The sequence below is a fragment of the Lagenorhynchus albirostris genome, chromosome 7 (genome assembly GCF_949774975.1).
Source record: "Lagenorhynchus albirostris chromosome 7, mLagAlb1.1, whole genome shotgun sequence".
Classification (NCBI taxonomy): Eukaryota; Metazoa; Chordata; class Mammalia; order Artiodactyla; family Delphinidae; genus Lagenorhynchus; species Lagenorhynchus albirostris.
In genome coordinates, this window is record NC_083101.1 from 19,155,684 (window position 1) to 19,299,862 (window position 144,179).

The 144,179-nt window shown below is 45.1% G+C and overlaps 1 protein-coding gene across 6 annotated transcripts; it reads left to right on the top strand.

Annotated features, from left to right (window-relative positions):
* Positions 1-12,762: 12,762 nt before the first annotated feature.
* On the top strand, positions 12,763-106,736 carry TNC (tenascin C). Of its 6 annotated transcripts, XM_060154523.1 has the most exons (28): positions 12,763-12,928; positions 39,487-40,080; positions 42,884-44,293; positions 45,614-45,877; positions 46,971-47,086; positions 47,833-47,989; positions 52,103-52,372; positions 53,126-53,311; positions 53,555-53,644; positions 55,083-55,346; positions 63,005-63,277; positions 64,316-64,588; positions 65,196-65,468; positions 68,204-68,476; positions 70,774-71,046; positions 79,547-79,819; positions 81,373-81,645; positions 87,285-87,407; positions 88,561-88,704; positions 90,534-90,653; positions 92,464-92,607; positions 93,372-93,502; positions 96,747-96,879; positions 98,449-98,600; positions 99,370-99,466; positions 100,339-100,500; positions 103,295-103,458; positions 106,016-106,736. In XM_060154523.1, exons 2-28 carry the CDS (start codon positions 39,624-39,626, stop codon positions 106,124-106,126), a joined length of 6,606 nt encoding a protein of 2,201 aa, XP_060010506.1. In that variant the 5' UTR covers positions 12,763-12,928; positions 39,487-39,623; the 3' UTR covers positions 106,127-106,736. The 6 variants fall into 6 exon arrangements, with proteins under 6 accessions (XP_060010506.1, XP_060010500.1, XP_060010501.1 ...); XM_060154517.1 differs by lacking the exon at positions 79,547-79,819; XM_060154518.1 differs by lacking the exons at positions 65,196-65,468; positions 79,547-79,819.
* The last annotated feature ends 37,443 nt before the right edge of the window (positions 106,737-144,179 follow it).

Genomic DNA, 144,179 nt, shown 5'->3' on the forward strand with positions numbered 1-144,179 from the left:
ATATCGATAATTACCTTAAATGTAAATGGACTAAATGCTCCCACCAAAAGACATAGATTGGCTGAATAGATACAAAAACAAGACCCATATATATGCTGTCTACAAGAGACCCACTTCAGACCTAGAGACACATACAGACTGAAAGTAAGGGGATGGAAAAAGATATTTCATGCAAATGGAAACCAAAAGAAAGCTGGAGTAGCAATTCTCATACCAGACAAAGTAGACTTTAAAATAAAGACTATTAGAAGAGACAGAGAAGGACACTACATAATGATCCAGGGATCGATCCAAGAAAAAGATATAACAATTGTAAATATTTATGCACCCAACATAGGAGCACCTCAATACATAAGGCAAATACTAACAGCCATAAAAGGGGAAATCGACAGTAACACATTCATACTAGGGGACTTTAACACCCCACTTTCACCAATGGACAGAACATCCAAAATGAAAATAAGTAAGGAAACACAAGCTTTAAATGATACATTAAACAAGATGGACTCAATTGATATTTATAGGACATTCCATCCAAAAACAACAGAATACACATTTTTCTCAAGTGCTCATGGAACATTCTCCAGGATAAATCATATTTTGGGTCACAAATCAAGCCTTGGTAAATTTAAGAAAATTGAAATTGTATCAAGTATCTTTTCCGACCACAACGCTATGAGACTAGATAGCAATTACAGGAAAAGATCTGTAAAAAATATAAACACATGGAGGCTAAACAATACACTACTTAATACGAAGTGATCACTGAAGAAATCAAAGAGGAAATAAAAAAATACCTAGAAACAAATGACAATGGAGACACGACAACCCAAAACCTATGGGATACAGCAAAAGCAGTTCTAAGAGGGAAGTTTATAGCAATACAGTCCTACCTTAAGAAACAGGAAACATCTTGAATAAACAATCTAACCTTGCACCTAAAGCAATTAGAGAAAGAAGAACAAAATAACCCCAAAGTTAGCAGAAGGAAAGAAATCATAAAAATAAGATCAGAAATAAATGAAAAAGAAATGAAGGAAACGATAGCAAAGATCAATAAAACTAAAAGCTGGTTCTTTGAGAAGATAAACAAAATTGATAAACCATTAGCCAGACTCATCTCAAATCAACAGAATTAGAAATGAAAACGGAGAAGTAACAACTGACACTGCAGAAATACAAAAGATCATGAGAGATTACTACAAGCGACTCTATGCCAATAAAATGAACAACCTGGAAGAAATGGACAAATTCTTAGAAATGCACAACCTGCCAAGACTGAATCTGGAAGAAATAGAAAATATGAAAAGACCAATCACAAGCACTGAAATTGAAACTGTGATTAAAAATCTTCCAACAAACAGAAGCCCAGGACCAGATGGCTTCACAGGCGAATTCTATCAAACATTTAGAGAAGAGCTAACACCTATCCTTCTCAAACTCTTCCAAAATATAGCAGAGGGAGGAACACTCCCAAACTCATTCTACGAGGCCACCATCACCCTGATACCAAAACCAGACAAGGATGTCACAAAGAAAGAACACTACAGGCCAATATCACTGATGAACATAGATGCAAAAAGCCTCAACAATATACTAGCAAACAGAATCCAACAGCACATTAAACGGATCATACACCATGATCAAGTGGGGTTTATTCCAGGAATGCAAGGATTCTTTAATATACGCAAATCAATCAACATGATACACCATATTAACAAATTGAAGGAGAAAAACCATATGATCATCTCAATAGATGCAGAGAAAGCTTTCGACAAAATTCAACACCCATTTATGATAAAAACCATCCAGAAAGTAGGCATAGAGGGAACTTTCCTCAACATAATAAAGGCCATATATGACAAACCCACAGCCAACATCGTCCTCAATGGTGAACAACTGAAACCATTTCCACTAAGATCAGGAACAACACAAGGTTGCCCACTCTCACCACTCTTATTCAACATAGTTTTGGAAGTTTTAGCCACAGCAATCAGAGAAGAAAAGGAAATAAAAGGAATCCAAATCAGAAAAGAAGAAGTAAAGCTGTCACTGTTTGCAGATGACATGATACTATACATAGAGAATCCTAAAGATGCTACCAGAAAACTACTAGAGCTAATCAATGAATTTGGTAAAGTAGCAGGATACAAAATTAATGCACAGAAATCTCTGGCATTCCTATACACTAATGATGAAAAATCTGAAAGTGAAATCAAGAAAACACTCCCATTTACCATTGCAACAAAAAGAATAAAATATCTAGGAATAAATCTACCTAAGGAGACAAAAGACCTGTATGCATATAAGACACTGATGAAAGAAATTAAAGATGATACAAATAGAGGGAGTGATATACCATGTTATTGGATTGGAAGAATCAACATTGTGAAAATGACTGTACTACCCAAAGCAATCTACAGATTCAATGCAATCCCTATCAAAATACCACTGGCATTTTTCACAGAACTAGAACAAAAAATTTCACAATTTGTATGGAAACACTAAAGACCCCGAATAGCCAAAGCAATCTTGAGAACGAAAAACGGAGCTTGAGGAATCAGGCTCAAAGCTACAGTAATCAAGACAGTATGGTACTGGCACAAAAACAGAAAGATAGATCAATGGAACAGGATAGAAAGCCCAGAGATGAACCCACGCACATATGGTCACCTCATCTTTCATAAAGGAGGCAGGAATGTACAGTGGAGAAAGGACAGCCTCTTCAATAAGTGGTGCTGGGAAAACTGGACAGCTACATGTAAAAGTATGAGATTAGATCACTCCCTAACACCATACACAAAAATAAGCTCAAAATGGATTAAAGACCTAAAAGTAAGGCCAGACACTATAAAACTCTTAGAGGAAAACATAGGCAGAACACTCTATGACATAAATCACAGCAAGATCCTTTTTGACCCACCTCCTAGAGGAATGGAAATAAAAACAAAAATAAACAAATGGGACCTAATGAAACTTCAAAACTTTTGCACAGGAAAGGAAACCATAAACAAAACCAAAAGACAACCCTCAGAATGGGAGAAAATATTTGCAAATGAAGCAACTGACAAAGGATTGATCTCCAAAATTTACAAGCAGCTCATGCAGCTCAATAACTAAAAAACAAACAACCGAATCCAAAAATGGGCAGAAGACCTAAATAGACATTTCTCCAAAGAAGATATACAGACTGCCAACAAATACATGAAAGAATGCTCAACATCATTAATCATTAGAGAAATGCAAATCAAAACTACAATGAGATATCATCTCACACCAGTCAGAATGGCCATCATCAAAAAATCTAGAAACAAAAAATCCTGGAGAGGGTGTGGAGAAAAGGGAACCCTCTTGCACTGTTGGTGGGAATGTAAACTGATACAGCCACTGTGGAGAACAGTATGGAGGTTCCTTAAAAAACTACAAATAGAACTACCATATGACCCAGCAATCCCACTACTGGGCATATACCCTGAGAAAACCATAATTCAAAAAGAGTCATGTACCAAAATATTCATTGCAGCTCTATTTACAATAGACCGGAGATGGAAACAACCTAAGTGTCCATCATCGGATGAATGGATAAAGAAGATGTGGCACATATATAAAATGGAATATTACTCAGCCATAAAAAGAAACGAAATTGAGCTATTTGTAATGAGGTGGATAGACCTAGAGTCTGTCATACAGAGTGAAGTAAGTCAGAAAGAGAAAGACAAATACCGTATGCTAACACACATATATGGAATTTAAGGGAAAAAATGTCATGAAGAACCTAGGGGTAAGACAGGAATAAGGACACAGACCTACTAGAGAATGGACTTGAGGATATGGGGAGGGGGAAGGGTAAGCTTTGACAAAGCGAGAGAGAAGCATGGACATTTATACACTACCAAACGTAAGGTAGAAAGCTAGTGGGAAGCAGTCTCATAGCACAGGGAGATCAGCTTGGTGCTTTGTGACTGCCTGGAGGGCTGGGATAGGGAGGGTGGGAGGGAGGGAGACGCAAGAGGGAAGAGATATGGGAACATATGTATATGTATAACTGATTCACTTTGTTATAGAGCAGAAACTAACAAACCATTGTAAAACAATTATACTCCAATAAAGATGTAAGAAAAAAAAAAAGAAAAGAAATGATACAAAAATGAATTTACTTACAAAACAGAAACAGACTCACAGACTTAGAGCACAAACTTATGATTACGCGGGGTGGGGGGAAGGGTGGGAGGAAGGGATAGTTAGGGAGTTTGGGATTGACATGTACACACTGCTATATTTGTAATGGATAACCAACAAGGACCTACTGTATAGTACAGGGAACTCTGCTCAATATTATGTAACAACCTAAATGGGAAAAGAGTTTGAAAGAAATGTATATGTATGAAAGAATCACTTTGCTGTAGACCTGAAACTATCACAACATTGTTAATCAACTATATGCCAATATAAAAGAAAAATTAAATTAGAAAAAAAGAAAGTATTCTAAATCTAGTGAGATAGAGTTACCATTTTAAGCCCCTGTTATGCACAAGGCAGGCCCATTTAGCCCTTGTTATCAGTTTCCTACGGCTGCTTTAACAAATCACCACAAACTTAGTGGCTTAAAACAACAGAAGTTTTTTCTCTTACAGTTCTGGAGGGAAGAGTCTGAAATGAGTTTTACTCAGCTAAAATCAACTTGTCCACAGGGCTGGGTCCTTCTGGAGGCTCCAGGGAAGAATCTGTTCCTTGCCTCTTTTAAAGTCTGGTAATGGCCAGCATTCCTTGGCTTGTGGCCACATCACTTCAATTTCTGTTCCCTGGTCACATTGCCTTTTCCTCTCCTGTAAGCAAATCTCCCTCTGCCTACTCTTGTAAGGTCGCTTGTGATTGCATCCAGGATAATCTCCTTGTGTCATAATCCTTAAATTACATCTGAAAAGTCCCTTTTGCCGTATAAGGTAACATTCACTGGTTCTGGGAAATTAGGGTATGGCTATCTCGGGGGAGCCATTATTCAACCTACTACAGTCCTGTCAGCTCTATGAAGGGAGTACCCTCACTCTCATTTTACAGTCAAAGACACAGATGGGGCTCATGGGAGTGAAGGAATTTGAAACATTTCACACACTAGTAAATGGCAGAGCGGGAATTAAACCTAAGTCTGTCTATTTTCCAGTCACAGGCTTCTTATTTTATACCACTGTACCCAAAATACAGTCAGGGAGGAAGAATTTTTCTCTCCCCTTCCAGGTCCTTCTGGCTGCTCTAAGAATTAAATTGACATGAGGCAGATTAACAAGAGAAAATCAAACAAATTTTAATAACATGTATACGTGGCAGAGACCCAGAGAAACCGAGTAACTCTCCAAATGGCTGACACCCTCACCTTAAATACCATCTTCCTCTAAAGACACAAGAGCATGTTGGAGTAGCTGGGACTTGAAAGGGGAAAAAGGAAATTCATATGGAAATGGAAAAGCAAATGTTTGATAAACAAATGTTTGCTGGGCCTCAGCAGAGACAATGGGACAGAGAGTAGACTCTGATCTCTAGGCCCTGCTCAATTTCCTTCACCACCATGCCTAACCTGTATTCTTTGCAGATACCTCTCCTGATAGCTCTCTTCTAGGACAGGCCTTTTACCTAAATTCTTTAGGCAGCTAAGCCATAGGTAAAATGAAAGAATTCTTGAGTCTTTTGGGCCTCGATTGTTTTCAGCTCAAAATAATCTCTATGACAAAGTTTGGGGATGGCAAACTTTGCTCCCCTACAAGACTAATAACACAAGACTCTATAAATGGTTTCCGTGGTGGAAACCAAAGAGCCCAGTATTTTGCACATGGAGACTTCTGCCAAACCATGCATTGGCTCTGTGACTTTAAGCAAGTCCCTTGATCTCTTCTCACCTGTATATGGGGGAAGCTTAGGTATGAGAACTGAAATAATGGCACTGCTTGGTAACTGTTACTAGAAATATAAGTGAGTATATTTGCCATCAGTCCTGCCATTGGAAGGCTGTGGGGTAGGGAAGGAGTACAGGTGAGACTGCTCCATCAGTACCAAGACCAGCCCAGGGGAACTCCCCAGGGAGGGAAGTGATTCCCATACCTCTGTGATAGCTGTACATCAACCTCTAGGCCCTGCTGGGGGAGCTTCTAGCTCTGAGGCAAGCAATACCATCCCGCCGACTCTGACTAGGGGAGAATTTTCAAGCACCACCTGAAGACACAGAATGTGTAAAGACTTGGAAACGATGGGAGAACAGGACCCTTAAAGCCTGCTGTTGATTGCATGTGCACAGTAGGATGGAGGGGGATCTATGAAGGATGTTTAAGTAAACAGAGTAACCAGTACACTCAGTTTGGTCAACCTGGGAATCCCAAGGCCTGTAACAAAAGGTGCTATGTATTTTTTTACATGCTTACACATTTTTTTTTTTCCTTTAACCCTTTTTATTTTAGTGAGCTCATTTTTGGAACATAGCTTGAGGTTATCTTTTCCATCATTTAAAAATGAGAAAATAAAGGCCCAGAATAGAAAAGCGACTTACATAGAATAGCCAATAGGCATCATTTTGAGATTATTTTAGAGTGTAGCAAGCATAAACATTTGATTAAGTGTATTTCCTTTAATCCTGAGAATAACTCTAAGAAGTACCAGTTATTAATGTACCCATTTTACAAATGAGGCACTGATAACAAAGAAGTAAAATAATTTGTCCAAGGCCCCACTTCTTTTCCTAACTAGTTAGTGGTTGAATTAGGATGGGAACAAAGTCCACGCCAGTACTTTCACAGCTCCAGCATTAGCACTGACAGACATGGCCTTCTCATGGCCTCTTGCTGCCACACTACCCGAAGAAACACAAGCAAAGCCCCTCTTGCCTCATTAGACTGTTACGCACAAACTCCATAATCCCTCAGGGTGGTCCATCCGAGTCCAAGAATGTCATTTTTGCCTTTGGGTACCTGTTAAATTAAGTACATGAGGAAGCACCCCCAATCACAGGAGGTTGGGGATAGAGCCCACAGCCTGGGTTTGGATCTTCTTGCTGTCATTTATCACTCACGTGACTCGGACAATTTACTTAAGCTCTCTGTTCCTCACCACTCCCATCTGCAAAATGGGAATAATGATAGTATCAACCCGATGGGCTCACTGTACAGATGGCTGAACTTCATATATGCAAACTACTTAAAAAGTGCCTAACAGGAACACCTCAGTCAATGTGAGCCACTCTAATCCATCTTTGTCCACAAAAGAAATCTAAGAAAAACCGAGAAGAGAAACAAAGAAAAGGGACAAATTCAACATCCTCACAAGTATCTAACTCAGTTGTGACAAATCAGTCAAAAAAACTCAATCTGCCTTGGCTTCAAAGCTGTGTATTCCCTCCGCAACCTGCGTTAAGTCCTGAGATCCTTTGCCTACTCATATTCATCACAGCAGCCTGCGTGCACACCAGTAAACACGACCAAAAATATCCCCTCAGCTCTTCTACAACTCTAGACCTTCCAACTCGGCACTGGTCAATGCTCATCGTTTGAATCCTTCCCTCTTCCCCTTTGGCTCCAGCTAAGAGGTCATCCTTAGAAAGTATTAGCAAACAAGACAGCACCTGGCGGTTTCAACTCCCTTCTCTCCCCTGCTAACCCCTGCAGAGCCGAGAAATACTTTAGATGGAAGCTGGGATTCATGCACAACACAGCCGTGCCGAGTGTGAGCTTTCGACTGCAATTTGGGGTGGGTCATTCATCATCAAAAAAATCTGCATAAGGCATCACAGTTTACTGAGCACTTTCTCTTCCACTCTCCTACTTGGTCTTCACACCAACTCTGGGAGGGACTTGAGGTAGGGATTTCTTATCTGTCTCACTAATGAGGAATCTGAGTTTCAGAGAAGCGATATGATTTTCTCAAGATAATTCACCTTGTAAATGGTCAAGATGATTGGAACCCGAAACTGCTTGTGCCAGTCTTATGCCTTTTCCATCTTCCCCATCATTCGGCCAATCAGTCACTCATTTCATGGGAACGTTAATTGACTTCCCGGTGCTTTGAGAAGGAAGGCACAGTTCTTGGCCCCAGGGAACTCTTACAGTTCCTTTGGGGAATTGGGTGAGTAAATCAGTGATAACAATAAACACTCTAATCATCTAATAAATCATTTCAAGGAAATTTTATGGTTTACCTAAATTCTGCCACAGATCACATGCCATTCTAAAAACCACGATATGCAGGAACGATATTAAAAATAATTAACTAGTGGCATGGCATAGGCGCCAACAAGAAACGGACACTGGCTCTAAACAGATCTGTTAGTAAGCACTTGAAAAGTGCCAGTGCCTACCCTCAAAGCAGTCATGGCCTAATGAGCTAAAAAGGCAATTATACAGTATGCTAAAAATAAAAAAAGGAAGTCTGGATGAGGTGCCCTTCTCTCTGAATGTAAGGTTATGGAAACTGTCTTAGAAGTAAATCTTGAAAAATAATATAGGAACTTGCCATGAGGATAAAGTCCAGGGAGGGTTATTCTGGGGACTGGGAATGTACAAAGGCTTAGAGGCCTCTAAATTATCCTTTTGATTTTTTTACTTAGCATTTTTAAGTGGCTAAGATCCTTAGGAATCGCTCATTTTGTAACCAGTACACCAAGACCCAGAGAAGAGCAGAGATTTGCCCAAAGTCACACGATAAGTTATACATCCTCAGGACTCAAACCTACTGTAAACCAAAGTTCTTTCCACTTTTCCACATTGACCAGAGAGCCTCCTTATTGGTTGATTCACCCTATTCCAGCTGGCAGGGAAGCTCTCCTCTATCTTGCCACTCATTCAATGACCAATGATGTCTTTGAGCTTTTTTGTCCTTTGCTGTTTAAGGAGAAGTGAAAAGAGATGGAGAAGAAGAGTACTGAACAAAGCCTTGCAGACAGCAAGTCGGGGAAACTTGACCCTAAACAAATCCATCTAATTGAATGACTAGCCCACTGTGTTGGACCCGAGCTCCTTCATTGCTTTGGGAGAGATTTCTGGCAAATACAGAGTCACATGGGACTTTTGGATGGGAGTTAGCACACTAGATGAATCCCAAGAAGAGGAGGAAGAGGTTGGGAGCAGTGGGTGAGCAAGGGGGGTGGGGTGGAAATCAAGGGGTCCCGTGGGAAGTAAATGCTACACTTCTCAAAGACATGGGCGCTCAGCTTCCTCCGACAGTGCCAGTCCTGGCCGATATTCTACTCCCTGGCTGATCTATCTTGGGAAAGAAAAAAAAGTGTTGCATCTAACAGACCTTCAAGGTAATGAGAATGATCTCACCTGAGGTGAGCCTCCACACTCCCTCGGGCCTCCAAACCATGCCCTCCACTGGCAACCTGTAAATGAGGATAGCAAACGATACCATACTGAGCAGAGGGCCACCATAAGACACCTGATGCTTAGAGGGGCAGCCTCTGCCGGACAGGAGGATGAATGGGTATTGATTCCATAAGCGTCCTCCGCTGTAATGTCTAACGTGGTTTGGTTGCTCAGTTCTGACCTTGATGACCATCTCCATGGAAAGCAGCCGAGGTGGCCTTGGGTAAGCCGTTTCTCTTCCCTGGGCCCCCTCTCCTCACCTGTGAAATGGATGTGTTGGGGAATCTAGTTTCCCTCTTACGTTCTAAGGGTGAAAAAAGAAGAGCTTAATCATAAAGCACAGCATGTCAAACGTTCACTTGTTCCTTCATTACTTCTTTCATTCAATAAACATTTACTGAGCTCCTACAATACCCAAGGCTCTGTGCTAGGCAAGGAAAAGCAGGTGTGATCACTGCCCCCTGGAGGCCTAGCATGTAGGAAGAAAAACGAGACATACGTATAATTATACCATGTAGAGGCAATGAATGTCCTAACAGAGTTACAACTTGCATGGAAGCATTTCTTGCAGAAGACATCTAGGAAGCAACATGGTGAAGTTAGATCAGAACTGGATGCCAAGTGGCTGTGAGAAGGTGGAGGTGAGGATTCCAGGTAGAGTACGGCATTCGCAAAGGTTCAGGTATTGGAGAGCACAAGGTGTATGCAGACCCATTTGCCTGGAAGGGAGGCTGAAAAAAGTCCAGAGATAGATGAAAACAAGTGCCTTATCTGGGCCCCTCTTACTTAAAAGCCGAGGTATGGCTTAAGATGCCACATAGGTTTTGGAGAAAACTCCTTTTACAAGTAGCCTCTGCTAAAAATACACAAATAAAGCTAATCATCTCTGGAATATACTTTTTTTTTTTTTTAAAGAATGGTAACTTTTTAAAATTTATTTTTGTATTTATTTTTGGCTGTGTTGTGTCTTCGTTTCTGTGCGAGGGCTTTCTCTAGTTGTGGCGAGCGGGGGCCACTCTTCATCGCGGTGCGCGGGCCTCTCACTATCGCAGCCTCTTTTGTTGCGGAGCACAGGCTCCAGACGCGCAGGCTCAGTAGTTGTGGCTCACGGGCCCAGCTGCTCCGCAGCATGTGGGATCCTCCCGGACCGGGGTTCGAACCCGTGTCCCCTGCATTGGCAGGTGGATTCTCAACCACCACGCCACCGGGGAAGCCTGGAATATACTTCTATGATAGTTAACTTAATGCTTAATAATATTCTTGTTTGTTTGTTCCACTGGACTGTTTCCTGTCTTAAGGGCCAGCCTGGTCATATTTGGCTTTGTTTTCCCTGTGATTGGCTAAGCCACTTGTAGTAGGAATACTACAAGGATGGGGGGCTGGGTTTGGGAGGTTCCCAGAAGAAGCCGTATGTTATCACCCAGCTTTCTAGCACGGGCTCTTATTCCATTTAAATATACATACGACTGCAAATATGTATTGATTATGCATTATATGTAAATGAAGTCTATATGCCATATGACATGTATAATATACTATTCTAATATTTCTATTCCCTAACCCAGGAGATAAACTCAGTAGATTCTGAGAAGCCAAGAGACATGGAAGCACTCACTACTGGTAAAAAGACACGGCCTCATGCTACTACAATATGCTTTAGCTAAAACACAGAGTTAAAAACTTCCAAAACAACCAACATTTGAATCAGCCCAAATCGTTGAAAAGTTCAAATGAACTGTCTTATGACATGACTATCTATGGGCTTTCTTGTTGTCTGGGATGGTCACTTAAGCAGAGAATCCTAGGATACTGGGGCCAGAGAGACCATAGGGATGACCTAATCTTGTCCCCCTTTTTTCAGATTGGGGAACTGAGGCCCACAGCAATGATAATAAGTATGGGGGCGATATCATTCAGTACTGAAAAAAGGCAGATAATTGAAACCTCTGTTATTCATACCTGATTTTTTTAAAAATCAAGGATCTCTGAATTAGCTCTGTGGAACAAGGAAACATATCTTCCATATACAAATATGGCAGTGATTTTTATACAAGCAGTGTTACAATCTAACAGGGCATAAAACATTGTTTAAATATCGTCTTACAATGTTCCTGGGCAGTAATGTGTAATAGAAAGAACTGTGAAGCCCAGTGTTGTCATTTAAATGCTCCCCAGGTGTATTCCCTCAGTGAGGTTCCACTACTTCTCTGAATTTCAGTTTCTTCGTCTGTAAAAAGGGGACAGCACATGTGCCTATCACACTTTCTGGTTGTGAGGATGTAATGAAATAACGTCTATAAAGTACCTTGGGTGGCATCTAATACAGACTTAATAAAGGAGGGTCCAGAGGTAGGTACAGGTTACATGATGCCTCATTTCCCTCCAGGATCCCAAAAAGTACTAAGTGCTGTGACAAGCTCAAGCGTGGGTGCCCTGGCCTGGCCTCTTCCCCCGCTCCCTCCCATGCCTGTGTGTGCCCTGAGGATACCCAATGCATGCTAACCACCAAACTCACCGATGACTCAGAGCTTGGAAGGAAGCCACAGCAGGCTGGAGAGCAAAGGCACAGCTTATGTTTCAAAGATTAACTTGTTACTTTTTTTCTTATGGTGGGCACCTTTCAGCATTGAGAAGAAACCTTGGAGACCTTTCTTTAGGAGACGCAGCTTAGAAGACAGGACCAGGCACAGGGCATGTTCAGTGTCAAAAAGCTGCTCCCCTGTAGTGCACCGGGGCTGGGACAATACCGCCTCCAGGCAGCTGGACAGGACCGTGGCTGTCTCCCCAAAAGAGACTCCGGACTGATCTGTGTTCCCAGTGCTTTTCCCACCTGCTGAGAACTAACCCCTTATCTCTCTGCTGGCCCCGAGGAACCCCAAACACCCCAGGCTTCCGAAAGGCTTTATCTCCTCTTTCCAGGAATTCGGCTCAGCCCCTCTGCTCTCTCCGAGGTGCCACTGAGCAGCTGCTGCCCAGCGCCCAGGCAGGCTGGCCCCCGGTCTCGTTTCCATGTTTCCAGCCTGCCTGGTGAGAGAGCCAGAGCTGCTGATTCTTCTCCCTCTCGCTCCCTGGGCTTCTGTCTCACAATTAGAAAAACCAAACCGTTTGCGTTTGCGGAGCAAAGCAAAAATCCCACTTTACTAACAGCTGCTCCCAGCCAGGGGCAGGAGGCAAGGGGAGAGGGAATTCCTACTTTTGCAATAAATTGTATGCAAATAAGTTCTTTTCCTGGCAGAGAGCAGGGAGTGAGTGCGTCTTTCATGAGCTAACCCTGTTCCGCTGGGAGGGCTGTTCCTTTAATTCACCAACTGAAAAAGTGGGAAAGGATGTCTGGAGGCGAGGCGTCCCATTACAGAGGAAGGAGCTGGCTATATAAGCCAGCCAAAGCTGGCCGCACTGGCCACAGCCTGCCTACTGTCACAAGCTCTCCCGCGCGCGCAGACACACACCCCCGCCTGTCCACACAAAGACAGCAGGCTCGGGGTGACACTGGGGCAGCGCACCGGGAGCCCCGCTGCTCACATCCAGGTACTTATTCCATGGAGCTGGTTCACTCAAGGATCTAGGTCTTTTCTAACTCCAAAAAGGTAAGTCTGTTTCATCCCATTTCCAAAGATGTGAGACACTGTTTGCATTTCCGGGACCAAATAGGTTGTGGTGTCCTAATTCTGAAACTTTTGCTTTATCTTGGCTGCTGGCAAAATGGGGTATTTGCTGTGATCGGATGCACCTTGACTTGTTTTCTACTTGTCCCCTTCCAGTCTTGTAGATTTCTGTCTGCTTGTTTTAGTTCTATGAATAGTTCCACGTGCAAGGAACTTTTTAGGAAGTTTTTATCTCTGTCTTCTTCTGAGGGAAAGTAAGAATTTACTCTTAACTCCCTACCTGGCTGATTCACCTGTGAATATTTTTGTTCGAGGGTTAAGGAAGTAGAGTTTGAAAGTGGAGTTTGCTCATGGCCTTACTTTGGGGTGGGGTGGGGGAGATTGATAGACGATGGTAGAAGAACAATACAATTTTACCTCTCAACAGCCTTTACCTTACAGTTTACGAAGAGTTATGTATCCATCCTTGTGTTCCACACTAGCCACCTTCTAGTCAGACATGGAAAGGGATGAGGGCTGGGGGACAGAACAGAGAAGGTAACTCCTAGGGCCAGGTGGAAAAGTGCAGACGAGGAGACGGGAGTGGTGGACACTGGCTTCTGTTCTGAAGGGCCGGGGGACTCCCCAGGGATGCCTCCTGATTCATTGATCCCTGGGCTGGGTACCTGGGCATGTTTGGGGTGCTAGAGCCAGCAGTACCCCGTATTTTTCTAGAATCACCTCTCCTTCCTTATCTCTCATCGCAGAAAGCCCTGAGAAACAATTGCCTCTAGGGATGGGAAGCACACCTCCCCTGGCCGACGGTGGAAGGAACGCAGGGGTTTCTTGTTCCCAGCCGTGCTGTAAGGGGATTAGGAACTTGGGTTTTGAGGCCAGGGATCCTTTTAGTGTCCCCACCACCACCACACATATGACCCTGATGAAAATATGTGACCTCTTCGAGCCTCAGTTTTCACTTCTCTAAAATGGGGACAATAACTTCTGTTGTCATTATGAGAACACGAAATATAAAGAGATTGGAAGAGTGAGGGCTCAAGAACTGGAAGTCTGGGTAGTCGCTGTCATTGCCCCAAACTGCTACCACTTTGGAAGTTAAAAGAGGCACTTAGCCAATCTTGGATTGTTTCTTCTGTGTTCCTCACCCCCCCCATACCCCCGCTCCCTGTCTTTTTATCTCACCAGGTCTGAGGGCATCTCACTATCTGGCAGGTCAGATTCTTGGCTATATTTTACAAGCTGAAGGTTATGTCAGCACAGGTTGCGAGAAAAGAGAGAAGCCTGGGTTGGATGTAAATGTTTGAGTTTGGGCATTTGCAGATTCTGAAGCTGTCGGCTATAAAGTACCATGCTGCCGGGGGACTCTTTGGAAATGCGTTCCGTCCAGAGGGAGAGCTGGACAGGGAGCCCCATTTGAAGAATGAACGCCTCTTTTTCATGTTTTTGTGGACCTTTTCCCCCTTTTTTATGGAGTCCTCCCATATATGCTTTAGAAATAAAACCTGCTGCCCACCCCAGCCAGCTTCCTGCCTCGTCCTGCAGTGTGGCAAGGCCAACTCAGGAGTGGGGAGAGCTTTGTTCGGGGCTATTGAAAGCTGTGAAATGTTTGCTAGCCTTGTGTGCACCCAGCCCTTGGAAGGAGATGGAAGTGAGTGTGCTCTGAACCTGTGCATTGCAGGGAGGTGATGGCATTTGGGGAAAGAAAGTGAATATGAATATTCTCTGATTTGCTCAAACCATGTGAATTGGATAAGGATTGAGAGGGGGGTTGCCAAACTCTACAGTTGTTAAAGATTATTTTTTTCTATGCTTTGCAAAACCTAGCTTCCTTATCTCGTCTCCCAGTAACTGCCTCCCCCGCCCAAAGTGACCAACTTTCCTGCTGGCAGCTTTGTCACCCATATAAAGAGGATGACCATCTATAGCTCATAGGGTGCTTGTGACCCTCAAGTGAGATAATATGTATATCAAACTTCGCACAGAACCTGGCACGTAGTAGGAGCTCAATAAATGGAGATTTTCCTTGGTTTTCCTGCTTATCAATTTACTAGGACTTATCCAAGATTAATGTTCTAAGACAGTGGTTTTCAAAGTTACTTTTAGCAGTGGAAATATTCATTAAATGAAATGGAAATGAATTGGCAATACCCTAATATATGGCAGGTAAATGTGGGCCCGATTTGATTGAAGCAGGGGCTGGAGGGTTCTAAAACTCACCCCACAGCTCTCAGTCTCTGGGACATTTCCCCAGAATCCTGAACACACAAAACACAGTTAAAAATCATGAAGCCAGGTGGTGTGCGTTCAGGCTGCAATTCTGCACTTTGACAAGGATTTGTGCCCCCTCCATGTCCAGTGGAAGTCCGAGCAATTTCCCAAGTAGTACGGTAGACAGACATATACGTGGGGAGTTTAAAATGCTTAGCAAAGGATGATTCTTTTAATTAATTGTAATGATAGCAATAGACAAATCATACGGAGAACCCACGCTCTAAATCTCTGTATACCTCATCTTACTGAATAGCCACAGGTCTCTGAGAAAGGGACCGTACCTCTCTGACAAAGGCTGAAAAGCAGAGAGAATGAGTAACAGAACTCAGAGGGATGGAGCCAGTTTTCAGACCTAGGTCCCCGTGGCCCCCAAATCAGGGCCCATTCCGCCGCGCTCCTGAATGCTGCCGCTTCATGAACTGCCTTTAGAAGGAAGAAAACGTTCTTTCTCACTAAATCCGCCCCTCCAGCCAGACTGTGGCCACCCCTAAATGCAGCGGTAGCCTGATCATATAACCAGAATGGAATTTGGAAAGGGAATTCAAGCTGTCGGAATGAAAAACATATCCCCCTTAATCTTACCCTTTCTAATGCTCACAATGGTCTATGAACACCTATTCTCTCCTTCCCCCCGGATTTCTACAAATAGCCATGTTTTCTTATAGGAAAAAATATCCAGCTGGCTTAATACATAAGTCATGCTGTAGTCACGGCAGTTTGAAATGCAGGGAGTAGGGAACAAACATTTAGCTGATTCAATACACGACCCCTCTGTGATGATAATACACGCACACACACACACACACACACACACACACACTCAAAATAGTTAATGTGGAAGGTTAACTACATATCACATATGTGATAGGATGGTTTGCCTATGGTTTCTCATCAAATTCTCACTCTCACACTGCAAGTTATAAATTACTAGCCCCATTTTATGGCCAGAGAAATCAAGGCCCAAGGAGGTGAAATGATGCGTCTGAGGATTTCCATAAGAGGGAAGCAGAGTTGGCTTTGAACCAAAACTTGTGGACCAAAACCCTACTCTTCTTTCCCTTATGCTGCATCGTCTCCTGATGTCAAGCTGGGCGGACCTCTATGGGACCTTGAACGATGTCTTTCGGTGGCTGGGCGAGATGGCAGAGAAGCCCTCAGCTGGCATTGGTGTCTATTGATTTTGCAGAATAGCCCTGCGTATATCACTTTTCATGGTGCTCAGAAAAGGTCAGCTCATGGTGGCAAAATTCTCTGCCTGGAAACAGAAACGTTCAAATTTCAAGCCCCGAGAGAGAGAAGAATGACACTAGAGGCAGCAGTCAGGTCGTTACTGCTGAGTTTCATGCCACCCTTGGCCGAGCTTGACAGGTGGGAGCTCTGACTGGGAAAGCAGGGCTGTACCTGTGCCTGCACCCTCTCTGAGAGCCAGGTGAATGGAGCATCTGGTTTTAAAAGAGCTGATTGGGAGATAAATTGAAATCAGTGTGCCCAGCCTCGGGGCAGTGAATCCCAGGATGGCCAGGAAATGGTTGTAAGCTCTGAGCCACAAGTCCCCCTGGGCTATGGTTCAATCACTTCTCACTTTAACATCACAGGGAATCCCCTTGAATTTAATCCCAGGCTAGTACGAACACCTTCAACATGTGGGAAACATTAGATGAAGCCTCCTTTCCAAGAAGGAAACCCCTCCAAACTCCTGCAAACTATAGGCAATAATTCCATCCGAGACAAAGAGCGGTGGCCTTACCTACCATAAGGGGTTCTACACACCCTATGACCTTCTCAGTAGAGGAGAAAAGCCTATGCGCCTACCTGATTCTAACCCTGGTAACCAGACTATTTTTTTCAGTTATGCCCTGAAGCCTTGTTCTGTTTCCTCCTCTGTTGTCTCATTTTTCCCGCCTCTCCTTAACTTTAGCAACAACCTAAGTTCAATACTTCATCACTCCCTCTGACCCTCCATCACGGAAAAAAATTCAAATGCCCACATTGAAAGCAGATTGTGAATGGAAAATCCCTTCCATGTGTATTTTTAGTCTATTTGTGAGTGAAAATGAAAAAAATCATTTCATGCCAAGTTGTCTCAGATTTTTTTTTGAAATATCCTGAAATTCACAGGCCCTTAATTATGCAGCCATGGTAACTCAAATAGCTTTGGTTGGTCCTTGAACTTCCCCTATGTCAACAGCCAGAGATATTTCATAAACTCTGAAAGCAGACAGCTTGTTTCAGAATTAACCACTGACCAACTCTTACCCTGGAGGAGGTGAGTTGGCTGCTACTGAATTCTACATGAACGTGTCTAAAACGTTTTTCAGGGAGGGGCTGATGGCAATAACTAATATTTACTGAGTACTCTACAGGCATTATGCCATTTAATCAGCAACAATTGCTTCCAGCAAGTGTAACTGCCCCCCGAATTCAAACCTAGGGGACCTAGGGCTAGAAAAGTTTAAGTAGCTTCCCCAAGGCCGCTCAGAGGGTGATTGCCGGAGCCAGAACTCAAACCCACTTCCAAGTCCTGAGCAAGTGGTTATAACTGTCACACTCCACACTGAAATTCTGTTCATCTCTGACAACAGATGGGGCTGGACAGAGCAGAGCCCAGAAAGAGTCAGAGGCGTGTCTTTCAGACCCTAGTGTTATCTCCAGCAGGTGGCCACTGCAGCTCTCTCCAACTTGCTCCTTCAGGGCCCACTTCCTGCAGAAACTGTAATTAAACAAGTAGTGTATGATTTCAAGTGTACTATGTTTCCCCTACTGGGCTGGAAGCTGCAGGAGGGTGAAGCCCTCCTGCCAGCCTGAGACGTGAAGCATGGACGCACACATAAGCAAGTGCTTGCCCTGCAGACGGGCATACACACCCCTCTGACAGTTCCTGCAGAGGCTCTGTGCTTCCCCCCACTGACCTCGGCACATCATAACTGCGCCGACGATGTACTCCCCTGCCCCACCTGACTGTACGCCACTGAGGCCAAGACCATCAGTGAGGCAGGAACCCTGTGTGCTGGAGCTCATTCTCCCCAGAGGTTAGCTACCTGCTGGCAGGTATCAGGTCCTCAGAAAGGTATTGTTGAAGAAACTCTGCTGTCCTAATGGAAATGAACAATAGCGCAACACCGCTTGGCTTCTGAACTGTGTCCTATGGTGAATGAAGCATTTTCACGTGCCAGATTGTTTTTTTTTTTTTTTTTTGCGGTACGCGGGCCTCTCACTTGTGGCCTCTCCCGTTGCGGAGCACAGGCTCCGCACGCGCAGGCTCAGCGGCCACGGCTCACGGGCCCAGCCGCTCCGCGGCATGTGGGATCTTCCCAGACCGGGGCACGAACCCGTGTCCCCTGCATCGGCAGGCGGACTCTCAACCACTGCGCCACCAGGGAAGCCCCCCAGATAGTTTTAATAAAGCAAGATTCTAATGAATTTATAAATGTATAAAATAACTTTTCTGTGCATCACTCTCAGATTTTCCCAGCAACCAAATATTTCACAGTTAAGTAAACTGAGGCCACAAAAGGTTGTCAGTTGCACAAAGCAGAAAGTGGTGGCATTGGGTTTCCTCTCCAGGCACTCCCAAAACTGCCTAACTCCCAGAACTGTACTTCTTCCGCTGTGTCATTGGGTATTCAGGTATTATTCCCATTTTCCAGATGAGAAAAGAGGTTAGAGGTAGCAGGCTACTTGCTAGAGGAAGAGTCACATTTTTAAAGGGTGGTTCAGTAGAAAGGGTGATGCTTAATACAAATACGAGAATGGCCAGTGATAGACATTAGGCAAGGGGATACTTCGGAGAGCTTAAATTTAACCACCCAGGGATGTGTTCCGGGTAAAATATTTGGTAGTTAGAAAAAAAGATGGCAGACTGAATATTGAGTGCAAGTCAGTATATTTTGGTTGAAAGCTCTATGCCTACGGATGCCACCCAGGGAAAGCCTGGCTAATAGCAGTGCCCTGGGGAACTCTGATAGGCACTTCATGCAATATGCACACGCGTAACCTCACTGCAGGAGCGACACACCACAGCCAGCGCGACAGAACCCAGAGCAGCACGGAACTCCCTGCCAGCCGGAGACCCTCAGGAACACTGCACCCAGGGTAGGCACCCAGATACAAAACAACAACAACAACAACAACAACAACAATGATAAAGCCCATGAGCACAACCAGACGAGGAAGCCATGACTTTCCACCTAGGGAAGAGACAGTCCAGTAGAGGCAAATACCTAAGCAGCTCCCCCTGCTCGGGAGGTGGCTCATGGTGGGCAGAGACACCTTTAGTGCTGCCCCCAAGCAAGGGGCCTGCTCTCCGAGGCACTTATGCCCTGGGTCCTGGGATGGTCACACAGAGGTAGCTCTATGCGGAGATGTCACAGAAGAATGCTCCAATTTATAGGTAGGGTGTTTAAAAAAAATTCCCTTCGACCCATAGAATGTTGAAACTGAAAGGGCTCATTGGTAACCTCCAAGCCAGGGGCTTGGAGACTAGACTTAAAAGGCTCTTCCGAGATATTAGGGGGCTGCCGTGGAGAGATGGGGAGGCCAAGCACTCAACCTCATTTCAACTAAAGCCCCTCCTCTTTTATCTGTTTTATGCACTGAGCCTCCTCGTGAAATATCATATGATGAAAGAGTTCTGCGGCCAAAAAAAATAAAAAATAAAAAGTTTTGGAAACCGCTGGCCTAGTTTATCTTCCCTCATTTTAAAAATGGTGAAACGGAGACACAGAGAAGGGAAAAAAAAAGTCCTTCTAAGATCTCATGCCATTTGGCAACAGGGTTAGCACTGAGTCCTAGGTCTTCTCTTGTGCTCTTAGAAGATGGGGGCAGTGTAAAAAATATCAGAGTTAATACATTCTTTAGAAAGGAAAAATTAGCAGATTTTTATTCTCTGAACAGCTTTAGCACACATGAACTGAGCCAAGGAGTCCTCTGTATTAGTGATCTATCGTTGCACAACAAATTCCCACAAAACTTGGATCATTTAGAACAACACACATTAATTACCCTACAGTTTCTGTAGGTCAGGATTCCAAGCACAGCTTAGATGGATGTCCTGCTTCATGTTCTCTCATGAGGCTACAGTCACAGAGTTGGCCAGGATTGGGGTCTCATCTGAAGGCTCAACAGGGGAATGATTAGCTTCCAAGCTCACTTGTGTGGTTGTTGGCTGGATTCAATTCCTGGCTGGCTGTTGGCCTGAGGCCACCCTCAGTTTATTGTCACATGGGCCTCTCCAACATAGCCATTTGCTTCATCAAAACCAGAGAGAGAGAGAGAGAGAGAGAGAGCTTGCAAACAAGACAGATATCACAATCTTGAGTAGCCTGATGGTGGACGTGACATCCCATTACCTTAGCCGTATTCTATTGGGAAGAAGCAAGTCTCTGAGCCATCCCACACTCAAGGAGAAGGAATTACACAAAGATGTGACCATCAGGAAGTAGGATAGGTGGCGCCAGTCTTAAAATTTGCCTGCTATTGCCTCCAGCACTCCACTGTCACGGATTCTGACAACTTCTTATCAATCAGTTCATCCAACCCAACTGCACTCGTATTGATTAGCAGTTGGTACTTATGGCAACCACTAGGGTGGACTGTGTCTTATTTAAGCTTCCTATCCATTTATGAGGTGGAGCCGGGTATCTTGCATTAGATGTCATAGTTCACTGGGGAGCCATGATTCCTCTTGAATATAACCCCAGAGTAGGATCTTCCAAGGCAATGACTTCAAATGTATTTTATTCAAGGGCAAGACAATTCAAAGGGACCAAACCTGAAACTCACCCATTGTTCCCCCCTCCACAACCTATTCCTCTCTTAGCAGATATCATAATGAAGATGATGCTCTAGGATTAATTCCCTCTCCTTTTCCAACTTTTGGTTACTACCTCATCATACACCAAACCTGTGGACTCTACTGCCTTGACAAGTAAAACAGTTCACTGCCTCTCACCCTCCCTATCATCAGGCTAGTTCAGGCTGCGGCATCTCACAGATGGACCACTGCAACAGTTTCCCCACTACTCCCCATCCACCAGCCTTCCCTTCCAATCTGTCCCTCAATGTTGGGTTGTAGAAGTCAACATTCCTAGGCATAAAGTTTTCCAAATGGTTCTCTTTTGGCCATAGGAAGAATTCAGATCTCCAGCCTGGCACTCAGTTTTCTCCATGATCTGGCCCTGGTCTCCAAACAGACCTTGTAACTTCAGCTCTCACTCATGCTTTCCACACCAACCATTTCATGCTTTTTATGCCCTTCCAAATGCCATTCCTTTCTTCCTAGAATGTCTTTCCCTGTGGTTTCACCTACTCATATCCCTTTTCAGTTCAGGATCTACCTCCTGCAGCAGAGTAGATGGCCCTTCATGTCACCCCTTCCCACCCCGTGTGTCTCTCTCTCATCACTTCATCATTCTAGAATTGCCTGTCTGCTCACAGGTCAACTCCTCCTGCCAATAAAGATTTAAAAAGGAGAATTTGTATCTAGTTTACCTAAAATCAAGTACAACTGGAATCAAACCCATTGTCTTCAACCACGGGCAGGAGTCCTTGCTGTGTCCCAGATTTGGACTTACCCTTCCTCATCAGAGTTTGTTCAGAAAGCCCAGAACTTGACATTGTTTTCATGCTTAGCCCTCTAGGCTCTCAGCTGTGCAGAGTGCTGTCATAACGCGTGACGGGGAAAGGCAGCCCAGCCCTCAGACAGGAAACCATCTCAGGATGCAGACTTCAAGGAATGCCCTTACTTTCAGAGGTGGCCCCTAGGATCAAAGTTTGAACTGCCTGGAATTTTGAAAAACCAGTACCAAGGACAGAGGAGGCCCGTCTGGGGAATTTGAGGCTGAGTCACATGAGACAGCGGAAAATCTGGCAGTTATAACACAGATCTGTCTACAACTAGTGGGAGGAAGGAGAGGGTAAAGGAGGGATGAAGATAAGGGGTTCGCTACCTTAGGGCACGGAGAGATTCACGGCCCAGGAAAAGGATTGCGTAATGGCTAAGAGTGTGGCTCTGCCATCAGAAAGCTCTGGGCTTGAGAGCTTGCTGTTTGCTCCAAGCCTCATTTTCTTCATCTGTATTAAAGGCAAAATAGTAACACCTACTCCATAAGGCTGTCGGGATGATTAAATAACATAGTGCAAGTGCATTGCTTCGCACAGAAATGCACTCCATATCAGTGTTCTATTGTTATTGCTGCTGTTGTTATCTGTTGTTGAAGTAGTTCTTGGCAATAAGACTCCACTAGAGAAGCAGTTCCCAAAAGTGTGTCCTGTGGAACAGCCTTCCCATGAGATGCACCTAAAAAAGTGTTCGGTGGCTAAAAGAGTGGAGAACACTTGATACTGTCCTGTTCTTGGAGATTCATAGCTCATATGCTCACTCAATATGTAATTCTAAGGGCTAGAGATACAATGGAAAACAAGGCATGCAAGGGCCTTTTATTCATGGATCTTAACGGTGAAAGAGGTAGACAACAAAAAAGGAATCAAACTTAGAATACAATCTCCGGTAGATACTTGCTAAGAAGAAATCTAAAACGAGGTAAGGGATCGGTCAATGGCTGGTGGTGAGGGGGGTGCTCTTTTAATTAGGATGAGACATGGAGATGACCTTTGAGCAGAGATCTGAATGAAATGAGGAAATGAGCTCGGTAGGGAGCGGTGGGGAGTTAGGATTTTATTCGGAGTGTGATTAGAAGCCAATGGGAGATTTGACGTAGAAGAGTGCGTGATGTGAGAAATCCTACAGCAGTTAGTGTTCAGCTTTGTTTAATCCAGTAGCCTCAAACTTATTTGAACACATACACCCTTGTCCACAGAACATCTACCTAAGAACGTCTTGGAACATAGTCTGGTAAATTCTGCACTGGAGCACAAGGCTTCATAGATTTTAAAAGGACTGTAAATTTGCTCTCTAGATCTATGGTAAAAAGCCAGGCAAACCATTTGAGCTGAAACGGGCGTGCCCAGAGTGGGAAAACCTAGCTCCAGAGGTAGAGACAAGGAGAGCGTCACCCTAATTAGCAGCTCTTTTTGGCTAAGATGATCAGTGAGCACAGCCAGTCTTCAGCAGACTCTGGAACTCCATATTGGGCCAAATAAAACTTGCCAACATCTGCCTAGAATCTAATAAGCATTTGAAAACAATACACCTTGGCTAAAGCATGCTCCAAGGGGGGAGTGTATGAAACTTGAGGTCCAGCCAGAGGCTCTGGGAGAAAGACAGAGGTCAAATATTTCTGCACTTACACGTGGACAGCCACCATGTGTAAGTGCAGCTCTGGGAAATGGAAGCTGAAGGAGTCTGCTCTCTTTATCAAGAAGTGCTCGTTTTAGTTTTCACCTTATATGAACTGCGGGAAGTTGCTTGATGAGTCACCCCAGTGTAGTAGTTTAGAGCACACATTTTAGAGTCACAAATCAGGGTCCAAAAGCTGCCTTTCCCTCTTACGTCAGTCGCAGAACCTCCCTGAGTCTAGATTTAACTTCCAGATGGGCATAATGATACCTGTTGTCATGACAAATGACAAGATAAATGAAAACATGTATAAAAAAGCATCTGGCATAAGGCTTGGCACTAAATAGGTATGCAGTAGGCTTTCAACAAAATGTTACTTTCCTTCCTGTCCATTTCAATCTGTATTTGCTTTTATAATAAGGTCATCATTTATTAACTAACTGCTATATTCCAGCAAGTGTCAGCAAACCATGGGGTGGCAGCCTATTTTTGTAAATAAAGTTTTATTGGAACACATCCATGCTCATTCATTTATGTCATGTTTAGGGCTACTTTATCTACTATTGTAGAATTGAATGGTTGTGACAGACCATCTGGCTGCAAAGCCAAACGTATTTACTGTCTGGTCACTTAAGAAAAAGTTTACTGACTCCTACGAGTCAGTGTGTTAAATTTATGTATGTAATTTCCAATCATCACAACCTAGCAAGTTGTATATTATTATACTTATATGTATGAAGAGATTGAAGCAGAAATAAAGGTTCATCTAGTAAGTCTTCCTCCAAAAACATGAAGCCAAACTCTATACCTAAAAGAAGCTTAGAAAAATGATAGAAAAGTTACTCATTTGTATGATTCAGCCTCGATTTGCTCCTGACTACCTCTGACTTTTATCACTCTCAGGCTAAATTTCTTGACTTTCCTGTCATATGCTGAACTATATGATCCTGTCTAGAAGGGATTCCCTCCCCCACCCCTGCTTCCTTATTTATTTGTTTGTTTGCTCATGTAAGTCCATTCTTTCAAAAATGAAAGTTGTAATTTCTAGACCCTCTAAAATGCTCTCATGTCTTAACTAACTTCTTGGAAGCCATACATTTATATTTAGCATGAGGCCCAATTTTCCATAAAGGAGAGATTTTTAAGCTCCTCTGTCTGCTACTTCTCACTTTATCTCCCTCTCACTTACTCACTTTCTTTCTCTCCAGGCCAGACTCATGGAGAATAGGCTGTTTCCAGGGGCTTTATAGATTTGCCTGACACATAGATATTGTAGCACATGTGGCTCCGTGCCTTCCCTTCAAGTTCAAAACTGTACCTAAAACGGTTACGTGCACCCCAACGTCACCTTCCCAAGCGGTCCCATTTTAGGAATCTAATAACTCTCTTTATGTCAATGATGGTGGATGTCCTGCCGATGTTTATTGCATAAATATTAATTTTTTAAACTGAACAATGAATCTTGTTTCAAAAGATAACTTGGTATAGCAGGAAAAGCAAAGGGTTTGGAATTAGACTGGGTTCTTAATTCTGAGTCAAATGATCACTGACTAGGCAACTAATTTAACCGTCCCAAGCCTTCAGTTCTCTTAACAGTAAAATAAAAACAGTGCTTCCTAACTCATAAGGTTGGTGTCAGAGTTAAATGGCATCCCTAAAGTTCCAGGCACAGGATACATGTTCAACCATTTGCCTCACTCTTACTTTAAATTGCTAGAGAGGCTCCATCCTGAACTTCACCCTTATCACAGACCAGTCATAGCTGGGTATACCATTACTCTCATCTAACATATAAGGAAATGAAAGAGGAAAGGGTCTAGGATTTCTTCCAAATCTGTACTTTCCCCATTGTGCGCCATCAAACCTAATCCTATGACATACTTCAAACACAAGTAAGTTTGGGAAACACTATAAACTCTCCCTTTCTTGGAGATTTCGGATAAACACAAACATATTAAAGACCCTAGAAAATCCTGAAGTAATGAAAGCTGGGTAATTTGTTTGGTATAAATAACATCTGGTTCAAAATATCATTTTCCAAATATGTTGAATTAGTAATCTCTTCCCCTTGCATTAATACAACATGTTGTAACTTACACCCTAGGAAAGGCTGCTTAAAGTTACGCAGCTAGGGCTTCCCTGGTGGTGCAGTGGTTGAGAGACCGCCTGCCAATTCAGGGGACGCGGGTTCGTGCCCGGGTCCGGGAAGATCCCACATGCCGCAGAGCAGCTGGGCCCGTCAGCCATGGCCGCTGAGCCTGTGCGTCCGGAGCCTGTGCTCCGCAACGGGAGAGGCCACAACAGTGAGAGGCCCGTGTACCGCAAAAAAAAAAAAAAGTTACCCAGCTAAACTAAGCCCAAGGCAAGGGTTGAAAATAATCTCTAGTTTTCAGGCTCATGCGCAGCTTCTCCTGTTCTCTCTGTAAGTCATAAAGGTCTTTCATTGCCGATAGTCATTCCGGACCCTGATCACCGAGTCCTTCTGAAATTCGGCCTTTTAACTCAGTCATGCAAACGACTCCTTAACATCATTAAAGGATGGCAGCAAAGCCGATGGTTAGGCATGGGGCGTCCGATTCCTGAGTCAGTCCCCCCCGAATTAAATTCCTGCTCCTCCTTTTCAGCTCTGTGACCTTGAGCTGTGCGAGCCTCCGTTTTCTCATTTGTAAACGGAGGGGAAAAAGGTAGTTACCTCAGAGGTCTTGAAGAAGATTCAATAAGATAATCCACGTAAGATACGTAAAGCAGTTCCCGGCGCAGATGTGTTCAATCAATGTTAGCTATTATCGTAGCATTTAAATCGCCCCTTTTTGAGAAAGAAAAAGTAGACCTTGAAAGTATGTTTGCCTTGCCTGGGGTCACACACTTTAATTACTGGAGTAGTCTTAGCTTTCCCTGAGAGTCTAGTTTCCTGCTTCCAGTCTTAGAGGCGTATTTTCATTTCAGGAGTCAACTTTCATCAAAATGTGTCAAACTTTATTGAAGTTGATTCATACAGGCTTTTATAACCGTCAGTGCCTCCATCTGGCTCCCTCAGACCCAGGCATCAGTCAAGCCGCATTCCATCCATTTAAATATCAGCACATTGGGTTGGAAAAGATTGCCAAAGCTATCTAGTCTTGCTGTACCAAACATCTGGCACACATACCAACACTTCCGTACCCAGAGCAGACATTGCGAATCCATCACAACACCTTTTGCCTTGAGTCCAAACACGGCCACAGAATCTCTCAAAGCAGCTCCAGGGCTTCCCTGGTGGCGCAGAGGCTGAGAGTCCGCCTGCCGATGCAGGGAACGCGGGTTCGTGCCCCGGTCCGGGAGGATCCCACATGCCGCGGAGCGGCTGGGCCCGTGAGCCATGGCCGCTGAGTCTGCGCGTCCGGAGCCTGTGCTCCGCAACGGGAGAGGCCGCGACAGTGAGAGGCCCGCGTACCGCAAAAAAAAAAAAAAAAAGAAAAAAAGGCAGCTCCAGGCAGCCATTAGCAGGTAATTGAAGTTGACACATAAACTGAAACTTGTCATCCCAAACCAATCCAACCTCTTAACCAATACTTGAGTGACCTCTACAATATTATTGTCTATTTTTAAAAAATATGTTCAATGTTGTAGAGCTTCCTGATAGGGGAGAGGAGGAGAAGGAAAAGGAGAGAGGAGGAGAATATATACTAACATCTGGGTAGCACTTATTATTAATATGCCAGGCATTGATAACTCCTTATCACATTCACCATCTCCAACAAATCTGGAAGGATCTCTATTTTACAGTTTAAAGAAGCCATAGTTCAGAAAAGTTGCAAGACTTTGTCCAAGGCTCCCAGCAGGTAAACAGGATTTGATTTCAGGTCTTCCTGACTCTAAGGACTATTTCTTCCCTCTCCCATCACAGTGCCCCTTCTCTGGTTTTGGGTGGCTGATAACAGCTTCACAAAGGCCACCATGTCATACCGCCTTTTTCAGAAAATCTCTTTTTTTAGGGTTATGAGTCCATCTATAACCTGTCCTTCTTAGATAAATCTCTTTAATTTTTTAATATTGGTTCAAAAGTTCAAGAATCCATGTTCCAATACTTGTGAAAGAGTCAACTAGATTTCTTAAAATTCTGGATGAAGGCCGAAACAGAGGAGGTCATTGTTTCACTGGGAAATGAATTCAAATCTATTTGTGAAACAATTTTCCAGAATTTTACAGGAACCTATATTGTTGCCACTTGGTCAGGCCCACTTTTTTATTTTCTTTCCTGTCTAGGCAAAGAAATAGAAGAGAGAAAGCAAGTGCTCTGCAGAATTTTTATTTCAAAAATTGAAACCAGACCACACCAGGGCAGTTTGTGGTCTGAATGTATCAGTGGATCTAGTCATGTTTCATCTGAGCTTTTCTTAGGTATACCAAACCACAAATATGAACCTCATTATTGTGTCTGGGTGGAAATACTTTATGGATTAAGATTTGTGGGCTTAATTTGGTTGGTAATGAAACGTATGTTTGAGGGATGGGAGGGAGGAAACCATGAAGCACTACCGATGCTTACGCCAAACACCAAAGAAAGAAACACTCGGTACTGCGCGGGGAGCGGGGGTGTTCTTAACATCAGCCACATGACCTGGGTCTAAAATGAAATCCAAAATTAAGTTCAGCAGAAATAGTGCTGAATCAGCAATGGACCGCATGTCTCTAGAACGAAAGGGACTCTAGAATTGAAGCCATAAACAGCAGCTTATGTTACAGGAGAATCCGAGGCCCCAAGAGTGGATGTGACTTGCCACAGTGGTTGGCAGAACTGTGGCTCATGACTCATCTTATAGCTCTTCAATCTATGGCATGCTCTACTACATGGCCCCACGAGAGCCCCAAATCTCCAGGAGCTTAAAAATAAGAAATGAACATTCAGGATACAAAAGGAGAAAGAGAGTGACCTAAATTTAACAAACAAAAAACACTACAATGAAATTGGAAGGATTCCTGACTAACAACCCAGGATGCTTCCCTTGCACTGAAACCAGAGTTTTACACTGACTAACTCACAGGCCTGGTGAAGTCCACCTCCTGCCAAAGGTCCAGCTGAGTATACTTCAGTCAGACACAAAGCTTGTCTCAAAGCAGACAGTACTGGGCTCTCAAGAACTCTTGGGGTGTTGACTAGAATCTCTTAGGAAGGAGTAAGTTCTGTCTTGGCCATTTTTGTAACCCCTGTGCTTATGGCATCTGGGACATAGTACAAACTCACTGAAGAGTTGAATGAGCAAAAATGAACTCATTCCAGGAGTGCGGCAATGATGAATTCCTTCATACATCTTGCCTTAGAAGAGATCACAGGAGAGCTAATTACATTAAGGCCATCATGAAAATAAGAGTATTTGTTCATTCATTAATTCCATGAATAATGAGCACCAGCTATATGTAAATTCAAATCAAAAAATATATTTAGCTTTATTTTATTCAAATATAAATATATTGTGCACTTACTATGATCAGGTTAGAGTGCTTGGTGTTGGGTATTAAGAGATGAATGACTCAGATATGGTTCCTGCCCTCGTGGAGCTTACAGTCTACATACAGTCTAACTATGTGAAGATGAACTGCTTACAGTTTAACGTAAATACAAGATAGAATTTGCTTATTGCTCTAAAAGAGGAAAATATACATACAGGATAAAACCGCCCCAAATCATTTTTAGAATGACATGTGATGAAAATAATATTAGATCAATACTCAGAGAATTCAGAAGAGGGACAAAGTTACCTGAGAAAACTTCCAATATATTATTTTTTTTGAACTGTATGTTGAAGGACAGAGAGATTTGCCTGCTCAGATGGCAAAGGGGCTTTCTGAGGAGACTTCAAGGCATCTGGAACCCTTCCTCAATGATAACTGAGCTTTGACAGCTTCTCCAAGGTGTCTGTCAGCATGCTTCATCTCTAGAGCACTCACAGGATATCTGGCTTCTTAAGGTCCTAATTCCAGGGTACTGATAGTATTCCCTCTTGAGCCAAGTGTTTGGAAGTTATATAGACAGAGCTTGGGCCTGGTCCTGAATCATAACTCCTTTCCTTGGCCCTCCAGCACAAAAGGCTTTATAAGGTGGTGGCTCAGAACACTTACTTTGGACTCTGATAGACCTGCGTTCAAATCCTAACTCCACTACTTAATGGATATCTGAACTTGCACAAGCCACTTAATTATCCCATGCCTCGGTTTCCTCATCTTCAAAATAAGAATAAAGATACCATCTCATATCACTTTGTAAGAATTTAAAATTGAAGATTTAAAATGCTTAGCACAAGCTCTGACAATTAAGCACTGAATGAATGATAGGTAATGATGTCTTCATTACTTTTATTATCCTTGTTATTATTTCAATCTTTTCCTGATCTTCCAAGGCCTCTTCGATCAATATTTGGGGATCCTAAGCACTTCCTCCTCCAGGAAGCCCTCTGTGAACTTCCAAGCTCAGAGTGACACTTCTCTCAGTTCCTTCATTCAGACTAGCACTGCTACTGAACCTTGCTTGTGTATGTTCTAGTTTCTGAGATTTCTGGAAACAGAGAATAGGTCCTTACTCTGCCAAGTTTTCCCAACACGCAGTACATAGTAAGTAAACAGCAGGTAGCTCTTGAAAGAACCTTAACATTTGTATGCCTGCTGTTGGCTTACAGTGTGCAGGGACACTTAAGTATACCACAAATATTCAATCCACAATACATGGATTTAAAGTCAATTCTATTTTGTGACCTTTCCGGGGGAAACTGTAAGCTTTTTGATAATAGAGAACATGCTTATCCCCTTCATTTTTGTATCCCTTATGCTTAACTCAGGGTTTGGCATATGGTAGGTATTTAATAAATACGTACTGAAAAGATGCATAGTCGGATGATGGATGGATGGATGGTGGCAACTGAAGAAACCCTATAGCACAAAGAAATCTGGACATCTCTTAACACAGATGCTCTCCAAGATCCCATTGCTGATATTTCTTTCTAGGGACCAATACAATGACCACAGACTAGGAATTACTAGAAACCTTTCATATGCACTTATTGTTGAAGGCCTCGCAGTGGTTTCAGGGAAGAGATAAACCTTAATCAAATTCACTGACAAAAAAGGTAGGATATCTGGGTTTTAATATTTGCTTTACCACTAATTAGCCGGTGACCCTCTCTGGGTGTTTCAGTTCAGATATTCTCTTTCATGTCATGTACTACTTTTACTCCATTCAATGTGGCTGCCTGAAGCGATATATTCGTAATAACTCTCAGGTTGGGGGCATGGAAGCATGTGGGCATCAATTAGCAATGTCTGCCATGTACACTGGAAGGATGCGTGTGGGTGCCACAGGCTTGCCACCCCTGGACTCAATCTTCTACAGTTGATTCTAAGCCTGCTCAAGTCTGATGTTGATTCTATAATCCAATGTCTGTCTGTGTCTATCGAAAGTACTGAAAAACTGAGCCAAACATTTCCCGTCAGAAGCAATGTCTTGAAAAACTAAACCACAGGCAGCCTGTTCTGGAGAAAGACCTGGCTGAGCAGCATGGACAACCACCCAGTAGCAGCACTGCCTCTTAGCCAGGGGACTGACCTGCCAGAAAAGAGCTCCACCCTGGGCTCACAGGCTTGCTTTTCTTGCTACTGAATGAGAATATGTAGGCTAGGAGGAAAACCAGGACTATAGACACAGTCTCCTCTTCTCCTAAGGATTTCAGAGTGTCTCTGTCACTTGACAAACTGAAAACACTAAGAATTTTACACTTTTATGGAAAAAGCAACAGTGGGCAGAAGGAGGCTCCCCAAAATTCTCTTAGGAATCCCTCATCCTTCAGAGACTAGCCTTCCACGAACTGCCTTCTTCAAACAAAAGACACAAATCATCACACAAGAACAATAAACCGGTTACTAAGACCTCCCTCCTGTTAGGCACTGTCCTAAATATTTCCATGTGTTATCTCATTTGATCTCATTTTCTTCTCACTTGCAGTTGAAAGAACTTTATTGTGGGGTTTTTATGAGTGTTGCCACTTTACAGACAAGAAAGCTGAGGCTCAGAGAGGCAATGTTACACATCTAAGGTCAAAGCTTCTAAATGGAGCTCTATGAAGTTGCCCCTATCCAACCATATTTGACCTACGAAAATGGCAATTCCATAGGATTCAAACTGATAGCAAGTGGCAGGACCAGAATCCACAGTATTTGGCTGATTCTAGAGCAGATATTCACAAACACTGCACAGACCCTCCTTGGAGATTTGTCAGTTTTAGCATCTATCATTCTTCCCTATAAGTATTTGCTTACCTGTCTGTTTCCTTTACTGGACTATGAACTGATTGAGAACAGGAACTACCCATCATTGGTCTCTGAAACACCTCACTACCCCTTGATCTATCCCATAGCCTGGTCTTTTTTTATATATATATAAATTTATTTATTTTATTTGCTTTTGGCTGCGTTGGGTCTTCGTTGCTGTGCGCAGGCTTTCTCTAGTTGCGGCGAGCGGGGGCTACTCTTCGTTGCGGTGCACGGGCTTCTCATTGCGGTGGCTTCTCCTGTTGCAGAGCACGGGCTCTAGGTGTGCGGGCTTCAGTAGCTGCAGCACACGGCTCAGCAGTTGTGGCTCACGGGCTCTAGAGCACACGCTCAGTAGTTGTGGTGCACAGGCTTAGTCGCTCCGCGGCATGTGGGATCTTCCCGGCCCAGGGCTCGAACCCATGTCCCCTGCATTGGCAGGCGGATTCTCAACCACTGCACCACCAGGGAAGCCCCCATAGCCTGGTCTTAACACTCATTCAACTCATCTGTTGAATGCAAGAATGAATGATTTTAAAAATGACTTAATTCCCAGGACTCTGAAATGACTGCTGGCTCTACAAGCATCTGAACTGGGCGCCAGCTACGCCACCCTACTACCTAAATGGAAAAGTGCTTCTCAGTGCTGGAATTCCAACACCCAACACTCCAACACCCAGGGCTCGGAGGGGCTTTGCTTAGGCAGGCAGTGTTTGCTCAATTCTTTTAAGACACAGGTGGTGCTGGACTCAATCAAGTGTAAGGCTCAGATATCCTCGGAAAAAATCCACACTTCAGGCTGTTTCTTAGCTTCTCTCTCTTCCTGACACATTCCAACAAGGAATTTATGGATGTTGGGAAGGACAAGGGGTGAGGAATTCTACAACCTTTAAGAACGCCCATGCAAGTAACTCCATGCTTAACTGACTGTGCACAATAAAATTCTCTTGCCTGCAGGAAGAAAAATTTAATGTGATCTGTCTCAGGTGTTGCCAAAATGATGTGGAAAGAAATTCATCTGCATTTCTAAACAGTAGGAATCTTCTTGGCCCCCCAGCCAAGGCTGTTTGACGTAAATGCCTAAGTCAACAAGATAAATATATTCCCTGAGTTACTAAAAGTGAAGTCATAAGTATTCTGAAATATGATTCTAGCCAGTTGGAAATTTTATCTTAATCTAAAAATGAAACTTTATTCTCCAGCTGTGAACCGGGAAACATTCAAAGATTGTTGATTCCTTCATCTAAGCAACGGTCTTTGTCCTGTGGTGAAGTGCCTAAAAATAACCCTCAGTTTGTTTATTCCATGCTGCTTCCAAAAGGTTAGCCATCAAACAGCTCTGCTGGAAGAAAAAAAAAAAAAAAAAAAGGGAAGATCTGATAACAATCCAAGAGGCACCTCAGAGTATACAACTGTAAACCAAAAGGCTCTTGGGACACAGCTGCCATGACACTGACCTGACCGAGGTTTCCCCATTAAATATTAAATGAATGTTACTTCACAGTAATGTTCTGAATAAAAATCTATAATGCCCAAATCTGGAGATATCATCCTACACTGGCCACAGCTAATATCAAAGGAACTGAAACAAGAACTAATTTTTATCTTTCATCAGTGATGAAGGCTTAACATTTTTAAAATTTTTATTTCGTATTGGAGTATAGTTGATTAACAATGTTGTGTTCGTTTCAGGTGTACAGCAAAGTGAGTTAAACATATACATGTATCTATTCTTTTTCAAATTCTTTTCCTGTTTAGGTTGTCACATAATATTGAGCAGAGTTCCCTGTGCTGTACAGTAGGTCCTTGTTGGAAGTCCTAACATTTTAACACCTCCCTCCATCAAAAAAAAAAAAAGGCTTCAAGACCATTGTTTTATCTTTTCTTTTCTTCCTTTTTTTTATAAAGGGGAGGCAACATAAGTTTGCCAGGTATTTGCAGACCAAAGGACTAAATACAGAAGCCTATGTTTTCCCTAATCTTCTCCACAGATGACACTGAGCCATTAGGCACCTAGTCTTAGAAAGACACAGCAGTGCTTCCTGGGCTCAGGACCAGCCCTTCACATTGACCATTCATGCTCTCCTCACTGGCTGTACCAACTCCACGTGCTCTCTCCTTTCCACTCCCCTACACATCTTATACACCCCAGTAGAACCAGGACGTCAGTATTCCGTACGTGTTACCCCACTTTTGCCTACATCAGGCAGCTGCAGAGGGAAGCTGCTGTTATCACTGTCTCCTTCCTCATTCCCCTCCTCACCCATGCATTCCTTGCCTTTTCTCACGCTATTGCCTCTTTCTAGACGCCTAATCTAGAAGGGTAGGTGGGTAGGGTGCAAGTTCAATCCACCTACTCTGTTGTAACCAACCACTTTTTAGAATCCCACCCATCCTTCAGGCTCATCTCAGGTGCCACCTCTTTCGAGGTGTCTTTCTTCAGCCCCTCAAGAGAATGTAGCCACCCTCCACTTTGAACCTTAAAAGACCCAGGTTAGCCAATCTCTTTTGTTGCCTATTACATCATTGTCATAGCCATGACGTAATTCCCTAATTCTCCCATGCCTTCTGGATGCAAACTTTCCTTTCTAATCTACTCTCTATTTGACCAGTGTCGTTATTATTGTTTCTATTATCATTAGCTACCATGTTAAGTACCTACTATGTGCCAGGCACTGTGCTGGTAGCTTAAGATACATCTCATTTTATCCCATCTTCTCATAACTTTATAAAATAAGCATATATATATAGCCATGCAGGAGATGAAGCAAGTGATACTCAGAGGGGGAAGTGAATGGCCACAGGTAGCAGCTAGCAAGTGGAAGAGCTGGATTCTAACACAGGTCTATTTCTCTGCAAAGACCAGGCTCTTTCTCCCATACCTAGCCACTTCATCAGACTACTGAAGAAAATGGACTGAGTCCCCTCAAAAAGTCTGCAGCAAAGTAGTACAGAGTCAACAGAAGCAGGGGAGCCATGAGTTAATTTCGACAAACCCACCAGCTCCCAAGAGAAAGGTGAGGCAGGGCAGAACAAGATGTTAGGTGTAGCCAGAGTGGCTCCTGGGCAATCTATCTTCGGTTTTATTTGAGAAGAATCTCGTGGAAAACTTGGGGTTCTAAGGTATGCAGAGAGAAAAAGAAAAAAGATTTCATATCCCAAGAAAGGATGGGAAAGGATGATGACCTGGGGCAAGCTCCATGTCCCTTCATATCTGAGGAGGACAACAGCCATAAAGACCACTCCTCACTTGTACCTGGATATGTTTGAACATGTAAGGTATGGAAGTTACAGTGCACATAAATATTTGCTTATGTTAACTAAAAAGATGTCATCTTCTCTAGTCTCCTGGCATCTGCAGGTGAGGTACTCACCAATTTTAATTAGATAGGAGACTTAGCAATATCCTACCTTTCTTTTTTAGACTCCTTTTAACCTCTCAGAGCCTCAGTTTCCTCATTTGTACCATGGGCTTAACATAACCAAGCGGACTTCTAAACTTGCACTGCTAAACAGAATTTCCTGCAATGATGGAAATGTTATTTATCCACACTGTCTGAATTATAGCCACTAGCCACATTGCTATTAAGCGCTTGAAATGTGAACAGTACAATTGAGGATGGAATTTTTAATTGTATTTAATTTTAATAGCCACTTGTAGCTAGTGGCTACCGTATTGAATTTGAATAATGCAGCTCTGGACCAAAGAATTCAAAGTTTTCTTCCTCTTCTTAAACCCTCTCTCTCATGAAGAAATCTTTAAGGTAGTTTTTTTTTTCTCCTCCAGATTAATTATGCTTGAAAAGGTAACAGGAATGAAGGCACCTAAAGAGCCACGAACACAATCACAGAGTTAATTTGGCTCCAAAAGTTTCTTTTGATAAAAACAGAAAGTAGAGTCTGAGCCACACGTGTACTTTTCTGCACTTAGCATATATGCCGAGGCAGGTTACAGAGCAAGGCAACGTGCATGGCCTGGATATAGCCGCTTTGTCCTGGATGTGTGACCCCAACAATCTGTGTATTGAGCCAATACAAAGGCTGTGTCTCTTCCTGGTGCCCTCCTTTCACCTTTGCAAACATTGACAAACAGATCCTTTAATCTCTCCATAAAAGATAGAAGATAGATAACTAGGTAGATAGAGAGTAGACAGATAGATAGATAGATAGATACAGGTATAGACGTAGACAGGGATATGGACATAGGTATAGGTAGAGATGTAGATAAAGATAAAGATGTAGATACAGATGTAGATGTGGAGATAGGGAAAGAGATAAATATAGAGATATCTCCCAGGACATATTTGCCTGGGGGCTCTGAGACAGAGATTCCTTCACTTCACTGCAGAACTCACCCTTGCTTAGAAAAACAGAACTGCATATGCCAAGGTAGGAGTTTCAAGAGTTGGGGGGAAGAAAATCCTGGAAAAAATACTAATTGAAGTCCATATTTTTACAACAAAAGCTCCCCTTTATTGCGCTCTTGCTGCTGCCAAAGACTGTACCATTCCCACCACACACATTATCTCACGCACTTTCCGAAGTAGTCCTACGAGGACACTCGTAGCATGTTTTATTGATGAAATGACTCTGGCCTGTGGTATAGATAGTTTGCCCAAGGGAGAGGAAGTGGTCGAACAATGACTCAAGACAGTTTGTCCACAAACTTGTGCTCTTCAACACTCTTCTATTTACATTCCAGGGCCTTGGAGCTTGCCATATTCTCAAAGAAGCCCTTTCTATTGGATAATTCCAATTAGAAACATATTTCTTCTGTTGTGCTGAAATTTGCCTTCTTGTAGCCAACCCTCCTCTCCACCCCTAACATACACACATATTGGCACTTGTTTTGTCCTTTGAGGCCACAAGGGACAAGCCAGCTCCTGCTTCCCCAGGATTTATAGGAATCACAGGAATCCTGTTCCTCTCAATCTTGGCTTTCTCAGCTACAGAATAAACATGTACAGGTCCACACTCCTTCCCCCTACAAGATAGTTTCCAGACCTTCCATTAACTGGTCACTTCCTATAAAGATAAGAATCTGCTTGTGCTTTCTAAAGAATCTCTACAGAATAAGTTGCTCATTCTCCGATTTTAAAAGCCCTACTGTCCGAACATGATCCTTCATGTCTAACCTAGATATCACAAACTGTAATCTAAAGTAATTTTCCCTAGGTCTATCCTCAGAGGAGACATTAACCAGCCAGTTGTCTGCATAAGAATATTTTACATTCTTTTTTTTTTTAATTTTACATTCTTAAAGATTACTATTTGCTTTGTATGTTTGCTTCTCTGGTGTAAATATTTCCAGTTCTAGTAAATTTATCTTCACAAGGTTTACCCCCTCACCCATCAGTGATTCTACAGCTCCTCTTTGATCTAGATCCAAGTTGCTGTTGGGTTTAGTACTGGATTCAATGAAGAGGTCAAGCTTAAGCAAAAGGAGGCTATCGGCCTGGACTCATGCTAGGTTTTGTTCTTCAGGGCATAACGAAATAGCAGCTACTTTTTAATATGTGCCTGTTATGGGCTTGACACTATGCTGGGTGTTTTCTGTGCAGATCTTTAATTTATAATTCCCTCTGGAAGGATTTTGACCCCATTGTGAAAGTGAGATCATGGTTTAGAGAGGATAAATATCAATAGCTTGCCCAAGTCACAGAGTTAGTGAGTGGCATTTGTACTCAGGTGTGTCTAATTCCAAAGTCTAGACATTTTCCACCGCTCTGAAGGTATAATAGGTCCTTCCCAAAGTGAAAACACAGCCACCTGCCCTCAGACCACCATGAGCCATATGGAAAATCCACAACCCTCAAGAATCACATTTCTTTCCTCCAAACAACGCAGCGTTGGGCTGTGCCAATGCACATACAGAGTGAAAAATCCTCACTCAACCCATATACTCTGGTCATTATTTCCCTAGATTTGTTGCATTAAAGTCTCAACCAACAATTCTAACAGCCTTTTAGATGGAAATTTAAGTCATTTAACAACACACACAAAAGTGTTGGGTAAAAGTCCAAAAGCATTGCAAATTTGGCCCATGGCCCTTTCTCACAAAAAAAAAAAAAAAGAGCTAAGAATTGATGAGAAGAGGGTGAGAAAGAAGGACTTTGTGGAAGGCAAAGAGAGTTCAAACAACTGCAGTAGAATACGCAATCAATAAATATTTGTCCGGTAAACAACTAAGATAGGCTATGGCAGTTTGAAAGAAGAGAACTTGCCAAGTTCTCCTCTTCATAATAATTTTCATTCAGTGGGCTTGCCTACATCACAGATCCACAAACTCTTATTAGGAAACTAATTTGAATGATAAAGCATACAGATGGCCACCTTCTCACTGTGTCCTCATATGGCCTTTCTGCTGTGCACAAACAGACACAGAGTCAGAGAGAGATCTGAGGTCTCTTCCTCTTCTTTTAAGGACACCAATACTATCATCAGATTAGGGCCCCACCCTCATGACCTTCATTTAACCTTGATTACCTCCCTAAGAGTCCTATCTCCAAATATAGTCACACTGAGGGTTAGGACTTCAAGTATGAATTTGGGGGGGAGGGGAAGATATGATTCAGTGTACGACGCTCAGTAAGAATAGAATAAGTACTTGTTGGGACTTCCCTGGTGGCGCAGTGGTTAAGAATCCTCCCGCCAATGCAGGGGACACAGGTTCGAGCCCTGGTCCGGGAAAATCCCACATGCTGCAGAGCAACTAAGCCCGAGCGCCACAACTACTGAGCCTGCGCTCTAGAGCCCGCAAGCCACAACTACTGAGCCTGCGTGCCTAGAGCCCATGCTCTGCAACAGGCGAAGCCACTGCAGTGAGAAGCCCATGCACCACAAGGAAGAATAGCCCCTGCTCGCCACAACTAGAGAAAAGCCTGCACGCAGCAATGAAGACCCAACGCAGCCAAAAATAAGTAATTAATTTAAAAAAAAAAAGAATAAGTACTTGTTGATTGCAGAAGACATCGAGGGCTCATGGACATCTTTCTGAGTCATCTCTTGCCCTGGGTCATAGTTTGGATAACTGGTTCAGGAACATTCTGTCAGGTTCTTCTAAAAACTTGACCTTTTAAGGTTTTAGAAATAAATCGAAAAGAAGAGGAATTGAGGTTCAAAGAGGTAGAATACTATTCCAACAGCCACATAACTAGTTAGATGCTCAGTTACAGTAAAAACTCAGTTTGCTTTCTAAAGTCTTTCATTTTCACCTCTGCCTCTCACAGCAGAGGAAAACCAGCAGATGGAGTTAATCTTAGATTGGAGGGTCAATAATAAGAGGGAGGAGTTACTGGACATCTATGGGACTACGGCCTTCATATCACTCAGCGTGCTCATCCGGTAAATAGTGAAGGGCTTCATGACTATATGAATGATTTCTACTTATTGTTTTCACTTCCATCATTACTTTAACATTGACGTTATTATCTTCACTGTACAGAAGTGAAATAAGACAAATAAAAGTTATATAACTTGCCCAAAGGCCCAGAACTAGAGCTGAGATCCAAACCCGCATCTGATCTGTCTTGTCCTTTCTGCTGTCTCCCTATATTTCCAAATATTGAATAATGAGTGAAGTCATTCCTTCAAGATTGCAAAATTCTTTTAGAGACCATTTTATATCCACACCGCAGTGCACACTGAAGGAATAAAAGGAGACCTTCAAACACAGGAAATATAAATGCACTTGGAATTGCAGATATCCAATGACCAGTAGATACTAACAAGCTTATTGTTTTCCTTTGTTTACTTGTAGAAGAGAATTCCTTCAAGAAGATCAGGAACAACGGATTTGGATTCTACTCTCAGCTTCCAAATCCCCAATTCTGCCTAAGAGTGAGATACCCTAGGACCGTAGAACCTCGGGAACCTTCAGCCAAACCCACCTCCACCATGGGGGTCGTGACTCGGCTGTTGGCAGGCATCTTCCTAGCTCTGCTTGCCCTTCCTGCCGAAGGGGGAGTCCTCAAGAAAGTCATCCGGCACAAGCGACAGAGTGGGGTGAATGTCACCCTGCCAGAGGAGAACCAGCCGGTGGTGTTTAATCACGTCTACAACATCAAGCTGCCTGTGGGGTCCCAGTGCTCGGTGGATCTGGAATCAGCCAGTGGGGAGAAAGACTTGGTCCCACTGTCAGAGCCCAGGGAGAGCTTCCAGGAGCACACGGTAGATGGGGAAAACCAGATCGTCTTCACACACCGCATCAACATCCCCCGCCGGGCCTGTGGTTGTGCCGCTGCTCCTGACATCAAGGAGCTTCTGAGCAGACTGGAGGAGCTAGAGAACCTGGTGTCTTCCCTGCGGGAGCAGTGCACCTTGGGAGCAGGCTGCTGCTTCCAGCCTGCCGAAGGTAGGAGCTGGTGACCGGCCCAGCCCCTCACTGTACACGTGAGCAGGCCAGGACCCATCGGTTGTTTTCCAGAGTGGGCTCCCTGGGGAACTAGCCTCACAAGGTGTTCATTCAAAAGAGATTTTATGGACAAATGATTGTGCAGAACGTAATCATCTCCGTTCTGCTCTTGGAGAGTCTTGGTGACAAGTGTTTCTCAGAGGAATTTTCAGGCCTCTGAGAATTCCTGCTTTGAAAAACCCTATTTTAGTTTAAGTACGAGTTTCTAAAACTTACTTGACAATGAAATCTACTCATTCTCTACCCTTAAAACCTATGAATTTATTTTGAAATCCCTAACCCAAAGATCGTTCTCTGAAAAGTGGTGAGGTAGCCCCATCACTTCGTTGTACAAATAGGGAAACTAAGGCCTAGAAGGAAGTTGGGATTCCTCAAGGTCCTGCCGTAAGTGGCCAAGTTAGGACTTAAACTACAGTATTCCACACCCCAGTGTTCTTGCAAAGTTACAGTGCTGCCTACGGTGATGCAAAATCTGTGGGAAATAGAAAAAATGTTCCAGTTTAACGGCAGCAACGATGATGATCGCAATATGAATTGAGCCCCTTTATGTACCAGGAATTGTAATTCACCATCTCATTTAATCCTTCCAACAACCCTTTGAGATAAGGTTCAATACCCCCTCTCTACAGATCTAAGAAAGGAGACTCAAAACAGTTAAACAGCTGGTGCAAGATGACTCAAAGAGTGATAAGAGATAGGAGCTTTGAAGGTGCCTGTGTGTCTCCACAACTCACGCTATCCCAGTGATACCCTGTCTCCAGGTGCATCTTTTTTTAAGGAATTGTGTCGCTTTGGAAGTTTGTCTTCATCTTCATCCCCTGAAGTTGACAGAGCTACAGGGGCTTCAACAGCTTCAAATCAGAGATGAAAATCTCTATTTCTGCTGCTCATAAAAAATACTAGAAAGTATCTTGGCAGATTATTTCAAGAGTAGCCCTAATTGTTGTAAGTGGAGAGTACTATAGGACATCCTTTAGGTTTCCAAGGCAAAAGCAACAGCAACAAAAAAGTTTTCTTTATGCACAAATGACTTTATCTTCCACTTCTGTCAACTCCCTGGCAAAACGCAGGGGGCACTTACACAATAGGACTAATGCTAAAGAATGGGTTAAAAAAAAACATGGTTAATGCAGTGCTGTCCATTAGAACTGTAATCTGAGCCATGTATGTAATTAACTTTTCCAATAGTCACATTAATGAAAGAAAAAAGGAACAGGTAAAAATGATTTTAATCATCTATCCAATATAAGTAAATAATCTTTCAGCTTGGAATCAATACAAAAATTGTTAATGGACATTTTACATTCTTTTCTTTTATGCTAAGTCTTTGAAATCCAGTGTGTATGTAGTTCCCAGCTAGAGCACATCTCAATCCAGACTAGCCACAATTCAGTTGTTCAGAAGCCACGTGTGTCTGGTGGCTACCATACTAGACAACATAGGTTTAGATTCTCACTCTCCAAGCCAACTTTTTTCTTAAAATGGACTTCCCTCCTGCTGTCAGGAAGGAGATAAAGTGTATTAATTCAACTGTATTTACATGCAGAGAAAATGGAGTGAGTTTTGTTTGTTTCTTCTCCTCGGCTCCATGGAGACCACACCAGCCAGTGCTGCAAGTTAAGCCAAGACATTACAGAGACTTCAAACAGCCAGAGTCACAGCAGCCCTGGCCACGTATTCCTCGTATTCACCCACCACCGCAGCTTTCAGGATAGAGAGGAAAGGAGATGGAGGCACATGAGCTTTGTGAGCGCTGAGCCCAATGCAAAGCTGTCCTCACAGAATTAGAAAGCCACTCCTGGGCTTCCCTGGTGGCGCAGTGGTTGAGAGTCCGCCTGCCGATGCAGGGGACACGGGTTCGCACCCCGGTCCGGGAAGATCCCACATGCCGCAGAGCGGCTGGGTCCGTGAGCCATGGCTGTTGAGACTGCGCGTCCGGAGCCTGTGCTCCGCAGCGGGAGAGGACACAACAGTGAGAGGCCCGCGTACCGCAAAAAAAAAAAAAGCCACTCCTTAGCTGCCTCATTTCAGTTACAAAAAAGTTAGAAGGTTTTGGTCACATAAACACACATAACAACTTGAGTCGACCCAAAGCGCTCTGCAAAAGGAAACCACAGTAAGCACAACAGCGGGTCCTTAATGTCCTCGTTTAACCTGATTTACCCAGGGAAGTGGGCCATTGGTCCCACCTGACCGATGAAGAAACAGCTCCAGAGCGTCTAAAATTTTTTGCAAATGCAGCACAGCTATTGAGTCGAGGCATCAGAACTGAGTTCAGTTCAACAATTATTTCTTGGTGAAACACTTATTCTCCTGTATGTCTGACCTTGGCTAGGTACGGGAAAAGTAACAACACAGGCCAGCATAATGCATTGCACAGGCAGTGATTCGTAACCTTTGGGTCACGGGATTACTTGGAAATTTGATGAAAACTATGGGAGTTCTCCCCAGGGATGGAAATATACACACATACACACACACACACACACACACACACACACACACACAGAATCTGCATATGAACCTACAATTTCAGAGAGTACAGGTTAAGAATTCCCACCTAGTACCATTAGATGAGGCCCCAACTGATTTCACACAATAAGCAAGTGGTTTTCAAGCCAGATGGGGCCTGAGGGTGCAACCCTGCTCTGGCTGAATTTGAATTTGGGTTTTGTGGCTACAAACCAAGAAACTGGGCTGCTGGTGCTCAGTGGAGAGCCTCTGTTCTCTTCCCTCCCTGCAGGCCACCTGGACACCAAACCCTTCTGCAGCGGCCGGGGCAACTTCAGCACTGAAGGCTGTGGCTGTGTGTGTGAACCGGGCTGGAAAGGCCCCAACTGCTCTGAGCCTGAATGTCCAGGCAACTGTCACCTGCGAGGCCAGTGCCTGGACGGGCAGTGCGTGTGTGACAAGGGCTTCACGGGGGAGGACTGCGGCCAGCTGGCCTGTCCCAGCGACTGCAATGACCAGGGCAAGTGCATGAACGGGACCTGCGTCTGCTTCGAAGGCTATTCGGGGGTGGACTGCAGCCAGGAGCCCTGCCCAGTGCCCTGCAGCGAGGAGCACGGCCGCTGCGTGGACGGCCGCTGTGTGTGTCAGGACGGCTTCGCCGGCGAGGACTGCAACGAGCCCCTGTGTCTGCACAACTGCCGCGGCCGCGGGAGCTGCGTGGAGAACGAGTGCGTGTGCGATGAGGGCTTCACGGGCGAGGACTGCGGCGAGCTCGTCTGCCCCAACGACTGCTTCGACCGCGGCCGCTGCGTCAACGGCACCTGCTACTGCGACGAGGGCTTCGCGGGTGAGGACTGCGGCCAGCTCGCCTGCCCCCACGCCTGCCACGGCCGCGGCCGCTGCGACGAGGGCCAGTGCGTGTGCGACGAGGGCTTCGCGGGTGCGGACTGCAGCGAGAAGCGCTGTCCCTCTGACTGCCACGACCGCGGCCGCTGCCTGGACGGGCACTGCGAGTGCGACGACGGCTTCACGGGCGCGGACTGCGGTGAGCTCCGGTGTCCCCACGACTGCAGCGGCCATGGCCGCTGCGTCAACGGGCAGTGCGTGTGCAACGAGGGTCGCACTGGGGAGGACTGCGGGCAGCTGCGGTGCCCCAACGACTGTCACGGCCGCGGGCGCTGTGTGCAGGGGCGGTGCGAGTGCGAACTCGGCTTCCAGGGCTATGACTGTAGCGAGATGAGCTGCCCCCATGACTGTTACCAGCACGGCCGCTGCCTGAATGGCATGTGTGTCTGTGATGACGCCTACATGGGTGAGGACTGCCGGGAGCTGCGCTGCCCCCAGGACTGCAGCCAACGGGGCCGCTGCGTGGACGGGCGGTGTGTGTGCGAGGACGGCTTCGCCGGCCCTGACTGCGCAGACCTCTCCTGTCCCGGCGACTGCCACGGCCGGGGCCGCTGCGTGGACGGCCAGTGCGTGTGCCACGGGGGCTTCACGGGCAAGGACTGCGGGCAGCGCAGGTGTCCCGACGACTGTCACGGCCAGGGCCGCTGCGTGGACGGCCAGTGCGTGTGCCACGAGGGCTTCACTGGGTTGGACTGCGGGCAGCGCTCCTGCCCCAACGACTGCAGCAACTGGGGGCAGTGCATCTCCGGCCGCTGCATCTGCAATGAGGGCTACACCGGAGAAGACTGCTCCCAAGGTGAGTACCAGCGCTCCAGCGAACTAGCGTGAGGACAGCCATCATCGAGTTGGCGTGTGCTGGAGAACTCCATGTTATACCAAACACACACACACACACACACACACACACACACACACACACACACACACACACACACACCGACTCTTTGACTTACCTGTTACAGAGCTATCTATTTGAGGGCTCAGAGGCTCAGAGAGGTTATGGAATTGTCCCAAGGACACACAGCTTATACATCACAGAGCTGGTACCTGAATCTGGGTAACTCATCTACGCTGAGTTTAACACCCAGTGCCCACGAAGAGGGTAGATGAAATGCTCACCTCCCTTTTGCTAAACATCAACCTTCTTTCCTACTCTGTATTGACATGGAACCAATAATGAACTAAATCCCTCATTTGAATGGAAGTAAAAACTCAGCTAAATTGAACGGACAGTGAGATTACATAAAACAAACTGTTTTAAATGCACATTCAGCTAAAGATGAAGTGCTGATCACCTATGAAACAGGCCCGTCTCTTAATCACCTTTTTGTTGCTGTCTTTTATCCCAAGGACTGTGAGTGCCTTAAAGGAGCATTATCCCAGCAGTTAGCACAGGGCATGTATTCAGTAAGTAAACACTGGTTGAGTGAAAACACAGCAAAGACCGATAATGCTCATGTTTAACGAGGGTCTTCTTTGTACTTCCCTCATCCACCCTTATATACCTGTCGTAATGGAGACTTTCTGCCTTGATTAAAGCCATTGGCACATAAAAACAAACACACGGCTCTGTGTTTGACATGGCCAAGCCAGGAAAGCCTGGTTGGAAGGAAGACCAGGCTGGCCGGGAGGAGAGGTACCTTCCAAATTTGATGAGTAAGCAAAGTTGAGCAAGTCCCTCTGCCTCACTCACCTCTCAGAAAAGGAAAGAGTTGGACCAGATGAGCCTAAAATACCCTTCCAGTGCTAAGAATGTATGACGTGAAGTTCAGAGCAGAAAGCCAAGCCCAGGCTGCACTTTCCCATGCAGATGGCCTAAATGTGAACTAAGGTCCAGGGAGTGGAGAAGTCGGAGGGGCCAGTTCACAAAGAGCCCTGAAGGCCACGCTGCAGACCTGGAACTTTAGCCTGAAGGCAAGGGATGGCCACCAAAGGTTTTGAAGATGGGTCACAGCAGGAGGATCCTTGATGAGTCTGCATTTTAGAAAGTGGAAGCTGGATTTCAGGGCTCCGTGACTGGGGGAAGAGACAGGTCCAGGGAAACAAACCAAGAGGGAATTCATTGAGTGCGTTATGACACCATCTGACCCAAACTGTCCTTCCTTATTCTTGCCAGTGTCCCCTCCCAGAGACCTCATCGTGACAGAAGTGACAGAAGAGACCATAAACCTGGCCTGGGAAAATGAGATGCGGGTCACAGAGTACCTCATCGTGTACACGCCCACCCACGAAGACGGCCTAGAAATGCAGTTCCGCGTCCCTGGAAACCAGACGTCCACCACCATCCAGGAGTTGGAGCCTGGCGTGGAGTACCTTATCCGCGTGTTCGCTGTCCTGGAGAACAAGAAGAGCATTCCTGTCAGCGCCAGGGTGGCCACTTGTGAGTGAGCAGAACACCTCTCGGCAGCCTCCACTGCCCTCCTCCTGTCCAGTACACAGCCCCCCCATAAGTTACTGCCTCACCTTTGCCCCTGCAGCTCTATGGCTGTCTTTATGCAGTTACACTAGTTAAAACTCTGGAATCCAGTTAAGCCCAATGAATTTTTAAAAAATTTTATGGACATATAGTTGATTTATCATGTTGTGTTAATTTCTGCTGTACAGCAAAGTGATTCAGTTATACATATATATGTATTCTTTTTCCTATAACCCATTGATTATTTGTTAAAGAAAGTCCTCACATACTAACTCATTTAACTCACAATAACCCTACGAGACAGGAGCTACTGTTAACCCATTTTACAGATGAGGAAACTGAGACTCTGAATGGTTAAGCATCTCATCCCATATCACACAGTTAATAAGTGGTAGAGATAGGATTTGAACCCTGGCAGTCTGAAGTACTCTATTCTACTACTACCTTTCTATGGAGCTCACTGTCTATATATTTAAAAAATACAAAAGTGGAGACATCAAGGTTCACGTTATTCTTCCTTTAAGAGTTCAACATCAGAATAATTACCTCCACTCCTAAAAAGCAAGCTGTGGCTAGAAATTGGTTCTTTTTTGCTTAGTAATAGTAACATTGGTTGCTTTTATTAAACTTGTGCTTCAGGCCAGGGACCATGGCCAGCAGTCACTGTGGGACTCAGCAGTCTCAAAACATTCCCAAGGGGTAGGCATACTTAGCTCCTTCTCTTGGATGAAGAAACTGAGGTTCAGGGCATTTTGTTAACTCAACCAAGCACACAAAAGTCGTGATGATGGAGCTGAGATTCTAGCCCATCTGTCTGATTTCAAAGTCTATTGTCATATTAGGTTTAAGCATACGAAATTGCCAGTATTCAATCATATGGTTGGTCCTTATATTGATATTAATTTCCATGATGCCTCATAGTAGACGGCATCCCAGGAGAACCCTTAAATAGACTCCAGCTCTGACAGACAGCCCTGTGGGGTTTAGTGGAATCATGTCTGTCTGCTCCATCACACATATAGTCATCTCTACCTCCTCTCTGTGCTCTTCCTGACAGACCTGCCTACACCTGAAGGTCTAAAATTCAAGTCCATCAAGGAGACATCTGTGGAAGTGGAGTGGGATCCTGTGGACATCGCTTTTGAAACGTGGGAGGTCATCTTCCGGAATATGGTAAGGAGCACAGAGGAGTGGGCGCCTTCAACCACGAGAATCTGACAGATGCTCACAGGGCTCTGTAGACTTTTCTATCAACTCACTTCCTTGGCTTTTGGTGGGGACAAGGCTCTAAGTAGCCCCTGTGCATCTGCATCTATTTTTAAGTGACTTAAGAAGACAATAAGCACAACACTTAGGGCTGAGAGCCTAAGTAAGAGGATGGCAAGTCATCTCTATGTTCCGAGTACCCATGACAGTCTTACAAATCTCCACTCAGAGGCAAAGAAGACAAGAAATGGTCTCTGTCTCAGAATGCCTCCAGGCATATCTGAGATTGAGTATCCTTTCTCTCTGTGCCTAAAAGCACATGTGAGGCAGGAAAGTGGTCCCTGAGCTCAAAGCCAAGCTCTGCCTCTTACTAGCTATGTGGAAGATGGGGCAATGACCTGACTTCTGGGATGCTGGCTTCCTCGTCTATGAAAAGAAGGATTGATTTGGTGACTCCAGAGTTCCTTTGGTTCTCATGCCTGTCATTTGACTTGAGTGTCAAAGGGGTGAGTAGAGGGGTCTGTGGGAGGGAGAGACCAACTTGAGAGATGTATTCATGTCTCTATATCCTCAGCACCTGCCATGCTGATCAGATGCTTAGTCAGTGCCTAGTGATAGATGAAAGAGGAAGGCATGAATACAGAATGAAGGAATCACATAAATGAAGGAGCTGGTACCTCCTTAGGTCTTACAAAGGTGCCTCTATATTTCAGAATAAAGACGATGAGGAAGAGATCACCAAAAGCCTGCGGAGGCCGGAGACCACGTACCGGCAAACTGGCCTGGCTCCCGGGCAAGAGTATGAGATATCTCTGCACATCGTGAAAAACAATACCCGGGGCCCAAGCCTGAAGAGGGTGACAACGACCCGTGAGTATCACCTTTAATACCACTGACACAAGGATAAAGCTGACTGTACTGCAAAGCATCTCTAGTTGATAATGTGCCCTCTTACAGAGCATCTGTATCCATGAGCTTTTTTTTTTTACAAATTTATTTATTTTATTTATATTTATTTTTGGCCGCGTTGGGTCTTTGCTGCTACGTGCGGGCTTTCTGAAGTTGTGGCGAGCGGGGGCCACTCCTCGTTGTGGCACGGGGGCCCCTCATCGCGGTGGCCTCTCTTGTTGAGGAGCACGGGCTCTAGGCATGCAGGCTTCAGTAGTTGTGGCTCACAGGCTTGGTAGTTGTGGCTCACGGGCCCTAGAGCATAGGCTCAGTAGTTGAGGCGCACGGGCTTAGTTGCTCCGCGGCATGTGGGATCCTCCTGGACCAGGGCTCGAACTCGCGTCCCCTGCATTGACAGGCAGATTCCCAACCACTGTGCCACCAGGGAAGCCCTCAATTAGCTTTTGCTACATAAAAAACAAGCTCCAAACCTTGTGGCTTGAAATGATACTTTTGCACGTTGGTGGTTTGGGGATGGACAGTTCTTCTGTTCTTGACTGGACTCACTTATGCCTCTGTATGGGCTGGGGGCTGGTTGGCCCAGGACGGCCTCAGCCAGGACGGTGCCCTTCTGCCTCACATGGTCCCTCAGCCTCCGGTGGGCTAGCCTGGGCCTGATCTCACGGCGGCTGAGCAGGCTCACAGAAGACACTGGGTCACTTCCATCAAAGCAAATCTCAAGGCCAGTCCAGATTGAAGGGGTGGGGGAAAAGATCCATCTCTTTATGTGAGAAGCTTCAAAGTGACATTGCAAAGGGGCACCGATACAGGAAGACAAATAAGTGAGACTCTAGCAAATAATCTACCATACTATCTGATTCAATATTAGTACCCAGTCCTATGGAAAAGGTAGGGACAATATTAATGCTATTATTTTTCAAGAGTCAAAACTGAGGCTTAAAGAAGCTGAATCAGTTTAACTAACACCACGCGGTTAATACTATCAGGGCCAGAATTTTAAGCCTGGGTTTACTTTTATGACTTTAACCCCATTACCGGTAACATTGACTAGGCTCTGGGTTATGTAGAGTGTTGATTCCATGTCTTCAACAGGAACTTAGATAAAATGTGACTCAGTGCTAAAGAGATCAGAACTTCTTGGGTGTAGCGTAGGATTTGGCACTGCTAGATCATTTGGTGGGGGGAATAAAAATCCTGAATTTGGAGTTGTTCTATCAAGAAGCAAATTTTTATAAATAAATAAGCAAATAAAATTTGCACTGACATTTGGGAAAATCTCTTTATCTTCTTCAAGATAGTATACGTGCCAACTATCTAAGGTACTGACTCTTCTTGGCAGGGGGTGATTGGACAATTTAAATCTGTTTACTAATGACAAGAAAGAACATCTTGCATTTAAATATTTGCACATTTTGGTTAACTCAGATCCAATTCATAAGATTGTCTTTTTTATAAGCAAGTGTTTTCCATCATCCTGACAACATCGCACTGTGGTAGGTAGAAGGCGGGTACCAACAAGAAAGAAATCATTAGATCACCAGAAAGCCATAGAAAAGATTAAGCAAATGCTTATTTGCTATAGAGACGGCCCATTGAAAATACAAAAGACATTTCTTTCATCTGCCCTTTTCTTTTTAATCTAAATTTAGGGATTGGCTGCTTTATTTTCTTCTTCTTGAAGGACAAACATCCCAACATTTGAAGTTTCATAATCACATAAATAACAACACTGAGAGGCAGATACTTACCTGTTTATTTTGCGGATACCTGATCTTTTCCCAGATTTAAAGGATCTTAAAAATTTCATATTTAGCTCCTTCCCTCTCAGCTCTATACAGAGATTGTATGACAACCATTTCTGATATGTAAATATTTTTGAGAGCCATCATTTAAAGGAGAAAGAGCCTGGGCTTTGGATCCAAACAGTCCTGAGCTTGAATTTCAGCTTCACCAATAACCATCACCTTGGGTAGATCCACTTCTTTAAGCCTTAGACCCACCATCTGGAAACCGGGTTCATATATCTTCCTACGGCATAGTCACGAGAGTCAAGACTTAAACGACAAAGCACTGTGCTTGGCACACAGTGAGCACAAGACAACGTTAATCTCCTGTATTGAAGGGTTCTGAACCTAGGGCGAGATCGGTGTCCTTGACTGTATCTCAACTTCTTTAATGAAAGGGCTGTTAAGAAAGGTAGTAGGTATGTTTCAGGTGTTTCCTAGCACCTTGAAGATCATAGAACGGGAGGCTTCACTGCTGAATTGCAGTATTATTTTCATTGTGGATTTCACGGCTTCAACATCTGTGAGCTGAGACTAATAGAGTTCAAAAACTAGACTCTGCAGGTTTCTCACAATCAGCTATGAATTATTCCTCCTCCTCCTCATTCCCTTTATAAAACCAAGTTCCTTTCATTTGATATTGTTTCCTCAACCAGTGCTGAAATCACAAACTTAACTATTTAAAAAAATGAAGAAACATTGACTGAATGCTTTAATATCTTAATTTTCAGCCTGGTATGTTTTACTATATGATGTTTTAATGCATTAAAATTATCTAATTAGAAAAAAAAAGAGTAAAGATAAATGGCAAAGCCTGATGCGACACTCGGGATTCAAAAAGGTCAAAGACCGGGGCTTCCCTGGTGGCACAGTGGTTGAGAATCTGCCTGCAATGCAGGGGACATGGGTTCGAGCCCCGGTCTGGGAAGATCCCACATGCCGCGGAGCAACTAGGCCCGTGAGCCACAACTACTGAGCCTGCGCGACTGGAGCCTGTGCTCCGCAACAAGAGAGGCCACGACAGTGAGAGGCCCATGCACCACGATGAAGAGTGGCCCCTGCTCACCGCAACTAGAGAAAGCCCTCGCACAGAAACGAAGACCCAACACAGCCAAAAATAAATAAATAAATATTAAAGGCAAAGAAGAAAGGGGAAATTGTAGATAGAGTAAGGATCTAGTTTAAAAAAAAAAAAGGTCAAAGACCGACTCTCTGAATGACCCTATTTAGATTGTATAATACGGTTTGAATAAACTGTGAGAAATTTGTTACAGAATAGTGAGAAAAACACAATACTAGGAAGCTCTTATTTTTGATTGTGGTAAGAACACTTAACCGGAGATCTACCCTCTTAACACGTTTTTACGTGCACAATAGAGTACTGTCAACCAGAGGCATAATGCTGTACAGCAGACCTCTAGAACTTAATCGTCTTGCAAACTGAAACTTTATACCCCTAGGGGAAGGAGTATGTGTTTATCTGTTTGCAACAGGGTCAGACAATGGTTCTTGTTAGAAAGTGACATATGAGTGGGATTTTGAAGGATGAATAGGAGATTTTTAGAGGGAGAGGAGCAATCTCAGGAAGAAGAAACAGAGGAACAGCAAGTGTAGAGGCCGGGGGTGAGAAACAACACGGGGTGCTCTCGGAGGAGAAGTATGCTGTCAGAGCAGGAAGCCCAGAGTGGGTGGGGCAGGAGGTGCGCAGCAGGGCAGGAGGAAGGGCCAAGATGCGGCCTCAGAGACACGCAAGGCTTGAGATAGCCGTGACTTTCTTGCTTGAATTATTTTCATCAAAACTAACTTTCCATGCATTGTCAAGACAGTCATTGCCTCACTTTTCTGTTTCATTATTTGGATAGAGAAGTTACCAATTAGGCAGTTAGGAGTTCTGCCTAATTAAAAAACCATAGAGGCTGAGTCAATGTTTTTCAAGTGAAGTAGCCCGTAAGTGTGTTTCTTCAACTTATGATGATGATGATGATGATAATAATATAGTCACAACCATTTATCATATAACCACTACATTGCAGGCTATGTGCTAGATGCTCCACACGCATTATTTCCTCTAATGTTTGAAAAAACAGAAACCCTACAAGGTAATTGTCATCATCCCTACTTATAGCACAGCAAACAGGAAACTGAGGTTCCGAAAGACAAAATAAGGTCAGTTGGCCAGTACGCACCTGAACGTACGCTCACGCATCTGGAAGGCTACAAGCCCTCTTTCTGCTCAGCCCTTGGCACTGGCCCTGACCTCTGAAACCCCTCTGTCCTCTGCCCGTCACAGGCTTGGACGCCCCCAGCCAGATTGAAGTGAAAGACGTTACAGACACCACTGCTCTGATCACCTGGTCCAAGCCCCTGGCCGAGATCGACAGCATTGAGCTCACATACGGGATCAAAGATGTGCCAGGCGACCGAACCAGCATCGACCTCACACACGAGGAGAACCAGTACTCCATCGGGAACCTGAAGCCAGACACAGAGTACGAGGTTTCCCTCATCTCCCACAGGGCCGACATGTCTAGCAGCCCCGCCAGAGAGACCTTCACAACAGGTAACGGGCCTCCCCCTGCTAACAGCCCCAGGAGAGGAAAGATTGCCAGACTCCCATCCCCACTACATGTCGGGGTGTCTTCCAGGCTCCTTTTACAGTGGAAACAATGGAAAGGGGATTTTCATTCCTTTAAGTTTTATTTTAAAATACTATAGCAATTGATTGATTAATATTACCCCAAATAACCTTTTAAGGCAAAAGAAAATTTTTGCCTACATAGAAGATTCTGGTCTGAGATTCTCAGACATTTTGGTTAAAACAAAATTTAAATAAATATTTTAATAATAAAATGCAGTATATGGAAAACATAAATGACAAAGATGCCTTCTAACCTCTTAGCCTACAGCACTATCTTAAAAGTACCAAAGTGTCAATCATTCATTCACTAAATAGTTTTTCAGAGCTTGGTAAGCTCCGTATGAGTTATTAAAAATCCAGTGATGAACACAACAAACATGTTCTTACAGTCACAGAGCTTATTTGCAAGTTTCTGTACAGTTTTTATTAAGCACGAAATCGGTGGAAAACGTGAATGATTGAGGTAACATGTGCTTTAATAATGAGGAAAGTGTCAAGTATGTAGTATTTGTTTAGATGTGTGCATTAACTATTGAACCAGAGAAGTGTGTGGGCAATTCTGTCATTTCTCTCCAATGGCAGGCACCTTTCATGTCTCACCTTGAACTGTCAAGGACTCCCTCTCTCCTGGTGCCTGGTGTTCTCCATACCAATGCCGCTTCCTCTCCCAAACAGGCCTGGATGCGCCCAGAAATCTCCGCCGCATCTCCCAGACAGACAACAGCATCACCCTGGAGTGGAGGAACGTCAAGGCGGCCGCCGACAATTACAGAATTAAGTACGCACCCATCTCCGGAGGTGACCATGCCGAGGTAGAAGTCCCCAGGAGGCAACAAACCACAACCAAAACTACACTCACAGGTGAGGTCCGCATCCCTGACCCAAATGGCCCTGGGGGCATGTCCCCACGTTGCAACCCTCCAGAGAGTGAATAAAAACGGTTCCCAGCTACCCATCTCAGTTGGGCATCAGTGAGTCGGGCTGTGAAACAGTCCAGACATTGAGAAATCGTAGCCTTCAGGGACTAGTTCAGGGCCATTTTTATGGCCTTCTGAAAGTCTGTCCAGTTTGGGGCTGAATCTCAACCTGCATGTTCTCTCTTAGGTCTGAGGCCAGGAACCGAATATGGTATTGGAGTGTCTGCCGTGAAGGGGGACAAGGAGAGTGACCCAGCCACCATCAATGCGGCCACAGGTGAGGCCCGCCTGGATTCCCACCTCCACGGGACTACCATCAGCAGACACAACAGGGTCCAGGAGGCAGGAAACCTACTTAAAAAGAAACAGTAGATGCCCAGAGGGAGGTGGGGCTTCTAGGATCATCCAGCCCAGATGTCCACATTCCAAAGTAGCATAAGCACTCCCCACGTGAATGATCCTAACGCTACTCTCTACGCAGGAAGGGGGACGGGATGTTTTACAAAAAATTGGAACCAGACTTTATAAGAGATCTACAAACTTTTGAAAGTTGGCAACTGATTCAATTTTTTATAAACCACTGACTAATCAAAACACATCTGGGGGCTTTTCTCTTAGCAAACACTTAACTTATATTGCATACCCTCATCACATAAATTATAAGTGGCAGGAGCGTAGTTTAAGGCAATCTTTGCTCTTACGTATTGCATCCTGCAGCTCCAGCCTCTGAGGGAGGATGCTGAGGGGCTACATGATTTGAGGCCACTGATTCTTTCTGCAAGTTTGTTTGTTTTTTCTGGAAAATTTGTAAAGAAAGAAAACTCTTCCCTTTACCTCTCCACCAGCCTCCTGCTTATCTCCCCCCAGACTGTGATGATAAGGGTGGCTGGTGTGGGGAGATCATTATGTAGGATCCAATGCTGAGCACTTATACATATTCTTTTTTATCTTTCATTTGGAGGTAATTGTGGATTCACATGCAGTGTAAGAAAGAATACAGAGAGATCTGTACCCTTTGTCTAGTTCCCCCCATTGGTAAAATTTGTGTAACTGCAGAACCCTATCACAACCAGGAAACTGACATTGATACAGTCTATCAACTTTATTCAGATTTCACTCAGCTGTGTGTGTGTGTGTGTGTGTGTGTGTGTGTGTGTGTGTGTATTTCTATGTTATCACTTGTAGATTTTGGAATCTACCACTACAGTCAGACACCAAATAGTTCCAATCCCAAGGATCGCTCTTGCTACACTTTTCTATAGCCAAGGCAACTCCCACCCTCCCCTTCACCTTAATCCTTGGCAATCACTGATCTGCGCTTCATCCAATTTTGTTATTTCAAGAATGCTACATAAAAGGAATCATACAATATGCAACCTTTAGAGATTGGCTTTTTCGCTAAGAATAATTCTCTTGAGATCCATCCAAATTGTGTCTTGTATCAATAATCAGTTCCTTTTAAAGGCATTTGATTGAGCATCACTTCATGGTATGGATATATCACTATAGTATTTTTAATTTTTCAAAAACTCAGTGAGGTACCGTACAATAACAGCATCTCACAAAGGTGAAAACTGAGACTCAGACAGCTGAGTCACCTGTAGCCACACAGTGCTACGGCAGACCTAGGACTGTAGCCCACAACCAGCTTTCAGCCCCAGAAGCAGTCCTGCCCTGAAGCCTGAAGGGTGTTCAACTCTCTGTTTTCCTCCCAGATCTGGACGCGCCCAGGGACCTTCGGGTTTCTGAAACTACGGAGACCAGCTTGACCCTGCTGTGGCAGGCGCCACTGGCCAAGTGTGACCGTTACCGCCTAAACTACAGTCTTCCCTCGGGCCAGCCAGTGGAGGTGCAGCTCCCCAGAGGCACCACCTCCTACGTCCTGAAAGGCCTGGAACCTGGGCAGGAATACACCATCCTCCTCACAGCAGAGAAGGGCAGGCACAAGAGCAAGCCTGCACGGGTACAGGCATCCACAGGTGAGGTCAGCCTCTGAGCTCTCGCCTCACCCTCTTGATTCTGAGGTTGCAGACCCATCAGCCAGATTGTCTTCAAATGAGAAGACCAGATGGGAAGACGTGGGGATGTCTCTACTCATGACCGCTCTAAATCCCATTTGAAAGAGTTACTTACCTATCTTTTCCTCTTGTCAACTCATCAACAGCAAAGTTCCCTAGCTGGGCAAGCAAAGTGGTTTTTAAATATTTCCTCCTAGGAGAACTTAAAGCATCAAAGTTTGTGTTTGTCTTTGGTTCTTTTCTTTTTTTTAATTTTGTGCATTTCACAGAATCTTTTAAATTTTTCTCATTTTCCTCCCTCTTTAGCACAATTAATTCACTTTTCATTTTATTTCTTTTCAAAGATGACCAAGATGTTGGGAATAATTCCTTGTTTTTTTCCCATTAATTGTTTTTATTCCAGGTCTTTTGCTTTCCTCTCAGGTTTCCTGAAACATTGCACACGGTCCTTTGAGCCTTCCACGGTGGCCTTCTCATTTTCTCTTGGTCATTAAGAGGTGAACTTTGTTTTTCCACGACAGCTTAATCCTGACCTCCAGTATCCCTTCTAGCCCAAGTATCCCATTCTTTGTACCTGCTTCTATATTTTCTCAATGGCTAAATTGAGAAAAAAAATCAGTTCTTCCTATATGAAAATATACACATTTAACTTTGGCCCCCAAATAGTCAAGAGGTTCAGGGGAAAAATGTTACTTCTTCAGGGTCTGACAAGTAATAGTCTTTAGTTTCAATTCAATAAGTAAGTATGTATTGAGAACCCACTGAATATATTGTGGTATGCTGATACTGGAGGGGAAAAAAATGGGTTATGTACTTAGCACTGCTATTCTGACTCATGTGCACTTACTCACAGTCCCTGGGGGAAGACCAGATGGATGTCAGACAGCACTCAAGCAAGGAAAGGGAGTGACTGGGCAGCACTCAGCCGAGGAAAGGGAGTGAATGGGGGAGTCAGGAGCAGCCAGGGACGGTGTCTTGGCAGAGATGCTATTCCAGCTGAGTCTCCATAAGCAGAAAATGTGTTGCACTGACGGGCATATTTGGAAATGCCTTGAAGCGTCTTTGTCATTTATGGATACTTTCACATGCATGTAACAGAAATCTCAAATAACGGTCACTTAAGCAAGATACAAGTTGGTTTCCTCTCTCATAAAGTCAGTCTGCGGTTATAGGTGGCTCAGGGATGGCACAGCAGTTCCAAATGATCGGGGATCTGGGCTCCTTCTAGCTTTCTGTTTCACTAGTCTTAGTTCTTGGCTTCCATTCTCAAAGTCACCTCCATGTCACAATACGGCTACTTCAGTACAGCCTTCACATTTGTGTTCTAGGCAGCACGAAGAAGGAAGAGCCAAAACCAAAAAAAAAAAAAGTAACTTCTAGATGAGAGTCTTTCTGGAAACCTCACCAATGACTTCTACTTGCATTTCACTGGCCACTTCTAGCTATAAGTAAGTCTAGGAAAGGTAGTCTGCTGGCGGAGCATGTTGCTGCCCACATAAAATTGTGGTAGTTTGTAAGGAAGAGAGAGAGAAGGGGTATTTAGTAGACAAAGAGCAGCCTCTTCAGAAAGTCTAAAGTGAGCTCAGGTGCTCAGTTCTGTTGACTCTGTGCACGGACTGCTTCCCACGCAGCTATGAGATGATCGTCAAGGATGTGTGGCGGTGGGGGGTGGGTAGCTTGATCATAGATGAGGGGGGAGGGGAGAATAAATTGGGGAAGAAATAAATCTACGGTAGAGGTTTCAATGGTTCAGCTTTATAAACATAAGTTTGTTATAAGATGCGAAGGGACCACAAATGAATCAGAGAAACAAGAGAGGGAATTTCTTCTTCTCTTCCCTCCTCTTCTCCCTCCCTCCCTCTCTCTCTCTTTCCCTCTCTCTTCACTTTTCCCCGAGTTTTACAAATGCTAGATTAAAGAGAGTTTCCTATCTCCACTCAATCATCTTACCCTCTGGCTATAGCCACTTTATCTCCTATCTCCAGCAGGGAATCCCCAGGCTTTAGCCGCTCAGGGAGATGAAAGCTTTCAAGTGAATCACAGGCTGGAATTACTTTGTCTCTAACTAAGAGCCCAGTTTTGGCATCCCAAGGGCTCAGTGGTTTCTTTTCCCCAGCCGTGCCTCCTTAACACTGTTTCAAAGAAATCACGTTGCGTATTTAAAGACATTCTTCATTACAGGAAAAATGTGCAAAGTCCCTTTTATGGGCTCTTCCCCCATTGTCTCTAGAATATTTCTCTCTCTGGCTTTCTCCATAGAACAATTTTATTTTATTAAAAGTGAGGTGGACATTTCTCTGCATCTCCTGAAGTCTATCTTCCCAATAAGTATCTCCTACAATATCCTCCCAGTAAATATCTCCTTCATTTACTCAGTCAGGAATGCACTACAACCATGCTCCGTGCTAGGTCCCGGGGATACTACAGCCATGAAGACAAGTCTGGGCTTCCAAGGAGGTAACTGTCTAGTAAACAGACACCTTCACTTGCTGTAACTAGGCAAGCAGGACTATGCTGTGGAAGGCGTAACGAAGCAGAAGTCCAGGCACCCGGCCTTGGTAAACACATGGGGAGAAAAAAGAAACAGGAAAAGTGGGAGCGCTTAGAGGAAGGTACCATGTGGTTATGAGTCCTGAAATGTCACAGGGTTGTAGGTTCAAAGGTCAGAAGAAAGGGATTCCCAGCTCTGCATTACTCGACTCTGAATAGCAGAAGTCTGCAAAGTGTCGCTCGTTGTCTGTGGGTTTTACAGAGAAGATGTGAAATTGGCTGCCCCAAAGCGTTCTTCCCAGAGAATTCCAGGGCTCTAGTCGCGGCATTGAGCCAAAGCGCAAGCCTTTTCCTTGAGGCAGCACCAAGTTAAGTTAAAAGTATGCCTCACCTAGCTGCCCGTCACACCTGAAATACAATGCAAAGACCCTATCACAGGCTACACAGCCCTACGGAGTCTGGTCCTTCCCATCTCTCTGACCTCACTCCCACTACTTGTCCCCTTGCTCATTTCACTGTGGTCACCCTGGCCTTCTCGCTGTTCCTTAAGCATGCCAAGCCTGCTCCTACCTCAGGGCCTTTGCACATGCTACTCCTGCTGCCTAGATACCACTCTTCTCCTAGTTCTACACCTAGCACCTCCCTCATTTCATTCAGCTCAAGTCTCATCTCAACAGACCTCTCTGTCAACCAGTCTAAAACGGTGCCCTATCCTGATTTACCCCTTCATGCTGCTCCAGAGTCCCTCATGACACTTGCCTGACGTCACTCACTCGTTGGTTTACTCACCTATGGCCTGCCTCCTACTTCTAGCCAGAAAGGACTCTGTCTCCTTCATCCAGCGCTGCAGCCCCAGTGCCCTGAACACAGCCAAACACGGGGCATGTGCTTCACGAGCATCTGGGGACTCCAGCTCCTCCAGAGGCAGTATTTCCACTGAATCTTCTGGTCTTTTTCTTTCACCTCTGTATCAAAGGCCCAAATTCTCTCTCTTAAGGATTAAGGGAAGGGAAGTCGTTCTCCTGGAGTCTTTAATTAAGCTTACTCTGGATAAAAATGGAAGGAAAGAAAGAAGGAAGGATGGGGGGAAGGAGAAAGGGACGGAGGGGGGAAAAAGGAAGGAAAGAAAGAAAAAAGGTACTATCCCTGTTAGCATTGAACAAAATGAGTCTGTGCCAGGCATCTCCCCCTCTGGCCCCATATCTGTATTCTAATAAACTCAACAACACCCTGCTTGAAGTGGAGGCCATGATTTTCTTTGAGCAGTAAGGGCCATAAAGCAGGGAGGATATGCAGAAACCCAAGGCCAATAAAGCATCCTCCCACACCGCGTAAGACTTGACAGTGATACCCCAGTAATTCTCAAGGGTTTGGGAAGCAGAAAGGTGGAATTTTGTTTTTAGCCACAGCTGCAAGTAATAGAAAACATTCTGCTCTAATTTTCCATTTTGATTTTCTCATGGAGCAAACTGAAATTTAGTCAAATATCTATCCATGCAACAAGTATTTATTTCTTACCTGCCATGGGTCAGGCAGTGCTGGTATAGAGAACAGAAAGACACAACCCCTCCACTCAGGAAATGACACACATTGCAGTGAGAATGACAGAACCAAAACCAAAATTATAGGAACGTAACTAGTCTGCTTAGAGGAAAGTGTGGGAAGCTACAGGAGCACAGAGGCAGATACCCATCCCAGACCTAAGCAAAGTGAAGGCAGCGTATCAGAGAAGGCTTTTTGGAAGAGGTGATACTTGGCTGAATCCTAAAAAAGGAAAATGCGTTGGGCAAGTGGAGAAGGGAGTGACGACATTTCCAGCTGGAGGAACAGTATGTGAGAAGCTCAAAGGCATGAGAAACTTCATGTTAGTGAAACACCAGCCATACAGTCCCGCTGTATGATGGAGCTGGGGATAACAGGGTACAGGGTTACAGACATTATCAGTACCATCTACAAAGCGCAGTGAATATCATGCCGAGGGGCTTGGGTTTCATTCTTGACAGTGTGAAGAGTCACCAGAAAGTTTTAAGGCAAGGCTTTTAATTTCAATTAACTTTACAAGATGAGATCCAAGCAATTTAATCTACCCTTAGGGGTCCTGAGGCTTGAATTTGGCCATCCCGCTGCTGTTGGAGAATCACTCTCTCTCCCATCGGTGAGCACTAAAAGTGGATTCCTCATCAGTCAGCACTTGGTAATTACCATCTATAAGATGGTGGCAATCTAAAGATTTAAAGTTGGCACAGCCAGAAATTCCCCCAGGCCAGCTGGTCAACTCACCATGAGCACAGAAATGGGATTTTGAAATTCTGATTTCCCAGGCCCACTGACATTGTTCAGAGGGTAGATGCCAGTGCACAGCTGGAAGAAAAAGACAACAGCCTTTTCATAAAGAAAGGCCAAGAAATTCACTATGGAACTATACAACGGAAACACTGGGCTTCTGGGGCCGTAAGCCCACAAGTGTGTCATTTGCTGTTGAAATGCAGAGTCCGCACTGATGAGAAGCCTCTGGTCTCGATCTCGACTCTTGTCTGCTGTATTTTTATTCACGTTTTTCCCTCTCTTTTCATAATTCTTACCTGCCTCCCTTTAATTTATCTACTGATTTTATTCATTGAAGTTACACCTTTTACTTATCTGTCTAGCATTTGTTTAGTGAAGGGTTTTGGGTCGGGCACCAAATGCACCCACCCAGCAGTGGTCACGGTCACAGCACTAAATATAACTGATTGTTTTTTTCTTGATCTGCCTAACCCCCTCCCCCCCACACACACAAAAGTGGAAGAATAGCCAAAAATTTTGGTGGAAGTATCATCACCATGACTATTACCATTTACTGAGCAACATGACATTTTATGAAAATTACTCTATCCACTGTAAGAAGAGATGAAGCAGGATGTGAAGGACATTGTATAAAGTATCCGTGGCATATAAAAAAGCTGATTTAAAGAAAACAATGGTTCTCATGAGGAAGAGACATTTTCTAATGTGGATCTCCTCCTCTCTCCAACCATCTTTACTACAACTGCTTAACAGATGACCTGTAACCCCTCCATAACCCCTCCCTCCCCCAGTTAGGTAATTCTCCCCACATCTCTTGCAACCTGGTACCTGAAATCTCTTTCATGGAAAAAAATATGCTTTATGTCATAATTAGAGAAAGAACTTAAAAGGCAGTTACCTGAGAGGAAACACTGACTTAATTCACACAAGGGGGGGTCAACTATCAATGTCAGCTAGGTTCTTGACAAGAAGTTTTGACAGCAGCAGGAGAAAAAAAATAAGAAAGGGGGATAAAAAGGAGAGTTTATGGGCCACAGAGTTCATTTCCTTAACTTTACAGTTTGGCTTAGATTGGTTTTTGTCTGATGTCTCTTCATGCATGAGGGCTCTTGGAATATTTGGAAAGGACACACTCCTGAGTTTAGTTGTGCTGACATCCCAAGGTCAAGGAGATGACTGCTACAACTGGAGCACTGCTCCTGGCCTCACAAGGGCCACTGGGTTAAAAGATAGCTGAGCTTTTCCCCTTTATTTCCCCACAAGTAGATACATCACTTGGAGCTTGGGGGCCTCTTTTTCTCACCTAGACCATGTCTGTGTGGTTAAGAACTGCTATGGGGTCTTGGATAAGGGCTCCAGGACACAGATTTGGGTTGAATGAGGGATCTGTAGAATGAAGGTCAAGGTCAGGTATGGCAAACGTTCTCTGAAAGGGCCAGACAGTATTTTAGACTTTTCGGGCCATGTGGTCTCGGTCTCAGCCCCTCTACTGCGCCACTGCAGCACACAAGCGGCCGTCAGCAATGTGTAACTGTGCAGGCATGGCTGAGCGCCAACGAGATTTTACTTATGACATCAAAATTTGAATTTCATATACTTTCATCTGTCATGAAGTATTCTTCTTTGGATTTTTCCAACCATTTAAAAATTTAAAAACTGTTGTCAGCTCACTTATTACCAAGAGAGGCAGCAGGCTGGATTTGACCCTCAGGTCATAGTTGGCAGACCGTGGTTCTAGATCAAACAAGATTTGAAGGAGTGTCAGCTTTGCCAAAATGGAACAATTAGGAAGAACCTTCCCCAGAACGTAGAAAAGTCTGAATCAAACAGATTCTTGAAAAGAAACAGTTTCCCCTCTGAAAGGATATCTTCTATCCAACTGCAAGCTAAGGTTTTCAAGTGAGACGTCTGCTTTAATGGACAGATAGGACTGATTTGAAATGAGCAGCCAATGTGAGGCATATAGAGAGAAACAATTTGTTCACCTAAATGAGCTCAAGGCAGTTCTTACTCCGTTGTTTAGAGGATCTGTTTCCAGAGAAAATCCTTTCTTCCTAGGTGATGCAAAGTCCATTTAGGCTCTGCCCTGGGCAAATTATCACCTTGAAGGCATATGCATTCAGACAAGTGAACGTTCTGTGCTTTGCTCATTCTAGAGATGAATAAAGACGGCAAGTTTTAACTGAGCTTAATAAGCTATTTCTCCCAGGCCCTCAGTCTTTCTTTCTATCCAATGAGGGACAGCTTTGCAAAGACTCAGTGACTTCCTCTGGACAGTCTTACTTGTACTGTGTTAATTTATCTCTGATCTTTCTGAAGTGGTTTATGTAAACTGATTTGAGCCCCAGAAACTGACAAAAATCCCAACATAAAGAGACTAAAACATGCCTTCCAGGAGAGACTGAGGAAGCACGGAAAGGAAGAGAATCTAAGAGGAGGCAATTTCCTCAAAACACAGAAGGCTGGACGGCTCAGGCCAAGGATCCCGAGCGTAGCCGAAGGCTGTTCCTATGATCTCACCTTTAAGATGAGAGCCGCTTTCCAAAGTGGAAACTGCAGCCCAGAGCAGTACTAACACAGACGTGTAGCATTTTCCAAATCCACAGGACACTGCTCAGTAGAAAAACACCGTATTCAAAAGTCAAACACACAACAAGGCAAAATAAGTATTCTATTGATTTATCTGTTGGTGTTCTGATGGCGACAGCATGGCTCAGGGATGCAGGTGGCCCTTGGGGCCCCCGTGGTCTCGCAGCATTGGCAGCGGGTTTGCCATTTCTGAGCTCCCAGATGGAAAGCATTTCAGGAATGATTTAACTGACCCCGTCTCTGTCATTATTCAGACCACGCCCCTGAAATGGAAAACCTCACCGTGACCGAGGCTGGCTGGGACGGCCTCAAACTCAACTGGACCACAGCTGACCAGGCCTATGAGCATTTTGTCATTCAGGTGCAGGAGGCCAACAGGGTGGAGGCAGCTCAGAACCTCACGGTGCCCGGCAGCCTGCGGGCTGCGGACATCCAGGGCCTCAAGGCCGCCACCCCTTACAGAGTCACCATCTACGGGGTGATCCGGGGCCACAGAACACCAATGCTCTCTGCTGAGGCCTCCACAGGTACCTCTTACCTTTCTGTCTATAGCTTCTGTTTTTCCCAACAGGAACCCGCCCAAGGATAATCAGATGCAACTCGTTTTTGTTTTTGTTTTGTTTTGTACGCGGGCCTCTCTCACTGTTGTGGCCTCTCCCGTTGCGGAGCACAGGCTCCGGACGCGCAGGCTCAGCAGCCATGGCTCACGGGCCCAGCCGCTCCGCGGCACGTGGGATCTTCCCGGACCGGGGTACGAACCTGTGTCCCCTGCATCGGCAGGCGGACTCCCAACCACTTCCCACCTGGGAAGCCCCGCAACTCGTTTCTGAATAGATTTGAGTACCTTAAGTAATAGCACGATGGTGCCTAATGATGGGAAGATATCAAGCCGCACAACTCCTGGGGTAGCTTTCTCACTGCACCCCACGTGAACCACAGCCTCTGGGGCTGTGCATAGCCCAGCCTGGGGACTATACACACAGCCCCAATGGCAGGGACCTTTGGCTTCACAAACAGGCTCCCTCCTGGTGAGGGATGTTAAGGCATTATATTTAGAAGGAAAAAATAATAATAATCTCTTTGTCTGCCGGAGGCTAGGGCAATTCCTTAATGAAATAAGATCACAAATGTTCTCCTGCGCCTCACCCCCTTGGCTCTATTTCTCAAATTTAGGAAGCTGCATGGTTATCTAAAGAAAGTCACATTTAAAAAAAAAAAAAAAGTAATATAAAGCCTATTCTTTCCTTAAGGAGTCCCTGGATCTTGGTGTGTGATTTGATCGTTAAACTAGTTCTTTTTTTAAATATTTTATCTTTTTTATTTGCATTTGCTATCTCAACATTTGCCCATTCGTTTTTTTTTTTTTTACATCTTTATTGGAGTATAATTGCTTTACAATGGTGTGTTAGTTTCTGCTTTATAACAAAGTGAATCAGTTATACATATACATATGTTCCCATATCTCCTCCCTCTTGCATCTCCCTCCCTCCCACCCTCCCTATCCCACCCCTCCAGGTGGTCTCAAAGCACCGAGCTGATCTCCCTGGTTTTTTGTCCTTCTCCAGGAGAAGCTCCCCATTTGGGAGAGGTCACGGTGTCCGAGGTGGGCTGGGATGCCCTCAAACTCCACTGGACAGCTCCGGAAGGAGCCTACGAGCAGTTTCTCATTCAGGTGCAGGAAACTGACACAGAGGAGGCAGCCCAAAACCTCACTGTCCCGGGAGGACTGAGGTCCGTGGACCTGCCTGGGCTCAAGGCAGACACTCACTATAGCGTCACCATCCGCGGGGTGACTCGGGACTTCAGCACAACCCCTCTCTCTGTTGAAGTCTTGACAGGTATTCTAGGCTACTTCATTAATTTGTTTCCTCCCACTGTCTCTGCTCAGGAGGCATCAACGCTCTTCCCTCCTCTAAACTGGGTTCAGCCCCTACCCCAGTGGGAAATACCGGTGAATCATCCCTGCTTCCATACAAAGGTCCTGTCCCTTATTTGGCCGCGTCCTAGTCCTAGCGTGGCAGCCAATTCCATGGAAAGTTCCACCTACTCTTCTTTTATATAAATTGAGGTGACTTTTCTTTTAAAGCAAGTTTCAGTCGTAATAGCTAAGAAGTTGGAAAGCACGCTCTGCGAGTGGGGAAAAAATAAACGTTGATCTGAGCTCATTTTAAGAATGCATCAGAGGACTCCCCAAAGCACCATTTGTATGTCAAGAATGGAAGTTGTGAACAATTCTGAGAACTATCTTTCATTTCCAAAGGCTGACTAGAAAAGCCCTGGCTTTAGTGCCAACAGAGTGTCCTCAACACCGGCTGTAAATCACGCGTCTGTGATCAACACTCACCAAACAACTCACCCCAACCTCAGCCAAAATGCCATCTCGCCTGAATCCCAGCATGCAACTGCCTTTTTTAGTTAACTCAGCAACTCTGTCTTCTTACGCAGAGGAGGTTCCAGATCTGGGGAACCTCACCGTGACTGAGGTTAGCTGGGATGCCCTCAGACTGGACTGGACCAGCCCAGATGAGATCTATGAGCAGTTTGTCATTGAGATCCAGGAGGCTGACCAGACCCAAGAAGCTCACAGTCTCACGGTTCCTGGCAGCCTGTGCTCCGCGGAAATCCCAGGCCTCAGGGCTGGTACCCCTTATACAATTACCCTGCGCGGCGAGGTCAGGGGCCGCAGCACGCAGCCCCTTGCTGTGGAGGTCGTCACAGGTACATGACCCTCCTCCCAGACCAGGGGCCTGACTGTGTCAGCCAATTCATTGGAACAGAGAAAATTCCCCATGTATCAGGGCTCTCTCTCAAAGCTGTTGGCAGGCAGCGTGAACACAAGCTCTAACTCCGGAGGGTGTGGGTTGGAATTCCACCTTTCTGGCCGAATATTCTTGGGTATCTCATTGTACACCTCTGAGCCTTCATTTCTCACCTTCAAATCAGAGGTAATACTCCTACCTCAGAACACTGTCTTGAGCAGTGAATGAGATAATGAACAAAAGTACATAGCAAAGCACCCCTCCCGTAGTAAATTTTGAATGCCAAATAGCTAAATTTATCAGATAGCAACGTATCATAATATAAATAGCATAAACAGTAGGGCTGTGACACAAGAATAAGGTCAGAACTTTCTAGAGAAATCTTATCGCAAGTGGCCTCAGAGTCACTTACTGCCATCCATCTGGTAGTCAGACCTCCACAGAATAACCTTTGAAATGATCTACCATCTTCTGCTGAAGTTAGCCAAGTCTCTCTCTCCTTAACAGATCCTCAAGGCAGGGCTATTTCTAAGAAAGGACAGTCACGTTTGACCTCAAAGTTTTTGATTCAGTTTGGAGAGGAAAAACAATTCATCTCAGTTTGTCCCCTGAAGATGTGCAACTCCATCTGTTATAGAAAACTCTGTGCTGGTCATGCGGTTTCTAGAAACAACTTTAAAAAAAGTCATGGGAGAATGAGCCCGATTTGGGGGAACAGGGTTTTTATGCTGGGCCCTAAGCCCATGCCCTTCTCTACACATACTGTGTTTTGAAAAGGCCGCCCAAATAACCTAATCAAATGAATTGTTTTCCTTGCTCATACATACCAAATAAACCTGGCCCTTGCTAGAAACGACACACAATTCCCCAAATAAGAAAAGCAATGTTGCAATACACCTAAACTGGCCCGATTATCCACGGCCTGTGTTTCCCAGCAGATTGTCAAACCAGACAAGAGCAAAAGGGGTCTTTGAGACACCAGGGATCTGGGAGCAGGGTGCTAACGATCTGCATCTGTGGTTCGTAAACGTTTTGTAAAGGTTTTGTTTTTAGCAGCAAATTCCTTTTGCACGTGAAATCTTACAAGGAGCCCCACTATATAACAGATAAATGAAGAGCTATTCTTGGTGAGCTGGGAAGGAGGAGAGGGCTGCCCACACTCGCCTTGTGCACTGCATCCTGGAATATCTCATACTCTTTCTGGGGGAAATCTTGCAGATATTTTCTTTTCTGACTTCAAATCCATGGCCACTTCAGCCTTAAAAAGAGAGGCTGGGAGATTGCACTTAACCCTGAGCAGCATTCCACTAAGTAGTGAGTGTTTCCATATCCGGAACCCAAACTTTCTAAATCAGCAATGACTACATTAAATTTCCTTCCTACCTTGTAGAAAAATGAATAGTGGGCCCTGCTCTGCACCATTTGCTGAGCAAAACGTAATCACTTTTAAGGAAGAGTAGGCACAAACGGCCTTGTTTGTGATGCAGACATTCTTCAATCAGACACAAAGTGCTATCAGGAGAAGGGGGGAGGGAAAATGCAAAGCCAAGAATCCAGTACAGTACGGAAACTTTGATCTCTGAAGGATGAGAAAAGTCCAGAGATAAAACATCGGACTTGTCCAAACCTGATTCAGCACATGCTTTATACACCCCGTCAGACAGCCTGTGGCAAACAATGAGATGATCTCTCCAAAGTCCAGTACTGAGACAAAGCAGGTAATTCTCTCCCACGTGACCAAGAAGTTCCAAGGAGAAACATCGAAACAGTGATACACAGCTCTGCATTCTCAGAGCCAACGAACTGAGGATAGAAAATACTAGGGGAAAAAAATTCCAGGAAGCTCCGGAAGGCCAAACTGGAATTTTCCATGTGCTGGTAACTACACACATAGCATTTACATTGCATTAGGTATTATAAGTAATCTAGAGATGATTTTTTTAAAGTATACAGGAGGATGTGCATAGGTGATATGCAAATACTACACCATTCTATATGCATCCTCAGCTTGTTATCTATGGGGTCCTGGAACCCATCCCCCAAGGGTACCAAGGAACAGCTGTGTGTCTGTTAGGCTGCCACTTACCAGGTCCTCAGTATGTATCAGGTGTGACGTCAGGTATCTGTCAGGTATAAACTCAGAGGTTTATAAATATTATCATCCAATTATCACACATTCCAATGAAATGGTACTGTCAGCTCCAATTGAAGATGAGGGGCACAAGGCTCAGAGATGACCTGGGTGACATGCCCAAGATTACGCAGCTAGCAAACATTGGTGCTGGAGTTCTAACCAAGGCCCATCTGTCTCCAGAGCCTGTACTTTTAACCAACTCCTACTTCTCTTACCCTGACCCACAATCCCACCTTTTTCCTGGGCCTTTAGGGTGCTAGTCATGCATGATCCTCAGAGACCTCCCAGCAGTGGGTTGTCAGCGGTCGTGACGGCATGGCCATCTCAAGGAGGAACAGTGTAGATGTTCCCTTTTCTGACCATCTTCAACTCCTGAAGAAAGCTGTGGCCAGATTACCGCAGTTCAAACAGGAAACTCCCCGAGACCAAGAATGACCACACACACAAACATAAGAAAATCTCTTGCCCCTTTCTTTCTTCCCTAGAGCTGGGCTGTGGGACGTTTGGTTTCTTCGCTTTCTGTTTGCAGCACTGACAAATTGCTCTCTGTCCTTCTTCAGCGGAGCTCCCCCAGCTGGGACACTTAGCCGTGACCGAGGCTGGCTGGGACGGCCTCAAACTCAACTGGACCACAGCTGACCAGGCCTATGAGCATTTTGTCATTCAGGTGCAGGAGGCCAACAGGGTGGAGGCAGCTCAGAACCTCACGGTGCCCGGCAGCCTGCGGGCTGCGGACATCCAGGGCCTCAAGGCCGCCACCCCTTACAGAGTCACCATCTACGGGGTGATCCGGGGCCATAGAACACCAATGCTCTCTGCTGAGGCCTCCACAGGTACCTTCCTCTCCCTGTCCATGATGCTTTCTCTCCAAGAGGCGTGTGGGGAGCCAGCTCTGTCCATATCTAAATCCTTCCCATGTGCCCATCGGCTACTGAACTTGCATGCTCACACACCTCCCTATGGGCTGCGCCTTGGTCCAGACGCCTCTGACATCTCAAGAATGAACGTGCAGATGCTACCTCTTCTGACCTCTAGCCTCTCCCAGACCTTACCTATCCAATCCTATAACTACATCTCTTCTAAAGGATGGCTTTCCATTTCACGAGACAGCCCGATGGTCTTAACTCTTTTCTCCAGTGCTTGGCTATAACTAAAAGCCGACCCTTCCGATGTGTGAGTTCTGGTGGAGCACAGATTATTTACCTTAGAGAGTCTTTTTCCTAGCTGCCAATGGTGCTTTACTATCCCAGATCCCTCAAGGGTATGGGCATGTGGTTTTGCATTTAAAAGAAATGCTTTAATTTAAATGTTTCTTTAAAATGCACTGAGTATAATACGAGAACTGAATTACCCTCCTCCTCCGGGCAATTCTCTCAGATACTCAAGTCACTGTTAGAACATCAAATTAGCAAATAGCTAGACCAAAAAAGAAAAAAAACAAAAAATCACACAATTATGACTGGAGACAGTACCAAAGAACAAGCCATTCATTAGCAGAAGTACACACAGCAGCATTTGAAACAAAGAATGTCCCGGGCTATGAATGTCAAAGATCTGATGCCCTTTTTGTTCTTTTAATGGAGAGCTGCTCCCTGGACTGTTGGCCTTTGCATGGCACACTCCCAGCCCGGACCCAGGAGGGTGCACTATAGTTTACTCATCACTCTGCTCCAGTGACAGGGCACTCAGTGTTTCCCTGCAGCCCGCTCAAGAGCCCAGCCCTCCCCAGCACTGGTTTCCATGTTTCATCTTCCCATGTGCCTCCACTGGTGTGAAACTGAACAGAGGCTGTCAGGTTTGGTTTTGCATATGCCTGCCCCATTTTCCTATAATTATTGCAACTAAACTTTTCTGCAAACCTGTGTGTCCTAGTGGATTCCAGCAAAAGCTCTGCATTTTAGCCTCAATCATTTCAGTAACTCTCGCTGAGATAAACACACAGCACAGACAACGGCTGCATGAATGGTGACCCTGAAATGCCTAAAAATTGCAGCTGGGGCTGCCCTGGATGGACTCAGGGCTCTTTTATCTAACATCCATAAACAATCCCGTCTCAGAAGGCAAAGAAATCACCCGCCACTTTTGATCTTTCCTGAAGATCTTGCGGTTTGGGTGTTCTTAGTATTTTTATATGTTTTTTTTTTCTTTATAATGATAGCAACATTCTTGCTCCTGACAAGTTGGTCTGTGGGGAAGAAGGGCCATAATTCCATCTGACCTGCGTTTCACCAGATCTCTTGGGACGGGAAGTTTCTCCTGCCTTGCTAGAGAGACAATACTAGCTTTTCAAATCTTGCTTCTGCCTGCCTTCTGCACATTTTATTCCTGTTGCTTGGAAAACCACTGGTAGGATCATCTCTGAGACAAAATGTTACTTCTTGGCCAAACAGGGTTGCCTGATGGCCTTGTCCTGGCTCAGCTCTCTTGGTTGGCAATGCAATACTAGCTTTCTTGGCCCATGTAGAAGCAGTTAAGAAAAGACAAGCTATTTTAACAGAATATGAGAACAGCTGGCCCTTGTCAGAAGTATGATGAAAATACCAAGATTTACATTGACAAATTGCCAATTCCCTTTAAGTCACAAAACCAGAAGCCTCAAGGTACCACCTTGGGAGGGTAATGGCGTCAGAATTATTTAGTCGTCATCTGAACAGATGAGAGCTCCCTCAAAGCAAAGGATGTCTGCTGGCTGCAGCCAAGTACTTGTGGTCTCCTGAGTGCAATTTAAGAGACTAGAAGCCGCCAGCGCTCGTATCTTCTGACCGATGGCCAGCATCCCTGAGGTGTGGCTCCCAGAAGCATCTGGGCTTCGACAGAACAGGTCCTGCTGCCGTCACTGGGCATGTCTCCTCACACACGCCAGATCTCGGCCAGGCCCTGATCTTGTGTGGCAGCTCGGGAGCGGGGAAATCTAATTGCCATACCTTCCTTTTTGTACTTTTCTTTTAATAAATCCCCTTTTTCTCTCCCTTTGGCACTGATTGGTAACATCTCTTCATGTCACCCTAAGCCTGAACTGTCGGATCTTTCTAGCTGGCTATGGTTCTGTTAACAACTGCAGTCTTAAAACCCAAACGCAATGATTAACTCAGATTTATTTGTTTCTTCTCTCCTACCCCTCCTTTTTCAGCCGGAGAACCTGAAATCGGAAACTTAAATGTTTCCGACATCACTCCTGAGAGCTTCAATCTCTCCTGGACAGCTACCGATGGGGCCTTCAAGACCTTTACCATTGAAATTATTGATTCCAATAGGTTCCTGGAAACGATGGAATATAACATCTCTGGTGCTGAACGAACTGCTCACATCTCAGGGCTCCGCCCTAATAATGATTTTATTGTCTACCTCTCTGGACTCACTCCCAGCATCCGGACCAAAACCATCAGTGCCACGGCCACCACAGGTACATGCACATTCGCCCGCTCCTAACACCCTCTCTCCAGAATCTTTTTTGCAGGGCAAAGCCACTCCTTCCTGCCCATTGAAGCACAGGCCACAGGGCACTAACTGTTCCGTGACACTAGGCTGGAGCGCTATTTAACATAACTCTCTTCCAGCAGCAGCCCAAATGGTGACTTTCCTAATTTGTCCCTGACCAGGACATTTGCAGCATAAAATGTAGTTTGGTCCAGAATGCCAAGTTGAATCTGGAGAAAAGAATTCTCCTCATCGGTAGCCAAAAAGCCATGATGAGAGCTGTCCTTGACTTGGAAAGACGTCTATATTGGTCAGAGAGGTCTTAAAACTTATATTGTGTGTTATCCAACTGTCTTTGTCTTCCTAGTGCCTTTGACTTCCTAATACCCAAATATTCCAACGATTAATGAAACTGAATTGGGCAAGTGATGAGAAAGAGCAAAGATTATTCACCACATGAGTTCACGAGGAAATCATGCCATTCAGACCACTCCAATTCCAATGCCACCTCTAGGAGAAAAGACCAGAACATGCTGGCTTGCTTCCAGAACAGTGAATGGCAGATGGCAAAAATAAAAGTAGAGTAGATTTTAAATAAGGAATTTGGTCAACAAAAGAGTGAACCGCTTTCACTGAATCCGCGGTATCTGTGACATACACACTATGGGAAATGCTCTCTGGAATGCAGCAAAAGACAATTCTATGTGAATTCAGAAAGGAGAGCCTTGTCCATTCAAAATAGCATTCTTAGCACATTTTGGAGAATGTCTTCTCTTGAGAGATAAAGTTAGATATCACAAACTGAAATTTAAAGTTATTTGTGGAGTAAGCACAGGAGAGTCTTTTCTTCTTGATCACAAAAAGGGGTCCCATATTCTAGGGCAATTTAAGAAAAGGGTTAACATTGTAGTATCAAAAGCATCTATCATTTAAGTCACTCACAGCTGAGGGAGAGTCTGTCCTCATTCCACATGAGTCCACAAAGTGTTATCAGCATGAACCACAGGAAAAGCAGTGAGCCAGCAATATCTAGTTCTCAGCCCAGCCAGATGAAAGTATACCAAAACCTAGGGAAATTAGTCAAACACATATATTTCTTCCTCACGGCTCAAGTTGGTTTTCAAAAAAAGGCAAGTGTCTTTACCAGAGGGTTAAGGCTAAAACTTTATGGATTTAGTCTTACATGTTTTGATTTTGACCCTCTAATAGTGTTTTGTTTTTTTGTTTTTTGGTTTTTTTTTTGGCTGTGTTGGGTCTTCATTGCCGCGCGTGGGCTTTCTCTACTTGCGGCGAGCAGGGGCTACTCTTCGATGCAGTGCTCGGGCTTCTCATTGCGGTGGCCTCTCTTGTTGAGGAGCACGGGCTCTAGGCATGCAGGCTTCAGTAGTTGTGGCTCATGGGCCCTAGAGCATAGGCTCAGTAGTTGTGGCGCACAGGCTTAGTTGCTCCGCGGCATGTGGGATCTTCCCGGACCAGAGCTTGAACCCTTGTCCCCTGCATTGGCAGGCGGATTCTTAATCACGGCGCCACCAGGGAAGTGCCTCTAATAGTGTTTTGAACTGACACACTTTCGTATTTTTTTCTTCTTGCTTTAGTAGCTGAACCTCTCCTCAGCTGCCTCACTGTCTCAAATGTGACCTCGGGCAGTGTGTCCATCTCATGGGTAGCTCAGGAGTCTGCCTTTGATAGCTGTCTTATAGAAGTTAGGAATTCTGACCACCTCCAGGAAATGGTGGTACGTTCTGTGCCTGCGGGGTCTCGCAGCTGTGTCATCACCAACCTCAAAGCTGCTTCTGATTACACTGTCCACCTTCACGGGCTGACTGGCAGGCAGTGTGCTCAGACCCTGATGGTCCATCCACCTTCACGGGCTGACTGGCAGGCAGTGTGCTCAGACCCTGATGGTCCATCCACCTTCACGGGCTGACTGGCAGGCAGTGTGCTCAGACCCTGATGGTCCATCCACCTTCACGGGCTGACTGGCAGGCAGTGTGCTCAGACCCTGATGGTCCATCCACCTTCACGGGCTGACTGGCAGGCAGTGTGCTCAGACCCTGATGGTCCATCCACCTTCACGGGCTGACTGGCAGGCAGTGTGCTCAGACCCTGATGGTCCATCCACCTTCACGGGCTGACTGGCAGGCAGTGTGCTCAGACCCTGATGGTCCAAGCAACCACAGGTATTTCCCACGATGGGTTCTTCACTCTCCCTTGAACTTCCCCAGAAGAGCGCTCCAAAAAAATCAACCTCTACCCATTTTTCACCCTCCTGGTCCCTCCAGATCCTTCTCAAATTTGAGAGAGACATCCAAATCAGAGCTTGAAAACTTTAAAAAGAAAAATTCTCACCCCAAATTAAGGAACTTCTGTGTCAACCTCTTTTTTCTAAATACCCACTCACATCTGGAGTTGCTCTGTTTGTTTGTATAGAGTTAACCTGATGTGCTCTGGTTGAATTTCCAAGCCATCCTTTCATCTGATCTCGAATAATCTTTTCCAGTGCCCACTATTGTCTGCCTGTGGTCTTTCTAATCAAAGTTTGCCCATGTGTCTTATTCAAAGGGGTGTGTGCATGCCATTGTTGTTTTCCTCGGTCAGAACGATCTACATTCTCTTTCTCTCCACCAAGATTTTAAAAGTAGTGTCACTAGCATGCAGAGAAAAAGACCCCAAAGCACACCCCAAGTCCCACACGAGAGGACCCAGTGGTCTCATCTTGTTCTTGAGACTTTTGTCTGCATTCCCTACAGACTGCTCTTTTTTTGACATTTACTCTATCAAGCATGTTTTGTCATCCACCGACATCTGTCACAAAGTGTCAGAGTCTTCCTTTCATCTATCATCTTGTTCAAATCTTGGTGCATGTGGTGAGCATTCAGAGTATTAAGTTTTTGAAAATGTCTGTCTTTCCTGGAAGCAGACAACATGTCAAGAAACTGTTTCAAAGGGTTAGAAGTGGTAAAAGAAAAACACCCCTAGCTTGCATGCAACACTGACCGGCCCCTAACTACCACTCTCTGAGTTCTCTTCTTGCAACTCGCTTTTCAGCTTGGTCGCATCATTTGGGAGACAGCTAGAGGTTAAGCTAACCTTGCAAACCCAGGTCTTATTGGGTTTTGGCACTGCCGGTCTCTGTCTGGTAGCATGAAAAGAGTCCTAACGTGCGTCCTTAATTCAGGAGATTCCTTCCACAGCAAAATATAAGGAAAAAGCAGACAGAGTCCCATTTGAAGGATTTCACTTTTTCTGTGGTTGAGGTAATTTGCCAATGCTGTACCTGAAAATTATAGCATCATTAGCTTCTCTAACTAATTGCTAAGGAGGAAATCCCATGCCATTACTTACGGCTGTCCTCTGCTTCTGAGCCAGATTCATTTGTCCTTAGAGACTTTATGGCATTGAGTTATGCTGTGCAGTTGTCCAGTTAAAGTTTATCCAGATGAGCTCCTTCTTTCCTCCAAATACTGGAGCTGCAGCAAAACAACACCCGAGTCCTTGGAAGAAAGAGTCTGCTTCTTCCCAACCCTAAATCCTGATCCTAGTATCTCAATCCTCCAGGACTGTTGCCTCTCTCTAAAATACAGTCTGGGTTGAACTTATTTTAATGTTAGTATTATTTGATAAATGTGCATTTAGGTGGCCAGACCATATACATCCCAGTTGAAACTAGCAGTATAGGCCCCCTACATTAAAAATGAATTGTTCTCATCACTGATTATCTAGATTTTAAGGGACAAGAGAAACTTAACCTCAGGGGAACCATCCATCTTTCCAAATTATCCAATAAGTGAATTTCATAATCAGAAAACGCAAAGTCTAACTTCAAGTTTTCCTTTAACTTTTACATATACCAGGAATTTTTAAATAGAGGACATTTTCACCTTTATAGTGTTTAGAGTGAGATGTGGATTTTCCTATGGTTCATACATTTGGGTTTTTGACTACTACAAAGAATTTCTCTTCTGTGGATATTAACCTTTAATTTCTACAATCCAAACAGATCACAGAAGACTAAATCGGGAAACTCCAAAGTAGCGTTTTCTAAGGCATGTTCAGTGGCACACCAGCAACTTGAGATGTTCAGAGAATATTCCTCAGGAAAGGTATCCATTGATAAGCTTATGAAGTGCTGGGCTAAACAAAATTAAGTAGGCTTCTTTACAGAACCAGCATTCTGAGGCCTTTAAAATGCTAGTATGCTTCGTGAATCTCTAGGGTGAGATATAATATTCAATATAATGTGAAGCTATCTTTTCTTGGAACATCTTACAGAGCTAGTGTCCCATCACAAACCTTAGAAAATGTACTCTTAATACATCTTTACAATAATTCATCTACTGCTATAATGGCTTCTTCACTTTTCTTCATACATGACCAGCAAGTGGTCACGTCTCTACTTAAAAGAAAAAAAAGCAAGTCCACACCTGCAGAGAAAGCAATGTATTTTCTAACATTATAACCAACGCAGGTGTGGACACAACCTAATACACTACCTTTCTGCAAATATTTGGAGGGATTGATACTTTCATATTCTATGGGTACGTTCTGTAGAAATCCTCTGCTTCCTCTCATAATGTGTCTCTCTTTCTCTCTGCCCATGTTCCTTTCCCTGAGAGCCAGAGCCACTGCTGGGCGTATGCTAATCCTTAGCAATATTACCCCTGACAGCTTCACCGTGTCATGGACCACTCAGGCCGGGCCTTTTGCAAAGATTGTTATCAGTGTTAGGATTTCTCCCTCGCTGCAGGAGCCCCGGCAGTTCACAGTCTCAGGAGACGCACAGCACGCTCACATCACAGGCTTGGTGAAGAACACTGGCTGTGACGTTAGTGTGGCAGGGACCACCTGGGCTGGGGACCCCACCAGACCCCTCACTGCCTTTGTCGTGACAGGTACTCATTCAGAGGTTCTCGCTTGTCTGTTCAGAATTCTAAAATGGGGAAAAGAAAGAGGATAGGCATTCTAAAGGGAAATTCAACCCCAAATATAGCCTTCATTCCATATGTAAACTTCTACGTGAAAAGAAAGCAAATACTCTTGCAAAGAGAGACCTTTCACAGCCACTCTTAGGAAATGGAGCCAGTAGACTCAACAGTTGTATAAAACTGCCAGGGAATCCTGTGCCCAGTTTTATAGGTTTTCTGAGTCACGGTTTGGAGATCCTGGCTGAAGAGTGAGTTCTAAGTCACAAATGGCCCAAGGCAGGATTTTGTCCATAAGTCATGCTAGGTAAAGCAGCCCATGAACTACCTGCCCCAGAAATAAAATAATTTATCTTTTTCTTCTAAAAAAGTTACTTCTTAAGATTAACATCTACAACAGATTAAGGAAGGTTCAATCTAAGATAGCAAATAAATCTCAATTTTAATTAAACCTTAACCATTCATTAAACTCGACTTCTTACTTCTCTTTGAATTACAAAAACAAATGGTTTTCTACTTCCTTTCCTGAAATTATCCTAAATCCATGGCAAAGGATGCAAATGGTGTCAATTTACCAAGTCTCTAGCCTGAAAAGCCTCAGAAAATATTTAGAAGTCTCTTGCCTTCCACTAATGATAATTTTTAGGAGACCAACTTTGCTGGCTGATTTTCACTTTAAACCAGGCCTCTCTTGAGGTCTGAATTGCTATAAATTGCTATTTATCTACATAAGTAAAATACATTAATAAGTTCAATTACATATTTAACTAGAGGCAGCATGTTTCCTAGAAGAGTGGGGATCTTCAGATCAGGCTATGTGGTTCCTAATCCTCTCCCACATCTTTTTAGCTACATAACCTTGGCCAGTTCTTAACTTCTCTGAACCCCACTCCTTTATGTATGAAGAGAAGATACTCAATTCACAGGCACCTCTGGCAGCCTCTTCTCAGGTATTAAATGGATGTGGTGCAATTTAACTGCCTGGCATCCCGGAGGCATTTTACAGTTGCTGGGTCCTTTCCTCTATCTCCCAACAATATGAGGAAAGTAGTGTTCTCAAAAATAAGCAATAAGAAAAAAAAAAAAAGGAAGAGAAAAGAAAGAAAAAAAAAAGCAACAGCCTAGATAGAAACAATAGACCTCTGCAATCCTGACTTTCCTATTATTATTATTATTATTTTTAGATGTTGGGGGAAGGAGTGTATTAATTAATTTATTTACTTTTGCTGTGTTGGGTCTTCGTTTCAGTGCGAGGGCTTTCCCTACTTGTGGCAAGCGGGGGCCACTCTTCATCACGGTGCACGGGCCTCTCACTATCGTGGCCTCTCTTGTTGCGGAGCACAGGCTCCAGACGCGCAGGCTCAGTAGTTGTGGCTCACGGGCCCAGTTGCTCCGTGGCATGTGGGATCCTCCCAGACCAGGGCTCGAACCCGTGTCCCCTGCATTGGCAGGCAGATTCTCAACTACTGCGCCACCAGGGAAGCCCTTTCCTATTATTTTTAAGAGAACACTACACGTTTTCAAGTAAGATCAGAGAGTAGTTATGCTTTCTGTCCAGTTAGCTAATGTGAATTCAACTGTTCAGTCTTCAGATGCAGAACAAGTAATTCCTTAGTGGGGTGAGGCGAGGAGTAGCCATGACTAAGAACCTCACTGCCCAGGAGGGGAAGCATGGCCGGCCACGGATCCCATCAGGCCCTTATTTGTAGCCTCTTGCAGGACCTCCCACAGAACAGAGAGAAGAAAGGGAGGCTGGTCTTGGGAATCCTAGATCCAGTTACAGCATTGTCTCAGCTAATCCTTGATGTGAAAAGACTCTGCATTTTAAAAGAAGCACATTTTAAAAAAAGAAAAAAAAAAACCTGAACATAAGGGACTATAAATAACAAGCCCTTGATGGACTAATTAGCCTGAACGCCCTCCTTTTCATCAGAATTCTCCGCTTTGATGGCATGGAAGTGCAAGGAGGCCAGTTATCAGAGAAAGGCGCCACTTATCTAAACAAAGCTCTGCAACAGAATTTGAAACCCTTGCCTTGCAGACAAAGAGGCCTGTTTGCACAGTATATGTGATTTCATCTTTGTCTTTGATAGAGTTATGATTTGGGGGAGATCCTTATTTGCTTAAAAAAAAAAAGCTTCAAGACAAACACCAAGTGGTTCAAAATAAGTACTGGAAATCCAAGCCACAGCAAAATTTAAATCTCTGCTTAGGGGGTTAGGGCATTCATTCACTCGTTCTTTCAGTCACCAAACATCTCTTTTTAAACATTTTTCTTTACATTCCATGGATTAGACTCTGGGCATTAGTGTAAGGTCGTTTATCTCTTTGAATGCTTCCATTTAGCTTCAGTGAAAAAGCAGGCTCTAACCTAGATGTGGCTAAAGCAGCCTTGGCCATGGAATTCCCATCCCCAGGCCCACTTTGATGAAAAACAAACACATGCACCATGACTGTGTTTTGTTTTATTAGAGGGGAGCCACTGGACCTTCTCCACTAACCCTGCTTATGCCTCAGGTCTTGCCAGCACCCATGGGGTTGACTAATTATTAGACTTTGGCTTAGGGTGTGGAAAGAACATTGAACCCGGAGTCAGATGATGTGGGTTGGATCCCAGCTCAGCCGCCTAGTGGATATGTGACCTTGGATAAATCACTGACCTCTCTACTTCCTCTGCTGCCACGGGGGAGAAGAGGGGGTAGTAATATCTACTTACAGTGTCATTGTGGGGACTCAGTAGGATGATGGATGTGAAGCCTTGTCAATTGGGAAGTATTGACAGAAACCAAGCTGATATAAGGTCATTCCTTTGGGGAATCCCTTGGCACCTATGAAATAAGAGTGCCTGAGACACAGCTGTCTGGTGAACGAATGAACAAATAGTGACAGAACTTACTGAAGAGCCTAACTTTATCCAGGAAAATAAACAGCAAGAGAATTAGCAAATCTTAGTATTCCTTACTGGGCCATAATCATAAGTGGTTACATTCGGACGCATGAAAAATCTTACCTCATCCCTTTATCTCAGCTGGTGAGGATGTATGTCACTAACTGGCCTATTCAACTTAATTCAAAATAGGAACTAGAAGTGGAATAGAAATATACAAAGTATACCAAAAAGGAAGTATACTTTAAAAAATAAAATAAAAAAGCTGATTTCCTTCAAGACTACAAGTTAGTGGGAAATAGACAGAGGAGTCCAAACCCAACACAAGATATTTGATTTTATCAGGAAAAATTCATGGTCTTTGGAGTCGGACCCAGCTAAAATCTTGCTCTCTCACATACTAGGCTCTGTGACTTTGCCCAAGTCAGTCAACTTCTTTGAAGCTCAGTTTTCTTGCCTGTATAATGGGAATAACATCTATCTCATGGGCTGGTTGAGAGATTTACACAAGACAACATCCTCTGGCACCCCATAAGCTCTTATGAAATATGCACTTTCTGAGTATACAACGTGTTTAATGATTGAGTGGGTATCTACCAGTGCTCGTGGAGACTTGTGCTTTCCCAGCAGAGTCAGTGCTGCTAACCTGAGTTATTTTCACCCCTCCCTTCTTTCAGAGGCCCTGCCCCTTCTGGAAAACCTAACCATTTCCGACATTAATCCCTACGGGTTCACAGTTTCCTGGATGGCATCGGAGAATGCCTTTGACAGATTCCTAGTAACGGTGGTGGATTCTGGGAAGCTGCTGGACCCCCAGGAATTCACACTTTCAGGAACCCAGAGGAAGCTGGAGCTTAGAGGCCTCATAACTGGCATTGGCTATGAGGTCACGGTCTCTGGCTTCACCCAAGGGCACCAAACCAAGCCCTTGAGGGCTGAGATTGTTACAGGTATTTTGGCTCAAGTGAGCCATTTTCTCCTCTTCCTGGTTCCCTTCCATGTAATCCATCTACGAGATCACCACGGTTTTAACACCCCTGTCCATGTTCCCTACTTAATCCATAGATGTGGCCTGTTCCATATGTCACCCCCCCCAACACTTTCTCTTGTCTTATGTCTCTAACAAGCACTCCCCTTCTCCCACTCCAGATACGAGAAGGTCGAAATGTTTCCACTAGGCATCCCAAATCCTTTAGGCCATGTCTTGTCTGTAGCTCTTGCGTGCTTACTCCACGTCACCCTCCTCTGTGTTCATCATGGCTGGTCCCCAGCTACATTTCAGCCTTCTCAAAAGAAATATACCAACGGGTATATTTCAAAAACTTATTTACTACGTTTGTCACCTCAAAGCCTCAACTGTGGTCTTGACAAACTTCCCGGGTGGGCTTGTCATTGGAAAACCAACTGTGAACTTATACTGGTAAACACTAATATCATGGAGATTCTTCAGCACAGACTAAATGCATAATTTTCTCAACACTAATACTTCCTAGAGAAATATAGCATGAACAACTTTAACAGTCCACAATCTGTATTTCCCAAAGTCTTTCTAGAGCTTACTAACTCCATATTCAAAGGTACTACTTAGTGAAGAAGTTCCATGTTCAAATAAGTTTTGGAAACATGGAGTTAAACATAGTTTAACAGGATCCTTGACCACAAGGCTTTAGAGAACATTCTAATGTGCATGTTTCTCTCCAAGAGGGACTTACCCAGGCAATGTTTCCCAAACTTATTTTACAATGGATTATGATCAAACAGGAATAGTTTGCTCTAAGTGCACTTTGGGAAACTCAGCTCTAAATTTACCTTGACACTGAGTTTTGTCTAGTTAAGGCAATCCAAGATAATACCTTGGGTCTGAAGTACGTAGCACAAGAGGTTCCAAGTCTTAGTTCTACCATCTGAACACTTACTGAATGGTTAACACAAAGCAGGCCAGTCAAGAGTAGGAGCCTTCTTTAGGAAAGCAGCTCCAAGGAAAAGACCAAAAGGAACATAACACTTGTAACATTTTAAAAGCCATTTTCCTCAGGATCAAGGGAGATATAATCAGTAGTATCATCACGGGCAGCTCTACAGATCATTAATGCTGGTTTATGTGTCTTTTCAAAAAGAAAAGAAGGTCTCACAGAGCACGGGCACTCAGCCACTGGCGGACAGAGAGCAAACGTAAACAAATTACTGACTTTGAACTTGTTTAATAATGCATGGGAGGGGCCACTGCTGAGTCCAGATGTGGATTTACAGAATTGCTTTTAGACAAAACTCACACATGCAAGCACCCACTTGGCTTGTATTGAATGTGTCAACTCCATCCCTTCCCTCTCCTAGATCTACTAGACATGTTCGTGTTTGATAATTTTATTTTCGGTATCTCAGGACACTTCTACCTCTGAGAGCTGGGGCATCACTCCATACTGATACCCCCACTGGAGAGAAGATTGCACGGGCTGCTGAATGATATTCTCTCTCCTCCTTCCACCATTTTCTCCCCCTCTAGAAGCCGAGCCAGAAGTTGACAACCTTCTGGTTTCAGATGCCACCCCAGACGGTTTCCGTCTGTCCTGGACAGCTGATGAAGGGGTCTTCGACAGCTTTGTTCTCAAAATCAGAGATACCAAAAAGCAGTCTGAACCACTGGAAATAACCCTACTTGCCCCCGAACGTACCAGGGACATAACAGGTCTCAGAGAGGCCACTGAATACGAAATTGAACTCTATGGAATAAGCAGTGGAAGGCGATCCCAGCCAGTCAGTGCTATAGCAACAACAGGTACCGTATATAAATGGGAGAGAATAGAGGAAAGTTCTCTGTTCCTCTTCTCACAGGGCTGGGAAATTACAAGAGCTTCGGATGCAGACAAGCTTGTGTTTGAATCCTGACTCCTGAGTATAGACTAGGGGACCATGGCTAAGTCTTTACGCAAAAAGTACGATGCCACTTACTTAATAGTGTTGTGAGGATTAAATGAGATAATTCATGGAAAGCCCATACAGAGGCCCTGGCACGCAGCAAGGGCTGAGCAAATGAGAGCTATTAACATTTTTATTATTGTCATTAAGACAGTCATTACAATCGTTGCTTTTCTTTTTTTTAATTCCAAAGGCCCTTCCTTCTACCTATTATCATGTTTTATCCAGAGGTATACTTCCTTGTTCTTTGGTCAAATGTTCAAACTATGCAGGGAATAATGAAGAAGTGGTACCTCCACCTATAAAGATTAATACTTATAAAATGCTATGTGTGAAATGGTCAGTTCCCTGATCAAGAAGGAGAAAAGAGGAGGCTGGCATGGTCGGCGGGCTGCTCTTCACGATGCTCCGTCGTTTTATCTGATACTCACGGCAACTCTAAATGGCACTGGAGGGAGAAATGAAAATCCTTTTCAATATGAGTTGTTTCAAGGAGAACGAAAAAAGATGGTCATAACATGACTGTTTATAATGATAATACTAAGACTAATATGACTCTTTAAAGAGAAAAGGAATGACCTTCAACAGGTAGGGTGAATTCCTTCAGGAAACTGAGGCAGGTACAGAAACGGAGCATTTGCTAGAGACCACTGCTTCAGAGGAACCAGGGGGAAGAATCACAGAACCACAGGCAGAGGTAGAAGGGACCTGAGAAATGATGTAGCCCAGACTCTTCTGTTTGTGCACGAAGAATCTGTGGCCCAAGAAGGTGAAGTGATTTGCCTAAGGTCACACAGCCAGATTTGGGGTAGAACCCAAATGCCAAGTTATTTTAATATTATTAAATAGAAGTGGGCTAGGTGACAGACAACCAACGAATAGACACACTTGCCATCTCTGACAGGCAAAGAGCATAACACTAGCCAAAACCTTCCCTTTGTCCAGAGATGAGTATTTTTTGATGTCAAATTTCAGGACCTAATGAGCTCCGAGAAGCCACCTGTAGAAATCATACTCAGTATTTGTAGACATGCAGCAATTCAGCCAGAAGAAATACCCTGTTTCTTATTAACACAGACCCTATCCCAGGGACGCGGGTCCTTGTCTCCTCTTCCCTGTGGCTTCCCGTAAAACAACTTCAGATCAGAGGCAGAGGCTGATTCTGCCCTTGGTTTATAAACACTGCTTTTCAAAGTTTACTTCTGATCACTGGTTTTGTTCTGCCGATCTTTTTTTTTCTAGAGGCTCCGCAGTTCTAAAGCAAAAATGAAAACGAATAATCATGAGGTTTTGGTTTTTTTTCCCTAAGAACAAGAGAAAAGAAAAGGCCCTCTAGGATGCCCTTTCTTTGATTTTTTTCTCTGGGGCCTTGTGTCTCACAGCCGAAGAGAAGCGTGTGCGTTGGTGTATGCGTGTACACACGTGTGCTCCGGTACCTGGCAAGGACGGGAGAGGTGACTCTTGATCACAGCAGACGTGCAATTTACCTCATCAGCTTCGTAAAGTTTCCCTTTTGTGTTTTCATTCTTTCTCCTTGTAAACCCTTCTCTCTGTTCCTCTTTTTCCCTGTAAAAGCTGCCGCAGGTTCTCCTCTCACTCCCTGAACATGAGCTGGCAGCCCTGAGTGCCCCAGCGCCAGGGAGCGTGGGTAGAAGCAGTGTAGCTGAAAGGTTAAGCCTGCAGCCTCTGGGCAGATCCCCTGGAGTCGGATCCCTGCTCTACCTCTTCCCACAGCTATGTGAGCGTGAGCAAGTCTCCTTCTACTCCCAGCCTCAGTCCCCTCATCTGGCCAATAGAATTTAACTCCAAGGTCAGCCATGAGGTTCATGTCACATCATAAATGTCAAGTATTTAGTTTCCTTGTCCACTGTAACAATATTAGCTAATATTATGTTTGGGTGATTTAACATACATTTTATTTTTTTATTTTTTATTTTTATTTTTTTGCAGTATGCGGGCCTCTCACTGTTGTGGCCTCTCCCGTTGCGGAGCACAGGCTCCGGACGCGCAGGCTCAGCGGCCATGGCCCACGCGCCCAGCTGCTCTGCGGCATGTGGGATCCTCCCGGACCGGGGCATGAACCCATGTCCCCTGTATCGGCAGGCAGACTCTCAACCACTGCGCCACCAGGGAAGCCCATACATTGTATTTTTTAATGGCCCAGTTGGTTCAAAATTCAAAAGTTAAAAAAAAGGATATATAGTGAGGTCTCTATTCTACTGTGTCCCTGACACCAGTTGTTCTATCTAGAAGCAGTTGTTCTATCTAGAAGCAGTCAGTATTACCACTTTCTTCTGAATCACTGCAGAAATATGCTATACAAACAGATAAGATTAGACATAAGTCTACGTTCCCTTTTTTTTTTCACCTTTTTCTTTTGGTGTGGCGGTTAACAGACCCACTCTTCCACACATTGGGGGTGTGTGTGTGTGTGAGTGTGTGTGTGGGTGTGTGTTCCTTGCTTATTAATAGATCTCAGAGATAATCCCATATGCCTTATTTATTTAACCATCCCCCTACTGACAGACCCTTAGATTATGGGTTGTTTCTTTCCTCTGTCAATCTCTGCATTTGCAGTGGCTCCTCTTCCCCTCCGTGGTTTAAGCCACTTCTTCACAGTAGCCTGGGCTCCGCTTTGGGAAGCCCAGAGTTGCCAGGAGCTTCTTTTGCCTCTGGGGAGTTAAATGCCAACATGCCTCTGTATACCATCGGGACGGTCCCCAGAATAGACAGAAAGTGGTTCAAAATCCAAAACCAGAGTAAGATGGCTCACCTCGGGGGTAGTGAGGACCCTGAAACGCTTCTTTAACCTGCACCATCACCACCCCCAAACACCCCCAAAGCCAAGGGGGCAGCCCCTCTCCCAACTCCCAGAATGTGCCCCCTCCCACTCTACCTCACTTCTCCCAGCCAGGCAGCCTCCCAGCTCCCCCGCTCAGTTGCAGTTCAGATGGACTTAAAACCACACACCACACAGCTGCAATGGCATCGTGTCTGGGGACCTGGGTCGGCGGGTCTGCAGAGACACGTGCTCAGAAATCCTCCCTTCTAAGTGAAACAGGCTCCTTATGCCTAGTGCCTTTGCCTCTGACTCTCATAAAGTGTAAACTATCGATTACAGAGCATGCACTTCATGCCACACACAGCAGGGCAACTGACACACTTTACCTCACTGACTCACGTGACACAGACAGTCTAAGCGTCACATTCAGCCCCATTTCACAGAGCCCTAAGGGGCTAAGGTGTTTTTAGCTAGGAAAGCCAGAATGGAATTCAAACCCAGGTCAGTGTAACTCCAAAATCCTTGCTCTTAAACCACACTGGCTACAATAATCGTCCCCTGAGCTTATCACGATTCACATATTAAGTATTGAATAAAAATATGTCGAAGGGAGAATTTTTTAAATGATTATTAATGGTCACATTATTAAAGACATTTGCTCCAGATTTGGGGAGGCAACATTTTATGCAGATAACAGACAGAAGTACTCTTCATCCTCCTTGAGAATTTCTAGCAATTCCAAATGTTTTCCTAATGGAATTTTTATTGAAAACCAAGAGTCTTCTTGGAAAGAGAGACAGAGGCATTGCCTTTCCTGGGTCTCCCTAACTTTTCAATAGATATGATTTAGTTGTTCTCTGAGGCTCAGCCTTCAGGTTCCTATTGACCATCTCTTCCGCTGTGGTGCTGGAGACCTGCAGGCCCTATTTATGGCAGAAGGACACACGCTAAAATAACAAATTGTCTTCCACACCTAGGAAGGTCTGTTGCCTAAAAATGCCATTGACCCTGGAATTCTACCACTACTGTGCCATTCTTCAGATGACACATGGCTATCTATCTTCCTACTGTCACTTTCATCAAGCACATCCCTCAGGAGTGCATGACAGATGAGGTTACTAATTCTTATGGTTTTTCAGCCAGGGCAGATAATATTGCCATTTTGCAGATGAGAAAATTGGGATCGAGAGAGGAGAGCTGTGGCCACAAGATACACGTTCTAAAATGTGCCAGGACCTGACCTGCGAGGTTCACAGTCGGACTGAAGGTCAGAGTGGACTAGCCTGGCAGAAGGAGAGCCCCGGTGCCTGAGTTTACACACCCCACGGGTTTTTTTTTCTCATTCTGCCTCATCTAGATCTTTCCTGGGGGCTACCGCAAAACTCAGGTGGCCCCTGGAAAAATGAATCGCGTGGGAAAGAAAGAAAAAAGAGAGGGCCAGCATGTTTACTGAACCCTTACTGCATGCCAGATTCTGTGCTCGGGTTTCACATCCATTATCTCTGCTAGGTCCTCAAAACATTCCTGAAGGTGGGCACCACTTTTCCCACTGGAAAGATGGAGACGGAGCAACTGAGGCTCTCGGAAGGGAAGGGGACTGCCCCGGGTTGCCCAGCCTCTCCGTGGTATTTGGACAATCAAGATCTTCCAGGCTCCAGAGCCCCTGTGGCTTCCAAAGCTTTCTAAGGAGAGGGCAACACCCCAGGCAGACACAGAATCTGAGGGTGGCTAGCAGGTCACAGGAGAACGCCGTAGGAGGAGAGAAAAAGACAGAAATAGAGAGAAAAAAAAGCTCCCCAAAGTGGGCTGTGGGTTTCAGAACTGAACGATCAATGTGGGATGCAGAGGGGAAAAGATGAGGAAATGAATTCCCTGGAGACCCGAAAATTGTTTCCTGAATTCTATGGTTAAGCATGGTCAGCTGAAGAGGGCAAAACGCTAAGCCAAAAAATACACAGGGAAAAACCAAAGGAAACTGGGTTTGCGGGGGAGGCATTTACGTAGCAGGAACCGTCCCTCAGGCATGGCTTTCCCCCAGGTAGACCCAATATCCAAGGGGTGTTTGCTTTGCTGAAAGGTCTGAGGTTGCTCCTCTGGCTCTGGACCTCCATCCAGTTCTGGGAATGGGTTTGTCGAGGTCAGTTTCCATGTAAACATTATTTCCAAGATCCCAGGGCTGTGCTCAGCTCTGCTCCTGGGACTTAGAAAGGTCATATCACAAGAATGTTCATTGGAGAACTTAGCCTCAGTTTAGTCCTCTGTAAAATGGCTACAACCACACCTCAGTGGTTTCTAAATGAGGGTTAATCCTTATAAATTGCAAAGAACTGTACAATTGTCAAGTCTTGGTATCATTTAATAAAAGGAACTACAAAGCAAAGATACGAAAAATTGCTAAACATCAAAACTTAAAAGAGGGTGTATTCCAAGCTGTGAAACCACCCTCACTTCCTTAGACGTCAGCTATGGTGCTAACTAACGTTCTTGAATGAAACCAAATGGCAGCTCTACAGCTCTGGGCCCTGTCCCTGAATGAAAGAACAATTGTTTCCATCAAGTCGTAACCTAATCACAGATCACCACATTCTCCATCCTAAAGGCTTGGCTGGGACATAAACTAGGGACTGAGTTTTCATGGATGAGGAACTGGGGAAGGATCGCTGATGAGCAAGATACTTAACCGTTTCTGGGTTTCTCCTGTGCTCTTTCCTCAACAGCCATGGGCTCCCCGAAGGAAATCGTTTTCTCAGACATCACTGAAAACTCAGCCACTGTCAGCTGGAAGGCACCCACTACCCAGGTGGAGAGCTTCCGGGTTACCTCTGTACCCACTGCAGGAGGTAGGGCACTTGGGGAGGGGAGAGGGAGGACGATCTGGAGGGTTTGGGTGGAACAGTGAAGAGACCCTGATAATCCCATCCTCCCAAACATCATGGCCAAAGAAAACTGCTTCTTTATAGTTGAGATCATCTGGATAGACTTCATTTGTAGAGTCCTATGAGACCCTTGGAAGAAACTATTTTGTGAAGGGTCATGTTATGAAGATCGTTGCCAGGCTCATAGTCTTAAAGTTCTATGAGCTGTAGATCCCCAATAATGTTTTCACACAATGACAGAAGACTCTAAATCCATTGGCCTTTTTCTCTTTGAACGCACTCATCTGCAAAGCTGGTCTTAACCTGGATATAGGTGAGGTGTTAACTCTTGGTCCCAAAATCTGTCTGTCTCAGCGCAGGATGGGAAGCTGTGACTTAGCAGAGTTGGGAGTTCTAGTTCAGACCACACCGGCTATAAAAGAGACCAAGGGGGTGGGGGGAGCATAGTCAAATATGTCTAAAGACATTCTGGGAGGTAGTGAGCTCCCTGTTAGTGGAAGTGTATACAAAGATGATAGTTGATAACCTCTTCAGAGAAATGCGGTAGCATCTCTGTGGGCAGTTTGGCCAGCTGATATACACACTCCTCACCAGCCCCCAAGTTCTAAGAAATATAAACTTTGGACTTTTTCATAAATGTAAGAGTACAAGCTTGACCATGACCATTTTCTTCAATAATAGAATCTCTGCTAGTAAGGGATGAGTCTATATATTCTTTAGCTAATACAATGGATTAAATATATCAGATATACTTGCTATACTTGCTATATATAGCAAGCTTCCCATATTCTTTGTGGGAAAAATAGGTAAATAAAATTTGTGCAACATGGCCAGCTCTCTACTGAATGGAAACTTGCCATTTTTAGCACATTGTGACCTCACGGTTTTTCCTCCCCTGGCTCAGTTTTTGGCATCTTCATGGATGGAAAAAACATTATACAAAAAGTAAAAACCTCTTCTCTTATGCCAGAGGGTAGGAGCAACTGAGAAGTCAAGAAAAGTGTGTTGGATAAAGATATAGTTTCACTGCCAAATCGGATACACCCATTCTTGAGACAACCGTGAGTAACTTTCAGTGAGGTTCACCTTTCGCCGTCTTGCTTTTACTGTGTTCCAGGTACACCCTCAGTGGTAACTGTGGCTGGGACCAAGACTCAGACCAGGCTGCTGAGACTGTTACCTGGAGTGGAGTACCTCGTCAGCGTCACCGCCCTGAAGGGCTTTGAAGAAAGCACGCCTGTCTCGGGGATGCTCACCACAGGTATTTTTCTCACCTTCAGCATTATTTCTCATGATTCAGAAGGTAGAAAAGAAGTTTTTTTTTTTTAGGAAATTCTCGGGGAAAGTGGGCTGGATTTGGCGCACCAGCAGTCTCATTTCTGGTCCGTCCGTAGCCTCTTCTGAGCTGCATCCTCAACCTCCCTGGGCCACCGTTTCCCAGGGTATTGTGGGGAAAAATAGCACAAGCTGGGGAGTCATGCTGACCTGGTGGAAATCCCACGTCCTGCCGCTTCTAGATACATGAGCTGTCAGTTAATTTCTCGAGGGTCTAGTTCCCTACTCTGTAAAATGGGTGCAGTTCTGCTTCCTTTGCAGGAAGCTGTAAGAATCACGTGGAACTGTATATGTAAAGCGTCTGCAAATATAAAACATGACTGTCCACATTAATCTACTTCCTTCCCTTCCCCGATAGTGCCAGGACCAGTGTGAGGAACCCCCCAAGCAGGTGCTTCACGCAGACACTCTAAAGTAACTACTCTGGATCCGGCAGCTACTGTATTTCAGGCCCTGTTACTAAACCCTTCACGTGTCAACCCTATAGCTATTATCCTTCCCATTTTACAGACGAAACAACTGAGACCTGGGGAGATTAAATGCCTTGGGCAAGTCCATATAACTAGTAAATGCTGAAAGCAAATTTGAACTTAGGTCAGTCTGACTACAAACTCTGTATTCTTCTAAAATAAAGGATGATTTTCCCGTTACAACCTGATTTGTACAACACACTGTAAGGAAGCAAAAATAATGAATTGCATTGAAGGAGAATGAAGTGGAAAATTTCTCTTCAGGCAGCCATGTTCCTAAACAATTTATCCTTTGATATATGAGCAATTATCCAGCCTAATCCGTTAAAGGATCTAAAGAATGGGCCTCACAGGAAAGTTTAAAAATATCCTAATAGTCTTAAAAGGGTTGCTAATATGCAATTAAAACCTCCTGACTGAACCCAGAGTTCTGCACACTCTGCCACACAGACCCTCGTTTCCCCCCTAGAAATCTTTCATTCACGGGTTCTCCATGGCAACTGGTTGCAAAGTCTGGATCTGTTTCCTCCGGAGGCCACGTTGTCCTCATCCGTTAAAGGAGATTCTGTACGTGAAAGATGAGACAGGAAGGACCTCAGAGTGGACGGGGTGGGTCCCAAATCACTCTACCACCTCCTGACTCTCAGGCCAGTCACTTCATCTCTTGGGGCCCAGACACCTCATCTGTAAAATGAGCTGATGATGGCTGCCGCACCCCCCACCCTCCCAGGGCTGTCGTCCTGGAGAATTGAGTCATAAATGTGAACAAAAGCGGGAACCAGTCATATTTAGGTTGGTTTCTAAGAAAGGGGATGTTGGGTTGTAGCAGTGGTGAATTAAAAGGGCCAAGGCTCTAGGACTATCCATCTTTCCTCAGTACAAGTCATTTGGAAATCATATTGAAAACTCCAAATAGCTTTAATAGTCATGTTAATAACAACTGCAATTATTGAGTGCTGCCCCTAACACAGTTCACACACATCCTCTAGTTCAGCAGTCCCCAACCTTTTGGGCACCAGGGACGGGTTTCGTGGAAGACAGTTTTTCCATGGATGGCGGTGGGAATGGTTCAGGCGGTGATGCGAGCGATGGGGAGCGATGGGCAGCGGCAGATGAAGCTTCGCTCGCTCGCCCACCACTCGCCTCCTGCTGGGCAGCTCGGGTCCTAACAGGCCGCGGACCCGTACTGGAGTCCAGGGGCAGTGTAGACAGCAGAGCAGCTGTGGTCTGATGTCCTACCCCATGACTGCCCATCCCTTCAACACATCACCATCTTTCCTTGCAGCTCTGGATGGCCCATCTGGCCTGGTGACAGCCAACATCACCGACTCAGAAGCCTTGGCCACGTGGCAGCCGGCCATCGCCCCTGTGGACAATTATGTCATCTCCTACACAGGGGAGAGAGGTAAGGTCGTGTCCAAGACCCTCCCCACCCTGAGGAGTGTCTGTCCTGCTGTAAACTCTTCCCGTTCTCCCTTCCTTGTGCCACACTTGGTGCATGGTAGCAAAAATACATGGGTAGACAGGAGAGTCCAGCAACGTCCCTGTGGCTCTCGACTTGCCCCCTCAGAACAGACTCATGGGCTGGGACTGGGGCTGGGTGGGTGGCTGTGGAGGCACCGGTTCAGGCGGTGGCAAGAGAGGTCCTACCCATATCCCCTGCTTGTTGTCAAGTGAACGAGCATCAGAACCATGGTTGTATCACGGGAGGCCAGCAGGTCATTTAAGGAAAAGCAGAGGGTGCATCTCCAGCCTCTTCCTCCTCTCCTGCTAGTTTCTCTGCCGTCAGAGTGAGTCACCCTCTCCAGGCAGCAGCTCTCACCTCTTACAAAGAAGGAGTCCAGAATCTGAAATCTTAAACAGACTATTTCAGGTAGCTCTGGGGAGCCCAGGCTTCTTGGATGCCACAGACAAGGCCCGTTAGAGCAGACCTGATTGAGAAATCAGAAATTATTTTTCCTTGTCTTTGCAACCATCTGTGCTAATTTACTCAGTTGGAGATTAAACACTTGTTTGGGGCACCAGCAAATCAAGGCTACCAGAAGGTAAAATTAAATACAAATAAGAGAGAAGGAAAGATTCCTTTTCAATGAACAAATCCATACTTTTGTCATGAGCTAGACTAGAAAAAATATTTTGTTATTTTAATCTCAAAGTATATGTGAGTTTCATATTCTATGGTTCAGTATTGTTCTACTTTCAGTAACAATACGAGAGGGCACCATAAGCTGTGCTGGGGCCTCTGAAAATCTTAATCCAGCCCGGGCAACCACTTACGAGAGCTCCTTGTGAGGACAGAGCAAAGATGGGGTGGGGCTAGAGAGATGCTTGGGTTTATTCTTTCTACTTCTCTATTTTTAAATATTCCCTGTGAGCAAACTCTTCCAAGTCAGGGGAGATGATGTTGTCTCACCTAAAATAAATCAGAGTATAGTTCGTGGGAATCATGGAAATTGTGGATGCAAGTGTAGAAATTCCCTAGAGTCCAGACGTGTGTGTGAGGCTGGGGGTGTGGGCTCATGACTGATGAACAGAGTGACCAGCTCATTCCACTCTGCCCTGGACCTTCCCAGTTTTAGCCTTAAAAGTCCCATGCCCTGGGAAACTTCTTAGTCCTTGGCAATTCAGGATAGCTGGTCACCTGTGATTAAGAAGTAAGCACATATACCCTGGGCACCATGGTTTGGGGTCCACTGTTGGTCCTGACCCAGTGGGACTGAGAGCCCGTAATCAGGCTCTGGTGTGTCTACGCCACCTGATTTTTGTGATGCCCCAGCCTAATGATTTGACATCTGGCAAATAAAAGGACATGAGAGTAAGTGACAAAAAAGGGGAGGGCAAGCAATGGGACAAATTAAATTTGAGTAGCCCAAGTCTTAGAGATGTTACCTGCAGCTCTCCTGTAACTGGGTCCTGTGCCTCAGCTGCAACACTGTCCCAGTGGCACCATGTGCAAAAGTCTCCTGACCCCCAGGGCCCCTTCCTTCTGACTTGGTGCCTGGAAAACTCCAGTACCGTACGATAAATCCTCTGTATATGAAGTGATTGCTCAAGAGAGAGAGACAGGAGTGTGAGTCATCTCAGAAAACAAACCTGCTTTTCTGTACGGTCACTGAAAGTTTCTACGTTAGAAGGTGTGTGTGCTCTTGGCCAAGTCCGCTGATGGCCCAGACAGCGGACTGGTAACTGCCACGGTGTGTATATTTCCTGTTTAGAGCCAGAAATTACCCGCAAGGTGTCCGGGAACACGGTGGAGTATGCGCTGACCAACCTCGAGCCTGCCACGGAATACACGCTGAGGATCTTTGCAGAGAAGGGGCCCCAAAAGAGCTCAACTATCACCACCAAGTTCATGACAGGTACAAAGACATCGAGAGCTGGATGATGCCCACCCACAGCCTCTATCTTTAACAGTATCCCTCTCCAACTCTTATTTCCCCAGTCAGCTCCCTGTAATGTGATGACGTCAGCATCAGCTAAAGTCACCGGTGCCACTCCGTCAAGACCTTAAGAAACACACCATTTCCTTTTGCACTGAAATGACCTTGCTCTCCCCATGGACTAGGAAATGATTTTCAGAGGAGGGCTTTATAAGTGGAAAACCAGTCCCCGCTGACCCTAAACCCAGTATTTAATGATCCATGGTCTAGGCAGGGAAATATTTTGAAGAGAAAGATTTTAAAGGCAAGTTTTCCTAGATGTCCACTGGGCTTTTATACACTGAGATCTTTTTAAAAACTGCAGGAAGCAGAGGAACAGAGGCCATGTCCTCCGAGTAGGGGCAAGCACCACTACCAGCATTCAGCTGTCCTCTTCTTCAGAAACAAGGGGGCTTCTGATTACGTTCATGGCTGTGTCTTTCTTCCCAAATCCAACTAAAGCCAGTCAATATCCCGTTGGGCTCAGGAAAACGTGGCCCTTGGGATGAGATGAACCACAGAGAATGGACGCCTTTGGAGGTCACCTGGCTCAACCTCTTCATTTACAGATGGGGAAGGTTTTGCCCAAGGTCATATAAGTCAATGGTAGGGAAAGGACTTGAACCCAGCCCTCCTGATACCCAGCTGGGGACTTTGTCCTACACCTGCTGACTTATCTGATATTAAATTCTTATCTTCTCCAGACCTCGATTCTCCAAGAGACTTCACTGCTACCGAGGTTCAGTCGGAAACTGCCGTTCTCACCTGGAGACCTCCCCGGGCATCTGTCACTGGTTACCTGTTGGTGTATGAATCTGTGGACGGTACAACCAAGGTATCTTGAAGTATATAAAAAACTCCCCACTGCTGGTCGAAACATTTACGGGATCCTCAAAGGAGGGAAGAATTATCTGCATGCTGTTTCTCCTCTCCCAGTGCAACTGGGGAGCTGGAAAAAAATTAGTAGGAACTGGACACCATGCCAGACCTTCTGAATCATAAGCTGCAGCCTCCCTGTCTCATTTTAACCAGACTCCAGTTTTGACAGCCAGCCAGGGTCAAGAACCACTGCTCACAAGACTTGAGGACGTTTTAGGAGCTGGACTCTTTGTCCTTAAATGTTTTATTGAGCAAAGGCCAAAAGCTTCTTCTGCATCTTTGCCATTTATCTCACAGACGGCATCATTCCATTATATAATGAAATATATATCACCATGTTCTTATGACATCAACTGTTTACAGCAATTTTTATTTCTATTCCCTACCCATGATTTTTTTCTTCTACTTTTTAATTTGAAATAACTTTAGACCATCACACAAGCGAAAGAAATTTTCTAACCTTTACCTTCTAAAGTTGTTTTTGACTTTTTAATTTTGGCCACCATCCTGTATACTTCCAAGATCTTCTACTTCTTTTCTGCACATTGATCTTTTGCTAGCATATCGTTTGCATTTCCTGTTATCTTCTTCTCTTTATCTCTAAGAATATATGTTCTTGGCATTTTTCTTCCACAGCCTACATAGTGTTTCCTCCAAGGTCTCTTTTCTGGTTTGCTGCCGTTTGGTTTGGTTTGGGTCTCCATCTTTCATGTTGGAGACTTCCACCTAATGCCTGTTGGTCGTTTTGTACCGGAGCCAAGAATGAAATAGCCGATTGGGAGGTCTAGTTGCACAGACAGGTCTTGCCAACTATGGGGCTCGCTGTAGAGTGACTGGGCAAATACCCAGCAGTTTTCTTGGGGGACTCCCAAGCATCAGGACTGTAAACTATTTCTCTCGAGCTCATCAGTCTCCTTGGAGGATCCTCTACCTCCTTCGAAGCAGGCTGCCAGAAGCCTTGCTGGAGAAGGAGCCTGGGCTCCCACTGCGTACACACCTTCACCTTCACTTCTCCTGTTTCCAGCGCAGCACCCGAGCCTCCCTTGCAGCTGGGCCTGATGGATTTGAATCCAGAGTCTCCCCTCTGGCTCAGCCTCTCCAGGGGGGAAACCTCAGCCTCTCATCTGGGCTGGGAAGAACAGTCACCCAGACTGTTGGGGGCTGGAGAGAGCTGGGGATCTGTTTATTATACAAAGTTTTAAACAAACCTTTGTTCAGCCATGCCCCACACTGGCCTTCAAAGCATCTCTGCTTTCGCATACATTTCATTCCTGAACTTGCCGGGCTCTGCAGCATTGTGGCTGCACCCACTAGTTAGTTAGCTCCTGGCTTTCTCCATTCTGTCACTTCAGCTGTCACTCCACCACTCCACACTTTCCACTGATCAAGATTCTGGTGACATCAAGTACCTGTCTCCTCTGCCATTTCCCTCATCCTTGTGAATTTATACTTTATATCTCCTTTACTTTCATTTTAGTGGGTATCAGAAGCAAGTAGAGATAAACTGTCTTGTTCAATATGCCACGTTTAACCAGGAGTGGACACACATCTCTAGTTACCATTACGGTCCTTCTTGGAGTCGCTGTAACAATGAACTAACTCACTGTGTGAACAGAGGCAAGTCCCTCGCCTTCTCTGGATGTCAGTGTTCACATCTGTAAAATGAGTGCACTGAACTCCCCAGTCTCTAAGGGCCCTTCCTGGTCAGGCATCCTAGGATTCACTGTTTACCTGAACTCATGAGTCTCATTTCGATCTACCCTGATTGCCTAGAAAATAACTTTGAACAGCAGCTTAGAAAGCTGATAGGTAATTTTATCCCCAAGTAATTCAAGGAACCCAGCTTTGTACCTGATTCTTCCCCAAGGACTAGACCTGGGGGCCACACAAAGGTCACTGGGTCACTGGTATCAAATAGGCACTCACCCGGGTTTACTTCCCTGCATGACCAGTCCCCAGCTTAATCTGTTTCCCTCAAGAAAGTCAACCTGGTAGAGGAGGAAAGAGTCCTGGACAGCACGTTAGGAGACAGGATGCAAGACCGTCCTCTGCCACCATTATGGAGTGAGTGCAAGTCTTTTAGCTTCTTTGAAACTACTCACACCTCCAACACCCACCCCCTCAAACCCTGCCGCACTGGAAAAGTCAGGATAACTTCACCTTCCCGGTTGTGAGGATGCCGAACAACCTTCCAGGGGCCTCCACGCTGGTTCATTACTGCCTAAACCCAGTGGGCTGTGTTTGCTTTACCAGGACTGCAGGTTGCATTCCCATCGCTGACACCAGGGTCTTCTGCTAACAGGGGACTTTACAGGCACTGGAAGGTAAAAAGAGGATGTGAAAAGAGGGCGGATCTCCTGCAGAACTGAAACCGATCCCCCTCGTCTGGACAGCAGCACAGTGACCAGTCACCAACAGCAGGTGTAGTTAGCGTAGGTCTACAGCAGCTGTACACATCTGCCTCTCCTGGACATCTCTGTTCTAGAAAAGAGACATGCTGGGTCAGCCTGCGCTGTCGTCATGCCGTGCCTCCTGAGCAGCTGTAATCATCTCCTGACTCAAGAGACCCCCGGAGTGACTATGCGTCAGAATCATCCAGGGAGCTTCTTAAATATGCACCTGGTCAGGCTCCACTTCTGGCTCTTATGATCCAGTCGTTCTAGGATGAAGCCCAGGCACTGTTTTATTTTAAAGCTTCCCAGAGATCTATGAAAAAGAGCCATATTAGGGACCACTGACTTAACTGGTCTCAAAGTCTAAACCTTTGCCCTTTGTGTGATTCATCTTCCTACCAGATGAAGCTGAGATCATGGCATTCCCTTTTTCAAAAAACTTTCAGAAACCTCCATTCCTTATCATGATAAGCTTCAAATTCCATAGCTTGGCACTTAAGGCCCTTTGTAATCTGGTCTTTGCCCACCTCTTCCACGGCTTCCCTAACTGAAGTGTGGCTGAGGTAGGTCGCTGCCTCCTCATATTACTTGAGTTTGCTCTGCCCCTTCTGGCCCCAGGAGCTTTGCTCACGCTGCACTCTCCCCATGTCTGAAGCCCTGAAGTGAGCATGGAGCCTGGCACGGAGTGGGACTCAGCGGATTCTTGTTGAATGAAGAAATTAACGGATGGGTGAATAAGTGAATGCATCATCTGTACTCTGAGGATTTATGTGGCCAAAAGCTATTATATTTTTCTTCTGCCCTTAGGAGGTTGTTGTGGATCCAGACACCACCTCTTATAGCCTGGCAGAGCTGAGCCCATCCACCCACTACATGGCCAAGATCCAGGCACTGAATGGGCCCCTGAGAAGCAAGATCATCAAGACTACCTTCACCACAAGTAAGGGGCTCCGGAGGAGACTGAACCAACCCTCCACTTCTCCTCTAACTGCTACTTTAAATGTTTCCATCAAATTTCTGAAAAGAATCAATTCCCCGCTATTACCGGAAAAGCTAGAGCAATGTGGATGCAGGAGGTTACAGGCCTCGTGGTGAAAGGGAAGGAGGGCCAGCAGTGAGAACAGCTGGATTCATTCCCCATCTCCACCATTTGCTCTGCGTGACTGAGGAAAGTTACTGCCATTCTACGAGCCTCAGTTTCTTCATCTGTATAATGGGGTTAATAACTATCCCTTCTTCATAAGGACCGTGTGAGAATCTCTGTATTGTATTTGAACTCCCAGCCCAGTGGGTAGCCATTGTCAAGGCTCATTATAAGCTCAGTGTTCTCCTTCAGGCATTTACAAAGCCTGTTCATATTCAGAATCACCAACAGTCCTCCCACGAAGCGGGTACGTTGGGCCAGGATAATCATGCCCAGTTTTCTGGTGGGAAAACAGAGGCTCCCAGAGACTAAATGACCTGCTCAGGGTTACACCATGAGTTGGAGTCAGATCTGGGTTCAGGTGTCCCAGGACCAGGGAACCACCTCCACACCCGGCCACTAGGTCTCCTCTGCAGGTGGCAAATGGGCAAGCGCTCCATTGGTGAAGAGGAAGCATGCTTCTCTGAGGAAGGGAGGAGGGGGTCTTTGAACCTGGGTAAATGGAGTGTATCCCGGCGCTGTCTCCCGCCCTTCGCACTTCACTCTAGTTACTCTACACACACCTGCTGAGGGAGGGGAAGGGGCAAAAGCACCTCTTTGCCAGATCTCACGGCACGTGTTAGGAGCACAAAAAATACGAGTGTGCCCTAAAGATGCTCCCAGACTAGGGCTGTGAAACAGACAAGAAAACTGCTAACGAAACAACCTCAGGTGAAGGTAAAGTACAGTGAGGAGGTCGGACCAGAACAAAGAGCTGCCACTACCGTCAGTTCTCAAGCCCACCTGCTAAGCACAGCCCCAAGATCATTCACTGCTATCGAGTTTTTAATTTTTGCACCACATTATACACGTGGAAGTGCCCCAGGCATGCTTGTGGTAGCCCTCTCAGGTCCCCGGGCTCAGAAGGCAAGGCAGTGGCAAGTTCAGGGCTTAGAACCCTTGTCTTTGGCTTCAGGATCCTCTGAAGAGCCTGAGATGCATCCAGCCTGGCAGAGGGTCCTCACCCACAGTGAGCCACCAGCCGGGTGCTAGAGACCCAGCCATCCTGGCCAGCACCTGGGTGTTCATTGGGTGCTACCTGACACATGGCCCTCACAGCGGTTCAGCTCTCCTCCCACTGATATCACTGGTGGCTTCCATCAGTATAAGAGACTGAACTGGGTCCCTTTTATCCGTAACCTCTAAGCCTCACCGCACCCCCCGCAAAATAGCTTTAATCCCCATCTTGCGCGTGAGAGAATAGAGCCTCAGAGAGGTGGGGCTGCTTGCCCAGAGGCGTCTAGTCAGTGAGCACTCGAGCTGCGACCTGAAAGCCCCTGCCCCAGTCCCGCTCTGAGAGAGCCACTCTTTCTTCTCATCCCGCAGCTGGAGTCCTGTACCCATTCCCCAGGGACTGCTCCCAAGCCATGCTGAATGGAGACACGACCTCTGGCGTCTACACCGTTTATCTGAACAACGACAAGACCCAAAAGCAGGAAGTCTTCTGTGACATGACCTCTGACGGGGGTGGATGGATCGTGAGTATCATGGAGACAGACTCCAGAGCTCTCCGGCAGGGGGATGGGGGCAGAGGAGAGGCCGCGGTCCTCCCCGTGCCCTCCGACGCTAATGTGCAGGAGCTCTCCAAGACAGCGCCTGTCACATGGAGACACTCAGGGATTCTCTCTCAAAGTAATGGGAAAGCAGCTTAGCCTAAAAACCAGCTCCCCTGTTTCCCCGTCATTTATCTCATTTGATCCTCAAAAAACTCTGTGATCTATACATGGCAGTGGTCATCGAGCCCCTTACGTTTATGACTTAACGTTGGCCATCTACCAGGCACTGTGCGAAGGGTTTTACATGAATTATTTCCATCCCATTGCCATATGAGCTGGGTAGTATTCTTTTTAATTATTAAACTTTCTTTCTTAGAGCAGTTTTAGATGGGCAGCAAAGTGGAGCAGAAGGTTCGCTGAGGTCCCGTGTGCCTCCTGCCCCCACAGGCAAGCCTCCTCCACTGTCCGCAGCCCACACCAGAGGGGTTCGTGTGTTACACGTGACGAACCTACACCGGCACATCACAGTCACCCAAAGCTGGGTGGTGGTCTTACTAATCTGTATGTTTCGGGTGAGAACACTGAGACTCAGAGAGGGGAGGCGACGTGCACTGAGTCACGTGGCGAACTAGTGAGGACAGAGGTGGGGACGGGTGCTTTTCCTACAGTGGATGTTTCTTCCTCTCAGAAAGAGGTCTTCTCTTTCCTTCCATAGCTTAAGCGCACCCAGATTCATTGGTTATGTTTATAGGTGTTCCTGAGACGCAAAAATGGACGTGAAGATTTCTATCGAAACTGGAAGGCCTACACTGCTGGATTTGGGGACCTAAAAGAAGAATTCTGGCTTGGTAATACAGCCTGCGTGTTTGTGTCCCAAATGTCCATTTCTGTCCTCGTCATCTGTCCTAACCCACAGCGAACTGTGGGAGAGGAAATGGGTTACGAGGAAACAATAGCTCTGGTGGGCGACACAGGGTGTCAAATTCTCTATGGAAAGACTTTAAATTCTCTGGGTCATTAAAAATAAAAATCCAGCCAAAGGAGAGCCACTAGCCAGGCCTAGCCTAGCCTCAAGTCAATCACTGGGCCATTTAGAGAATTATCCTCACTGATGTCCTTCACTGCTTCCATCCTATGCTAAGTCCCTCAGGGCCACAACCTCTAAGTCTCATAGCACCCCACAAGGTACAAAATTCCTATCTTGCACGCACCTGGGAAAACAGAGCCTCAGAGAGGTTACGCTGCTGGCCATATCTAGCCAATCAAGAGCTGAGCTGCAGTGTGAACTCTCCCAAGCCAACACGACAATGCCATCACCCATCCATCCATCCACGCAGCCCACACTGCCACAAGCGACCGGCACAGGGCGCCGTCCTACGTTCCAGCACCCAGGCCAGGGAATGTCCGTCCCTGTCCTCCATCGCCTTTCACTTGTAAGGAGCTGTAGAGTTTAAAAGGTGCGCGCTCCACCTTATCTCCTTTATCTTCATAATACGTTAGGCGGTTGGCAGGGCAAAGATGTCAACACAATTTTAGCTGAGGCCCAGAAACCGTATATATCTCACCTGGTGTCGCAGCAGCGAAGAGCAAACCAAGCTGCAAGCCCAGGCGCGACGCAAACCTCTTTCGAGCACACACGGCCGCTGCTCTTACGGGGTGCGTAGGAATGAGGGCCTCGGTCACTGCGCTTCTTAGGCAACCCCTTGCCTGTCGTCCACAGGGCTGGACACCCTGAACAAAATCACAGCCCAAGGGCAGTACGAGCTCCGGGTGGACCTGCGGGACCACGGGCAGTCAGCCTACGCCGTCTACGACAAGTTCAGCGTGGGAGACGCCCGGACTCGCTACCGGCTGAAGGTGGAGGGGTACAGCGGGACAGCAGGTATGGACAGACATCCTCAGAGCCCAGGGAACCGCAAAAGCTTCTCGGGTTTTCAGCCAGCTCCTCCACTCCTCATTCCTTCCTTCATGGGTCCATCTGTTTATCGACAAATAATTGAATCCCTACTAGGTGCCAACCAGCAGAACTACAGTTGAACAAGGTTGGGTAGATATTCTGGTCACCAAAACATAGAGTAGGTTGGGAATTAGGACAATCAGGACGGACTTGTAGCTATTGTCACTCAAAATATGTCTTTTTCTTAGCCATGTTTAGAGATCTGTTTTAGACTGAGAAAAAAGCAGTCTCTTGGGAGCCTTAATACTCATCTACTGCTGTGCTTCTCAATTTGTGACACACATATGACCCACTGGGGGAGCCTGTTAGTGTGCTGACACAGTATGTCCAGGGTGAAATCAAGATGCTGCATTTCTGCTGAGTTCCCACATGATGCCACTGTTGGTGGCTTTGCTGGTCTGTGGCCTGTACTTTGAGTAGCAGACAGTCCACTCCATCACCCAGCTGGAGGAATCTCTTCTAAGACATTCCTGCCACGTGGCCTTCCAGCCTCGGCCTGCACACCCCCATGACCAGGAGCTCACCACCTCTCCAGCAGTCCTTCACTCCTTGACTGGCGCATAACCTGGTTTGGGTTTTGAAGGTTTCTTTGCCTTGAAATGGCCTTTGTGTGGTTTTCTGACACCACATCACAGGAGAAACAAATAAGGAAACGATATGCATTCAGGCCCACCAGGTAGCAGCTTCTTTTGCAGATACTTCATATCATTACCCTCTTTTAGGTCTCACCAAAAAAAAAAAAATTATATATATATATATCTCCAGGTGATATTGCTATTACACAGATGAGGAAACTGAGGCTCAGAGAACAGCTGTAAGAGCCTGTGGACGGTGGGCCCACGGTACAAGCCTGGCTGCTGACGAGTATTCTTGGTAACAAGGGGGATCAGGTGTAAGACCGTGACCACGCCATGTCACCCCTTGCCCACTTTGGGGTGGTTTTCAGTTACGTTTATTGAAACAGAAGAGACAGATGCTGTAGCACATTCCCAACCTCTCAGCCCTGAAAGAATGCATCCATAATGGGAAAAGCCTCCACGCAAGATTTGCCAAAAGCCAGGCTCAACCTAATGAAAGACAGAGCTCTTTAGAGATCAGTCTGGTGGAAATGAAGACAGAGACGCAGGGGTGAAAACTGTTTTCATTCTTGCATCCCTCAAAGAATTCTGACATTTTATTACCTGGCAATAAATACGTCTTTTGTTGAGATGGCTTCAGGCAAGGAGGATACTGTTACAGGGCAAGCACAGGCACCGAGGGGCGGGAAGGTGGCCTCCACCCACCTCTTTCTGTATTTCCAACAGAAAATGAGCCATGTTATGCCCCTGCACTGAGCTAACCCTTGGGGCTACATCCTCCTGTGCATATCGATGGCAAGCAGCCCCTCCACAGGAAAGCATCTTGTTTCATCAATATCTAGCTGCCATCCTCATGCTCTTGATAGCTTCATCAGTTACCAAGGCACCCGAGTCCCTCTGACAACTTGCTCCAAAATATCAGGATAGAATGCCTTGATGTCTTGAAATCTTTCTGCACTGCATTGACCAGGGCTGGGAGTGAGGGGACACAGAAAGAAATGGCACTTAAATGCTCCTAAAATTCAATATATTCAATTGCAAACTAGATTCCCATATAGCACTATATATACATGGACTTTTTGTCTAAGAATCAGGGAAAACTGGTCCCATAAACACTTTGAAAAATAACTGTACGATATACAAGCTATTCGGTGACATCTAAAACCCGAAAGGTTTGATTATAAGTATGGCTCTGTAGGCTGAGACTCAAGATAGACTGTCTCAGGATAGCTCTGGAAAACCAGCATGGCAGAGTGGAAAACTAAACTCATACTAGAACTTGATAAATATTAGATGGGTGAGTGAATAAGTGAGTGAATGTGAATTAATGAATAAATAGACAATAAATAAATAAATGCACGAAAAGAATTGTTTTAAAGTATGGCTCTGAATACTTGCATTTGAGGGGAAAGCACACCATTACTGAATACAAATTTCCCACCTTACTCTCTGAGTTCCTTTACGTACAGTGAATGCAAACACAATCATAAAAATAGCAACAATCGGGCTTCCCTGGTGGCGCAGTGGTTGAGAGTCCTCCTGCTGATGCAGGGGACACGGGTTCGTGCCCCAGTCCGGGAAGATCCCACATGCCGCAGAGCGGCTGGGCCCGTGAGCCAAGGCCGCTGAGCCTGCACGTCCGGAGCCTGTGCTCCGCAACGGGAGAGGCCACAACTGTGAGAGGCCCGCGTACCGCAAAAAAAAAAAATATAGCGACAATCATGACCGTTTGCACACCACACTACCTGTTTAGTGTACACCTTCGTATCTATTGCTCCAACAGCCCTCTGAGGTGGATCAAATCAATGTGCTAGTTCCATTCTACAGATAGCAAAACTGAGGTTCAGCAAGAGGCTTGACCTGTGCAGGGTCACAGCTAAGAGTGAAAGAGATGGGATTGGAGCTAGATCCTCCAAAGCCACCTGTACCTTCTACCTTCTACCACTTTATGCTGCTTCTATCAGAAACGAGGCTCGGGGATGACACTCATGCCCTATCCAGGCCCACGCTGGATCCTAATTCGGGGTCCAGTGTTTGAGGCCGGCCCACCCCAGGGCCCTTCAGTCGTCACCCTGGCGCTGCCCTTCACAGCCCACAGGGAGCTCCAGCTGGGCTCTCAGTCTGTGCTTTCTCTCTCCCAGGTGACTCCATGGCCTACCACAACGGCAGATCCTTCTCCACCTTTGACAAGGACACAGACTCGGCCATCACCAACTGTGCCCTGTCCTACAAGGGGGCTTTCTGGTACAAGAACTGCCACCGCGTCAACCTGATGGGGAGATACGGGGACAATAACCACAGTCAGGTGAGCAGACAGCGAGGCCCCGGGCAGGGCTGAGGTCAGCAGGCCAGGAGGGAGAAATCCCCATGAGACCGCAGGCCAGGAGAGATCACAGAGATAGCATGTCTTAACCCACAAAGATCCCAAGGAGAACCACTGGTCAGGGAGACACCAAGCGTAGCCAGCTTTCCTTAAATTAAGTCTTTGTCTGAACCCCAGAAGGAAACAGATGAAAGTAGAGGCCGTCTAGGTGAACCAGGTGTGATGCAGGCCCAGGGTGCTGCTTCCCCACCCTGGCGTAGAGGCACCTCCAGCACCCCAAGAACATCTCAGAGCAAAGACCACAGATTTTAAGTCCCTTCCTTTTCTGATTCCTAAGATCGAGGCCCAGAAAAAGGTGACTTCCCTGAGGTCACAGAGCAAAGCTGGAGGCAGAGTCAAACCTTCCAGCTCTCCAAATTTCCCTGCACCACACAGGATGCTGTGACACAATTTCTGCAATCATAGAAACGGATGTTTTAGATTCCCTGTGGAGATAAGTGAGCAAAACCAAATTCAACCACTGTCTCACACTGAGTCCTGCCTGCACGAGTAGGTGCCTGAAAAGTGGGCAAAGTCTAGTGGGCCCAGCTTCTTAACCACAATGGTCCTTCTCAGCGGCCATCCCTGCTCCAGGGAGGAAGGACGGGTATTCACCCAGACTGATCACCCTGGGCTGGGCCTCAGCAAGTCTTACCCAGTCTGCAACCTGGGATCCCTTTGTAAAAAGGCAAAGGTACAAATAACACCAAACAGCCCCAGGAATTCTGATGGGTGGTCCCGGGCGGGATGCAGCACTCGTCATCTTGCTTATTTACACTTTTGTTGTTGGTTTTTTTTGTTTTTGTTTTTACCTGCTGCTCTCTGCTATTAATGATTTTGATACATGTGTTCATGTTGATTTGACTACCAGCAAATGATTGTCGTGACCTTAAGTGCAGACCTTACCTTGACATAATTTCTGACACTTTTCAAAGCATTCTCACCTTGTCTCCCATGTGCATCACTTTTACTCTGTAAGGGGACCAGGACATGGCTTTTCATGCCTATTTTACAGAGGAGGGAAGACTTGAAGGACACCTCTGGACACCAGTCCTGTGTTTTCTCCATCTTATCATGTGGCCTCAATAACACATCCACTCTGAGAGCTACTGTATTGCCTTTATCTCCTTGTCCCCTAACACCAGTGTAACACAAAGTCCTTCGGGAGGGGGAGAAAAAGCTACATGCCAAAAGGAAACTTCTTTTTCCATCCAATTTTGGAAGAAGGAGATGACGTTAAAGACCACAGAACAATTATGGGAGTTCAGTCCCAGCTCTGGCTCTGTGTGGCCTCTGTGAAGTCACTTTCCCCCTCTGCCTTCAGTTTCCACCATAGTACGAGGAGGGCTTGCTTCCAGCTCTGAACCTCTATCAGAGGGGAGAACGAGGGCAGAGGAAGGCAGCACAAGGACCAGGTTGAGTAATTACAGACACATTTGCCCATAAAATGAGTCAGCACTTCTCAAACCCCATCCCCCTGTCAGATATAGGGACTGTCCAATACCAGTCAATGCCAAAAAATTACAATCAAACAAAACATCGATATTTTCCCTAATTTCACCAGCCATTATCTCCTCTGTGGACATGTTCCCTCCCAGCCCTATGAAGCTTAAAGAGAAGAGGTGTCAGTGCGCAGGGTGGAGGCCTTATAGGAGGACTCTCTGAAGCTGACCCCCACGCCTAGTAGGACAAGGGGTCTGTGGGATTCCATGGGCAGAGTCTACCATCTGTAGACTTTGCTAAAGAGTCAGACCTGGAAGTAGGAGGCCCGGAAGCAAATACAGTCTTTCCTTGAGGAAAATCTTTGGCCAAAATTCCGAGAATATCTCTCCCTTCTTGAGATTGGGGAAGAGTATTTACGGAGCACCTATGATGTTTCCAGCACTGTGGCAGCTCCTTTACTGACCCATTTAATCTTCACAGCATCCTGCCAAGGTTAGCATTATTGGGCCTTAAGAAAAAAATAATGAAACTGAGGCCCAGAATGTTTTGATAACTTGTTCATTTATATCTCTCAAGTAAGAGCACTAAGATTTAACCTTATATGTCAGGTTGCAAAACTTGTGTCCATGTATATGCTCTTTGTGCCGTTCCATAGGAACCCCTATTAAAACACTCCCTAGGAATCCTGTGAAGTGTAGACACCCCTGCATATAGCTACTCAATTCTGTAAGCTCCAATCATGATCCGAATTCCTGCAGCACCCAGTCCTAATGACGGTAAGTTTCATCAGCCACCACTGTATTTCAAGATGGCAGATCAAAGCTCAGTGCAAACTCAGGTGACTTCTGCCTAAAGTAAAAAAAACTGAGTCTGAGTCAGCCAGCCCCTCTGAAAGTTTTCACTACACAGATCAACAAACGGATCGGCAAGAGACAGCTGGGAACTACCAAACGGTCTAGTTGAAACGGAACTCGTCTTGTTCCGTCAACGAGACAGCGATGGTCGGTGAACACCTTGCCTGGTGGAAACCAATCTGAACGTCTTCTCTTTTTCACAGGGTGTTAACTGGTTCCACTGGAAGGGCCACGAATATTCAATCCAGTTTGCTGAGATGAAGCTGAGACCCAGCAACTTCCGAAACCTCGAAGGCAGGCGCAAACGGGCATAAATTCTGGGGACAACTGGGGGAGAGAAGAGTAGGGCCCAGAGAACGAAAATAATGTTACCAAAGCATCGATGTGAGCAGTCTGACCATTAAGCCACACCTGGGCATTTGGCAGGAGCTAAAGTTGACCATGGATCACCCAGGCCGGCGGCAGCAGCGCTGGCCTCACCCACTCTGCGATGACTTCCCTTCACACCAAAGACCACAGTGTCCAACAGGTTTCCATTTTGTTGTTTGATTCAGCAAAAGTCTTCCAGTGACAGCATCCCAATGATTTTCCTTCTCTTGGGTGGCTCCGGGAATGAGAGCGGGGTAGGCTGTACAGTGGTAGTTTGTTTTAGAACCAGCTATATTTTACACAAAGCTGTATAATTAATTATCATTATTTTTGTTAGCAGTGATTCAATGTGTGTCTTGAAGCTGTCCCTTTTTTTACATTTCAGAAAAGCAATACTGTTTCGATTTTAAGGATATGATTAATGTTATTAATATAATAATGATGATGATGATGTAAACTAAGGATTTTTAAACAGATCTTCCTTTCCAAAACACATCTGGACAGTACCTGATTGTATTATTTTTTTTGTTTAATAAAAGCACAAGTACTTTTAAATTTGGCCATTGGTTTTCCTTTCATTGTCGAGCCTGGATTCCAAAGCCACCAAATTCCACCAATATATTTGAGCAAAGGAGGGATGTTGGAAGGGAGAGGAAAGGAGGGATGATGGCCAAGCAGGAGGGGAAGAAGGAAAGGGAGACTACAGGCTGGGAGAGAGGAACACAGTTTTGAACAAAGCTGTATAAGTTTGGGAAAAGCTTACAACTTAAGATACAGCTTCCGGCTCAACACTTCCAAGACTAACAGTTTATCGTTTTAAAAGGCACTTTTAGGGCTTCCCTGGTGGCGCAGTGGTTGAGAGTCCGCCTGTCGATGCAGGGGACACGGGTTCGTGCCCCGGTCCGGGAGGATCCCACATGCCACGGAGCGGCTGGGCCCGTGAGCCATGGCCGCTGAGCCTGCGCGTCCGGAGCCTGTGCTCTGCAACGGGAGAGGCCACAACAGTGGGAGGCCCGCGTAGTGCAAAAAACAAAACAAAACCAAAAAGGCACTTTTATACCCATTTTCTAATGCAGTCTCCTAAAAGTTCTATGACATAGATGAGGTGACAATTGTTATCGTGCAAGGGTTAAGGTCCCCAGAGGCAGACTGCCTGTGTTCAAACCTTGGCTCCACCATTCCTTAGCTCCCTAACCTTTCTGTGCCTCAGTTTTCCCGTCAGAAAAATGGGGATACACAGACTTCTTAATTTCAGAGCATTTCTGTGGAAAATAAATGATATCATCCCCATGAGGCCCTTCGCATGGTGCGTGGCAGATATCAAGTGCTCATCAGCATGGGCTGTCGCTACTCTCACTTGATATATGGTGGACTGGGGGGCGTCATAGGATGGAATGACTTGCCCGTGGCTATCTCCCCAGTTAATAACAGAACTGGGATTTAAACTCAGGCCTTCTGGCCCCAGGGTTCTTTCTCTCCCCCAAGCCTCTGGTGAAAATCTCTCCTTCCCTGAGTGTATGTGTGCCGCGGTGCAGAATGAGGGGTGTGGGAGGCTACCTGACTCCTTCCTCAGGCTCCCACAACCGTGCAATCTTAGAGAGAAAGTCTGTTAGGAATGTCTCCTTGTCCCCTGCTCAGCGTCCCCCAAAAGGAAGAGAGCCTGTGTCGCCCAGTCTGGTCCGACTACATCTAGTGATGAAGGGAACTCACTGCCCGGAAAAGCAGACCTGTTTGTACTCAGAGAATGTGAGTCAGGACCGCACATTATACATTTGTCTTTTAAAACAAGGATGGTGGTGGGCGTTCCAATCCTCAGTTCATTCTCTTGGGGATTTTCAACAAATCGACTTATTTAATGAAAATGTTTGGGCTGATGACCTCACTCAGACGGAACGCGATGGCTCCGAAACAAGGATCAGAGGAACTCGTGGCTCCAGCCAGATCCTTTGCTGCTGAGCTCATCCTGCTTTAATAACTGCAGGCGTGTTATATACGCAATCCGCTGCTCCAGGTCATAAGACTCGTTGCCTACAATCCAGCCATAGCAACACTGGCCTTGCTGTGTAAACTCAAACAAACTGGCTCCCTGCAACAACCAAGCCTTAAGTGAGGGGCTTAACCCCCTACTGGCTGCTGACGTGGGAGCCCCCGAGCCCCAACGTAACCGCTCCCGACAGAGACAGATGTCACTAAGCGGGTAAGGTATTCCCCAGAAGCCACACAAGAATCGAAGTCTCTTGGTGAAGATGCCGCATCAAACAACAGTCCTTAATCATGGCCTTCAGGAGATCGCGGACACCTCCACATGGAGACTGGGTAGGCAGAAGGCCCGAGGCCATGGCATTCAAAACCACCACAGTGGGTTTCAGACTGTCTACGCTCCACAAGTTCTGGTCAGAAGTGTGGGCTCGGTATTCCTCAAACACATCTTTCAGTGGCTGGCTCTGTGGCTTTGTTCAAGCACCCTCCTGCATCTTGAAAGGTCTTGTGAAATTCTACTCGACCCTCAAGGTCCAAGCCCACTGCCACCTCCATGATGCACTCTGTAGCTCTCCACTGAAAGTGCGTTTCCAGGGTGTTTGGTCCCCCCTTTGCCCCTCCCCTATCTGCTCTGCTCCCCTCTCCGTGCTCTGTATCCTTAAGACCACCCTTTATGAATTAGACCAATGGACTCCCATGCCCCCAGGCTTCCAGCAGGCAGCACAGGGACATGAAAGGGAAGAGACTGATGGAGATGGAGCGGGGGGTGAGTCGGGGAACCCCTTTTCCAGCTCCATCTCTACAGCATCATGGTGGGAGGGCCATCATGGTGGGAGAGTTTCCCTCAGAGGAGTTACAGTGCCTGTCAACTGACTGTCTCCACACAACTGCTCCCCCCTACTTGCCCCTTCAGGCCAGGGGTGGTCTCTGCACATCAGCTGCTACTAGACCTGGGGAACCGTGCTGGCCTTTGTGGTTCTCCTCCAGCCTGCCCACCCCTTTGGAAATAGGCCCTCTAGTTAAACTTTTCTCAGGGACCCTGACAGGCGTGCCCATTCTCGGGGATACCCAGGCACTAGGCACCACTGTTACAGTTGCCTGCTGACCTTATCCCATCAGTTCTGCTCATGCCTTTCTCCCTGTAGTACACGTTGGTCATTTATTGGCTTCCCTGCATCCCAACTCCTTTCTGCTTTTGGAGAATTTCCCATTGGGTGAGGGCCCTTCCTCCCACGACGGAAGCCACAAGGGAAAATACTCTTTCCTCTTCCCCATGGTAGCCGGGCTTGGGCACACAACTTGAGCTTGGTCTGCTGGATACCTGTGGAGGGACTTCTAAACTTCAGCAAGGAATGCAGACCAAAGAGCCTCTGAGGCTGCTTCCCCACACCCACCATCACAGCATCTACCCACATAGCCCCATCCTTTGCGACTACCATCCAACCCACCTGCTCCCTTTCTCGGCCTGCCCCTCCCAAGCCTTTCTCCTTCCCACCGCACCTCGCCAACTCCGGAGTGTCCAGGGGGCTCCCTGTGGGCTGTGCTGAGTGGCTCTCTTCTCCCAATATTCTCATTTCCCTTTGCATTTGAAAGTCAGGCATGAGTAACCCCCATGTGCCCAGCATTAAGTGAACAAGCCTGCCCTCATGCAGCCTCCACACCGGGGAGAGGATGGCAATGTGAGTTACACATTCACAGCAGACAAGCGGATGTATAACTGCAGACTGAAGGTATGCTCTGGAAGCGAATACGAGACGCTAGGAGAACATCTAACGAGGACCTGACCAGGATAGCTTCCCTGAGGAAGAGCACATGAATTGGGAGTCTAGGTGGTAAATAGGAGTTCACCAGTGATCGAGGCAGAGGAGGCAGAGGGCAGAACGTTTTTAGAGGCCCCGAGGCTGCTAGCCTGCTCAGAAAGAAAGTCAGAGGCTCAGGAGAAAGAGAGGCTGCAGTGGCAACAGGAACCCTGTTCTGCAGGTTCTTCTGGTCCAGAATGAGGATTTTAATCTTTTTCCTAAATGCAATGGGAAGCAACTTAGGAATTTTGAGCAGAGAAGTATTATGCTCATGTCTGGTTTTGTTTTGTTTTTTTAAAATCTTTTTGAGAATGAAATAATGCCATTTGCAGCAACATGGATGGACCTAGAGGTTATCATACTAAGTGAAGTAAACCAGACAGAGAAAGACAAATATCATATAATATCGCTTACATGTGGAATCTAAAATAAATAAATAAAGATACAAATGAACTTATTTTCAAAACACAAAGAGACTCACAGACATAGAAAACAAACTGATGGTTACAAAAGGGGAAACGGGGGTGGAGGGAGGGATAAATTAGGAGGTTGGGATTATCATATACATTCTACTATATATAAAATAGGCAACCAACAAGGCCCTACTGTATAGCACAGGGAACTCTGCTCAATATTTTGTAATAACCTATAAGGTAAAAGAAACTGAAAAAGAATATATATGTAAATGAATGAATACAGGAATGAATCGCTGTGCTGTACATCTGAAACTAACAAAATATTGTAACTCAACTATACTTCAATTAAAAAAGAAAACCACCTTTTTCTTGCAATTTGTCTTTGGGCCGGGAGGTACAGATGGGAAAGAGCCGTAAGGAGGTCACTGCAGGAGTCCAGTTGAAAGGTGACTGAGTTTACATCTGTGGTCCTGGAGATGGAGCACACAGCTCTGAGAGACGTTTAGAAGGTAAAACCCATAGGGCTTGAGGTCTCAGAGAGCTTCTCCATGTCTACACCCCATTTTTGAGCTGCTCTCAATTCCTACGGGAGATTTTCCCTGTCGTCTCAATTAAGCCAGACTAATGAGGGATGTGGGGAGCTGAAGTCAAGCCTCCATTAGCTTCCAGAACAGGGGGGGCTACAGGGTGCCGAGGAGCGCTAGGCTCTTCAGAATTTGGGTAGGGTGAGCAGGAGAATCGGGGAGGCCCTGGAGGTTACTGTGGCGATGCCAGGGAGGCTGTGGCTGGACACCAAGGGTGACGGTGGTGCAGGGCCTGGCCTTGAAGGCTTTGCATCCTCTGAGCGCAGCTGAGAGCTGGAGATATTTAGGCCAGGAGACACCAGCGTTGCCCTTTAGAAAGCTCACGCCTGCACTAGAGAGGCATCTGCCTGTGCACCTGTGTCCTCTGGCCCGTGGGGTGCTGCACTCCTCACACATGCGTCTTGCCAGGATTTGGGCTGGTGTGGTGTATTAGTGGCCAGCACAGGGCTCATTCCCTCGTCCTCCTCCCTCCCCAGAGAGCCCTGCAAAAGAATTTAGAGCTTGGAAGGGAAGCAGGGAAAAGCTGTCCTCTTGAGAATCGCTCCAACCCCACCAAGACTGGAAAATACATCTCAAGATGCTTCAGAAAGAAAACACACACACACACAGGCAAAATAAGTAGCTCCCACGTTAGCCCAGTACATTTGCAGTTACAGGCAAAGAAGTTGTGTATCAGAGCAATGAGATGACTTCCCCAAGTTCACCGGCCCTGAAATGCCAGAGCTGGGACTAAAACCTAGGTCCACTGACCCCCCGGGCTGCAGCACCTTGAGGATCACCCATCCATCCGCAGATCTATTCCTGCACCCACTTTTCTGTTCAGCACACACGGAACACCTGCCATTTGCTGGCTCCCTCACAACACTCACAGTCTGCAAAGCTGATGTGATCATACCAACTTCTTTAAGTAATTGTGTTTGTAGTCAGAGCCAAGCTCGAATTCCAAGTTTTCCAATTACTGAATGATCTGGGTCTAGTCACTTAATTTTTCTGAGCATCCCTAAAAATGAGAATGAAGAGGACCTATGCTGATGAGAATCTGTGATGATTTAAAAGAGAATATGGGAAGCGCCTGGCCTTGAGAAAATGCTAGCGCAGATCTGTCTTTGACGTTGAAAGACCTTTGTCCAAAGCCGAGCGTCCGGGTGAAATACTGAGGTCAACCAGCAGGTGGCAGCCTACCCCGGCTTTAGGAGAGCACATCCTTGCGGATGTGTTGACGGAACGAGGGGCTCCCAGGCTCAGACACTTTCAGGAAAACACCTTCTCTACTGTCACTCTAATCCCTCTTTTGAGGAGGGGCTGACACCCAGCCCAGGGCAGCAGGGCATGGCAAGCACCTCTTCTGCTCTTTCCTCCCCCTCTGCTACACAAAGCCTCCTGTCAACAACCACAAACCCTCTTGCTTATCACCTCTTACAAATGTACGCTGTGTGGGGAGGGGAGGACAGAGTGGGGACAGGGAAGGAGGGTTTCTGGCCCACGTATCCAGTCCCCACTCAGATTCTGCAAGGACCCCTGGCGAGGACCCCCCTTGCTCCACTGTATTGATGTCCCGTCACCAATTCACTTTCGCCTGCTAACCCCGATTGCTGCTTGTGAAGGCCAAGCTCACACATTTTCTCCTGTCCTATGTCTGTTCCTTTGGCTTGTCCCTGGCCCCGCAGCAACAAGACCTCTGTCCTCCTTGCCAATCGCTTCTCTCTGCAGACAGAGTGAGGCACGTCTAGAATTGGGGGTTGGTTCCTATTGCCATTGGTCGCTGTTGTTTTCCTTTCCCTTCACCTCTAAAGCCTGGTTTAGATGCCGATCCCTCCAGATTATCCTGAGCAGCTTGGACAGCATTGAAAATGAAGCCAAGGACCCTCTGTCCCCCAGAGCCATCCTCCTGAAATGCTGAGTTGTGTCATCTCATTCCGCTGCTTAAAGGCCTCCAAAGCTCACCTTCCGGCTTAGAGCAAAGCCAAGGTGTCACAGTGGCCTTTGAAGCCCCGAGTGATCTGTGCCCTGCTGCTTCCCTGACCTCAACCCCTCTCTCATGATGCGCTAACACACTGGCCTCCTGCCGTTCTTCAAACCCAGCAAGCACTCTCCCACTGCAGACCCTTGGCCTGTAGCACTCCGCCACGCCAACCTCCCCCCTATGCATGGCTCACTTGTTCATGTTCTTCAGGTGTCCTCCCAATGTCACCTTCTCAATGAGCCCTTCCCTCACCTCCTGCGTAAACACACACTCGCATACTCACATGTGCAAAAACACATGCACACATGCCTTCCCATCCCCAGTACTCTTCTTTATTTTTCTCCATAGCACATAATTTCACCGGACAGACATACTACTGGCTTACTTAATTGCGTGTATGTTTTCCAGAAATCAAGCTCCGTGACAACAGGGACTTTAAATGCGTCTCCCCTCTGCACCTAGAATGGAGCCTGTTCTGTTTTTCTCAGTCATTACATGTTTACGGAATACATGATCAGACCTGAGAGGAGAGGTCTATTAGCCTCACCTTATTTTTCTATTCAATTCACTGAGTATTGACTTTGTCCCCAGATCATCATTGTAAACGGAAACAAACAAACTCAGAAAAGAAGTAACTTCTCCAAAGTGGCCATGCAGTCAATTTGGATTTACACTCAGTTCCCGTTCACCCACCTCATTGCCTTAACAGGTCAGAAGCTAATGGTGGGATTTAAAGAAACAGGAAAGGAATTGCTCTATCAAGAGCCCCAGACAGCAGCTTTTCCTAGGGAGGGACAGGCTATGGGCGGAGATTGTCTCACAGCCAAGGAGGGAGAAATCCAATAGGACATTTAGAGGAAAAAAACACCATAAGTATCAGTCATTTCAAAGACAGGGGATAATATGTGCCCAGTGAAAATTACTTCTGCAGGGACTCTCCACACATGTGGTCTCTTGGAGAGCATCCTCCAGTTTTGGACAGAGGTCCTACCACCCCACCACACAGAGAGCCCTCATTTCTCAAGGATTGATGGGAAGTGAGCAAAAGCAGCTGACCGCTCAAGCCTTTTATTTGCAGGCGTTAGCTTTGAAAGGTTACTAAAATAACAGAGAAAAAGAAAGAGAGAAAGGGAATTTTCCAGGTATGGTAGGAACATCACTAAACTGGATTCACATAGCTGTGGGTTCAAAAGATTCTCCAAAAAGTGCCTCTATTTTCCAGTGCAAAATGAGGCCTGGATTATCCCCAGAGGCATTTAGCTTCTCCGTGTATATATTTCTCCACAATCAAGGTCTTCTAAGCAATTAGCATTAGAGAGAGTAGACCAGGCCCCAGGTGTGCAAATGAAATCTGGGAGAGAGGGACATAGCAGACCCAGCTCAGTAGAGGCAGAAGACCACACTCCACCTGGGCACCTTTCAGGTGAGCATCAGAGTCAGGTATGAAAAGGCATCTATCTCCACCCAAAAGCCCAGTTCAGGGTAGCAAAGAGCTTCCAACTCAGTGCAACACAGGGTTAGCTTCAGAGTGGGCTACAAATTCCATGAGGGCATGGACTGTTCTGCTGCGTTCACATCCACAGGACATGGAGCTTGAACACAGTAGCTGCACAATTAATGTTTATTTACTAAGAAGTCAATTTATAATAGCTGCCTGGACGTTACTGGGAAGGACAGTGAGGTCACAACCAGGCCCATTCGAAAAGAAGGGTGCGCTCAATTAATAGACGTTTCATTAATATATTTGTCATTCTTTGAACAGTGCATATTAGACAATCAGGATAGTGGGAAGACGACAATCCCCAGCTCTTTAGAGAGAGAAAAATGGAATAGTAAGCAGGTATATAACCTCTGTCTCAAAATCTCTGAAGGTCTGTCATGGAAAGGAAAGGGCAGACATTCTGTTAGGTGACAGAGGGAAGAACGAGGGTCCAATGGTTAAATCTACACGGCGACAAATGGCACTCAGATAAGAAGAGAAATTGCAGTGACCAAAGCCATCCAGAGAACAGGCAGTCGTAGAAGCAGCGAGCCCCTGATGCTGGAGGGACCCCAGGTCTTGGTAGTGGTTAGACATTAAACAGAGTGGTATAAGTTCCCTTCCATCCTCAAAACAGACTTACTCTGTACCTCTGGTTCAGTCAGTTGTTTCATACAAGGCATCCAGAATGTAGTTCTACTCCAGGCTTTCAGGCTCCATCCTGAGTCTCTAATACAACACGAGGAAGGGCTGTCAAGAAAGAGGTAAGACAGTGAAGTAAGTCAGAGAGAGAAAAACAAATATCGTATACTAATGCATATATGTGGAATCTAGAACAATGGTACAGATGAACTGGTTTGCAAGGCAGAAATAGAGACACAGATGTAGAGAACAAACGAATGGACGCCAAGGGGGGAAAAGCAGCGGGGGGGGGGGATGAATTGGGAGAGTGGGATTGACATATACACACTAATACATATAAAATAGATTACTAATAAGAACCTGCCGTATAAAAACTAAATAAAATTTAAAAAAAGAAAGAAAGAGTTAAGACACTACAAAACCCAGATATTGTTCTTAAGAAGAAAGTGGCCGTCTGGGAAGACAGGAGGGGTGAAGAAAAACCAGAGAGCTGACTGTCTCTCTGCTCAGACAGAGCCCTTCCTCCGGGGAACACCCTGGGGAGGAGCCATATTTGCAACCTGGCAACACCATGAACCTCCTAAGATTTCTGGGTTTAATTAGTTTCTCCGAAGCAAGCTCCTTACAGAAAAAGAAATATGCAGCCTCAGCCATGACTTGTTGCCAGAGAATCTTACTGCCTTGCCTCCCTGGGCCAGGATTTGCTCCAGGAGACTGCTCAAGGCCAAACTGCACTTTCTAAACTTCTCTTAGGAAATTGTAGGAGGTTTGCTCAAAGACACAGTCTCCATAAAGGATATCTTAAGTGTAAAACATATATAATATTATCATTCAGCTCCTTATCTCAGTCACCACTTCATCCTTTCTTCCCCACTTAAGCTAAATACCACAAGCATTCAAATGGAATTTAAATGGCTTCGTGTACAGCATATAATACACGTTTTTAATACTAAGTCTTGAGATCAATCATAACAAGACCACTGGGCAAGGAGCTAGAAGAGTGCCTCTCCAACCAGACTGCAGGTGTGGAGATGGCAGGAATCATTCCTTGGCAAACTCTGGCAAGGAAGATAGAGATATGCTCAACCAATGAATGATGGCTTCAAGCTCTGGCTCTGCTGCAGAACTAGCCGTGTGACCTTGGTTAAGTTACATAACTTCTCTGAGCCACAAATGCTTTCATCTATAAATAAGAAATAATAATAGCTACCTCGAAGGATTACAACAAATGCAGCGATGTGTTTGCAATAATGTGTATGCAATAGCAGAAGCAAGAAGAACTACAATCCCGCAGCCTGTGGAACAAAAACCACGTTCACAGACAGAGAGGCAAAATGAAAAGGCAGAGGACTATGTATCAGATGAAGGAACAAAAAAAAAAAACCCAGTAAAACAACTAAATGAAGTGGAGATAGGCAAACTTCCAGAAAAAGAATTCAGAATAATAACAGTGAAGATGATCCAGGACCTCGGAAAAAGAATGGAGGCAAAGATCGAGAAGATGCAAGAAATGTTTAACAAAGACCTAGAAGAATTAAAGAACAAACAAATAGAGATGAACAATACAATAACTGAAATGAAAAATACACTAGAAGGAATCAATAGCAGAATAACTGAGGCAGAAAAACGGATAAGTGACCTGGAAGACAGAATGGTGGAATTCACTGCTGCGGAACAGACTAAAGAAAAAAGAATGAAAAGAAATGAAGACAGCCTAAGAGATTTCTGGGACAACATTAAACGCAACAACATTCGCATTATAGGGGTCCCAGAAGGAGAAGAGAGAGAGAAAGGACCAGAGAAAATATCTGAAGAGATTATAGTCGAAAACTTCCCTAACATGGGAAAGGAAATAGCTACCCAAGTCCAGGAAATGCAGCGAGTCCCATACAGGATAAACCCAAGGAGAAACACGCTGAGACACATAGTAATCAAATGGGCAAAAATTAAAGACAAAGAAAAATTATTGAAAGAAGCAAGGGAAAAACGACAAATAACATACAAGGGAACTCCTATAAGGTTAACAGCTGATTTCTCAGCAGAAACTCTACAAGCCAGAAGGGAGTGGCATGATATACTGAAAGTGATGAAAGGGAAGAACCTACAACCAAGATTTCTCTACCTGGCAAGGATTTCATTCAGATTCGATGGAGAAATCAAAAGCTTTACAGACAAGCAAAAGCTAAGAGAATTCAGCACCACTAAACCAGCTCTACAACAAATGCTAAAGGAACTTCTCTAAGTGGGAAACACAAGAGAAGAAAAGTGCCTACAAAAACAAACCCAAAACAATTAAGAAGATGGTCATAGGAATATACATATTGATAATTACCTTAAACATGAATGGATTAAATGCTCCAACCAAAAGACACAGGCTTGCTGAATGGATACAAAAATAAGACCCATATATGCTGTCTACTAGAGACCCACTTCAGACCTAGGGACACATACAGACTGAAAGTGAGGGGATGGAAAAAGATATTCCATGCAAATGGAAATCAAAAGAAAGCTGGAGTAGCAATACTCACATCAGATAAAACAGACTTTAAAATGAAGAATGTTACAAGAGACAAGGAAGGACACTACATAATGATCACGGGATCAATCCAAGAAGAAGATAGAACAATTATAAATATATATGCACCCAACATAGGAGCAGTTCAATACATAAGGCAACTTCTAACAGCTATAAAAGAGGAAATCGACAGTAACACAACAATAGTGGGGGACTTTAACACCTCACTTACACCAATGGACAGATCATCCAAACAGAAAATTAATAAGGAAACAGAAGCTTTAAATGACACAACAGATCAGATAGATTTAATTGATATTTATAGGACATTCCATCCAAAAACAGCAGATTACACTTTCTTCTCAAGTGCACATGGAACATTCTCCAGGATAGATCACATCTTGGGTCACAAATCGAGCCTCAGTAAATTTAAGAAAATTGAAATCATATCAAGCATCTTTTCTGACCACAATGCTATGAGATTAGAAATGAATTACAGGGGAAAAGAACGTAAAAAACACAAACACATGGAGGCTAGACAATACGTTACTAAATAACCAAGAGATCACTGAAGAAATCAAAGAGGAAATCAAAAAATAACTAGAGACAAATGACAATGAAAACACGACGATCCAAAACCTATGGGATGCAGCAAAAGCAGTTCTAAGAGGGAAGGTTATAGCTATACAAGCCTACCTCAAGAAACAAGAAAAATCTCTAGTAAACAATCTAACATTACACCTAAAGCAACTAGACAAAGAAGAACAAACAAAACCCAACGTTAGCACAAGGAAAGAAATCATAAAGATCAGAACAGAAATAAATGAAATAGAAACAAAGAAAACAATAGCAAAGATCAATAAAACTAAAAGCTGGTTCTTTGAGAAGATAAACAAAATTGATAAACCATTAGCCAGACTCATCAAGAAAAAGAGGGAGAGGACTCAAATCAATAAAATTAGAAATGAAAAAGGAGAAGTTACAACAGACACCACAAAAATACAAAGCATCCTAAGAGACTACTACAAGCAAGTCTATGCCAGTAAAATGGACAACCTGGAAGAAATGGACAAATTCTTAGAAAGGTATAACCTTCCAAGACTGAACCAGGAAGAAAGAGAAAATATGAACAGACCAATTACAGGTAATGAAATTGAAACTGTGATTAAAAATCTTCCAAGAGGGCTTCCCTGGTGGCGCAGTGGTTGAGAGTTCGCCTGCCAATGCAGGGGACGTGGGTTCGTGCCCTGGTCCAGGAAGATGCCACGTGCCGTGGAGCGGCTGGGCCCGTGAGCCATGGCCGCTGAGCCTGCGCGTCCAGAGACTGTGCTCCACAACGGGAGAGGCCACAACAGTAAGAGGCCCGCGTACCACAAAAAAAGAAAAAAATCTTCCAAGAAACAAAAGTCCAGGACCAGATGGCTTCACAGGTGAATTCTATCAAACATTTAGAGAAGAGCTAACACCCATCCTTCTCAAACTCTCCCAAAAAATTGCAGAGGGAGGAACACTCCCAAACTCATTCTATGAGGCCACCATCACCCTGATACCAAAACCAGACAAAGATGCTACAAAAAAAGAAAATTACAGACCAATATCACTGATGAATATAGATGCAAAAATCCTCAACAAAACACTAGCAAAAAGAATCCAACAACACATTAAAAGGATCATACACCACAATCAAGTGGGATTTATACCAGGGATGCAAGGATTCTTCAATATATGCAAATCAATCAATGTGATACACCATATTAACAAACTGAAGAATAAAAACCATATGATCATCTCAATAATTGACAAATGGAAGAATAAAAGCCATATGCTCATCTCAATATATGCAGAAAAAGCTTTTGACAAAATTCAACACCCATTTATGATAAAAACTCTCTAGAAAGTGGGCATAGAGGGAACCTACTTCAACATGATAAAGGCCATATATGACAAACCCACAGCAAACATCAGTCTCAATGGTGAAAAACTGAAAGCATTTCCTCTAAAATCAGAAACGAGACAAGGATGTCCACTCTCACCACTATTATTCAACACAGTTTTGGAAGTCATAGCCACAGCAATCAGAGAAGAAATAGAAATAAACGGAATACAAATTGGAAAAGAAGAAGTAAAACTGTCACTGTTTGCAGATGACATGACATTATACATACAGAATCCTAAAAATGCCACCAGAAAACTACTAGAGCTAATCAATGAATTTGGCAAAGTAGCAGGATACAAAATTAATGCACAGAAATCTCTTGCATTCCTATACACTAATGATGAAAAATCTGAAAGAGAAATTATGGAAACACTCCCATTTACCGTTGCAACAAAAAGAATAAAATACCTAGGAATAAACCTACCTAGGGAAACAAAAGACCCATATGCAAAAAACTATAAGACACTGATGAAAGAAATTAAAGATGATACCAACAGATGGAGAGATATACCATGTTCTTGGATTGGAAGAATCAATATTGTGAAAATGACTATACCACCCAAAGCAATCTACAGATTCAATGCAATCCCTATCAAATTACCAATGGCATTTTTTATGGAACTAGAACAAATCATCTTAAAATTTGTATGGAGACACAAAAGACCCTGAATAGCCAAAGCAATCTTGAGGGGAAAAAATTGAGCTGGAGGAATCAGACTCCCTGACTTCAGACTATACTACAAAGCTATAGTAATCAAGACAATATGGTACTGCCACAAAACAGAAACATAGATCAATGGAACAAGATAGAAAGCCCAGAGATAAACCCACGCACCTATGGTCACCTAATCTATGACAAAGGAGGCAAAGATATACAATGGAGAAAAGACAGTCTCTTCAGTAAGTGGTGCTGGGAAAACTGGACAGCTACATGTAAAAGAATGAAATTAGAACATTCCCTAACACCATACACAAAATTAAACTCAAAATGGATTCAAGACCTAAATGTAAGACCAGACACTACAAAACTCTTAGAGGAAAACATAGGAAGAACACTCTTTGACATAAATCACAGCAAGATCTTTTTTGACCCACCTCCTAGAGTAATGGAAATAAACACAAAAATAAACAAATGGGACCTAATGAAACTTCAAAGCTTTTGCACAGCAAAGGAAACCATAAACAAGATGAAAAGACAACCCTCAGAATGGGAGAAAATATTTGCAAATGAATCAACGGACAAAGGATTAATCTCCAAAATATATAAACAGTTCATGCAGCTCAATATTAAAGAAACAAACAACCCAATCCAAAAATGGGCAGAAGACCTAAATAGACATTTCTCCAAAGACATACAGATGGCCAAGAAGCACATGAAGAGCTGCTCAACATCACTAATTATTAGAGAAATACAAATCAAAACTACAATGAGGTGTCACCTCACACCAGTTAGAATGGGCATCATCAGAACATCTACAAACAACAAATGCTGGAGAGGGTGCGGAGAAAAGGGAACCCTCTTGCACTGTTGGTGGGAATGTAAATTGATACAGCCACTATGGAGAACAGTATGGAGGTTCCTTAAAAAGCTAAAAATAGATTTACCGTATGATCCAGCATTCCCACTACTGGGCATATACCCAGAGAAAACCATAATTCAAAAAGACACATGCACCCCAATGTTCATTGCAGCACTATTTACAATAGCCAGGTCATGGAAGCAACCTAAATGCCCATCGACAGACAAATGGATAAAGAAGTCGCAGTACATATATACAATGGAATATTACTCAGCCATAAAAAGGAATGAAATTGAGTCATTTGTTGAGACGTGGATGGATCTAGAGACTGTCATACAGAGTGAAGTAAGTCAAAAAGAGAAAAACAAATATTGTATATTAACGCATGTATGTGGAACCTAGAAAAATGGTACAGCTGAGCTGGTTTGCAGGGTAGAAGTTGAGACACAGATGTAGAGAACAGACATGTGGACACCAAGGGGGGAAAACTGTGGTGGGGTGGGGATGGTGTTGTGCTGAGTTGGGCGATTGGGATTGACATGTATACACTGATGTGTGTAAAATTGATGACTATTAAGAACCTGCAGTATAAACAAACAAACAAAACAACTAATACTAAACTTTCATTGGGTTATTTGTATGGAAATATTTTATATAAATGTTTCAGACATTACATGAAATTTCTAAAAATCTTGTATGTTCTTGTATAATGTTATAAGTCATAATTCTAGTTATTACTTTAAAATGTATATCTCAGAAATAACTAAATTTCCTTGTCAGTTGCATTATTATGAACTTTCATCAAATCTTTAACCATGGTCATTTTTAAGTCTTTTGTCATTTACAGACAGTTCTGGGTGTACTCTGATGCTTTTGCAAATATGTTCTTATAAGAGGGTTTCATCTTCAAGGAATTCATGGAAAAGACTCTGACAAGTACAGGTTTCTGGTAACTGACTATACTGTTGAACTGAATGAGTAAGCATTTTCAGAACTCTAATGGAAAACTGATGAATTCATAAAAGTGCTAACAGAAGATCAAGATAAAAAAAAATTAATTACATGGGACTGAGTGAACTGATGAGGATGATTATAATTTTTGTGACTTTCTGTTTGAATTAAAAAAAAATCCCACAAGGACTCAGAGGCAAATAATAATAATAATAATAATGTGTATGCCATAAAGTGTCCCAGAAAGTGTCTCGCACAGACTTAGGGCTCAGCAAATGGTATCCTCTCCCTACTCCCTAGATCCACACTGCACACACTGACTGACCGGTGAATGTCTGCCTGGCTGATGTATAGACGGAGCTGATGTGAATGCTTGCAGTTAATTTAGGAAGAGCAGACAGGTGAGTTCATGTGCCTTGGGTTCAGGCAGCTGCTCCATGGAAGAGTCTGGGGCAGAGGGAGAGAAGGAAATCTAAAATTTAAGGATACCTCTGCTAACTGTGAGAGGCAGCTAACACTCATGATGTGTTTTTCGTCCACACTATGATTTTTTAATTTAGTTTTTCAGCTCTAAAAAGCAAAGTCCCTGGATCTGCCAGAGGATTCACATAAGATTCACACATCTGACAGCTTTTCATTAGTAAAACTGGGTACACAGCCACAGGAAATTCCACTCAGAGTCACTTATACTTAAAGGAACCACATAATAAATTCCTATTGTGTCTGGTCCGCCCTCCCTGCCCCCGCTGAGTTTATTTCTGCAAATGAATGTGTATCTGATGCCGTTATGAGGAGGAGAAACATATGTCATCCAGCCCGACCCCTCACCACCTTAACTGCAAGGAAATTAAGGGCCAATTCATTGGCCACTATTCCAGTCATCACAGCTCAGGTCTGGGACATAAACTATTCCTTCTAGATCCTTCTAAGGGTCTCTGTTCTCTTTTTCATCCCAGTGATTTGATTTTGCTTCTGTTTAATCCATAAACCATCGCAAATCTTTCTGCAAAAAGGTAAGATAGATCTTTAAAATAAGAAAGTGCACACAGGTTCCCAGTGTGGGTTCCCCTAGTTTGAAAACAATATCTGATTTCTCTCCCTCCGAGTCACCATCTTTAAATGAGTGATGATACTAAAAAATAATAACTTCAAACACTTAAAACAGCTCCAGATATATGCCAAGTACTGTTATAAGTGCTTCCCATGTAGAAACTCATGTAATTTTCACAAAAATCCTAGGAGGTAAAAAATGCCATTATGTCCATTATTCAAAGGAGGAAACTGAGGCACAGAAAGGTTAGATAACTTCAAAACTACACTCTTGAGGAGGTGCTTTACTTAATGCAATTAGGATTAAATGGAACACTTTAAGTTAGAACCTCATGAACTGGGAACCATGAAGACAGCTGTGGATACAGTCAGGCTGCCCTCCATATCCACGGTTCCACACCTGCAGCTCCAGCCAACCACAGATCCAATAGTACATATTTACTGAAAAATATCCATGTATTCATGGACCTGTACAGTTCAAACTCGTGTTGTTCAAGGGCCAACTGGACACTTAATACACTGCAAAGGCTGGCAGTGGAGGCTGCCCACACAGTACAGACACGGGTGATAAGGGTAAGGAATAAGTCTTTCCTCTACCATTCAAGTTTCACTCTCAGGAACTGCGGAACCTGACTGTACAAACAACAAAAGCCAAGAGGTTGTTTGCTGTAACTGAGTCAGAAGGGAAGAAGATTCATACAAATAAGGGCACACAACCTAATGTTTTCTCTGCCTACAAGGCAGACACATCATTCCGCAGGCTCTTCCTGACTTGATGCTTTTCCCCCAGTGTGGAGAATTGAGACAGGGTGCTCGAGGTCATTGTGAAAGGAACACCTGCCTCCCCAGCTTCTGACCACAGTCTGTGACTCACACTGTATTCAGGGAAGCTGGTCCTGCTGAAGTGGCTGCTCTCACCTGCGGCTCGGAAAACTATGGTCAGTGGAAGGCAGTCTCCTGCTGGTCTGCATTCCAGAGCCTCCAGAATTCTAGGGGTCACTTCAGGATGCTTCCCCTTTGGACCAAGACTCAAAAAGAGATTCTTTCCTGGTCTTAAAATTCCATCACCTTCAGGGCTTCAAAATGACCTACAGGATAGAAATGCATCTTCATTGAGGTGTGTACACAAGTTGTCACTTCTCCCAACCTTTAGTGACATCATTGGTGTGGCCACACTGAGGGAGAGAAACCCAGAGGCAGGAAGGTGCTGTTTAAATGACAAAGCAGGACCAGGAAGTGCATCTTGTCCACTCCCAAGAGACTCCTGCTAGCCTGACATTGTCTGCAGAAATAACACTGGATCTTCCTTCTGGTCTCCTCCTAAGTCCCCACTTCCTACTGCCTGGTTAGTTTCTGCTGGTGCTTACCTTGCCTGCGGTGCCTGACTCTGACATTTTCTACCCCAATATCTGATAATCAACCAAAGTTTTAGCATTCCTTTGGCACCTGCTCCCTGCACCAGCATTGGCATTTGGCCCCTAGTTTTCTGTAATGACCCCAACCCAAGCCTGGTGCAGGTCCTGTTTGAACCTATCCCAACACCCAGACCCATGTACCGGCTGATAGGTTTTAAGCTACACTGTCCAGGCTGCCAGAGAAGTCATGGAAAGAAAAATACTGGGATGGAGTAATCACAGGTAGGTGTCTACAGATAGGATGCCAGGCAAGCCCCTTTGGAGAAGGCGACCTTTGAACCTAGACCACTAGTGTGGGCAGGAAGAGCGAAAGGCCCCGAGTGAGAAGCAGCTTGCAGCTTGCCGAGCACGGGTCCAGCGGACACTTCCTGTATCCGACATCGTCTCTGCCATCGGTGTGGCTGCAGTGGACAGGTTGTCCTTCAAGCACGTGCCTCTAAGTCTCTCCATCCTCTGCCTCAGGGCTTTCCTTCAGAGCCTGGGAAGCCCACTCAGATCTAACTCAGGAACGTTTCCAAAGTGGGAGGTGGGACATCCCTGGGATCCCTCAACTAGTGAGGGATGGGAGGCCTGGATGAACGCCCGGGCTCCTCTCCTTCCACGGGACAACTCGGAGGCACGTCCCGCAGGCCTTCTCGCAGGAACTCCAGTGGGATGGAGCCACGGCTGCCCACGGCAAGAACTGAATACCAGAGCACACACTGGTCCTGCCCCGCTCCCTGCCTCACCCTGCCCACGCCCTCACTCCTGCATCCTAGGACTACCTGCCAAGCTCTTGTCTCAGGCTGTGCTTTAGGCCTGATAAGCTGAGGTGGAAGCTCATCGTGGCTATAGTGAGAAACAGGAGGGCTATATAAGACCAGGTCCGTGAGGTCAGTCCGAGCCAAACCATGAACGGGCCATGGAGAAACTTTAGATTTTAGACTGCACTGCCCAGTGGCCAAGATGGTGGAGCCCAGCCTGGGAATCCAGCCCATGGGCCTTCAGGTGGCAGTGGTGGCCGGGGATCTGGCCTGACTGGACCTGGCCTGCGTGAAGCCTGCAAAGATTCAGGGAAGTGACTGGGAGAGGCAGGGAGGGGACACTGAGGCAAAAGTCCGCTTATTGAAATGGGGCCACCTGGGAAGCCGCAAGGTAACGTTCTGACTCAACCCTGATACGAGTGCCCAGAATTCATCTCTCTAGCACATTGGACATGGCATGAAAATAACCGCAGCTTTCCTGACTGCTGTCTCTTTTCAATGTGCTCAGCAGTTTTCATAATGAGCCCTTTCGTTCTCAAAACGACCGTGTAAGGCATTCTCCCTATTGTATAGATGAGGAAAGTGAGCCCACTAAGCCCTAGAACCAAGACTCGAACCAGACGTTCTAGGTTCCAAATTCCATGCTCTGGCCAACCAACTACCCTGCCAGGCTCCAATGGTGCCGCAGCCCGGGTTCAATGTCAGCCACTGACCCTGTGGCTATAAGCTTGATAGCTGCAGGTGGGAGGGGTTGGGAGAGGTGGGAACTGTTTCCCAGCGTCAACATGTACACACAGCACGTGTTCACCACACCACCTGGGGAGAGATGCTCCCTGTGCCTTAAATCACAGCGGCAGTGACCGTGTCCTAGGCGGTCACACTGCAGCTGTCTTTCCATCCTTGAGGAATGTTCCTCAGATTTGTCATCTACTTTTAGGGCCTTAAAGAAAAGGATTCCAGGTCGGGGTGGGCAGACTGCTTAGTTCTTTGACACTTAGAAAATAAACCACCGCCATGCTTGTATCTGCAGGGCACACGCCCATTTATAAAACACATTCCAGGGAGTGAAGTCTCAGTGCTGAGCACGGGCAGAACAGGCTGCATGATTCCCACTCCTGAGAGGAGCAAACAGGATCAGAGATGTTGAGAGGCAAGACAGTGTGGTAGGAATGCCAGCTCCCGGCCACAGAGCGAGGAATGTCCACTCTAGCCCAGGCTATGCCCCTGACTGGCTCTGGCTCACAGCTCCCTACTCGCCTTGGACACTGACTTTGCAGGCTGCGGGCTGAAGAGGGAAGAGTCTGCAGATGCAAGGAGGCTGACTCCCCCCAGACAACCCCGGAGAGCAGAGATCAAACCCAAGGGCACCGGGCCGTGATGTGAGCAAGAAATCAATTGGTATAGTGCTCTGCCACAGAGCGTATGGGGTTGTCTGCTGCGGCAGTTAGCCAACCCTGGCCAATACAGTCCCAAGAAGCCAGGACGGCTTTCTCGTCTGACCTGAGTCCAGCGGATTCAGCATCTCCATCTGGTATGTACCAAGCTGGACTTCACTGAACGTGCATTCCTTGGCTTCTGGGATATTCGTTCCTGCCCCCAGTCCTTGCCCCCTGCCCTTCTGCATTGCCCCTGAAATCAGTTAGACAGCAAAGCCATACCCCACCCAGCTCTCCTCCCTGTCAGAGAAGAGCCAAAAGCCAGATGAAAGGGCTCCAGGCACAGGAGACCTGGTACTGAACTTAGCTTGGCTTCCAATTCACTATGTCACTTTGAGCACGTTTCCTCGGCTCCTTGGTCTAGCTTTCCCATTATTATGAGAATTACAGGGTCAGCCTCACTGATACCAAAGAATCCTGCTCACATTTTTTTTTTTTTTTTTTTTGTGGTACGCGGGCCTCTCACCATTGTGGCCCCTCCCATTGCGGAACACAGGCTCCGGACGCGCAGCCTCAGCGGCCATGGCTCATGGGCCCAGCCGCTCCGCGGCATGTGGGATCTTCCCGGACCAGGGCACGAACCCGTGTCCCCTAGCATCGGCAGGTGGACTCTAAACCACTGCACCACCAGGGAAGCCCCAGCTCACATTTTAAAATCCTAAGTAGATCTCTCAAGGCCCAAGAGAGAAGGATGTAGGTTAATTAGTCAAAGCTGCAGGATAATTCACAAAGGTGATTTCCCCAGACTCTGAAGGAAAAAAGATTTCATTGAAGTGGAGAGAACTGTCGAGTTGATGACATGTTTATGAAGGCAAAAGATCAGACCAGTTCCATAGTAGCAAGTCCCAGTGCTGGAGAGGTAGCGGAAGAGAATGGAGAGGCCCCAGGCTGTGGATCTGGACAGACCTGGGTTCAAATCTTGCCTTCACTCCTAACTGACTGTGATGGCAGGAATTCACTTCACGTTTCTAAGCCTCTGTTTCATCACCTGTAAAACAGTATATCTCAGAAAGTCGTGGTAATTAAATGAGCTAGTTTGAGTAACACATATTGTTAAGTCGTGGCAGGAACTTCCCTTTACTCTTATGCTAGGGTGAGGGAAGAAGCTAGTTTGGGAAAGCAGGGGGAGCATTTCATTCATTTGTGTATCTATTCATTTATCTCAACCTCATGTGTCAGGAGCTGGCAATACAGAAATGAATAAAGCACAGCCCCCAACCTCAAGGAATTCAGCTTCTAGGTGGAAAGACAGACACACACATAGGTTATTGATCCCCTAGTGTGAACTACTGCATACAAGTACAAGAAATATAGCAGTCCACTTCTAGAAGCATGCCATAGAGAGATAAACATGTGTGTCCATGAAAAACACGGACAGCGGTTCCCCCCTTATTTTCGGGGTATACATTCCAAGACCCCCAGTGCATGCCTGAAACCGTGGGTCATACCGAACTCTCTATACACTATGTCTTGTCCAGCATCATTACTCTTGCACTTTGGGGTCATAACGGTGACTTGAACACAAGCACTGAGATACCACAACAGTCAATCCGATGACTGAGACAGCTACTAAGTGACTAATGGGTAAGAAGCACTGGACAAATGCCTGATTCACATCCTGGCACGAGACTCCATCAGAACAGCAAGCAACTGAAAAATTACAAATTGTTTATTTCTGGAATTTTTCCATTTAATAGTTTTTGGACTGTCATTGAGCACAGGTAACTGAAAGCGCAGAAAGTGAAACCATGGAGAGCAAGACCACAGATAAAGGGGGACTACCATGCAGAGTTGTCCACTGAAATCTGGCTATAAATCTAAAAATCAGGGGAAAAAACTAAATGCCTATCAACAGGAGAGTAAATAAAATGTGGCAGATGAATAACTAGAATCATTAGCATGTAGTCTCATGAAGATTGAATGAAAAATGCAGTTATTGGATTATAGATACAGGTGGGTACCACCTGATTAGATTTTAAAACACACACAAAATATTTTGTATTTTTCACGGATGTGTGCATTTGTATATATAAAGGTATTTTTCCAGTGGACTAGAACACATATCAAACTCATGAACCTGGTTGCTCCTGGGGAAGGTAGGAAGAAAACGGGTCTGGGGATAATGGTCAAAGGGGACTGTAATTTCATCTGTAGTGTTTCACTAAAACACGTGTCTAAAAAACTAGAAACAAATATGACAACGCCTTAGCATTTGTTAATCTGGATAGTGGTAATGTGCATGATATTATTCTTTATACCTTTCTACATTTTTTTTATTTCTCAAAATAAAAGTAATGAAAGCATAGCAATGCACTGTACAAAGAAGAGTGTTAGAAGCGTCCGTCCTTCAGTTAGCCTAAGCTGACCTTGGAGTGAATCAGAAGGCCACGGCCAGAGGGCGGGATCAAGGCTGGTAGGGGTCAGTCAGCGGTGATGGAGGACCGTGGAGAGTTCTGGTGCATCATGTTAACACTTTCTAGAAGTCAGCAGAAAACTTAGAAAGATGAAGACCTAGTTTTCACTCCTTACCACTTACTAATATAACAAGGTCACAAATGCAATCCCACATCAACTTTGAAATGTATTACTTTCTCTAATGAATCTAGAGGCCTAATCTTCATGCCAGTTAGCAGATAAAGTGTGGCCTTTAAATTTTATATAATTTATACTTAACTTACGCCAATAATTTAAATAAACTCTTTAGAAACTTCTCCGTTTCTCTAGGAGAATAAGGTCCAATCTCGAAAGCGATGGTTTTCACCTGCCCCTCCAGCTTATGGAACCTTAGGATGGAAGGGAAATGCTGGAGCCCTGAGGCACAAAGCCAGTTGGAGGCTGGTGTCAGAAGTAACAACCTTGATCTACCTAATTGCAGACTGACCTGCTAGTGCTTGCAACCGAAGTCTGCAACAGGTGAAACTGAGGTCTGCTGTGTTTCTCTCTCTGCTTGGGCAAAGTCTGGGTGCTCCCTGGCTAACTCAGCCCTGCCACTTCTACACCTTTCTGAGGTCTGGCTGTGAGTCCCTTTGACCTCAGACCAACTGGTTTGTTATGTCTGCAGCCTTCTCCACAGAACTACCTTGGTCTTGCTATGAAAGATCTTCTAACCAGTACCCCACCCCAGCACTCAGCTGTGCACAGCACATGGGAACCAAAGGCAGCTTGAAAGGACTAAGGCTCTTGGCCTCACAGATGCTTCCCTGCCATGTTTACTCTTAGATAGCTGCCCTTACATTTGTATGATAGCCTGTGAAGCAGTTCTGCCTGGCAGCTCCACAACCACAGAGTGGAAATAAGAACCACCTTCTGTTCTAGATGTTTCCTTCATTTATCTAAACTACTTCTCTTTTCTTGGTCAAATGCCCACACAGGATGTTTCAATCCCCTCTGCTTCCCACCCAGTCTCCTTTCCATCAAAGCCTTAGTTGATGTGATGGCCGATTTTATGTGTCAATTTGGCTAGGCCATGGTACCCAAGACATTTGATCGAGCATGTCTGGATGTTGCTGTGGAGGTATTTTTTAGATGAGGTTAACATTTAAATCAACAGACTCTGAGTAAAGCAGATTGCCCTCCATAATGTGGGTGGGCCTCATCTGATCATTTGAAGGTCTTAAGGAAAAGACTCACCCCCCTTCAAGGAAGAGGGAGTTCTGCCAACAGTCTGCCTTCAGACTCAAGCTACAACACCAACTGTTCCTTGGGTCTCCAGCCCGCTGATCACCCTTTTTTTTCCTCTAGTTTTCAAGGCTATGGTCTTACTAAGGAAGACAAGTACCTGTAATCTGAGATAATGAACTTGAAGGAGGTAGGAGACTACAAGGAAACCATGGTTAAAGGAGAAACATGTGAATTTGTTCTTACAAGTTTTCATCGCTATTACACTATGTGACCTTGGACGAGTCATTTCACATCTCTGAGCTTCTATTAGTCTCACAAAGTTCCTCAGCTAATCAAGATATTATCATCCTTAGTGTTAGTACTTGTTTTTGGAGGTTCTACCAAGCACCAGTCACAGTGCAGAATTTAACTGGGATCCTGGGATTGTGAGTGTTGGAGTTTGAGGTTTTGCAGAGGTGGGGATCAGATGATGAAGTTGGCACTCAAGGGTCACAGTTAGGGTTGTAAAGGCCAGATGGACACAAGGTAAGTGTTAGATGACCAAGTCATGGCTGGATTATAAGATCCAGGTGGAAGGTAGAGCTGAGACCAGCACATGGTCAGCTGTGATAGGACCAGTGATGTGGAAGCAGTGGGATCACAGTTGAGAGACAGAGAGTAAAAATGGCTGTTTCTTCCCACATCTCTTGTCCTAGAAGATGGGATCCTAGTAAGTTTGTCTTTGATCCAAAAAAACCATCTGTGATAGAGCCAGATTTACCTTCTGCCCTGCCAGGTAAGGAGCGGATGTTCTAGCAAATTCACCCATGGAGTCTGAGGATGGGAAATTCCCCTGGAAGCCCAGAATGAACCTGGGCCAAACTCTGGGCTTTTTCTGAGCAAACATTTTGAGAGAAACCAAAGCAATGATGATGTGGAAGAGCGACCGGGGCTGTCCCCTTTCACAGAAGCAAGGCTGATGAAAACACAGGGATTAGAACAGATGAATCATTGCCAGTCCTCTCCCTGAGACCGTTTGCTAGTGGCAACCCAATAAATACCGGATCTCCAAAAGCGCTGACGAGTCACCCACCGGGCCTGGGAGTTAGAGAGCTCGCCTCCGAACTTGGTGGGAGGAGGAAGCGGGAGTGGAGACGTGGGGGCGTATCCCCCTTCCCGAATTCATGCTCCTCCTTTTGGTAAGATAATTTCCTACTCTTTCAGAAGTGTGGGTGATTCTAGAATCTAGATGAATGGTGCCTGCAATCCCAACCTTCCGTCCCTCCGGTGTGGGTGGGAATTCATGCTCCTCTATGACTTCTGCCCTTTGATGGCGAGGAGGAGTATGCTTGGAGGTAAGGGGGCATCTGCTCTGCTTTGGGATATTAACAGTGAGGACAAATTAAAGGTCTTTAGAGCACGTCCTCAGACAGAATCTAAGGTGAGTAGAGCTTTAAAAGAGGCAATGTTCAGTTTGGTGTCTTGACTACAGTGGTGGATACACAAAGTGACATTCGTGGTAGAATGTATAGAACAACACACACAGTACACACAGGCACAGAGGCAGAGGGAATGAGAAAAAGAGAGACAGAGAGAGAAGTACAAGTAAATTTGGGGAAATCTAAATAACATAGCGGGTTGTATCAATCTCAACATCCTGGTGTCAATATTCTATCATACCATGGTTTTGCAAAATATTACCATTGGGGGAAATTGGGTAAAGGATACGCAGAATCTCTCCATACTATTTCCTTAAGAAAAGACAAGTTTATAGAGTTATGATTCATGTAACATACAATTCACTCATGTAACGTGTACAGTTCAACAGCTTTTAGTATATTCACAGAGTTCTACATCCATCACCACAGTTTCAGAACATTTTAATTATCCCCCCAAAAGAAACCCTGCCTCTGTTATCTACCCATCACCACAGTTTTAGAACATTTTAATTATCTCCCAAAAAGAAACCCTGCCTCTGTTATCTATCATTCTCCAACGCCCCCATACCCCTAAGCCATAGGAAACTGCTAATCTACTTTTTGTCTCTATAGATTTGTCTGTTTTGGATATTTCATATAATATGTGACTGGCTTCTTTCACTTAGCATTTATTGTAGCATGTATCGATATTTCATTTCTTTTTATTGATGAACAGTATCCCATTGTATGCATACACCACATTTTATCATCTATTCATTAGTTGATGGACATATGGTTGTTTCCACTTTTCGGCTAGTATGGACACTTTTACTATAAATACTCTCTTAAACGTGTACCTAGCAATGGAATTGCTGAATTATATGTTTACATTTAACCTTTTGACAAACTTCCAGACTGTTTTTCAGAACAGCTGCACCATTTTACATTCCCATCAGCAGTGTGGGAAGGTTCAAGTTTCTCCATATCCTCACCAACACTTGTCATTTTCTCTCTTTTTTTATTATGTTCATTCTGGTGGGTGTGAAATGGTATCTCACTGTAATTTTCATTTGTATTTCCCTAATGGCTAACGAGGTTGCCCGTCTTTTCATGTGCTTATTGGCCACTGTATGTTTTCTCTGGAGAAATGTCTTTTCAAATCTTTTGCCCACTTTTTGAGTTCTTCATATTATTATTATTGATCTCTGTATTATTTCTAACAATGGCACATGAAGTTACAACCTACAAAATTAAATTTTTTGAAAGACAGAATATTGGGGAAAATGGAAGGGTATTTAGGGGAAAAAAAAAAGCAGCAAAGGGCTTCCCTGGTGGCGCAGTGGTTGAGAGTCCGCCTGACGATGCAGGGGACACGGGTTCGTGCCCCGGTCCGGGAAGATCTCACATGCCATGGAGCGGCTGGGCCCGTGAGCCATGGCCGCTGAGCCTGCGCGTGCAGAGCCTGTGCTCTGCAACGGGAGAGGCCACAACAGTGAGAGGCCCGCGTAACGCAAAAAAAAAAATTAAAAAAATAAAAATAAAATGCATCTCAAGAGTGTTACTCAGACAGCAATTTAAAGACCTTCAGGAATACAGCATGCTTCAGTGGCTCTATGTTCCTATAAAAAAAAAAAAAAAAAGCAGCAAAGTTTCAACAAAGAGGATATACAGTTGGTAATCAAGCACATAAAAGACGTTCAACATCATTAGCCATTAGGGAAAAGTAAATTAAAACTACAATGAGATATAACTACACACCTGTCAAATTGGCCAAGATAAAAATTAATGACAAAACCAAATGTTAGTGAAGATGCAGAGAAACTGGGTCACATACGTTGCTGGTGAGAGATGTAAACAGCATAGGCACTCTGGAAACCAGTCTGCCAGTTTCTTGTTAAAAAAAACATGCAACTGCCCTAAAACCCAGTAATCACACTCAGGCATTTATTCCAGAGAAAGGAACGCTTATGTTCATGCAAAAACCTGTGCAAGGTTATTCACAGAAGCCTTATTTGTAATAGCTGGAAACTGAAAACAACCCATCCAAAAGCTGAATGGATAAACCGCAGAACACTACTCAGGGGTAAGAGGAACAAACTATTGATGCACTGAACAACTTGACTTGTGTGACTCTCCAGAGGATTAAACTGAGTGAAAAAACCACCTCAAAAGGTTGTACACGGTATAATGATATTTATGTAACACACTTGAAATGGCAAAATTATAGAAATGGAGAACAGATCAGTGGTTGCCAGGAGTCAGGAATGGGATGGGGTGCAGGAGAGGGAGGTGGATGTGACTATAAAAGGGCAACACCAGGGGACAGACGCGTGGAAACGCTCTACATCTTGATTATATCAATGTCTGCACCCTGGTTGTGACATGGTGCTACAATTTTGTGAGATGTTACCAATGGGGAAAAGTGATAAATCCAGTAACACACCAGATCTCTTGGACCGGTCTACCTTATCTCTAATAGTAGTGAATCTACAACTATCTCAAAATAACAGTTTAATTAAAAAAAGAGAGAAAGGCAGTTCCTTCACAGATCTACTTACAGTTCTACCAGTTATTGTGAGATTTTTGGGCAAATTAACATTGTCAGTTTTTCCACCTGTAAAATGGGGATAATATCTACTCAGGATGGTGGTAAGAATCAAATAAAAATAAAAGTGAAAAAAACTCGTAACTAATGAAGCATTACTACCACTACTACTGCTACTACAACTACCTCTGCTATTACTAGAATATTCTCTGTCCTCAATATACATCCCTTAGTGGATATCTCAATATCAGAAACGTCCACTCATCATCATCTGACTTCTCTGTTGATAATGTAGCCATTGTGAGAAAGATACCAGAACACACACTAATTCATACTCAGGCGGGAGTGATTGTGGTTGCTAACATGAAAGCATTCAGGTGCTTTGAAGGGCTCAAGATTGGGAGGACATGGCCAAGATCTAGGCACTCCTCAAGACTTCTCAAAAAGGAGGGGCAGGAGAGAGCCACCCTGGAACCAGGTCACAAGTTTGATGGACTCTTAGTACCTGGAGGCTGGGACTTTTGCCGTATGTGCCTGAATATAAGTTTACTCTTAACCTTGTGGCCTGGGGAAGACCACTTCTCCCTGCCTGCTAAGCAGGAATAACCATGCCTGCCTTACAAAGCTGGTCTGAGGACCACCCACGTGAGATAATTCAGTGTTTCCCAAGCTTCAGTCATTCCGGCACCAGCATCCTCATTTCTACCAAATTCACTTAACTCCAGAATTGTCAATTATTTACTGTTCATTTTTTTTCCATTAAATCAACATTCCTGTTTACCCAACTACCCTTCTTTGTAAAAGAAAACAAAAACAGATGCCTGTTTGTTCACATTTTAACATCTTTGAAAGCAGCATGCTTATACTCAATGGTGTATGATGGTCAATTAGTAGAATGATATTTCTTTCTTAATGGAATATACAATAATGATGTTTGTATAACCAGCAGCATTTAGATTCTATTATATATGGAATGTCACTTCTTTAAAAAACTAGGTTGCTTATTAAAAATAGAAGGAACAATTTAAATGAATAGATTTTATTAAATTACACTTTAATTGAATTTCCAACAGAATTAAATTTCAGCTAAAGCATGCTGCCTGCAAATATGTTAGCCTGAGACCTGCTCCTAATCTATTTAAAAAGAGAAATTTAGTGAGCAAAGAGGGTTAGCAATGACCTACTAGCACTAAACTGATAGGAGCTTCATGATGAAATATAGTATATAAGTCCATGTTGCTGATAGTTATGCTATGCAGCACCTAAAGCTGTCTCCGTTAGCAGCAAGTATCTGCCTTTAAAAAGCACCTGGGAAAAAGCAATGAGTACCCTAGCAGACAAGACTTGCCTCACTGCTTCTGGGAACTGGAGGCAATACACTTAGCACCCCTAGCAGGATAGAAGAGTACAGTGTAGTGGGTCCACAGAGATACTATGTAGCAGTTAGAAAAGTCAACTACAAGTACATCATGGAGGTGGATAGAGTCTTAAAATAAAATATTGAGTGAAGGGAGAAGAAACTGAATAAAATATATATCATGGCACCATATATGTATAAATTAAAAGCTTACACATTCACCGTGACTACTACACACTTTAAAAAGTATACACATATCCTTATGATGGGGTGGGGGGAGGATAAGGGAGGGGATCAAGGGTACAAGGAAGAAACTAATATTAATAAAATAAAAATGTAACAAGAGGCTGTTGTTCCAATGATGATACTATGCTCTGAGACAGAGTATATAGCTCAACTATCCCTATAAAAATATAACTCTAAATGTAAAACTCATATCAGTATCATATGTGTATACAGTAGGCATGCAATGAATGCTAATTGCTTGACTTTAGGATAATCTACAAAGACTGTCTAGCGTGCCTTCAAGAATTCCAAGTGGTACTGAACTCTCAGTGGCTGTTTCTAGGTTGATGTCACACATCCTCTGAGTAGCCCCCTGGATTGGTCCTGGTCCCCCTACTCGTACACACACGCACACACACACACACACACACACATCCTGAACTCCTCTAGTTCAGGATGACCCACAACCAACAATCACCCCTCCCCAGCACCATGGGGTATCTGAAGCCAAGCTGACTTCCCTGAAACAGACTTCTAGACCTAAGAGTTGAGCCAGGTGGACACTGCTTAGGGACTGATTCCCACTATCAAATTTTACAGGTGGGAAACTGAGGCCAGAGAGGGCCAGAGACTTGAGGAAATCGCACAATGAGTAAGAGACAGTTCCATGACTAGAACCAGGCTGTTTTCCTTCCGTACATGCACACATCCTCCCCCTTCCACACACGGCCTGCAATGCCCTTTATCTGACCTACCAATATAAACCAGTGGCAAGGCTGCTGAGATAGAATTTCCATGTTGATGGGGCAGATATTCACGTCTAGGGTGTTGCTCACCGGCCCCTGGGGAACTCAGACATCAGGAGGCCAGGAAATTGCTATGGGGGCCATGAGTACCCTTGCAGACTAGACAGAAGTGATAACCAACAAGGGTGTCATTTCTTAATGCATAATCACTAAGATGATCACTAAGAGTGATAGAAAGTCAGGCCCGTAGGTTGCCTGGCATCTTTGCCTCAGAGAAAGGGTGGGTGGTAGATGTAATAAAAGTGGTGGTCGGGGGAGAGGCAGGGGCATAAGTCATTTTATGAGAGTTGTCTCATATTCCTGAAGTGTAGACTACTATATCCTTCTTACAGATACTAAGAGACTTCAGAAGGCTAAGTAACTTGCCAAAATTATTCATAAAGCTAGTGAGAGGCTGAAAAGTGACTTCACAGAGTGTGTCTGTCTCCAAAGCCTTGGTTTCCCACTCCCCACCCACTCCTTAGACCCCAAGAAGACAATATGAGGTTCCATGGAGGTTTAGAGAAGGAGGAGCTTGACAAGGGGGGTAGATCCAGGAGAATTTCATGTGCCTCCACCACTTGACACAGGTCTTAAATGAAGAATATGATTGGTACAGGTGGACTGGGGAAGGGCGTTTCAGCTGGAGAGAACACAGGGATGGGAAAGCACAGTGCATGCTTGGTCCACCAAGCGGTGGTAGGATGAGAACCTCACGTGAGGGAAGTGGAGCAGAGACAGATGGGTATGAAGGATGGCTCCCTGCAGATGGAGGCAGACACAGCTAGTTTACCACCCAGTGTCCTCTGATTTGGTTCAATGAGGCAAAGTGCCCAGTTCAAAATCCCCCCGCCCCCTCCCAGACATTCTTGCAACTAGAAGTAGTTGTAAGATCCAGTTCTGGCCCATGAAACATGGGTAGAATCCAATGGCTGGAGCTTGTGGCTAACCTCTTTGGAAGGAAATGCCCCCTTTGGCATTTGGTCTTTCCTTTCCTGGCACCTGAAAACAGCTGTGACGCCTATAGGAGAAGCAGCCATCCTGTCACCTGAAATTGAAAGCAATATTCTAGAGCTGCAGATGCGAGGGCAGAAGGAAGGAGCCTGGGTCCTCGATGACTTTGTAAAACTACTTACTTTATAGTGGAGACAGATGGAAACTCAAGTAGTCTGACTCCAGAACCCACTTTACAATTAATTTGACCAGTGTCTCTGGTAGGGGGTTGGGGGAGGGTGGTCTCCTTTCATTGGAGCTCAACTCTCAAATGACTCTACGTAGGAAGCCTTGCCTGAGCCCCAGAAGAAATCAAGAGGCCCCCATTTTGTAGGTTTGTGGCTCACGGGTCTTTTCCCCCAGGCAGTTACCACAATTACTGGTGCCACTGTTTGTATAATGCCTGTGTCCATTACCAGATCCCGAGCTTTGCAAGGGTCTAGTCAATATCTCTATCTCCATTTGTCTATATCCACATTCACAGCCCTATCTATATCCATATCAATATCCACGTGTCTATCACCTATCTCTCTATCTATCTGAAACTATTGTGTCCCTAGTGCCAGCAGAGTGCCATGTATGGCATAAGTCCTCAAGTCTTTGCTAAGTAAGTGAATAAATGAATGAATGCATTGAATGAAAGCCATGAGTAGAAACGGTATCTTCAGGCTCCTCCATTTCCTTTATTTCTACTGAGAAGACATGGATAAACAAGTTGGAGAGTCCTTGGTTCTTTATAAGAGCACCGAGAGCTCCGAAGATTCGGGGGCTGATTATTCAATGTGTTGTCTCTCCAGGGACTTCCTTTGAGCACCACCTGGCTTCTTAGGGTGCAAACAGATTCTAAGGGCATGTCTATTTCCCTCTTTAGGAGAGCTCTGGTGGAAAAAAGGTTGGTCCCGCCTGAAGTCTGGGGATCAGGTGGGTGTGATTACTGAGAGTCTTGCTCTCTGCCGTTGCCCTGACTGTCCCCCACCACTGTTCGATCCCCGGAGCTGGTGGCAGAAAGCAGCAAGGCTTTCTGCAGCTCTGAATCAGGGCTGCCTTTGCATCATGCCCTGTCAAAGCCACATCAAAGGCTCGAGGTGGGTTGCCGGGTCTACACTGAAAGTCCTCGGGAGCCACAGCTCAGGGAGGCTCGGGGTTCCTGAGGCAGCCGCTGGCTACCTGGGGGACCAGGTACTTTCCTGAAGAGAACACATCATTTAGCTCTTCCTGTGATTTTACTGTAAACTCTTGGTTTATTACGCATCTAAGAGGAAGGACGGGGAAAAGAAAGAGACACAGATACAGGGGACGTTTGATCTGAAAGAAGCACAGCAAATAACACCAGGTTCTTACATGTTCAGAGCAGTGAGACACAAGCCCCCTTCTGAGAAGTGGAGACCAAGGCCCAGAGAGGGAAAGTGACTGCCCGTGGACCAGGAGGCTGAGAGGCAGGAAGAAAAATCCAAGCCTCATGATGCTTTGCCCACTGCTCTTTCCACACATCTGGACAGCCACTTTTCCTGAGACCCCCCAAAGAAGGAGGGGAGGCAGCTTCATGCACTGAGGGCCACATAGCTCATGGCAAAGTGCACTTAGATGTCCTCCATTCTACCAGGTGCCAGTCACTGCATCGGGCATCTTGAAAACACAGAAATGAAAAAGCCAAGGGCTCTACCCTCACAGAGCTCCCAATCCAGTGGGGGAGACAGCTACACGCACAGCTCAAGCCAACGCCAGGCGCACTGGGAGAAGGACTAGAAGGGCACAGAGGAAGCATGGAGGGGGAGGATGGGAGAGATATGGTAGACTGGGAATCAAAAAAGGTCTCCTGGCCTTTGGGGTGAGCGTGTGTTCACTGGAGGAAGAAAAGTCACTGCAAGCAGAGGGATACACACGGCAAAGGCCTCAAGGCGGGGAAGTACGCGGTTACATACTGGTGAGTCAGCGCTCTGATGACTCTTAGCTTGTTTGCGGGTGACAGTTGCAGAGAACTAACTAGGAAGGTAATTCCAACCAGCCCTGAAACCCCCAAAGCCAGGAACCTGGGCTTGTTCATGTCCGAGTGCCCAGTACAGGGCTGGGCACAGAAGAACCAGGCACTGAACGAACAGCATTGGGGCCTGATTGTGGAACCTTTGGGCCTTAATGAAATGTACAAGAGTGTGAACAACGTCATCTACTACTATCTTGGAGTTTGTGTAGAAAACCCCCCACAAAGACCACTTACAAAGCAGTACCTATCAAATACCTTATATTCTGAAGCATGAACATTCTATGTCAAGACTTGAGGGCAGGTGGCCAGACTGACCCCGTCACTCACCTGCAGGCTTTAAGAAAGGGCTTGCAATTCATTCTTCCAGAGGATGAAGAGATCAAAGAACTGGAGCCTTTATAGAGAAAGCATTTGCCAGGGTGCTTTGGTTTCCTTCATCCTCATCCCATCACAGGGGAGGGGAGGGGAACGCACTTCCCCCAACCTCAATCCAAATGAAGGGTCTTTCCAGAGGCTACACAGAACGTTCCACCCGAGGCCCCTGGAGTGTGATGGGTTTGAACTCTGGTAGGGAAGGGAAAACTACCTACTGGATCCTTCAAATCTCAACTTATTTTATACTTCGTATTTCTGAAATTGAACATAAATAGGACATATTTACATTCAGAACGTATTTGCAGCATGGTTTTTTCACTCGTTGGAGTGATTTGCAGATTTGCCCTTGCTGTCGTATTTAGACCTAGTTCATTCAGTTTTAATTGCTATAGGATATGCCATCATGTTTCATTTATGCATTCCTTTATTCTTTTTTTCTAAACTACAAAAGGAATGGATGATCAATACAGAGAACTTGGAATATAAAAGAGGGGATTTTTTAAAGCCTATTACACAGAGTGGTGATTTAGACGAATCAATCCTAGAAGCAGTCTGCAGCATGGAGGCTGGATTGGTGAGGCAGAAACAGGAGGCAAGAGAGAGAATCCTGGTTTGAGTTAACAATAACCTCGGCACACAAGTGATGACTGGGAGCCAGGCTTCACAGCCCGATTTTGCTCAGACTGCAAACCCCAAGCTCTTTTTCAGGATGTCATGTAATATATCAGCAATAGGGTGCCTGTCAAGACACCAAACAGGGTGTCTGTTGAAGAGATGGATTTTAAAGTTATGCTAGTCATTCTTCTATTTAGATATGGAAAAAGAAATTGCTTCAAAAAACACCTTCTGGGACCCCTGAGTTACATAAATGTAGGTGATACTCAGGGGCAAGGAGAGTCAGGAACTGCATCTTGTATCATTGCGCCAGAGCTGTTACTTCCGCAGACCAATTGTATACAAGGCAGCTTGCTGAGAAAGAGGGATCAAGTTATATAAGGGGTACAGGGTGGGTCTTCTGGGAGAGAAGTGACAAGAGGACTCCACTGCTGCTCACTGAGATTTGATCAGAGGTCCAGGGAAAGGCAACAGACACCAGGAATAGAATTACCTTTAGGAAAAGGAAACACAAGCTAGCATGCAACACAGGGAAAGCTGGTTCAAGTGCAGTACTCAGGTAGAGTGAAGTGAGGTGGGCACAATTGCCTGGGCTTAAGAATGTAATTAAAAAGAACCATTACTCTGGAGACCAAGTAAGATTTTCAGCCTGGACAAGGACCTGGACCAGCAAGCACATTACTGCAGACAGGAAAACTAGCCACAGGGCTCTGCAGGACTGATCTACAACAGCTTCACTGTGTGGCAGGAAGAAGCAGGTGCTCAGAACCCAGTTTTCTCTCTGGGCTTGCAATTTATTAAAGAACTGATTCTCCTAGAACTGAGTAAGTATCTAAGGTTCCTAGAAAATCTGGAGAAGTGGCAAGAGTATTAAAATGAAAAGGAGGGCTTCCCTGGTGGCGCAGTGGTTGAGAGTCCGCCTGCCGATGCAGGGGACACGGGTTCGTGCCCCGGTCCGGGAAGATCCCACATGCCGCGGAGCGGCTGGGCCCGTGAGCCATGGCCGCTGAGCCTGTGCATCCGGAACCTGTGCTCCGCAACGGGAGAAGCCACAGCAGTGAGAGGCCCGCGTACAGCAAAAAAAAAAAAAAAAAGAAAGAAAAGGAAATACTTCCTTTCCTTCTAGTGGGAATGTAGGCTAACAAGCAATAATGAGTGAGACCTTATTCATATCCATCACAGGTTGTAGGGATTTTAGAAAAACCTTTTCTCCAGTCTATCAAACTCTATTTTCACGTACTTTCCCCAGTTCATATTTCGAAAGTCAAAAAAAGTGGGAAGCCATTGCCTAAAGCCATCCTCACCCACCACCCAAAGATAGCCTTAAAAAAGAAAAAAAAAAGAATATCTACCTATTTTTGTGAATTTCATGCATGTCTCATTGAATTAACATTGGATTATGACATTCTTAGATTATTTGATCCTCGGAATCAAAATATGGAAGTGGCAGAGGAAAAAAAGAAGCTGAAAGCATTTAGCTCTAGGAACTGTCTGATATTAACGGAACTCACTTCTAGTACTGATGCTGTCCTACCCGACGGGGCTAATCTACAAATCCCAGAAGGCTCTCCGTGCTCAGATGGAGTAAGGCAGAATGGAATTTATGCAGGTGAATGCGAATTCTTGCTCTGCTATTGATGAGCTCTGTGACCTGGGGCAAAATACGTAAACTCTTGAAGCTTGTCATGGGTACAATCACACAGACTTTATACTAGTAATATCAGTTCTGGGTATTTTATGAGATAACACTTACTAGAAGGTGGTGGGAACACAGTAAATAGTGGATGCAGGAGATGTGTTATCCATCTTTTCCTCCCTCATCCCTGCATTCCTCTGACTCCACCCTGGAAAATCCAATTTGTGGATTACAGGCTAGGCATGAGGGATGGTGAGTAGCTGTGGCAAGCATTCCTACACGTTCCCCCAAGGGATGCTCTCAGCAAGTGTACCTATCACCCACGCAGCCCTGGGGGAACTAGGCTGCAAGTTGGGGTCTCCAGCCAGGTCCCTGGTGCTGTGCGAGGCCATGGTACTCTAAGATAAGGTGGAGATCCCCAAACGCCTATACCTCTGCCGCAGGCAATCCCATCGAGCTGAATAGCTCCAGCATTCTAATTGGGTGTGGGAGTTTATGTTAATAGATGCTAATATCAGTTTGAAAAATTGAGAGGTATTCTCATAATACCATGTATTTGAACTGTCTCCTAAACATGCATATATGCATTATCTCTTTTGGTCTTTCCAAAAACTCATGAGGCTCGCTGGGCAGGTACAGGTATCTCACCTTAGCAGGTAAAGAAACTGTAGCTAAAAAGTGAAGCATTTTGCTCACGGTTACAAAATTAGTAAGTAGTAGAAGTGAAGCCAAACCCAGAGGGTTCATCTTTATAGAGACATATTGGGTCAAGGGTATCCTCAGTTTTTATATCCATCCATGTCTCTGGGTATCAGCAGTATGACTTATTTTAGTGCCTGGTCATTGTGTCCTGTCATATGCCCCACAGGTTACCCATCCCATCTCACTGCTAAGTGCATTTATTAGTAGCCATGAGATTGTTAAAGAAATGCAAAGGGAAAAAAAAGGAGAAGTAATCACAATTCTTTTAATTCATACTTCATGTTAACACTTGCTACAAATGATACACTCCCAGCTCTGTAGTAGTTTTTGAAGCCAAGATCCTGGATATCCCAGTATATGCTAGGAGAGAATTATATTAACTTATTATTTCATCTAAAATTAAAACAGCAAGTATTCTGATGAACAGGAAGACATCTTCATTAAGAAAAACATGTTAAATATGGAAAAGTATAAAAACGAAATATTCTATAATTCCAAAGTATGTATGTGTGTTTGTGTGTATGTGTGTTTCTGTGCTTTCCTTCTTTTCTCTGCTTATGAAACTTGTGACCCTGGGCTTCCCTGGTGGCGCAGTGGTTGAGAGTCCGCCTGCCGATGCAGGGGACACGGGTTCGTGCCCCAGTCCGGGAAGATCCCACATGCCGCGGAGCGGCTGGGCCCATGAGCCATGGCCACTGAGCCTGCGCGTCCGGAGCCTGTGCTCTGCAACGGCAGAGGCCACAACAGTGAGAGGCCCGCGAACCACAAAAAACAAAACTTGTGACCCTGACTCTATTCCACTTACACTCACACTCTGTGGGCAGGAGAATCATAAATCCTACTGTTACCTCCTTTCTACTTACAGAGTGCAGTGTGGGGACACCATGACTAGGAATCTTATCTGGCCAAAGATGCCGAAAAGCTGCTGTTTCAAAATTTCCTCCTGGTCTTTTCGTAAGCATCACTGGGTCCATGCTTTATGATGGTACCCCTTTCTTTAAAAGTAGACAGGTTCTGGGGGACTGCCAGTTCCCCCAAAGAGACCTCCATTTATCAGGCAAAGTTGAGTTTTTACTCGTCACATAAGGGAGAACATCACCTTGAGAGGGTTCTAGTGTATCTCAGAAAGGGGAGGTCAAGGGTGTAGTCAACAGTGTAGGATAGGAAAGTCCTGAAGGGTGTGTTCATGAGTAAACAGTTGTTTGATGAGCAAGAGTGTTTGCCCTGTTGAGTAATCTACTGTCCTGAGAAAGGTGATATTTGCCCAGGTGAGCATTCAATCATCCTGAGCAGAATAAGCTGCTGAGGTTAAATGAGGTTATTTACTGGTTTGCAG

What these genes read in the sequence shown, in the direction of transcription:
- TNC (XM_060154523.1), top strand. Translation starts at nt 39,624, where the DNA reads ATGGGGGTCGTGACTCGGCTGTTGGCAGGCATCTTCCTAGCTCTGCTT. An exon ending in CAGCGCCAGGGTGGCCACTT is followed by an intron (nt 45,878 to 46,970) that starts GTGAGTGAGCAG and finishes TCTTCCTGACAG; the next exon opens with ACCTGCCTACACCTGAAGGT. An exon ending in CTGTGGACGGTACAACCAAG is followed by an intron (nt 93,503 to 96,746) that starts GTATCTTGAAGT and finishes TTCTGCCCTTAG; the next exon opens with GAGGTTGTTGTGGATCCAGA.